This window comes from Chrysemys picta, chromosome 6 (assembly GCF_011386835.1).
Source record: "Chrysemys picta bellii isolate R12L10 chromosome 6, ASM1138683v2, whole genome shotgun sequence".
Classification (NCBI taxonomy): domain Eukaryota; kingdom Metazoa; phylum Chordata; order Testudines; family Emydidae; genus Chrysemys; species Chrysemys picta.
In genome coordinates this window covers 49,770,561-49,912,908 of record NC_088796.1, presented here as the reverse complement: position 1 = coordinate 49,912,908, position 142,348 = coordinate 49,770,561, and the positions used below count along the sequence as shown (strand labels likewise).

General features: G+C 42.5%; 6 protein-coding genes across 35 annotated transcripts in view; 4 read left to right on the top strand and 2 right to left on the bottom strand.

The window, feature by feature from the left end:
- The window catches only part of RAD17 (RAD17 checkpoint clamp loader component), a 35,291-nt gene extending 8,314 nt beyond the window's left edge, over positions 1-26,977 (top strand). For 4 of the 8 annotated variants that reach the window (XM_042855888.2, XM_005288201.3, XM_065599124.1 and 1 more), the window contains 11 exons: positions 2,489-2,541; positions 2,635-2,760; positions 2,851-2,920; positions 3,315-3,426; positions 6,968-7,162; positions 10,026-10,111; positions 10,308-10,454; positions 10,958-11,104; positions 12,036-12,156; positions 22,108-22,165; positions 25,947-26,977. In XM_042855888.2, coding sequence (XP_042711822.2) covers positions 2,489-2,541; positions 2,635-2,760; positions 2,851-2,920; positions 3,315-3,426; positions 6,968-7,162; positions 10,026-10,111; positions 10,308-10,454; positions 10,958-11,104; positions 12,036-12,156; positions 22,108-22,165; positions 25,947-26,214 — 1,383 coding nt within the window. In that variant the 3' untranslated portion in view covers positions 26,215-26,977. The remainder of the gene's footprint in view (positions 1-2,488; positions 2,542-2,634; positions 2,761-2,850; positions 2,921-3,314; positions 3,427-6,967; positions 7,163-10,025; positions 10,112-10,307; positions 10,455-10,957; positions 11,105-12,035; positions 12,157-22,107; positions 22,166-25,946) is intronic. The other 4 variants (XM_042855889.2, XM_065599121.1, XM_042855890.2 and 1 more) reach the window with 2 other exon arrangements.
- A 742-nt stretch (positions 26,978-27,719) lies between these two features.
- Positions 27,720-41,162, top strand: MARVELD2 (MARVEL domain containing 2). 7 transcript variants are annotated; one of them, XM_005288207.4, is made up of 7 exons: positions 27,720-28,092; positions 28,978-30,153; positions 34,505-34,537; positions 36,551-36,687; positions 37,316-37,487; positions 37,948-37,998; positions 39,543-41,162. In XM_005288207.4, the coding sequence occupies exons 2-7, from the start codon at positions 29,008-29,010 to the stop codon at positions 39,657-39,659; spliced, it is 1,656 nt and encodes a 551-aa protein (XP_005288264.2). In that variant the 5' UTR covers positions 27,720-28,092; positions 28,978-29,007; the 3' UTR covers positions 39,660-41,162. The 7 variants fall into 7 exon arrangements, with proteins under 7 accessions (XP_005288264.2, XP_065455198.1, XP_005288263.2 ...); XM_005288206.4 differs by having other exon boundaries at positions 27,764-28,194; XM_005288208.4 differs by lacking the exon at positions 27,720-28,092 and adding an exon at positions 28,237-28,394.
- A 13,019-nt stretch (positions 41,163-54,181) lies between these two features.
- Positions 54,182-56,492, bottom strand: LOC135984280 (uncharacterized). Its single transcript, XM_065599128.1, has 2 exons — positions 55,746-56,492; positions 54,182-54,751 (listed from the first exon to the last, which is right to left on the bottom strand). The coding sequence occupies exons 1-2, from the start codon at positions 56,320-56,322 to the stop codon at positions 54,276-54,278; spliced, it is 1,053 nt and encodes a 350-aa protein (XP_065455200.1). The 5' UTR covers positions 56,323-56,492; the 3' UTR covers positions 54,182-54,275.
- A 6,217-nt stretch (positions 56,493-62,709) lies between these two features.
- OCLN (occludin) lies at positions 62,710-94,276 on the top strand. Its single transcript, XM_005288210.5, has 9 exons — positions 62,710-63,414; positions 65,432-65,524; positions 66,965-67,661; positions 70,616-70,777; positions 78,349-78,473; positions 84,848-85,048; positions 89,180-89,351; positions 91,178-91,219; positions 92,802-94,276. Exons 2-9 carry the CDS (start codon positions 65,475-65,477, stop codon positions 92,901-92,903), a joined length of 1,551 nt encoding a protein of 516 aa, XP_005288267.1. The 5' UTR covers positions 62,710-63,414; positions 65,432-65,474; the 3' UTR covers positions 92,904-94,276.
- Positions 94,277-101,956: 7,680 nt separating this feature from the next.
- Positions 101,957-127,484, top strand: GTF2H2 (general transcription factor IIH subunit 2). 10 transcript variants are annotated; one of them, XR_010602201.1, is made up of 17 exons: positions 101,957-102,097; positions 102,721-102,812; positions 102,893-102,970; positions 103,915-103,951; positions 104,712-104,798; positions 107,087-107,137; positions 107,710-107,764; positions 108,757-108,862; positions 110,866-110,956; positions 111,104-111,191; positions 111,874-111,981; positions 113,245-113,308; positions 114,312-114,433; positions 118,673-118,776; positions 126,022-126,124; positions 126,383-126,422; positions 127,067-127,484. XR_010602201.1 is itself a non-coding variant. In XM_005288213.5 (16 exons), the coding sequence occupies exons 2-16, from the start codon at positions 102,757-102,759 to the stop codon at positions 127,184-127,186; spliced, it is 1,188 nt and encodes a 395-aa protein (XP_005288270.1). In that variant the 5' UTR covers positions 101,957-102,097; positions 102,721-102,756; the 3' UTR covers positions 127,187-127,484. The 10 variants fall into 10 exon arrangements, 8 of the variants coding, with proteins under 8 accessions (XP_005288270.1, XP_042711829.1, XP_023960302.1 ...); XR_010602202.1 differs by lacking the exon at positions 101,957-102,097 and adding an exon at positions 102,277-102,577; XM_005288213.5 differs by lacking the exon at positions 114,312-114,433.
- On the bottom strand, positions 121,697-142,030 carry LOC103306052 (survival of motor neuron protein-like). Of its 8 annotated transcripts, none has more exons than XR_010602204.1 (9): positions 141,869-142,030; positions 141,464-141,535; positions 139,341-139,466; positions 138,756-138,956; positions 134,513-134,653; positions 133,544-133,615; positions 131,835-132,178; positions 130,802-130,887; positions 121,697-122,817 (listed from the first exon to the last, which is right to left on the bottom strand). XR_010602204.1 is itself a non-coding variant. In XM_008167499.4 (9 exons), exons 1-8 carry the CDS (start codon positions 141,920-141,922, stop codon positions 130,831-130,833), a joined length of 834 nt encoding a protein of 277 aa, XP_008165721.1. In that variant the 5' UTR covers positions 141,923-142,030; the 3' UTR covers positions 121,697-122,817; positions 130,802-130,830. The 8 variants fall into 8 exon arrangements, 6 of the variants coding, with proteins under 6 accessions (XP_008165721.1, XP_065455192.1, XP_023960303.1 ...); XR_010602203.1 differs by having other exon boundaries at positions 141,788-142,007; XM_008167499.4 differs by having other exon boundaries at positions 131,835-131,945.
- Between the last annotated feature and the right edge of the window lie 318 nt (positions 142,031-142,348).

Here is a 142,348-nt window from a genome sequence, read left to right as displayed (position 1 = left end):
TAGCATCCTAACCATTGTCATGTTTTTGTAGACATCGCAGCAGAGAGGATGGAGGAGGATAATGAGGGAGGTTTATGGGAGCTTCTCCCAAGCATGAGGGGCAGCACAGGAGGAAGCACGAAGCTGCTTGTTTGAAAATTTTAACAGGGGGTGATGGAGGTTGACATCAGTGGCCAATTGAAGGCAGGAGTCAACATGTTGACAGTGAATGAGAGAGATGTAGGATAGGAATAGGCTATCAGAGCCTTGAAAATGAAGACAAGTAGCTTATGTTTGATACAGTAGAGAAGGAGCAGCCAGTGGAGGGATACAAAGAGAGAGGAGACATGCTCAAAGCAACAAAATATGAAAATGATCTTTGCCGCAGCATTCTGAATGGAAATGAGTGGGGCAAAATTGTATTTGTGAAGGTCAGTATAAAATATATTGCAATAATCGAATTAGGAGATGAGCGCCTGGATGACTGTTTTAGCTGTATGGGTGGATATGATAGATTATGATGAGATTATCGGCCTGAGTGACAGGCAGAATGGTGGTGGTTCCGCAGTAATTGAGAGAGAAGGTAGCAGGGAGGATGTCGGGGAGGGGAAGATTAAAGGGCTCTGTTTTAGCTATGTTGAACTTGAAGCTGATGGGTAGACATCTGTGAGGAGATGATAGAGAGACAGGCTGAGATATTAGTTAAGGCAGAGAGGTAAAACTGAGTGATCAGCATAGAGAAAGAGTTGAGTTGAATTTGTGTTTGCAATGAGATTATCAAGAGAAAAGGTGTAGAGGGAAGAGACAGGGACCAAGGACAGATGTGTATGGAACCCCCACAGAAAACTAGAGGGGGATGAGGAGACTCCTCTGAAGGAGCTATTAGAGAGGTAGGAGAAAAACCAGGAAAGGAAGCCAAGGGAGGGCAAGATTGCAAGAATAGCATAGCCGACTGTGTCAGAAGTGGTTGACAGGTCTAGAAGGATGAAGATTGCAGTGCAAAGGGTGGAAGCTGGATTGGCAAGAGTCTAAGATGGAATTGGAGGAGAGAAGCTTCAGACAGTGATTGTAGTTAATGCGTTCAATTAATTTAGAGAGGGAAGGAGAAAGGGGCAAGGGGAAGTAGCTGGAGAAGCAAGTGTGGCCAAAGGTGGAATTTTTAAGATGGGGGAGTCTGTAGCATACCTGTATTGTGAGGAAGAGAGTCAGAGGGGATGGAGAGAGGTTAAGGAGAAAAGTAAGGAGGGGATGAGAGTGGGTGTTTGTAAGGGAGATCAGCAAATGGGAGGGAGGAAATTGAGGGGTTAGAGGAGGAAAGCAGACAAGAAACTTCTGGTCATAGGAAGGGAAGGAAAGATAAGATGAAGGGACAGAGAAAGTTACTTCATATTTGTCAGTTTTCTTTTGGAAGAAATTGAGATCCCGTGCAGGGTGAAGTGGAGGCACGAGGAGGCGTGGGTTTGAGGAGTGAGTTTAAGGCGGCAAAAGGGTGCTATTGAAAACTGTGATTCATGATCATTTACTTGGTAAACATGATATTAAATGGATATTATGTTTCTACAGGGTTATGTACCGCAGAACAGAGTTCTGCAGTCTTATACAGGTTCAAGGAACTGGCTTTAGTTATACCCATGTGAGTTGATTGTAAGGCAGAAATTGCTTTAACCTCTGTCCATAGAAGTAAGTGAGGGTGCTACCAAAGGATAGCTCAAGACAATGTTGAAGAGCAGTGCTCACACTCAGTTCCCATATGTAACTTTAAAGGTAGCCTGAAAAGTGAAATTATTTGTGCTTGTACCCTCTTTTTTTTGCTGCTTTATGATGTATGAAGAGAGCCTGAAAGATTTGTTTTTTAAAATGCTTTAATTCTGCTTGTTTTTCTCCTTAGAAATATCAAGGATGTAAAGTCTAGTCTTCCTTGTTTTGTTGTGGGACGTTCTTGGAGGGCTAAGACATGTGAGTGTGGATCTTTCACTGCCCTCACTAGAAGGGGCCAGGAGACTAGACTAGTCTTCAAATTATTTGTTCAGGCATTTTTGTTTAACACCTATTTAAATCCATTTTAAACAGTGTGAATGAAAAATCACCTCTCTTGTCAATAATGTTTCTCTGACATGATCTTTCTGAGCTTATAAGTCTCCTAGTTCTCTAGTCCTCCGTAATCTCCAGGAAAAACAAAGTAGACAAGATTTGAATTCCTAATTAAAAAAAAAAAAACACAAGAAAACATTTTTGGAAAGCAGGGAAATTTTCAGGCCTCTTAATCCATAATAAAGGAGAAAAAGGGCATAGAACCACTATTTTCTTCTGCTGCTCTATTCCTATATTGTTTATTTGAAAAATTATTTAACTAGACATTCATGCAGCTTATCTAACTACATGTTGAATTTTGCTTGAAGCCACTGTGGATTGGAGAAAAACTGTCCGTTTTCATAGAGGGCTTTAACTTTCAGTCCACTAGCAGAGAACAGATACACTTGAATTACAGTACTTCATTTGTTTTCACTAGGATATGCCTAACCAGTTTTATCGTGACCGTGACAGTTTACACGAAATTCTGAGGTGAGTTGTAAGTAATCTGCTTATGGCTAAAATCCTTAACAACTGCCAGTAAACTAGAGTTTGTGACCCTTGTTATGCTTATTTGTGTTTTAGGAGGTTTGTGCGGACAAGTAGATGTCCCCTTGTATTTATAATCTCAGACAGTCTCAGTGGAGACAGCAACCAAAAGTTATTATTTCCAAAGGAAATTCAGGAAGAACTATGTATATCTAGTATTAGGTAAGAGATCATTCATTGCATAAAATTAACCAGAAGGTTAAGTATAGAACCAATAGTTTAATGAAAACTTTTTCTTATTGAATTTGATAGTTTTAACCCTGTGGCTCCAACAATGATGATGAAAGTTCTTAATCGAATAGCTACAGCAGAAGCAAGTATGGTAAGGCATCAAAAACTGCTTGATTTCCACATGGTGCTAGGTGCAAAACATTTCAGGCTGTTAAATCTAAAGTATTAGTTTTTGATCATGTTGTGGTTTCATCCCTGTGTTGTTGTAATCTGGGGATCAAACTTTCGAAAGTGGCTTGTTTGCCAAAAGTAGTGACTTTGGATTCATAGAGAAGGGTCTGGTCTAATTCCTGAGGTGACTTCTGAAAATTCTTCTGTATGCTACAAAAAGCACCTGCTAACACATATGAAGCAAATTATTTTCACAATGGTGATATCGCAGATGGACTCCACACTGGCAGTAATAGTAGACCTTGGGTATGCAGTAAAAATTTGAAACTTGTTTTTACTTCAGATATTGCAATTATTTTTGCTTTATCTTTTAGAATGGAGAAAAATTTGCTGTCCCTGATAAAAGCTCTTTAGAGTTGATTTGTAAAGGCTGTTCAGGTGATATTAGAAGTGCAATAAACAGTCTTCAGTTTTCTTCTTTGAAAGGTAAATATATAGAACTTTATCGGCTAAAAAATATAGGATAGTATCTAACCAATTCTGTGGCAGACACTTTTTTTTTTTTTTTTTTTTTTTTTTTTAACCCAATTATGCCAACCTTGCAGAAAACCCTCTCCAGATGCACATTGCCAGCAGGGATAGGAGGGAGGAATTATTTTAATACTGTGGTTGAGTGTCTTAGATGCCTTACCTTAAGAACTTTTCTTAATATTAGCCAACTAGATTTTGAGTTAATACATAGCTTTGGAGAAGAGAAGGTGGAGGTTAAGATTTTTAAATTATTATGCTTTCTTCTTCCTGACTCTTGATGTGCTTTCCTTTTGTTTATGATTTTACCAAGCAAAGCTTTCATGACACACTACTTAATCTGGAAACAGATGTTTTCCATCCCCAGAGCGCAGCTCCCGCTCACCCCCGTACCCCAACAGCCCTGCTCAACTGGCCAGGGGAGGGAGATGGAGAGAGTAGTGAGCCATGAGGGGGGGAAAGAGGAGCAGTGGGCAGGGCTTCAAAGGAAAGAGACGGAGCAGGGAGCATGGCCTCAACAAAAGAGGCAGAGCAGGGAGAGGTTCCAACACTCAGTGTCTGGTTTTCACACATTAGAAAGTTGGCCACCTTACCTGCTCCTCACTCAGAGGGTGATCAAATAATCCTTCCATGTCCAGTCTTTTGTTGGCTGAGGGAGGGCAATACTAGACCTGACTTAAGCGAAGGGTTGCCAAGTTTTATTTTAAATACGCCATTTACTTAAAGGAGAGAAATTCCAGGAAGTAATGTACTATTTTCTACTGAACACTTCATTTAAAATTAAATTTTGTACTTAAAGGAGACCCAAATATATATTTCCATATCTCAGTGGAAACTCTGAAACAGATTAGAATTTTTCAAGATCTCTCTCACACACAAAAAATATGACCTGGGCGTTGTAAAAGTGAAAATTTAGGAGTTGTGGTTCACTTTAAGAACCAATAGATGGTGCTAACATCCTTCAAATTAAAAATATAGGTGCTGGCTTGGTAGTCAAGAGGTGGTTTATCTGAATATAATAAACATAATGATAGGCCAGACCTGAAGAAGATATCTGTGTAAGTTTGAAAGCTTGTCTCTCACACCAACAGAAGTTGGTCCAATGAAAGATCTGACCTCATCCACTTTGTCTCTGGAGTAATAGACTTGTCACCGTCTGTTCAATTATTTTCTACCATCCCAAATTTAAAATGCATGTCGCTTCATGTGTGTTCAGCGACAGTGATGGGGCAGTCAGAGCTACAGCAAATGCCACAAGTTGCGATTTTCAAAAGCTCACTGTGTTGGAGGCCCATGTTGAATGCCCTAGCAATTCCCTCCCATAGCAAACAAAAAAAAAGAAATGTGATAGTTCAGGGTTTAGTGCACATTAATTTGTTTTTGTTAATTTTACTTTCTGAAGGATTTGCATAATATCTTAAACATTTGATTTTGTAATTTTGTTTCTAGATTGATAACTCAGAGTTTAAATTTTCTTATTTCCCCTTCTGGATATTATTGATTTTCATATTAAAAGTTAATGTTTTTGCCTCTAATATATTCAGTTTGTGTTCGTTTGTATAAAGTGTACACATTTTTACAGGGTAAAAAAAAAACCCACTGAATATATAAGGAAGGCGGGAAAGTAATTTTTCACTATAAAGTTACCCTTATTTTTACCAGCTAACAGTCTGAGATTAGTAGTGTACCAGTAAGTGGGTGATAAGTATTTGGAGAGTACCAGAAAAATGTCACTTAAGTTCTGAGATTCACTAATAGGCTGCAAGAGTTGGTGCTGAAATATGTACTGCAGGTTATTTAAATCTTCTTAAAATTACAAGCTAATGTGTAGTGTATATAAAACTTCAAATGCAATGAACTCTGCATACAAATGTACATTTTATGAAAAAATGAGAGGGTTACAAAGAGAACTTTGGAGAAATGGCAGAAAATCTGGCACAGGGAATGACCACTTCTATTTGTTGTTCAGTACAAGAAACGTACTTGAGTCCTTTATCAAAGGTATCTCACACTAGTGATTATATAGTTTCACTAATTCCTGTTGTAGAGACTATGAAGAGAAGAGCAATTGGTTGTATTTAGTGGGAATTTTTCAACCATTCAGGTATACTGGCTTAAAATTAGATTGAACAGATAACAGTCCTTCAGTAACTTTACAGGAACTACAACTCCACATTAGACTCTTCATGACATCCAGAATTCTGTAACAAATTATTGTAGCAGAAAACACATCATACCCATAATTGAAATAATACAATTTGTTAAGTAATAGTAATGGAGATATTGATACACCTGGGAAAAAAATAGACCAGAGAACCGCAGGTAAATAAATTTTTATTGTTTGTATATAGAATGTTCACCTGCCACCAAACTGAATAATCTATGCAACTCTTAAGTATTAGAGAATTTGAATAAGGCAGGGGTGGCCAACCTGTGGTTCCGGAGTTGCATGCGGTTCCTCAGAAGTTAATATGCGGCTCCTTGTATAGGCACTGACTCTGGGGCTGGAGCTACAGGCGCCAACTTTCCAATGTGCTGGGGAGGTGCTCACTGCTCAACCCCTGGCTCTGCCATAGGCCCTGCCCCCACTCCACCCCTTCCTGCCCCCTCCCCTGAGCCTGCCATGCCCTCGCTCTTTTCCCCTGCCCCCCGAGCCTCCTGCACGCCACGAAACAGCTGATTGGGAGGCACTGGGAGCAGTGGGATGGAGTTGATGGGGGGCTGCTGACGTATTACTGTGGCTCTTTGGCAATGTACATTGGTAAATTCTGGCTCCTTCTCAGGCTCAGGTTGGCTACCCCTGGAAAAAGGGGCATTTTTTTCTTTTTTTATGGTTCAGGTCACTGCAGAAGCAGTAGACTGTTGGAAGACACACCAAAAGGACAGTCAGTCAAAGAGTCAGTCTCTCTCTCTCTCTCTCCTTTCCCCCCCTTCTCCCAGTTGGACTAGGATGTTACACAGAAGGTTCATATATATGATACATTGATAACTGAACAGAATGTGACTGACCCATTGCAAATATGATTCCTCTGACATGTTAACAAGAAGATAATGTCAAATAGTGTGTCTGGGAGGGATTTTGTACTTGTTCATATATGTAAAAGGTTCTATTAAAATTATCAAAAAAGCAAGCTAGGTGACTTGGGCACACATTTCAAAACTTGAGTAAGTTTGAGTGTTTAGTTTTTGAGGGCGCATTCATCTTGACACTGAAACAAGCATTTTGTCACTTCAGTATTAGCCTAAAGTATAAATATGGAACAGGACACTGACTTAGGTGCTTGTTCCATCCAAGTAAATGAACTTGGTATGTGTGTCCATTACTTATTAATAAATAGAAAACACATTAAAATCTGTGAAATAGAAGATTTATTTGTTTCAAGATGAAAATCAGTCACTCGAGGGTTAATAAAGTTCTAAAAAGTGACTGTTCAGGAGCTCTCCCTTTTTAATATTAATACCTGCTTTATTCTGGTTGTCTTGTTGCTTTGATTGTTAGAGTACTCATCAGAGAACAACTTGTGGTCAAGGAAAAAAGGGAAGTCTACATTAAAAAGTAATACAGAAGTATCCAGAACCAAGAAGAAAAAGAGAGCTGATAAGACTTTAGAAAACCAGGAGATACTAGCTATTGGTGGCAAAGATGCTTCCATCTTTCTTTTCCATGCTTTGGGGAAAATACTTTACTGCAAAAGTAAGAGGACTTTATTTACCTATTATTCATTGTCTAAATGGGAAACAATTAATGATCTGTAGATGGGCACTGGATTTGCAAAACTATTTCTTAGAATTATCTGTAACTCACCTGTTGGTTTAATCATTAGTGATAGTGTAAAGAGGCTAGCCGTTGCCAACAGCAATTTGTTTCTCGTAGCTTAGACTGTCATTGGCTGTACACATCCCATGTGTAAATAATGCACACTTCAGAAAAGCTTTACTGTGTGAATATACTAAAATTACATGGTTATAATTCCATCCAGTGATTCAGATGTCATCATAAGCCATGAGGGATAATTGGGATGTGTAGCCTTCAGAACTCTGTGATGAGATAATTGCCTTGTAATATAACAGGGGTGGCCAACCTGTGGCTCCGGAGCCACATGCGGCTCTTCAGAAGTTAATATGCAGCTCCTTGTATAGGCACCGACTCCAGGGCTTGAGCTACAGACACAACTTTCCAATGTGCCGGGGAGGAGGGGGGTGCTCACTGCTCAACTCCTGGCTCTGCCACAGGCCCCACCTCCACTCCACCCCTTCCTGCCCTCTCCCCTGAGCCTGCCATGCCCTCGCTCCTCCTCTTCTCTCCCCCCCCCCCCCAGCCTCCTGCATGCCACAAAACAACTGATCGGGAAGCACTGGGAGCAGGGGGGGGTGGGACTGATGGGGGGGGGGAGGGGGGCTGCTGACGTATTACTGTGGCGCTTTGGCAATGTACATTGGTAAATTCTGGCTCCTTCTCAGGCTCAGGTTGGCCACCACTGTAATATAAAAACTACTTTTTCGTGCGATAGAAGATGTGGAGGTGTGCTCCTTGTAGTGTCTCCATGTCCTCTTAATGCTGCCTCAATTTTCCTACTCCTACTGAAGGATCCTGCTACCTTCAATCCACTACTATTTCCCTGACACTTATGCAATTGCTGCTACCTTTCCCTTCCCTCCTCCCCACCCCTTGGCTCTTGCCTGCTACCTTTCCCTTCCCTTTTTAAGGATTATGTTTGCTGCTTTTTCTCTGGGCTCTTACCCTTTTTCCTACCTCCTCGTTACTTTTTCTGCCTTACTACTATTGAGACTTTTGCTTTCTATACATGCAGGCTCACTCAAACTTTCTTTTCGATCTCTACACTTAAACACTCACTGGTCTTTCCTCCTTTGCTAGCCACTACAGTTCCTTGCTGCCAGAGTAGCTTTCCTTTACTCTTATGGTGGCTCCTCTTTAACCTTCATGGGAGCAGCTTTGCCTCTTGCTCATCTATTGGAGTAGTTTGTCTACTGACATGGCAGATTGGTTTGACATACCATTTTTAAAAAGCTATAATTTAGTTATTTATTTAACACTTTTATACTGGTACCTCCTAGAGATCTAATTGGTCAGAGCCCGGTTCTGCTAGGTGCTGTACAGATCTAGAAAACCAAGTCCCTGTCCAAAGGGATTATGAGAGAATGGTGAGAGGCAAGAAAATACTTTCTGCAAGTGGTTGATGACATCACAATTAACCCATAATGAGGGCTGTCAAGCGATTAAAAAAATTAATTGCATGATTAATGATGCTGTTAATAGAATGCCATTCATTTAAATATTTGTGGATATTTTCTAAGTATATTGATTTCCGTTAGAACACACAATACAAACTGTACAGTGCTCACTTTGTTTATTTTTATTACAAATATTTGGACTGTAAAAACAAGAGGTAGTGTATTTCAATTCACTTAATACAAGTTCTGTAGTACAATCTCTTTATCATTAAAGTTGAATTTACAAATGTAGAATTATGTACAAAAAAAACTGCACTCAAAAATAAAACAATGTCAAACTTTAGAGCCTGCAAGTCATCTAGTCCTACTTCTTGTCTTAGCAACTGGCTGAACAAGAAGTAGGACTGAGTGAACTTGTAGGCTCTAAAGTTTTACATTGTTTTTGAGTGCAGTTATGTAACAAAAATATTTACATTTATAAATTGCACTTTCACAATAAAGAGATTGCACTACAGTACTTGTGCAACATGAATTGAAAAATACTATATCATTTTTACAGTGCAAATATTTCTAATCATAAATAATATAAAGTGAGCATTGTACACTTTGTATTCTGTGTTGTAATTTAAAATCAATATATTTGAAAATGTAGAAAAAATTCATAAAATATTTAATAAATTTAAATTGGTATTCTATTGTTTAACTGTGTGGTTAAAATTGCCATTAATCGTGATTAATATTTTGAGTTAATCGTGTGAGTTAATTGATTAATCAACAGCCCTACCCATAATATAACTAATTAACCTATACTACACAGTCAGCAATATGGATCTAAACAATAATGCTTGGATCAAGCATTTCCTGGCAACTAAAGCCAATGATTCTTGGTGATTAGTTCCAGGAAATACCTGATGAAGAAGAGGCCATTGTTACTATAAATCATGAAAGTGTGAACCAAATATAATCTTGTTTAGGTTCTAAAGTTAACAGTTGTACTGCCTGTTTCCATGGATACATTAAATTTACAGAACTGGGGCCTAATTCACTAAAAACGTAAGGGGGTGCAACTCTGCTTTTGCCAGCAGTGACTTTGCCTCTAGACTTTTCCTAGCAATTAAGAACCAACGCAGTAACCAACAGGAAAATAAGACTTCATTCTCAGTATTCTAATAAACTGATAATTGCATCTTATTATCATTATACATTGCTAGCATTACCCCCACCCCTTCTTTCCCACCATAAGTTTAAATATGAAGTATGAGGTTTGATTTTATTCCTGATTTTTGATTAATGTTCAGTACAAACATTAAAAACAATGCTATGTTTAATATTAAAGACTGTGGCACTATTTAAATTGCTTATAGGAGAATCACTATCTGATTCAGAATTTCCTCGGCTACCTTCTCACCTATCTGAATATGAAAGAGACACCTTACTTGTCCAACCTGAGGTAAAGGCCTTTATTAATAATTTGATACCCATTAATAAGACTTACTGGTATTTATGCAATTTGGACACAGCAGTTTTGTCACTTACTGTGTATAATTATAAATAAAATAGACGTATTAATAACATTACATGACACTTCTCTTTGTGCAGAACATAGACTAATTTGTGGGTTTTTTGTTTTTGTTTTTTTTAATTAGGATATTGTAGAAAAGTCACACATGCCTGGGGACCTATTTAATTTATATCTTCACCAAAACTATGTAGATTTTTTCACTGATATAGATGATCTTGTGAGAGCCAGTGAATACTTGAGTACTGCTGACTTCCTCTGTAGTAACTGGAATGTAAGTTTGATTCATTTTCACTCTTAATTTTCATATCCTGCAGCCACATATCTGTACATTCTTACTGATTTATCGTAAAAGAAAACAATGTAGGTTTTTACCATTTATAAACATTTTAGTTTATCTACAGCTATGTAAGTTGAACTCTCCTGAAAGTGTAGGCATAATTGTTACTGCATCCTAAACTATGTGTACATTTTAACCAGCTGTACACATTTTTGGTATGCTTTGTAATAATATTTCCTACAACATACAATAGTGTGTACAAAATACTTGCCAGAAGTGCCGTCCTTTTAGGATTATGGTGAATTCATATTAAAAATTGATTCGAGAATATGCCTTTCACTTGAAATAACTAAGCCAGTTAATACTTTCATCCTTTAATGAGTGTTCCAAACATGGATGAGTAGCTGCAAATTTACAGCAATATTTGCTCACCTTTATAATCTTCCACACTGACTCCGCAAACTTCACAATTTGCATAATGTCATGTTTTGTTTTAGTCACGACCTACACTCAGGGAATACAGTGCATCTGTGGCCACAAGAGGTGTGATACATTCAAATACCGCTAGAGCCTTTGCCCATTGCCAAGGAGGAATGGGTTTTCGACCTTTTCATAAACCCCAGTGGTTCCTAATAAATAAAAAGGTAAATACTTCACATTTAAGGTACTTTTGTTTAAATCTGGAAATTTAACTGCTATGATTTATAGTGTTGTTTATGGGACTATTCATGTTAGAAACAGTATATTAAACGAATATAGACGTGTATGCAAATACCTTTTAAAATCCGTTTTCAGATATGGACTTAAAAACTTATTTTCTACTAATTAGAAAATAACTAGGGGTCCCAGAAAACAGACTGTTTTCCACCCAAAATTAAGAGATTGTACTACAGGATTTCCGAGATCCTTGAAATTCAAGTTAATACAGTACAAAATTAGTGCAAAAGAAATATAATGAAGTGTGTTGTAAATGAAATCAAACTCATGTCCCTTAAGCCGTCTTAGTCTGATTTGTAAGGTGGACAATTATTGATTCCCTTACTATTGCCTTGCCTTATGTGTTTGTGATCAACAGCTCAACTATAAGATTACAAGACTCTTGAAAAAAATTGTACTTCATTTAAAAGGTGCCTTATCCTGTCTGGAAAGCCTGAATGAGGCATTCTGTAATTCAATTATAAGAATCCTCTGGAAACTTGCAAGAGAAACACAAAACAGATTTGAAGGAAATAAACTTAATGTTGTTTTTGATTTTTTTATTTTTTTTTTAATTAAACCTGGTTGCTTATCTTTTGTCTGAACCCTCACCCCTTAATGGCTGTTTGAAGAACAATCCATTAGGCAAGGGCAAGGCTTATTATGCTGTTTTATATGATGTGGAATGTTTGGGTGAACATTCATTACAGCTTTTAACATATCATAGTAACCTACATAATTAAACTGACAAAATAACAAAGAGCCAAAACATGGATTCTTTGGTTTCTTTGGAGCTTAATTAAGCTTTCAGGTAGTATGTTTTCTCATTTGTGTTAATTTGTTTTTTGTTTCTCTTCCCCCACCCCCCAACTCTTATAGTATCAAGAAAACTGCCTTGCTGCAAAATCTCTATTTTCAAGTTTCTGTTTACCACCTTTATGCCTTCAAACCCAGCTGTTGCCTTTTCTTGCCATGCTGACAAATCCAATGAGAAACCAAGGTAGCGTAAACGTTTGTGTTTGTTTTTTGTTAATTTAAAAAAAAAAAAAAAGTTAAATTTCTTACCATAATATATATGGAAGGTCCTTGTGAGTCAAAATCAGAACACAACAGGCAGTGTTGCCTAGATAAGAAAACTGCACATTGTGGAATAAATACATATGTGTAGTATCAGAGGGGTAGTCGTGTTAGTCTGAATCTGTAAAAAGCAACAGAGGGTCCTGTGGCACCTTTAAGACTAACAGAAGTATTGGGAGCATAAGCTTTCATGGGTAAGAACCTCACTTCTTCAGATGTCTTGCATTTGAAGAAGTGAGGTTCTTACCCACGAAAGCTTATGCTCCCAATACTTCTGTTAGTCTTAAAGGTGCCACAAGACCCTCTGTTGCTTTTTACATATGTGTAAGATGTCCAGATCTATTTTTCGCAACATCATTTCAACCCACAATGCTTTATTGGCTTAAGGTTACTTAAAAGCTATTTTAAAAATATTATTTTACACTAAAAGGATTAAAACAAACATCAGTTTACATATGTGGGACAGTTTGTTTACAGTGCCCCATAAATACACATGGTCCTTTACATATACGTAAGACCATGACCCCGTGCTGAAAAGTCTATAATTGAAGGGCCTGATTCTTCTCCTTGTGTGTATTCCTTCTGATTTCAAGCATTAGGGAGTAACATTTTGCAGGATAGGATCCTATATGTCCTAGTCTGTTTCACAATTTAGGTCCCACTCAAATACATACTAACTACTTGGATTGTAAACTATTTGGGAGACGGACCATCTTTTTTGTACTGTTCGTGCAATGCCTGGCACAATGGGATCTTGGTCCATGACTGGGGGTCCTAGGTACTACATATATTTATATATAATATAAATAAGTGATAAATAGTAAACTATTTTGGTTCTTCATAGTACTTGTCAGTGCTCTACGTTTTCTGAGCTATGTCAATTAAACATGGACCGATTAACAGAAGATACTGAATTCTCTGTAAGAGAGGCCAATAAATAAATTTTAACTAGGTTAAATCCTGCTCTCCCTTTTACTTCAGGTATTTGTAGAAGACTAATATACCTCAGTCATTCACTTTAATTTAAAAAGTTGTACCACGGTATAAAATAGTAATGTAGAAACAGAACTGCCACATGGGAGGACCAGCAGCTGGTCCTGGAACCCACCAGAGGAATGGCAATTGATTTAGTCTTAAGTGGAGCCCAGGATCTCGTCTAAGAGGTGAATATAGCTGGACCGCTTGGTAATAGTGACCATATTGTAATTAAATTTAATATCCCTGTGGTAGGAAAAACACCACAGCGGCCCATCACTGTAGCATTTAATTTCAGAAAGTGGAACTACACAAAAATGAGGAGGTTAATTAAACAGAAATTAAAGGGTACAGTGCCAAAAGTGAAATCTCTGCAAGCTGTGTGGAAACTTTTTAAGACCCCCATACTAGAGGCTCAACTTAGATGTATACCCCAAATTAAAAAACATAGTAAGAGAACCAAAAAAGAGCCACCATGGCTAAACAACAAAGTAAAAGAAGCAGTGAGAGGCAAAAAGGCATCCTTTAAAAAGTGGAAGTTAAATCCTAGTGAGGAAACTAGAAAGGAGCATAAACACTGGCAAATGAAGTGTAAAAATACAATTAGGAAGGCCAAAAAAGAATTTGAGGAACAATTGGCTAAAGATTCAAAAAATAATAGCAATTTTTTTAAGTACATCAGGAAGCCTGCTAAAGAACCAGTGGGGGCACTGGATGATCGAGGTGCTAAAGGAGCACTCAAGGATGATAAGGCCATTGTGGAGAAACTAAATGAATTCTTTGCATCGGTCTTCACGGTTGAGGATGTGAGGGAGATTCCCAAACCTGAGCTATTCTATTTAGGTGACAGATCTCAGGAACTGTCCCAGATTGAGGTATCATTAGAGGAGGTTTTGGAACAAATTGATAAATTTAAACAGCAATAAGTCACCAGGACCAGACAGTATTCACCCAAGAGTTCTAAAGGAACTCAAATGTGAAATTGCAGAACTACTAACTATAGTCTGTAACTTATCATTTTAAATCAGCTTCTGTACCAGATGACTGGAAGATAGCTAATGTGATGCCAATTTTTTTAAAAGAGCTCCAGAGGTGATCCCAGCAATTACGGGCCTGTAAGCCTGACTTCAGTACCGGGCAAACTGGTTGAAACTATAATAAAGAACGATATTGTCGGACATATAGATGAACATAATTTGAGGAAGAGTCAACATGGTTTTAGTAAAGGGAAATCATGCCTCACCAATCTACTAGAATTCTTTGAGGGGGGGTCAACAAGCATGTGGACCAAGGGGATCCAGTGGATATAGTGTACTTAGATTTTCAGAAAGTTTTTGACAAGCCTCACCAAAGGCTCCTATGCAAAGTAAGCTGCCACGGGATAAGAGGGAAGGTGCTCTCATGGATTGGTAACTGGTTAAAAGATAGGAAACAAAGGGTAGGTATAAATGGTCAGTTTTCAGAATGGACAGAGGTAAATAGTGGTGTCCCCCAGGGGTCTGTTCTGGGACTAGTCCTATTCAACATATTCATAAATGATCTGGAAAAAGGGGTAAACAGCGAGGTGGCAAAATTTGCAGATGATACAAAATTACTAAAGATAGTTAATACCCAGGCAGACTGCCAAGAGCTACAAAAGGATCTCTCAAAACTGGGTGACTGGGCAACAAAATGGCAGATGATATTTAATGTTGATAAATGCAAAGTAATGCACATTGGAAAGCATAATCCCAACTATACACATAAAATGATGAGGTCCAAATTAGTTGTTACCACTCTAGAAAGAGATCTTGGAGTCATTGTGGATAGTTCTCTGAAAACCTCCACTCAATGTGCAGCCGCAGTCAAAAAAAGCGAACAGAATGCTGGGAATGATTAAGAAAGGGATCGAGAAGAGGACAGAAAATATCATGTTGCCTCTATATAAATCCATGGTATGTCCACATCTTGAATAGTGTGTTCAGATATGGTCACCCCATCTCAAAAAAGATGTATTGGAATTGGAAAAGGGCAACAAAAATGTATGGAACGGCTTCCGTATGAGGAGAGATTAATAAGACTTGGACTTTTCAGCTTGGAAAAGAGATGGCTAAGGGGAGATATGATTGAGGTCCATAAAATCATGACTGGTGTAGAGAAAGTAGATAAGGAAGTGTTGTTTACTACTTCTCATTACACAAGAACTAGGGGTCACCAAATGAAATTAATAGGCAGCAGGTTTAAAACAAATAAAAGGAAGTATTTCTTCACACAACGCACAGTCAACCTGTGGAACTCCTTGCCAGAGGATATTATGAAGGCCAAGACCATAACAGGGTTCAAAAAAGAACTAGATAAATTCATGGAGGATAGGTCCATCAATGGCTATTAACCAGGATGGACAGGAATGGTGTCCCTCGCCTCTGTTTACCAGAAGCTCAGAATGAGCAACAGGGGATGGACCACTTGATGATTACCTGTTCTGTTTGTTCCCTCTGGGGCACCTGGCATTGGTCACTGTTGGAAGACAGGATACTGGACTAGATGGACCTTTGGTCTGACCCAGTAGGGTTGCTATTATGTTCATATAGCAACAAAACTTTATATTAGAAGTTTGATTCCAATATACTTCCCCATGTGAGTAGGTGGCTATAGATATATCCCAAATGTTCTTAAATGACAGGACATTTGGGTCTCTTTCTTGTGCTGAGGTAATGCACATATCCATAAACAAGGTGATTCATTTGAACAGGAGTTCTTCGGGTGATTGCTCATGTGTATTCCACAATAGGTGTGCGTGCTCACCACATGCACCGATGACGGAAGTTTTTTCCCCTAGCAGTACCCGTAGGGGAGCGCCCCTAGTGACCCCTGGAGTGGTGCCTCCATGGCGCAGTATAAGGGGCGCTGCGTGTTTTCTCACCCCATACCCCCACCTTCAGTTTCTTTTTGTGAAGGTGCTTTGGAACTGCTCTGCCCCAGCTTTGCTGTAGCTCGTCCCCAGAACTCTTGTTCGTTCAGTGTATGGTACCTATAGTTAGTAGTTTGATTAGTTTTAGTTTAATTTAGCTAGTGCGCTTGGGCCAGGGCATGCACCGCGCCCTGGGTTTTAAGTTGTGCGACACTTGTAGGTGACCAATGCCAGTGAGTGATCCGCATGCGGACTGTTTACACTGTTTGGATGAAATCCATCTCAGCGATCGCTGCAAGATTTGCAAGTTGTTTAAGCCTCGGACCGAGAGAGAGAGATAGATATTAGGCTCTGGATGGAGTCTGATGCAGTCGACGTTGACCCCGACTCTGGCGCGCTGCTCCGAGTCGGCACTGGGCACCACGGTGTTGGTGCACGGCGACCCCCCTCCTGCGCCCCGGGACCATCTGCCAGTCGGCACTGCTCCCCGTGCACAGGGCACGCCAAGAAGGCTAAGAGGCCATCTCTGCCGTGGCACTGGAGCAAAATGGGCGGAGAGGCTAGTCCCATGTTGGCCGGTCCCCATCGGCCTCCAGGCCTCTGACTCAAGTCCAGCGGAGTAGCCCAGCCCATTTGGAGCAGGCTTCCCTGGATGTCCGGATCCCCTCCACACCAGAGGCCCTGGAAGCGGCCCAGGACACTATGTCCATGCCGATACCAGGAGCACAGCCAATGTTGGCCGCGCGGTCCAGAGGCAAGCCATCGCTGGGATCTCTGGAGTCGCTTCCGACTCAATACCGGCCTCGGTCGAGGGAATGTTCCTGACACCATTCGCTGCTCAGTGACCGTCCCGTGCGTAGTCCATGTAGGTCGCCGTCAACCCCCATCAGGTTGTCTGGCTGGGTTCCGTCTGACAGAGACTCAAGGCACCACTCCTCCTTGAGGAGCGGACACCGACGGGACCGAGGCGGACGATACCGAAGGTCCTTGTCTCAGAGGGGCTATCGTAGCCAGTTATGACACAAATGTCGACACCGTTCCCGTTCGCCATCTCGCTCCAGGACCCCGCCACAGCACCGTTTCCACAGCCCTGGGCATCGATCATCGGCACTTTGCCATTGCGGATCCACCTGCCGGAGCCGATCACAGAGCAGCTGCTACCGGTAGTACCGTTCCTTCACGTCGGGGTCGCAGTCCTGTGGTCGGCACCGCTCCTGGCACCACTGCCTCTCCTCCCAGTCCAGGGACAGCGGCAGGTCGTATGTCGGCCTGGCTGGCCTGACCCATCAATGGACGAACAGTCTGCTCCACCGGTGCCACAGCAGGTGCAGTGGCATCGGGCCTTGTGGCCGGCACAACGGTATCAGTGGGCATCGTGGCCCCAGATGCAGCCCCCGGTGGGGGCTCGCTCGGTGGCTGGAGCTTTGGAACGACCATCGGCCTCCCTCTCCTGGCCTCCAAGGAAGGAGTCGGTGGGGTGTGCATCTTTGGCGCCGTGCCTGGAGAGCGACCAGGTGGTGGATCCTCCGGTGCCAGGGGACACGCAAAGTACTGTGCCTGCCTCCTTGGCCTCCCCTGATGAGACAATTATGGCCCCTCCGTCCCTCAGGAGGACTCTAAAGCCCCCTAAGAGCTATTGAAAAGGGTGGCATCAAACCTCAACCTTCAGGCAGAGGAGGTGGAGGAGCCCTCAGACTCCCTTTTTTGCCACTCCATGAAGGGGTGGCGAAAATTTCAAATGCCCTGTGCCAAGCCCCAGCCTCATTGGCCCCCATCTCTAAGAGAGCAGAACGCAAGTATTTTGTGTCTGCCAAAGGACATGAATATCTATATACTCACCCTGCCCCTAACTCCCTGGTGGTTGAGTCAGTCAACCAGAGAGAGCGGCAGGGCCAACTGCCCCTACGCCGAAAAATAAAGATTCAAGGAGGCTGGATTCATTTGGGAGGAAAATTTGTTCTCGAGCTTCCAGTTACAGGTGACAAACAATCAGGCTCTCCTGAGCTAGTAGGAGTTCAATCTGTGGGGTTCTTAACGCAAGTTTGAGGGCTCCCTCAAGGAGCATGACAGGAAGGAGTTCAAAGCGCTGGTGGAGGAGAGTACAGCGGCTGCCAGGGCAACCTTGCAGGCAGCGTTGGATGCTGCGGATACGACAGTGTGGTCCATGGCCTCTGTGGTGTCCATGAGAAGGGAATCATGGCTTCTGCTCTCTGGGCTGTCCAGTGAGGCGAAGACCTCCTTGCAGGACCTCCTGTTTGACGGCAAGGCTCTGTTGGTGGAACAGACGGATATAAAACTACATAGCCTGAAAGACTCCCGCACTACACTACTCTTGGCCTCTATGTTCCGGCTCCAGCTAGACCTAAGTTTAAGCCACAGCAGGCTCCCGCCCAGGCCACACACTGGAAATACGAGCCCTCTTATAAAAAGTCGCGGGATTATAAGAAGTGCCCGCAGAGGCAGTCTCGGTTTGTCCCCCAGCCTGGGTCCTCCAAGGGCAAACAGGCTGAGAAACAGCAGTTTTGACGGGACGCCTGAGGGCGACCTACCAGTTTTCATCAGGGATCCACCCACAATAAAGCTTCCCTTCTCCAACCGGTTGTGTGCTTTCCTCCCAGAGTGGTCGTGGCTGACCTCCAACCGATGGGTCCTCAATACCATCTCCCGGGGTTACACCCTCCAGTTTACCTTCACCCTGCCCAACCACTCTCCACCCCTATCCCTCCTGGAGGACCTCTCTCACGAGGCTGTGCTCGATCAGGAGGTGGGGCGGCTCCTTGGCCTAGGAGCAGTGAAAGTGGTGCCAGCGGTGTTCAAATGCAAGGGGTACTACTCCCGCTATTTCCTTATCCCAAAGGCCAAAGTGGGGCTCAGGCCCATCCTGGACCTGCGAAGTCTGAACCAGTATGTGGTAAAACTCAGGTTTCGCATGGTCTCCCTGGCCTCCATCATTCCCTCCCTGGATCCCGGGGACTGGTACGCCGTCCTCGATCTGCAGGACGCATACTTCCACATTCATATATGCAAGGGGCACAGACACTTCCTCTGTTTCACGGTTGGGCAGGAACACTACCAATTTACAGACCTCCCGTTTGGCCTGTCCACTGCCCCCAAGTTATTTACAAAGTGTATGTTGGTGGTGGCAGCCTACCTCAGGCGCCATGGGGTCCAGATCTTCCCCTGTCTGGACGACTGGCTGGTCAAGGGCAGCTCCTGGTCGCAGGTGCAGGATCACGTGGCACTCCCGCTGTCCATGTGCGACAGTTTGGGCCTGTTGGCAAATGACACCAAGTCCACGTTAGTTCCGGTACAATGCATATTGTTTATCAGGGCAGTCCTGGACGCCACGTTGGCCAGAGCCTCCCTCCCACTGGACAGGTTCGAGACCCTGAAAGGGCTCATCAACACAGTCCCAAGGTTTCCAGTGACAACAGCCAGAGCGTGTCTCCAGCTCTTGGGTCACATGTCGGCGTGCACATATGTGGTCCATCATGCCAGACTCAGGATGAGGCCCCTCCAGCTCTGGTTGGCTTCAGCATTCTCCCAGGCCAGAGACAGGATGGATAGAGACCTCACTGTGCCCGAATCGGTGATCGCCTCCCTACGATGGCGGTCCTCCCCGGGGAATGTGCTCTGTGGGGTCCCGTTGAGAGGTAGGCCCCTGGTGATGGAACTGGTGTCCGATGCCTTGAACCTGGGGTGGGGAGCCCATGTGGGAGACCTTCAGATCCAAAGTCTGTGGTCTGCACAGGGTCTGTCCCTCCACATAAACATTGAGGGGCTCAGGGCGGTCTGGCTGGCGTGCATGGCCTTCCGCTCGCACCTGGAGGGCCGGGTGGTCAGGGTTCTCACAGACAACACAGCCTTGATGTTTTACAACAGGCAAGGTGGGGCCCGATCCTCTGCCTGGAAGCTCTCAAGCTGTGGGACTTCTGTATAACCCACGACATTTGCCTACAGGCCTTCCACCTGCCAGTGCAGGGGCACACGGGTATTCTCCCATGCTATGACTGGCCGATTCCTTAACGGATTGGATCATCTCTTCCCATAAGTTAGGCCCCCAGTCCTGCAGTGGAACCTGAACTTGGTGCTGGCCCGCCTGACGGGCCCCCCGTTTGAGCCACTAGCTACGTGCTCCTGGTCACACCTCTTGTGGTGATCATGTCAGCTATGCGAGTCTCGGAACTCAGGGCCCTGACCTCCAAGCCCCTGTACACTGTGTTCCAAAAGGATAAGGTCCAGCTCCGCCCACATCCTTTGTTCCTCCCGAAGGTGGTCTCCACCTACCCCATGGGTCAGGAAATTTTGCTGCCATTCCTCTGCCCCAAGCCCCATGCGTCTAGCGAGGAGTGCCGCCTCCACATGCAGGATGTGAGAAGGGCTCTTGCCTCTTACCTGGAGCAGACTAAGCTGTTCAGGATGTCCTCGCAGCTGTTCATCGCCTCGGCCAAATGCATGAGGAGTCAGCCGATCTCCACTCAGCAGCTCTCCAACTGGATCACCTTGTGCATCCATACCTGTTATGACCTAGCCGGAATCCCCCCGCCGTCAATTGTGAGAGCGCACTCGACTAGGGTTCAAGCCTCCTCAGCTGCCTTTTTAGCTCATGTCCCCATTCAGGACATTCGTAGGGCTGCCACATGGTCTTCGGTTCACACATTCACCTTGCATTATGTGATCGTCTCTCAAACCAGGGAGGACGCCGGGTTTGGCAGGGCTGTGCTCTATCCCGAGAGTTTGTGAACTCTTACCAACCTCCAACAGATATAGCTTGGAATCACCTATTGTGGAATACACATGAGCAATCACTCAAAGAAGAAAAGACAGTTACCTTTTCTGTAACTGGTGTTCTTCGAGATGTGTTGCTCATGTCTATTCCACATCCCGTCCTCCTTCCCCTCTGTCAGAGTTGTCTGGCAAGAAGGAACTGATAGTGGGGGAAGCACGCAGCGCCCCTTAGACCGCGCCATGGAGGCGCCACTCCAGAGGTCGCTGGGGCGCTCCCCTATGGGTACTGCTAGGGGAAAAACTTCAGACACCAGTGTGTGTGGCGAGCACGCACACCTATTGTGGAATAGACATGAGCAACACATCTCGAAGAACACCAGTTATGAAAATAACTGTCTTTTCCTTACTTTTGTATGGCATCTCCAGATTATGTATTGCTATTGAGGTTTTGTACTATAACCTAATCCTTAATCCAGTTCACTTCATATAGCAAATACTATTAGTTTTTCCCAATGAGAGATGTATTTTAATTGCTTTCATTGCCCCTCTGCATTCTTTGACAATACTTCCATTTACTAGTGGATAAACCAAAAGGCTGAAGGCAGAGTATTTTATCGAAGTGCAGAAATCTGATTATGACATAATAGGAAATCAGAGAGGGTCATGATATTGCTGTTATAGTAGAAGTTTAGCTGCCCACTTTATTTGAGGTTTAGACAAAATAAGTTGTATCTTCAACAATTCCATGTTTTTCATTTCTGGCAGGTTTAGGAAACTTTTTTTTCTTCCATTTGTATGGAGAGAGTATGGGAAATATGAGTCCACTCAGTTCAGGAAGTTGATGGCAATCTCAGTCATTTTATTTTAAATAAAATGACTTCTGACAGATCACAAAGTTCATTGTTTGGAAAACAGGGTCCACTTATTAGATATTGAACTAGATGCTTTTAAGCATACATAAAGCTGAGATAAGGCCTTTCCAGTTTCAAGATGAAGTCATCCTGAAGGCTATCTGAATTGGTTATTACAACATATTTACAGATGCATACATAAGATTAAAAAATCCCAGCCACTTTATTCACTGCTATTCCCTAATTTGATATAGAGTTGTATGGCATAATATATTGTGAAAATTCATAATAGGATAATTTTAACTACTATACCAAAAAATCTTGCAGACATTTACAAGATTAGTGAATTACATTTTATTTTTCTTGTGTGCTTTATTTTATGTGCATTATGACCAGTCCAAGGTGACAGTGATTCTATCTTTGTTCTCAGCTCAGATTGCCTTTATCCAGGATGTTGGAAGGCTTCCCTTGAAGAGACACTTTGGAGGGTAAATGTAAATCTTATTTGCGTTAGAAAAGCACCATTCATGTTTATATATTGAAAATCAAAGATACTCTACAGTGCATCATCTTTCCTGCATAACATCTCCTTTCTGTTCACGCTGCCAAAACTCTCATTCAAATTCTCATCATCTCATGCCTTGGCTACTGCAACCTCCTCCTCTCTGGCCTTGATGTCTGCAATCTGTCCCCACTCAAATGCATTCCAAATGCTGCTGTTAAGATCATCTTGCTGGCTTGTCACTCTGACTGTATCCTCTCTCCATTGGTTCCCTCTCTTCCACTGCATCAAATGCAACCTTGTGCTGTGCCTACTACCATGGGGACCTGACCTGGTTGAAGCCTGTTACTAAATGTTAAATGAGTACAAATTAATTTATGAAAGCCAAAAAGAAGAGTAAAAGTTATTCTGTCCTTTTACTCCTCACATACCATGAGATCACCCCAGACATTTTGACAGAGCACTATATTAGATGAGCAAGAAAGATGATATAAAGCAGAAACTATTCTTACCTTATTTGAAACAGTTATACATTTATAAAATTATGATCTATTGAGGAAGTGATTTTAAAGTATTCCTATTACTCTGAAGTTAAAAACATTTTTTTGTCTCATGGAATTTTATACTATTGCTCTGGGAATACTTGGGGACTATTTTTATTTAGCATAAAATAGGCATAAGTTAATTTATAGCAGGTTTATGATATGTACTGTGTATGCAGTTATGAATTTCCCCTGTCTGTTTTTTAAAAATCCTTACATAAGGGAGCCAAACTGACAGTCAGAGACCAAAATCCTACTTATCCGCAGAACATGTAGAGCTCAGACAGTGACACTGCAGCCTATCCCATACTTTGATATCATTGGGCCTCAACTAAAGGACCCATTTCTAGGGGTAGGATGACAGGTTATGGAAACTTAACTATCAGTCCTTGATCTTTGAGAGACCAGCAGGAGTTTTAAATGTGATGTGATGTGTTGGTGTGTGGTTTTTTTGTTTTGTTTTGTTTGGTGATATGAGAACTTGACCACAAGAAACTGGAAAGAGATTACCAAATCACTTCACCTATCAAACTGTTGGTCACTGAACAGATCAGATGGTTATGACTTTGACCCTCTATCTACTTTAACTGAATTTAAAATAGTGACTCTGAAGTGAAAGCTCCTATTCCCATGTTTCCCAAGAAATTTAATTTTAGAAATAAAAGCCATTTAAATTAAGTAGATGACAGGAAAGGCACCCTTGCATTCCCTCTGACCAAAATTGAGAAATGTACTATTCTCAAATTATTTTTAGACTTCTCTATGGAATGTCTCTGTCTGAAGCAGACTTTTAAAAGAGTGATAATCCATTAATACCTGCATTATTGGGGATTGCTGTAGTATTTTGAGAAGGGTTTCACCTGCAGGACCACTTCCTCTTGATTAAAAAAAAATGCAGATTATAGCTCATTAAATATTTTTGGAGATGGGACAAGGGGAAAACCATTGGCTTACCATTTTAATGTCATGAAATAAATATATAATAGTAATAATTTATGTATTAGTAGTGTTGTAGCTTTGGTCCCAGGATATGAGAGATACAAAGCAGGTGAGGTAATACCTTTTATTGGACCTTCTGTTGGTGGGAGACAAATTTTTGTCTCTTCCAGCAACAGAAGTTGGTCCAATAAAAGAGATTGCCTCACCCACCTTGTATGTCTCATTAAATATATTGACACTAGTAAAGCATTTGGTACTGTCATGAAATCCTAACATAAGAACAGCCATACTGCGTCAGACCAAAGGTCCAACAGTGGCCAATGCCAGATGCTTGAGGGAATGAACAGAACAGGTAATCATCAAGTGATCCATCCCTTTTGTCCATTCCCAGCTTCTGGCAAACAGAGGCTAGGGACATCATCCCTGCCCATCCTGGTTAATAGCCACTGATGGACCTATCCTCCATGAGTTTATCTAGTTCTTTTTTTTTAACTCTGTTGTAGTCCTGGCCTTCACAACATCCTCTGGCAGAGAGTTCCACAGGTTGATTGTGTGTTCTGTGAATAAATACTTCCTTTTATTTGTTTTAAACCTGCTGCCTAATAATTTTTCATGTGGTGACCCCTAATTCTTGTGTTATGAGAAGGATTAAATAACACTTCCTTATTTACTTTCTCCACACCAGTCATGATTGTATAGATCTCTATCGTATCCCTCCTTTGTCATCTCTTTTCCAAGCTGAGAAGTCCCAGTCTTAATCTCTTTTCATATGGAAGCTGATCCATGCCCCTGATAATTTTTGTTGCCCTTTTCTGAACCTTTTCCAATTCCAATATCATCTTTTGAGATGGGGCGACCACATCTGCACGCAGAATTCAAGATGTGGGCGTACCATGGATTTATATAGGGGCAATATGATATTTTCTGAACCTAAAAAGAAAACTAATACATGTTGCCTAGGATAGGAGCACTGTCATGGGTAAAGACTGTAACATAAAGAGTGACAATATATAGTAGTTTATCAGTTGGAAGTGTCTAGTGGGTTACTATGGGGATAAGCATTAGGACCAGTCCTGTCAACATTTTTTATGATCTGGAAGAGGTTAAAAACATCACGTTAATGGAAACTGGTGATGATATTAATTGGTGAAAGTTATGAACACCAATCATGACAAAGTAGGTTTCAGAGTAGCAGCTGTGTTAATCTGTATCTGCAAAAAGAACAGGAGTATTTGTGGCATCTTAGAGACTAACAAATTTATTAGAGCATAAGCTTTCATGGGCTACAGCCCACTTCTTCGGATGCATAGAATGGAACATATATTGAGGAGATATATACACATACAGAGACCATGAAAAGGTGGGAGTTGTCTTACCAACTCTGAGAGGCCAATTAAGTAAGAGAAAAAACATTTGAAGTGATAATCAAGGTAGCCCAGTATAGACAGTTTGATAAGAAGTGTGAGAATACTTACATGGGGAGATAGATTCAATGTTTGTAATGGCTCAGCCATTCCCAGTCTCTATTCAACCCTAAGTTGATTGTATCTAGTTTGCATATCAATTCAAGTTCAGCAGTTTCTTGTTGGAGTCTGTTTTTGAAGCTTTTCTGTTGCAAAATTGCCACCCTCTTTCCCTTCCCCCTTTCTGATTTTTTTATATATATACTGTAATTCCTTAAGGGGCAGGGAACAATACCATCTTTTATGTTTGGAAAGTGTTTAGCACACTATAGGCATTGCTAGAAATAAATAATTCAACTTGTAACAGTTTACATTTTTCTAAGGCAAAGTAATCCAACCACAAATGCGTCATGGCAGGGAAAAATCTAGAAGCAGTAATGCTAAAAGAAACTTAAGGGGTGATAATGAGCAGCAAATGTAGCAATGTGATATTCTTTAAAACCAGCCATTTGTAGTTTTGAGCTGCATATACAAATGCAGTACTTAAAAAGAGCAGGGAGCGAGTACTCCTATACAGCTCTGGTGTAAGTGCACTTGCAATGTTGTGTTTAGTTCTGGGTGCCAAATTTCTGTAACTGGAGGATGCACAAAGAAGAGCAATACAAATTATTAGAAGTACTGATTTAGGAAGGAGGAGGATGTATATTTTAGCTATGGTTATAACAATGCAAATATTTTGAAAGCTGTAAATACCAAAGAAGAAAAGGGATTATTAAGTGTGATACGTGGGTGACTTATTCCATTTCAACTTCCATGATCTTGTGAAAGAGAGTGCTTCATTTTATTTTTTTTCTTGTTACTGATAGTTGTTATGATTTTGCAGGTTAAAGCTTGAAACTCTTACAGATAAAGATCTTGGTATGCCAGGCTTTGAAAATATTGACGAAGGAGACCTTTCTGCCATGCGGCCTCTGGAGGTGTTTGTCCAATTGGAGAAAAACCAAATAAATGAGACTGAGCCAGATGAATTTCCACTTATTTCCAGCCAGGCTAGTGGAAGTGAACTACCAAGTAGTCAACCTCAGCCTATTACAGCACAAGCAATCATGGAGGAAGATGAATTAAAAATAGATGAATATGATAGTGACTGAGTGCAACAAAATGTCAGTACCATTGGTCTAACAATAACAGAATTTTTTTTATTTTGTGGTAAAAGATTCTTCCTTGACTAGATTGTAACAAAAGCATCAATGATGTATTAAAGAGTGGGCCAATTCTATAGTAATTCTACCTTAATATTCCTGTGACTAATCCCATGAGTATGCTATAGGCCTAAGCCCAGTGTGTACTGGGGTAGTATCCAGGTGCCAAGTTTCCTTAACTTCCCTTGATGTTGCAGTATGGAGCCCAAAGTGTGTGTACTTAATCAAAGGTGTTGCTCCCTGCCTGTCCTGAGCCATCAAAGTAACCTATCTTTAAACAACATTAAAATTCTAAATGATGAGCTGAAATATTTGAAAGAAAAGTAATGGTGAATAGTAAATCACATTTTTATTTTACTTTTTAATTTAATCTTGCAGTTTCTGGGTATACCTTGTATATTTTTTGTCAGCATTTGGAGGTTTTACTAAATCTCACATACTGTTGAAAACATTTACTATTGTTTGGAAACTTTTTGCGGGAAGAAAGAATAACATGTAAATTGTAAAAAAAGTTAGTTCAGTATTGATGTAAATAATCTCTTACTGTGGTTAAAATTTTGTACTTTTTTGGTCAGATAGATATTTTATGTATGTTTATAAACAGATGCATATGTTGTATAGTAGATTTTAGGAGGTTTTTTGAGATATTTGCATAATTTCTCAAGGAATACATCATTAAAATTAAAGTACTTTGTACTCTTTAGGAAATCAATAGTTTAGTGTGAAGACATTTTTTTCCTCTAAAAGAAATCTAAATTTAGATATACTTTGCAGAAGGTGTCTGTTTATCAGTACCACACGATTTTATTTATTTAAAGGATGAGATTATAGGAATGTAAGTATTCTCCATGAATAGACCATAAAATAGCATATCTAGATAAAAATGGTGTATATCCTTAGTATGGCAGTAAAGAATAGAGTTGTTCGATCTGTTCTTATAGTGAAATTTCATTTGGCTATCCCTATAATCTTAACAGTGGCCTAATCCTGCTGTCCATACTCAGTGGAAGTTGTGCCTGAGTCAAAGGACTACAGGATCAGGCTCACTTGAAGCGTAGCAACGTTTCAGCTACAGCAATAAACACAGAGCATATCGAAGAGCATGTATTCACTCATGGTGTTCAAAGGCTTACCATGGTCTGTCTTTGCCAAATCATGCAAAATGAAAGTTTTCAATCAGCAACTAGAAATCAGCTGTACTTTACCCTTTCTCTAAGTGTTATGGCTAGCTTTAAAGGGTGGAAAACACTGTCTATTTTTATCTTAAAAATAGGAAAACAGGACTGAGTCTATTGGTATGTGACAGTTGTCTCCTTTTCTATTTAAACAGAAACATAATCAGAAGATAAGCAACCTTGTCAGTATCGTAATGACTATGCATGCATAGTCTTACATCATTCGTACTACACTGTTTGTATGGGCAGGGACATGAGCTACTCGCACCTAGTGCTGACGTTTTGCTCCGTGGTAACTTAAAGGGGGGGGAGGTGTTGTTGCTGCTGCAACTTAAGGCAGTAGCGGCTATTGGCCACGCAAACTTGCCTCTCAGCTCTGCCCCGCTCGCAAGGCAGACCCCGTCCCACCCCTTTAAATGGCCGTAAACATCTTTATCTTTCATCTGGCCTCTAGGCAAAGGAGCCTGGGGTTAGCTGGCTGCCCGGGGTAAGGCAGGGCTCAGGCAGCCTCCCTGGCCTCGCCCACCCCTTAGCAGTTGGGATTTGCTGCCCTAGGCTGGCGTGACGACGGGTCCGTAGGTCTCTCGCTGCAGCGGCAGCCTGGCACGGGGAGCGGCCCCCCTGCCCCGGGAGCAGAGCGCTGCAGTTCAGTGTAAGTTAGCGTGTCCGCCCCGAGGGCAAATGGCGCAGGGACGGGCCAGGTCGCGCAGGGCGCAGGTGCCCGCGAGGCCCGGGCTGGAGGCGGGGCCGGCAGGTGAGTTCCCGGGGCGGGGCCGGAGGGGACGTGCGGCTGCCTGACTCTGGGGGCGGGAGCGACCCAGGCGAGCGCGGATCCAAGCGGAGTGCGGCCCCCTTCCGCGCGCGGAGCGGCCCCACCCACCCGCGCGGCTGGGCGTCGTGCGCCGGTACCTTGCGGGGAGCTGAGAAGTTGCTGGCGGGACGCGGAGGCTCGCGGTGAGCGGGGTGGCCCTTTGTCTGGCGGGGGGGTGTCGGGAGCCGGGGAGCGGGGATCCATAGGGCGGCGGGGGCCGCTCTCTGCAGATCCCGTTGCAGAAGCGGGGGCCCAAGAGCCCCCTGCTCCCTTTTCCTGGGAACAGTGGCCAGAGAAGTGCTCCGTACCTCTCTGCGCGTCACTTGATGGAGACGGGCTCGCTATAAAATCCCTTGAGTTTAGTTTATAAGTAATTTAAAAAATTCCCCACACTTAGCTCTTAGACCTTGTATTGTCAACGTGAAATGGCTGCTGCGGTCATTGTTAGTTTCTCTGCCTTACCTTCACTGTAACACCAGAGGATAAAACATGAAGCATGATTGTTTCCAGATGGAATGGGTTTATTTTTTTTTAAAGTGTTGACTTTTCTTTGAAGAATGCACCAGTTTTGGTGGGGTTGTAAGCTTCTCCAGGAGTAGTTTTTATTTTTGGCTTGTTCAGTGCTGAGCCTGTTGTTGGTATTTAACAATTTCTTCTCTGATGTTTGTAGGAAATGCAACTAAAGTGGGAAGGGGATAACTTATAAATATTCATACAATTATCTAGGTGTTCCTAGAACAGGAGATCGAATCACAAATGTCTTCCAGAAGTGCATTGTCGCAGCACAGATCAAGGCAGCATGGCAGATCTACACAATACGATGAAGTATATGTGGATTCCTCTTTTCTAGAAGATACAGCAAGTCTACCTCAAAGTTCTCAAAATGCTGAACTGCTACTGAGTTCGGATCGCTTGCCGCCACCACCGCCTCTCCCACTGCAACCACCTCTCGGCCCTGAATTTTACCCAAGTGATAGTGAAGAACCGTCTGATCTCAAACCAGTAAGACGGTTCATTCCAGACTCCTGGAAGAACTTCTTCAAAGGGAGAAGAGAAAATCCAGAATTGGATAAGCCAGTGTCAGATATAAAATACACTTCGGGTGGAGCTGAGTGTTCTCCACCAGCATCTCCAGTACAGCAAAATCACAAGTCAGCTGCTAGTTCCTATAAAGACCCATATGGAGGGTCAGGTGGAAGCTATAATTCACGCAAACAAGCTGAAGCCATGCTTACCCAAGATCCTTATGACTCCCTAGAACGACATACTCAAATGGCTCTAACTTACAGTGAGAAGGTGGAAGCTTATAATTTGAGATACTCCTACATGAAATCATGGGCAGGTTTACTCAGAATTCTGTGTGTTGTAGAGCTGCTTTTAGGTGCAGCTGTCTTTGCTTGTGTCACAGCTTATATACACAAAGATAATGAATGGTACAACATGTTTGGATACTCACAGCCATATGGTTTTACAGCAAACAGTATATATGGAGGCTATTATTATAGTGGCCCCAAAACCCCTTTTATACTTGTAGTAGCAGGCTTGGCTTGGGTAGTGACTATAGCGCTTCTAGTGCTTGGCATGTCAATGTACTATCGAACTATTCTTCTGGACTCGAATTGGTGGCCTTTAACTGAATTTGGAATTAATGTTGCATTATTCATTCTGTATATGGCTGCTGCGATAGTCTATGTGAATGATGCTAACCGAGGTGGACTCTGCTATTACCAATTATTTAAAACACCAATGAATGCATCATTTTGCCGCATAGAAGGGGGACAGACAGCAGCAATAATCTTTTTGTTTGTCACAGTGATTGTCTATCTTATTAGTACAGTAGTTAGCCTAAAGCTATGGAGACATGAAGGAGCAAGGAGGCATAGAGAATTAATGGAACAAGAGGTAAGTCAAAAACTATCAGATCAAACTGATTGCATCAATTGTCTTGTGTGCATTTAGAGTGCGCGTTGCAAAGTGGGATGAAGTAGTAAACATTGGGTTCCAGTTATCATTGTGCCTTGGGCTAACTGTCATGTTAGGCAAGTCGTCTTGGTACTAATTTTCCCAACTATACAACAGGAATATTTACCCACTTTTGTAATATTCTGAGCTCACTAAAGGAAAGTGTCACATTGCAAGGTGCATTCCAGACCAGTGAGGGGTTGTGTCACTGCCTGCTCTCAGTGCTTAATTTGTAATGAAAGAGGTGCTGGGTCCCAAGCAATTTCTTTTTACTTTCATAATGATGTAGCAAGCCCAGAGGTGCCAGGGCAATGAACTGCCAAACCTAGAGGTGCAGCGAGCCACCCTGGCACAAATGAAGCACTACCTGCTCAGTAATCTTGGGTGCCTCACAATGCTTTGCTGCTCTAGTTCCCAGCTACAGCAACTCACAAATAGCCAGACAGCATGCAGGTCACACCCTGAGTGTCCATCAGCTCAGACCCCAGCAGCTGGTCAGCAACATCCAGTCACACTCTGACTTCCACCAGCCTTAGTTATTACTTGCAGGTGACCCCAATACATTTCCAGTCCTGAATTTTCAGATATTAAAGGTCAATTGCCCTTGTAAAGGGTCAACATTCAACAGTTTGCTACTTTAACCGGAGTTACCAAACCGTTCAGTTTGAACACCACACTGGATTAGTTTAGATTAAAAATAAAACAAGTTTATTTTACTACAGAGAGAGAGATTTAAAATGAATATAAGGTATTAAAAGTAATAAAGGTAATAAAGTCAGAAATAGTTACAAGAGAAATAAAAATAAAATGCTTTCTAGTAGCTAAAATTTAACAAGCTAGACTTAGTTCAAAGTAAAATCTTTACCACATGTTTCCAGCAACATGGATGACCAAATTCTAGGTCAGAATCTCCGCCCCCCACACCCTCCAATTCAAAGGGCTGATTCCTTTGTCCTCTTAGGTGAGAGAGAGAGATTGGGGTGTTTTTTGCCTCTCACTTTTATAGTTCAGTAATCCTTTGGAATGCATTTTCCTGAGGTTTTCCCCTAGATAAAGTTCATTCCAGCTATGAGAAAGGAGATGTGAAGTGAAAAGTTCCCTACTGTGGTTTGCCAAAATGCAAGTATCTCTGTGCCTGACTCTGTTCTTTGCCAGATTGCCAATCAACTTTAATGACACTTGGCTAAAGGTGTCTCCTTGTCCTTTACCTTTGAGAAACCAGTTACCCTGCAGCAGTGGTTTTCAAGCCTTTTGTACTGGTGACCCCTCTCACACAGCAAGCCTCTGAGTGTGATCCCCGCTTATACATTAAAAGTGGGGGAGGGGGAGATAAATGTAATGGGGGCTGGGAGCTATCCGCCCCAAGGAGCTGATAACTTGCAACCCACATGTAACCACCTTGCGACCCCCTGAGGGGTCAAGACCCACAATTTGAGAACCCCTGCACTAGATTTGTCTTGTAAGCACATTGTTGGCATAATTTCAGTTTGTTTGTAACTCTTAATATGCGTTTCATACATACTTTACATAAGAAGATTGATGATTGTGTTATAAATTTTTAAATGATACCCACAAGGCATATTTTGCACAATTATTACAATAGTGTGTAGGGTGTGAATACAGGGGTGGTCACAGAAAGGCACGAGCTAAGCACCTGACCCAGCATCCATTGAAATCAGTGGTAATCTTTCCATTGATTTCAGCAGACCTTGGATCATGCAGTCACATGGAAAATATCGAAGTAATTTCCCTAAATCAGCTGGTCAACTGCTTCTTAGTACATACTCTCCTCTGAACAAAAGATAGGGAAGAATATAGTATAAACTGACTTATTTTAACACTTTATTAGGAGGCCTTAAAGCAAATAGCCTTTGGAGACACAACTTTCAATTTAGAAGTTAGAGCTACTCTAAAGATGTAAGCAAAAAGAACAGGAGTACTTGTGGTACCTTAGGCTAGGTCTACACTACACGGGGGGGGGTCGACCTAAGATACGCAACTTCAGCTACATGAATAGCGTAGCTGAAGTTGCGTATTTTAGGTCAACTTACCTGGCTGTGAGGACGGCGGCGAGTCAACTGCTGCCATGTCGACTCCGCTTCCGCCTCTTGCTGCGGTGGATTTCTGGAGTCGACGGCAGAGCAATCAGGGATCGATTTTATCGCGTCTTCACTAGACGCGATAAGTCGATCTCCAATAGATTGATTGCTACCCACTGATCCTGCGGGTAGTGAAGACATGCCCTAAGACACTAACATTTATTTGAGCATAAGCTTTCGTGGGCTAAAACCCACTTAATCGGATGCATCAGACTAACATGGCTGCTACTCTGAAATCTAAGGATATAAGAAACTGATTTTGTGAAGTGTGCAAAAATACCAGACCACCACTACTGAGTTATGTATGCATTTTCAGCTTTCCTGACACTACTAATTCAGCACTGTGTTCTTGGCTCTGAGAAGCCAACTCTAAGTATTTATTACTTATATAATGACATTTCTCTGATATTTAGAGTAAGAAAGGTTGCCAGTTTTTTAAATACAGAAAGCTAGATAATTGAGTGCTGCTTTTTACTGGTTTTCTACATTCTGGATATTGTGCATGAAACAAAAAAAAAACTTTAATGCATTAGTCCTTAAATTCCAAATCAGTTTTCAGGTCTCTTCCTGCAGGCCCTTTCTCATTGTATGCCTTATAGCTCTTGTATTTAAAAAAAAAAAAATCATTGATTTCTAGTTATTTTAGCAATATTGGGCATAGGTGGAGTTGCTTAAGGCTTAAAAGGGAAAAAAAATCCACTGAAATAAAATATATTTTCATTATGCATCATACAAATCTGCTATAAAGCATCATTCTATAACTAGTAGAGTTCAGTACAAATTATTTATGCATGCAGTATGAATATCATACAAATATTTTACTGTATGTTGTAAAGGCTCTAAATATAAGACTGCAAGATCCCTTGGGCTCTGTTTCAACTATTTTGCAATTGCATTTGCAATATATTAGGAACATCCTTTATTATTAATTGCTTAATCTCATATCTGGTGGATGATAATGGAAAATCTGTTTTATTTTTGCTTTACCTATCTGCTAATGCATTCTAAGTGGGTTGTGCAAAACATGATCAAATTGAAACTAACATTTTATTAAAACTTATAAAAATCACTAAAATATCACATTGCACAAAATTCAGGGGATATACTTGAGCCACACCTAAATAGGATTCAGTTTTTGATTTTTCCTTCTCTCACTAGGGAGGAAGAACAGTGGATTTCCTCCACTTTCTAATTTCAAACTTTAATTTTTCCTTTGTAACATTCCAATTTAATACCTGTTTCTCCTTCAAATACACAGTTTCACTCATGACTTGCCTAATTTTAAATTAAATGAGTATCTGTATGATTGTCTCACACTATTCTAGTTAAATGATTAATTTTATATTATAAAAATCCGAAAAAATAAGTTTTACTGAAGTTTGTTTATAAAATGGTCCGATTATTCCCACCCACCCTCCAACATTCTTCTACTCTATTTACTTGAAAATATTCCTAAATAGATTATTTTTATAGTGGTTAGTTTGACTGAGCGGAGTATGATGGAAAATTGTTGATGGCTGAGTTATTTCCCAAAACAGATTTAAAAAAAAAGAATGATTGCTGCCCCCAAAGTGTTCATGGGTTAATATCGGACAAAATATAAGAGAGTAACTAAAATGGTAGGGAGGAGATTGAAGTATCTTATCTAAAAGTAGTAACTGAAAGCCTGTGCTGTCCCATGGGTGTAATTCTTAAAGTTTTATGTGTTGTTTTTAAATAAAAGCCAAAAATGGCTCAGAACTAAACTGGATGGTAACAAACTGTGAATCCCAGCGATGATTCAACCTGGTGAGGAACAACAAAAAAAACCTGTCAACCATGCTTACAACTGTTTCTATCACTTCTCACTGACTCAGCGGACATCCTGGGCTGCAGAGTGACAATCCTGGAATCTTCTTATAAGATACTCCAAATAAACTGGTGTAAATTGTTATATTTTTTGAATTACTGGCTTCCCTCTTTAAAAATTTATTTAAAACTAATGAACCATACTGCCATACATAGCTTTCCTGAAAATAATACATTTACTCATATTTAAACATTAATTGATCACAAATACCCTTCTTGTATGTATGTATGTAAGTATGACTTCTATGGTGTTTAGGATATTAAAGGTTTGTGCTTTTGCAGAATACATAAACGCTTCAAACTTTGTTAAACAATAAATTCCGTGGTTTTTTTTTTTTTTTTAGATGAAAACACAATCTTTTCCACCAAAAAGGATGGTAAGAACCAAATTTATTCTCTCCTGTGTCTCTCTCCTAATTTTCTGACTGATATTATTATAGGATGGTCCTTGAGGGAAGTAGTGATCAGGTAGAACTCAAGTAAAGCCCCTTTGGAGTATATCAATGTTGCCTTCTGAATATTCTGGTTAACTTCCTTGACCATGGTAAAGAAAGGAACTCCCTGCAGGAACTAGCAGCACCCATTGTTCCAGCTCTCCTCTAGAGCCTAGTGATGCTGGTTCAGAGCTCTAAATTCTAATTCTTTGCCTCAAGTGTTTTGGTGCACCTGTGGTGCCTTTTTGTGTGTGTCTGTCAGTTTCTTGTTTTCAGCAGACTTAAGACCATTTGGTGTATCAGTGCTTGGTCTGTTACATTTTTGAATATGCTTGGGTTCATTACTTCTTGGCACATGTTTCTTGTGTTGTTCTGGTGCTTCCCTTGACAGGTCAGGACTTGGTCCTCCCCCTTGTTTTTTGGCAAGTATGACAGTGAGGAAGAAAGACAGTTCAGTGTCTTCACATCTTGCCCACATTGTAGGATGATACCCAATACCCAGGATTGATCACAATGTTTGTTTTGTACCTTTGAATCAACCATGATATGCAGGGTATAAGTGCACATGTCATCTGATGAGCAAAGAAGTGTGGGAAGTGCCTCCAAACCCTTACTGAGGCACCCCAGAGAGAAAAGGTTAACCTGGAGCACTTTGAAGAATAAATCCTTTACGCTGAACCCTGAGTTAACCAAGACTACTGTGCACTGAGATTCAGTGCCTTCACTGCTCAAACCCCTAGTTTACCAGTTTAAACTAAACCAGTTTAGTAAGACCAGGGCAGCTTTACCTCAAAGTGCCTTGTGTAGTCATCAGCAAAGCTTGCCAAGTGTTGGAATCTTGGGAAATTAAAGTCAAGGGTATTGAGCTGTGTCTCATCAGATGAGGCAGAGTCTCTGAGCAAGTGGTTGTATAAGGAGACAATGAGAGAAACTCTGCTACTCTCTAGTATGTCTGAATTGAAGCCTTATACTTCAGATAGCTCCACATTGAGACTTCAGGATTTTCCCCTCTTGTGTACCCAAAGCAGAGAAGCCAGTAATTTTGGGTAACTGTGCTCAGTAATCTAACCAAGGTTTCGTGGATCTCTCTGGGGCTTCCCCAGAGGCCACAGTATCAATTTTGAGACATACCTCTAACTGTGCATCAGCAAGGGCAGGATCTCTTGGTGCAGTCAGAACACTTTTTGCACTGAGGCGGATGCTCATGCCCAAAGAAGCTCTGCCTTAGACACCAGTGCCCACAGCACTTCTTGTGCAGGGGCTCCAATGGTACTGATGCTCCCAAGAATACTTAAGGCAATACTTCCCACACGACCTTAACTCTGCCCCCATAAAAACTGCTAACTTCACAGTGCCTTTCTCCTGCCTAACAGAAACTGCCAGTTTCTCTGTGGCCACCACAACACCAAATCAGGATTCTTATTCCTACACTCCAGCAGGACCCTCAGGGAATGGGAAAAATTGTTGCTGATTGACAGAGTTTAAATTAGACCCACTGAGCTGCCTTTCTTCCTAGTTTTCTTGTTGCACAATCACAATTAGTCTAGTAATACTTTAGGGGACTTCCTTAAACTTTCCAGTTCTTCATTCAAGTCACACAAGACTAATATTTCCAAGCCCCCAAAAGAATGATATATAAAGGAACTGGTATCCACTACTGGGGCAGATTTAAGGTGGTTGTGTTGTGTGTGTGAAATCTCACTTTGTATTTTTTTATGCAGTGGTTGTGTAGCCATGTTGGTCACACTATATTGGAGAGGCAAGGTGGGTTGGTCCAATAAAAGATATTCACCAACTTTACACTTACCGATTTTCTAACTCATGCTTTGTTTTTCTCTCTAATATTACAGTTGCATTCAGGAAGGCACAGGAAACTGTTTAATACCTGCAACTTTAACTCCACACTAACGATTATTTTGTGTTTTTTATATTTATCGTTTTTACTTTTAAAATTAGTATGAAAGTAAAGACAGACCAAGAGAAGAAGTCAATTACAGGCAATTTAAATCGGTGGAAATGAAACCTGAACTACTTAATGGCCACATACCATCAGGGCACATTCCTAAGCCTATAGTGATGCCAGACTACTTAGCGTGAGTGTTTTTGTAACTTTCCATTGTTTGTTTCATCAAAGAGGTGGTATTTTTTCTATTGGCTTATTTTAGTATCTAACAACTTTTTCATACTTCATGCTCTACTGGTCTCCAATTTCTTAAAGACATTAATTTTAAATAAGAGAATGATGGCCTGTGGACGTAGCATGTAAATATTTAATATAAATGCATAATTTAACAAATCAAAATTTTGTAATAGATTAAATAATTAAACTATCTAACAGAATAATTACCATGGGGATGAGGAAAGGACATACAGTGATACAAAAATAATTCAGAGAAGAATAAATGTACAAGCATTTCTTTGAACTTTTCTAGAACCTCGAATACTTATTCTTCTTAAACACTCTGACAAAATCAGAATCAAACCTTATCAAAGGAAATTTAGACATGAGTAAAATTCACAAAAAGTAATAGTCTTTGCAAGCTAATAGAGCTCGATAGTTCCATAAGGACATGTTTCAAATAATGCTAATTTGCGTAACACTTAACTCAGATTTCAAAGTCTGATGTATAACCTGCTGAAGTTTGCATGTGCTCAAAAAGCCACATTTACAGCTTTTTTGGAAAGTCATAACTCCAGCACTAATAATCATTTTTCTTATAGAAAATATCCAGCAATTCAGACAGACGATGAGCGAGATCGTTATAAAGCTGTGTTTAACGATCAGTTTGCTGAATATAAAGAGCTCTCTGCTGAAGTTCAGGTGGTCTTAAAAAAATTTGATGATTTGGATGCATTGATGAGCAAGCTGTCTCTTCATCCCGGAAACACACTGGTAAGTAGCTAACTAGATGCGTGTGTTTTTAAAAAAATAATAATTGCAAAACCTAACTAATTTATTTTCAAGACTTGAACACAATCTTAAACAGCTAGACTGCCTATGGGAAGAGAGAGACCTTATAATGCTAAAGATGAACAAACAAGATGGACTTGATCTCCTGAAAACCTATTACCTTCATATTACAGAAATAGTGGAAACACTTCAGCATAACTAGCTTTGACCCATATTGTCATCAGTTTTTATTTTAGTTGTTTTCAGTTAGTTTCCATCTTAATTGAAAGTTTTGACTAATTTTAGTTGTTAGTGTTGACAAATTCAAACTAATGTTTTCAATGAAAACAAAAACTAAGATGTATCTCAGGTCACACTTTTGACAAGTCTGGGTAGAACTTACGGGAGAACACTAACAACAAACATAAGGTTTTTAAAATGCTTCACCCTTTTGTTTTAATAGGAACATGACAGAATTTCAAAAGTTCTGCAAGAATATAAAAAGAAGAAGAATGTGAGTATTTTCAGCTTTACATCCTAATACTAGTTTGCAACAGGGGTGTAGGCCCGGCGCTCCTGCCGGGGGGGCGGGGCATGGGCAGAGCAGGGCAAGCCCCTGCGCCCCAATCCCACTTCCTGGCAGGAGCGCCAGGGTAGGGGTCAGAGTGGGTGGGGTCCCCCCGCCCCCAGTCATTGCCACCCACTCAACGTTGGGGCCTATCCAAGTGTCCCATCCTGGCTACGCCACTGTTATTATGCAATAATAATCCAATGGGTGGTTAAGAGGATGTAAGGCAGTGGTGGGGAACCTGCAGTCCGCGGGCCGCATGTTGCCCGTCAGGATAATCTCCTGGCAGGCCGCAAGACAGTGTTTACATTGACTGTCCACAAGCATGGCCGCTCGCAGCTCCCAGTTCATGGTCACTGGGAGCTGCGGGCGGCCGTGCCTGTGGATGGTCAATGTAAACACTGTCTCGTGGCCCGCCAGTGGATTACCGTGACTGGCCGCAGGTTGCCCACCACTGATGTAAGTAGACAAAAGCAGCTTTAACAGTAGGCACAATCTGTTAGTTAAGGGTATGCCAGGCCTTTGCATGTTGGGAAGCTGTTACAATGTTCTATGTACCTGTCACATAAAATGCTGGACGCTTGAGAAAGTAGGTAAAGTTTGTTGCCCAACCCATTACAATTTCATGTTGGTTTCATCTTGTGATAGCACTAAATATATAAACTAGATTTAAAAAGAAACAGTTGACTTTCTTAGGCTAAAATGTTTTTGTTTGACAGTAGGTTCCATCTATTAATGGCTTGCCTTGAGAACGCTTGCTAACATTGGTTCCAATAAAATAACTGAACAATCCATTTTCCATCCACACATGCAACAAAAAGCCAACATTCCTTGTCAGTGATAAAACAATGTGGTACATATGCTTAATCTCGAAAGGAAGTCTCTCATTTTCTTTTTAATCATCAAAATTTGTTTTTGGGGAGTGGAATATATATTAGTTGCAGAATAACTATTGCTCGAATCCAGAAGGGGTTTTACTTTATTGCTATTAAGGTAGGTTGGTGTGTGTATGTGTGTAATTATTTGCATTCCAGTAAAATCTTGGCAATATAATCTCTTGATTTGTACCTTTTTGGTTTTTTACTCAATGCAAATTGAGGGTTCATATTAGTCTGTTTTCACTGTTTTGTCTGTTTGTTTGTTTGTTTATTTTTGGTTAAAGATCACCAGATACAAACCATCAGAACACAAATATATAATTGAAACAGGGTAGCACAACATATTTATTTAAAATACAAATAAAATTGCATTACTTTACTAAATGGCTAAAATACATCAAAACCACAGCCCCTTTTCCACCCACCAAGAAAGCGGGAAAAGGGCAGATAGAAGAAATTGTGGTCAAGGAAGAACAGCATGTGTTTGGAGGGCATGAACGCATATGCATATGTGCTGTCCTCAGCCAACTGCATTATTGATTGTTCTTGGAGGAAACTGAAAGATATCTTGTATTAATATGAGTTGTTGATTTGCTTGTATATTTCCTGCAGGATCCTACATTTCTGGAGAAAAAGGAACGTTGTGAATACCTAAAGAACAAACTTTCTCACATAAAACAAAGAATTCAGGACTATGATAAAGTTATGAATTGGAACATACAGACATAGTATCACTCTAACTTTATGTGGAAGCTACATAGTATTTTTGAAATAGAAATTATTTTTAAATATTTATCTTCAAAATTTATTAGCTTCCTAATATGAAACCAATTGCTTCCTCAATCAATGCCTGTATGTAGTCTATTTAAATCTTGTGTGTTTCTGACAGGTTTTGTATGCAATCATATTTTAAATGCAATATAACAAATAAGTTAACAAGCTATTTTATGGCATCTACATTAATTTTATGCTTTATTAATAGATAAATGCCTAAGTCTGTCCCTTTTTATGTAATCATATTTTTACTCATCTGTTCTCCCTTTCTTCTGTCTCTCTCTTCAAATGTGTGCACCCTTTCCACCAGATCTGGTTCTTCTAGATCTAGTCAAGAATCTGTGCAGTAGTACTGTAACAACCTCAGATAATGACTTGGTGTATTTCCTGTATAGTTAGAACCCTGCCAATCTGCAGATATCCACTTCATATCCACAGACCATGTTTGCAGATTGGATGCAGATACAAATTTTGTATCTGTGCAGGGCTCTACATATGGTATTGGAAATAACTGGGCTGTTTTTTATGGCCCTGATTCAGCAGAGTATTTAAGCACTTCAGTTCAAATAAATGAAACTGTTCATTCATGTCCTTACATGCTCTGCAGAATCAGAGCCACTTGTTAGTCCTGGCCCACTTTTTTCCCCCATTCTGAGGATTGTTGCTTTCTATGGGGTGAACCCACAGATTTCTCAGAATCCACTGAGTGGTATCTGCTGGACAGGAAGGAGAGAAATGTGGTACAAGCCTCCTTACTGTTTGAGCCTGAATATGTATTTAATTCTTATATCTTTGTCTTTTCTCATGCAGAAGTTCTAAAGAAAGCAGTTGAAGTTTTGCCTGAATAAGGGCTGCAGAACAGGTCCTATATTAGCAACTATAGCATAGCTTAATTCTGACCTCTGCCTTGCAGAGGTGAGGTAATTTATTCACATTCCTAAACCATAATAATATGGGAATGAAGAGATTATTGAACTCATGTCCAGGCTCAGCTAGTGCTGCTATGGAACTAACACTCTCTACAAACCTCCCCTGGGTGACGTAGGTAGAACTGCATGCCTTAAATTAAGGAAAGAGAACACCCAGAGGAACATGACTTTCTTGTTTGAGAAAACTGGAGAGAGTAGCTGATGCAGGTAATTGTAAACACTAGGAGTCAAATGAATGTACACAGTAAATTTTAAACTTAATTCTCAGTATAAACCCTCCCAAAAAAGTTACGGTATATAAACCATAAGCATGTGATGTAAATCCAAGTGAAATGTTGTTCACTGATGAGACACAAGCCTCTAGAGATTTAGCGTACCTTTATACTAAACCTTACAATGTGGCTTGAACTTGTAAATCTATTTTGTATCACAGTTGTAAATACCTACAAACTTATGAAAATAATGTCATCTTATGAGTTTTATCTTTGTATGAACTTTTTTTACTAATTAAAATACACTAAAATTGTTAGTCATTTTCTCATTGGTAGCAGCCTCTTCACTGAACAGTTTTCTAGAACCGATGTGTCACTGGACATTTTGTTCTGAAATATGTTGTTTAAATGTCCAAAACAATACATAAACATAATACTTGTTGTCTTGCTATAAGTGCTTGGAGCCAATTGTTTTTGTTAAGATTACATCATGGCTTTTATTAGGGGTCTTTTTTACTGGAACTTTCCATGCTTGGTCTCATTTTAGAAGGGATTATATCTCCAAGCTATAATCCTTTATTAACTATGGTAGCTTTCCAAGTGTAGAGGAGAGGTATGTTCATAGCTCCTAGTGTAAGGCTGTGGTGTTTCCATGTGACCTTACACTGCTGTTCTACAGCACTGCAAGTATCTAACTCAAAGCCACTTCTAGCTTTTCCCCCTCTTTTTAAAAGGGGAATACTTAAAGTGAAAAGAATTATGTCACTAATATCAGTGATGGGTTTCAGTACTCAAGATATGGAATTGGGATTGTTGACTTCCCGGCATGCTGTTAACTTGGTCACATTGCTTATCCCATATATTTATGAGAGCTTTATTGTGCTACACACTTAAAAAGATAACCAGAAATAAAAATGTACATACCATATGACCAAATGAATGTTAGTTCAAGAATCTAAACTCAGGTTCTGACAGTTGGGAATTTAAACTGTAAATCTAAGTTTACAAAACATACGTGTATGTTTCTAGGTATATCGTAGGTAATCACTTGTTAGTTTTAACGGCTGGTCTTAAATGTGTGCCCATCCAAATAAGCAGTAAATCTATAAAATACTTATCAAAAGGTTCATATGACCTAGATTTAACATTCTTGGGGTACTATGAATTGAGCCCTGTGAAGTTTTTTTTATATATAATTTTTCATTTTATTTTTGGGGAATGTGGTGGTGGTTTTGTTTTATCCCTTGGGGAATAGGGTGCTAGGTCCTGCTCCCAGGGGGTCGGGGGCCCTGGAGGGGGGGGTTGCAGAGTGAACCCATCCTACACTTGCGTTGCAGTGGCACCTCCTGTCCCGCAGGTCTGGGCCTGGCTGCCTGCTGTAGGTGCTGTGACCTGGCATCATGATGCCAGAAGGATGGCTGGGCCAAATTTGAATGAGAGGCCTTGTGATCTGGTGTATAGGGTCACAGTGCCACTCTCAAATTTTGGCCCCAAACGACAGATGCCACTGGTTTGGGGTGAGATTTTTGTTGTTGTTTATTTCATTTTGTGGTGTTTTGTTAAATAGACACATGTATAGAAAGCATGCTCTTCCATAATACAGTGGACACTTATTAAATGTGTTTTACTCCTTTTAGCAGCTATTTATTTAGAAGCCTGTGCTACTTTACAAAATGGTCTGTTTGGTAGAAGGTGAAAATACTCAAGTCTATTCATTTAACAAATACTTAAGTGTGAACTCTCATGTGAAGTAGTTATGAAAATTTTATTTTTGTTTAATCTGAATGTGGCCCTTATGTCAGCTTTACAAGTTTGAAGTTCTTTACCCATGGATGAGTTGTAGCTTAGCAGTAGCAATTTGTGCTATCAGTGTGTTTTGGCAGGATTTACTGCTAGGATGTGAAGGTAGCAGAGTCTCTGTATTCACTCAGGGCTTGTCCACACTGAAAACAGTGCAGTGGTGCAGCTCCCCTACCCTGCGATGCAGTAGCTAGGTCGACAGGAGAATCATTGGGGGTGTGGATTTTTGTGCTTATACTGACCTAATCTCCTAGTGTAGACCAGGCCTCAGTTTCTGCTGGATTTACCAACTATTTACTCTTAGGGCACATCTACATTTGCCAAGTTACAGCGCTGGCAGTTACAGCGTGGCTCAGAGAGCGCCAAAGGAAAACTGCTGTTGTGTGTTCACACTGACACCTGCCTGCGCAATAGCGTGTTCACACTTGCGGCGCTATTCAGAGCAGTGCACCCTGCACCAGTTTCTCTTTTGCCGCTAAGACTTGTGGGAAGGCGGAAGGCGTCGCGGGGCATCCTAGGTCCTGTCCCAATGCCCCGTGATGCATTGCTTCGCATCCCAGCAATCCCTGTGCTTCTGTCCTTTGGCACCATCTTTCAACAGTTTGTGTACTGCGCGCCCTGCCCTGCCTCTTTCGGTCTGCAGGAATTGATCCTGAGCTGTTGACCAGTATGCTGCTTGCAATGACCAACACATCACGAGTGGCAGTGGAGTTATTCCTTAAACTACAAAGGCAAGAGGAGTGCGACATTGATCTTGCCACACATACTAGCTACGACACAAGATTGCTTGTGGCATTCACAGAGGTGCTGACCACAGTGGAACACAGCTTTTGGGCTCAGAAAACAAGCGCTGAGTGGTAGAATTACATCATGATGCACGTCTGGGATGACGAGCAGTAGCTGTAGAACTTTCGCATGAGGAAAGCCACATTCATGGTACTCTGTGATGAGCTCGCCCTAGCCTGTTCAAGAAGCTGCAAGCAAGGACTTTCTTCCCTGACCAGAAGATCACTGTAGGGGAAGTTGAAATGCCCATCGTGATGCTGGGAGACCCTACCTATCCCTTAATGCCATGGCTCATGAAGCCATACATGGGGCAACTTGACAGCAGCAAGGAGTGGTTCAACAACAGGCTGAGCAAGTGCAGAATGACTGTGAAGTGTGCATTTGTCCATTTAAAAGCCCACTGTATGGGAAGTTGGACATGGCCGATGACAATATTCCTATGCTTATAGCCTCATGCTGTACACTCCATAATATCTGTGAAGGGAAGGGTGAAAGCTTCACGCAGGGCTGGACTGCAGAGCTCAGCACCTGGAGGCTAAGTTTGAACAGCCAGAGACCAGGGCTATTAGAGGGGCACAGCGCAGGGCCATAAGGATCAGGGATGCTTTGAAGCAGCAATTTGAAGCTGAAAGCCACTAATAGCTGTTGCTATGCTTGGGATTGCAGTGCTTGTAATGCTAAGAGGTGATTGATGCATGTGATGCAAGAAGGGGCCTTAACATAATTGTATGTTGCTTTACAGTGCTGTTTTTGCTTTCACTTAATAAAGATTGCTTTCAAACAAACAATTCTTTTATTGAAAGACAACAAGCAGAGGAGAGAATCAAATGAAAAAAATCATCAGCAAGGAGGGGGGTGGGGGAAGGGAAGGTCTCAAGAGGAGGAGGGGTCCTGGGACGGCTACAGATTTGTGTACGTCAAAGGATCATACCCAACCTTCTCCTTTGGAATACGATGCAGCGGGTGCTGTACTTCAGCAAGGCCAAACTGCAGAGGGATGGGTTTTGAGTGCAGTGGGTAGTGGGAGTCCACACTGCTGGACTGTGAGGAGGGAGGAGTGGGGCTGCGGGTAGAGAGTGGAGCCAGGAGGTTGATATCAGTGTATTGGCGATGTGTGGGGAGCGCATGGGAAAGAGTTTTGCGACAGCAGCTTCAGGGGAGGGCGGGCGCAGAGCTGCTTAGTTTGAAGAGCTAGTATCGCCTGGAGCAAGTCCGCTTGGCGCTCCATAACTTCTTAAGAGCCACTCCGTGGCTTCTTTCTGGTGTTCCCCGTTCTCCTTTCGGTCCCTCTTCTCGCTGTCCCAACACTCCTTCAATTCTTTTTTCTCAGCAGCTGAGTGCATCATAACCTCGCGCATAAAGTTCTCCTTAGTTCATCTTGGCCGCTTTCTAATTCTGCGCAGCCATTCTGCCGCCAATAACAAAGAGGAAGGCTGTGCTCCCAAGGTCATCTCTGTGAAGTTTAAATGCAGCATTTTACAGAAGCGGTATTGTTTGCAACACAGACAACACTGTTTTAATACTTTAAAATACAGTCAGTACTTACACACCTGTCACTAACTGGCTGACCCCAGGCAAGCACACATGAGCCACAAGACCCCCAAAATGGTGAGTAGCCGCAGGGGCAGGGCAGTGATTTCCCTACCCCTCCTGAATTTTCCCAACACCTCCCCCCCAGTTTTGTGAACTAGTTACATGCCAATTTAGTGACTGTTTGGAAATTTGAATTGAAATTGAAACATTAATACACATTTTAAAAGCATATACAATGTATGATAAAATACATGTATCTGAAAAAGTATAAAAGATTTGAAAAGTATGAACATAGACTAGCTTCCTTATACAGCTGTAGTTTTTTATGACAATGTCAGTGCATTCATTTTGGTGATGTTGGTCAACCTATCAGAGGGGTAGCTGTGTTAGTCTGGATCTGTAAAAGCAGCAAAGAGTCCTGTGGTACCTTATAGACTAACAGACGTATTGGAGCATGAGCTTTCATGGGTTGCATGAGCTTGCATCCAACGAAGTGGGTATTCACCCACGAAAGTTCATGCTCCAATACGTCTGTTAGTCTATAAGGTGCCACAGGACACTCTGCTGCTTTGGCCAACCTAATAATTTCAAATGATGATTTGTAAGCAATCTCCCTGACAACTAGTGATGAGCTGGCGGAAAAGGCTTCAGGACCAGATTGTATTTACATTCACTCCTAATCTACCTAGGTATCTACAAAACAGAGCTGTGTTGTCCAAGTGATAGATTTTGGCTGGGGTTGGGTTACAAATCACTTGAATGTGGGGGGAGGATGAAATGTTGTTCTTATTGTATGAATAAAGGGCAGTAGAACTGTACTTAGCCTGTGCTGATTGAGGGCATCAAGAGAGAGGGTGGGGACCTGTCCCTCTCCACTGTTTAAAGACAAACTGATTAGGATCCATAGATAGTCTTTTGTTCTGTTAAGTGACCACTGCAGCTGAAATCACTGATAATCAGGTCTAAGTGCTTAGTCCTGCTGTGGGGACAGTGTTCCTGTGGGGACAATGTTTTTGTGTAACAGACAGCCCAGACTGCACTAGCAGCAAGGTTCCCCCACTGAGAGCTCAGCTGAAATCACTGAGAGCTGGGTGGAACCTCAAGAGACCAACTCGCAGAGGTCACAGTGGCAGGTGGCAGCAGAAGGTGACTGCGCAGGGCCATTGGCAACAGAGTGGTGGAGTGAACGGTGGCATAACGAACAGCAGTGGCCAGAGCGAACAGTGAGCAGCTGGAGGAATGAGCAAGGTGCCTTCTTGCCCCCGACCTGGGAGGTGTACTCACGTGAAAGCACCTCTGAATTCTGAGTCTCCACTGACCAAGGACAACACCAGTAAGTGGGGTGCAGTGGAGAGAAAAGTGAGGGGCACGTTAAACAAATATTTGTTTGTTGGACTATATTTTAGTGACTTTGCTCCAGAATGCTAGATTTGTGACTGGGAATGGAAACTTATATAAATATGTTTCCTAGTAGGCCAAAATTTTTAAAATGCATTATTTGTCAAGGTTGTTATCTCACATCGTTGCTATCTTGAGAGGTCATTATGTTGGGGAGTTTCTGTACTAAACATTTTTATTATTATAATTAATTTTTACATAAGAATGGTCATACTGGGTCAGACCAATGGTCCATATAGCCCAGTATCCTGTCTTCCGACAGTGGTCAAGGCCAGGTCCTTCAGAGGGAATGAACAGAACAGGTAATCATCAAGTGATCCATCCCCTGTTGTCCATTCCTAGCTTCTAGCAAACAGGCTAGGGACACTCAGAGCATGGATGTTGCATCCCTCCCCATCCTGGCTAATAGCCACTGATGATGGACCCATTCTCCAGGAATTTATCTAGTTCTTTTTTTAAATCCTATTATAGTTTTGGTCTTCACAGCATCCCCTGACAAAGAGTTCCGTGGGTTGACTTTATGTTGTGTGAAGAAGTACTTCCTTTGGTTTTTTTAAAACCTGCTGCCTATTAATTTCATTGGGTGACTGCTAGTTCTTGTGTTTATGTGAAGGATTAAATAACATTTCCTAATTCACTTTCTTCACACCAGTCAAGATTTTATAGACCTCTATCATATCCCCCCTTAGTCGTCTCTTTTCGAAGCTGAAAATTCCCAGTCATTTTAATTTCTCCTCCTGTTTCATACCCCTAATCATTTTAGTTGCCCATCTCTGTACCTTTTCCATTTCCAAGATATCTTTTTTTGGGATGGGGTGACCAGATCTGCACACAATATTCAAGTTGTACACGTACCATGGATTTATATAGAGGCAATATGATATTTTCTGTTTTATCTATCCCTTTCTTAATGATTCTCAACATTCTGTTTGCTTTTTTGGCTGCCGCTGCACATTGATTAGATGTTTTCAGAGAACTATCCACCGTGACTCCAAGATCTTTCTTGAGTGTTAACAGCTAATTCAGACTCCTTCATTTTGTATGTATAGTTGAGATTGTTTTCCAATGTGCATTACTTTGCATTTATCAACACTGAATTTCATCTGCCATTTTGTTGCCCAGTCACCCAGTTTTGTGAGATCCCTTTGTAACTCTTCGCGGTCTGCCTGGGACTTAACTATTTTGAATAGTTTTGTATCATCTGCAAATTTTGCCACCTCACTGTTTACCTATTTTTCCAGATCATTTATGAGTATATTGAACAGTAATGGTCCCAGTACCGACCGCTCAGGGATACCACTATTTATCTCTCTCCATTCTGAAAACTGATCATTTATTCCTACCCTTTGTTTCTCATCTTTTTACCAGTTACTGAGCCATGAGAGGACTTCCCTCTTATCCTATGATGGCTTACTTTTCAAAAGTCAATTTAAATTTAAATACATTTTTTTTAATTATATTTTTTTAGAAATCTAGACCGGTTATGTGTTTTGGTGTAACTTGCATTATCCTTATGTTAAATTTGCATTATCCTAACAAAACATTTACTTTATTCATATCTCTTTTATATATCTCATCGGCCCTGACACACACACCCTGTAAATTCAAACACCCCACCTAATTTCAATTCCTGGGGAAACCACTGCAACAAAGTATCCACAGGGGCCTTTGCAGTGGAGATGGGGTCGCCACCGAGTATCGCGTCCAGCTCTTTGTAGAACCGGCAGCTCGTCAGCGCAGCACCGGAGCAGCAGTTTGTCTCACACGCCTTGTGGTAGGCATTCCGCAGCTCCTTCGCTTTGATCCTGCACTGCAGTGTGTCCCAGTCATGGCCCCTTTCTATCATGCATCTAGAAATCTGTCCATAGGTATCATAATTCCAACAGCTAGAGCGCAGCTGTGACTGCACGGCCTTCTTTCCCCAAATGCTGATGAGGTCCAGCAGCTCAGCATTGCTCCAAGCAGGGGATCACCTGGTGCGAGGAGCAGGCATGGCCACCTGGAAAGATGCGCTGAGACCACTGCGCGCCTCACCGAGCAAACAGGAAGGGGACTTTCAAATTTGCAAAGGAATGTATGGAGCCAGGCTGATGGTTGGTCACCTCAGGTCAGGGCAGTAGGGTTCAAACTGATGACCAGAGAGGTGAGAACAGGCATTGTGGGACACCTCCTGGAGGCCAATCGCAGCGCTGTAATCACCACGGTGTCTACACTGGCACCGCAGCGCTGTAGCCCCGGCGCAGAAAGCTGTATGCCTCTCATCAGGGTGGTTTTTTGTTTGTTTGTTTTTTTAAAGAGCGCTGCATCTGCGCAGTTTCTGCAAACAAAGTGGCTTGGCAGTGTGTACACCTCAGGAGTTACAGCGCTCAAAGCTGTTTTATTGTGCACAAACTTGTCAGTGTAGACGGGGCCTTATTTATTATTTTGGTTGCAAGTATGACTGCTATTGCTGTAGGACAACATCTATAACTCAGTACAAAATCTGTTCTAATTGTGATGAGGCAGATACCTGAAACTATTTGATGATTGAGTGTAAAACAAGATAGTAACATCTTTTCATTATTGCTGTGGCCTGGATCTGAAACAATGATGAAGAAGATAAAAGCTCCATCTCATCATCATCAGTTCATTTAAACTACAAATGCCATTTAGATAGATCAGACTGTAATTACTGGAGTAGAAACTTGCTTAGGACAGTGTGACTAATACTCCCATTCTTGTTTTAAAAGATTAATTAAATAGTCTCTTGGGTTGTTCAGTAATAGGTGTGGCAGTGCATTGGTTTTGGCTTTCTTATGTGAAACACCTTTAACACCACAGTGCTCCCCTGACTGAGTTCTGACTGAGGAGTATGTCATTGACTACCAACAACACCATTTTCTCTAACACCATTAATTACATTGCTATTGATAGAATTGGGGATGTCTTTGATTGCTGATGGCCCAAGTTTGGCTGACGGAGGTGAAACTTTGAGTTATCTACAGGCACGTCTTCACTAGCAAGTTAAAGCGCTGCCATGGCAGCACTTTAACATGGCTGTGTAGTCTCAGCATCAGAGCTGGGAGAGAGCTCTCCCAGTGCTGTAAAAATACTACCCCCACGAGGGGAGTAGCTACCAGCGCTGTTGCACTGTCTACACTGGCACTTTATAGCGCTGAAACTTACAGCGCTCGGGGGGGGAGGGGCTGTCACTTCCCTGAGTGAGAAAGTTGCAGCGCTGTAAACTGCCAGTAAAGACAAGCCCTACTTCTCTAGTTCCCCTGCCAGAAAAGGGTAGACTATGGTAGAACATTTCTCTCTCTCTCCTATTCGCTGCCAGGGTGGGAAATTAGCCTACCTCTGATTTGCCAAGTCTGTACAGAACCCCGAAGAATTTGCTTACTCTTTAGCCCAGCCCTGTTTTATGGAGGTAACCTTTTCTAAAGCTAGGATGGATTGTTTGCCCACCTTGAGCTAGCTCTGATGAATGAGCCCCTTGAAATATTGTGTATAGTTTGCTTACTAGGTTCACTTTCCACTGTGCTCCTAAATGCACTATTAAGGTCCTGATCCAGAAAAGATTCAAACTATTCTTGCAGAAAGTTAAGCATGTACATGAGTCTTTGCAGAGTTATAGTCCAAGTTTACTATTCAGAGTAGACCTGAAAGAAGTGACAAAATATACCACCAAGCAATTAAAATTTGTAAAGCTGCCAGAGCTATCTGAACTACCTTAGCTGTATAACTGTGAACAATTACTAAATGTGAACATCTACATTCATTGAGTTTAAAGAATGATTATTTTATTTTTACAGTACTTAAATTGTAGGTCCATGGTCCAGCAGATTTTGTAATTTTAATTAGTGCCTAAGTACTGGTACAGGCTGATACTTGAGAAATTCCATAACAGAAGTGGGAGAGGCTGCTCTTATGCTGTGTGCAGTACTGTATTATCTGCTCTGCAAAGCTCTATTTTGAATCATATGAGTAAGTTCTGAATTTTAAACAGGAAATATCTGCTGGGAGTTTTAGACAAAAGAACCTTCATTCTGAGGAAACTAGATTAGAAGTTAGGAGCTCACAGTTCTAGTCACAGAAAAATATTAACCTATCTCTATATCAATGAAGAAATATTAGATTTGACTATTTAGTTTTTGACTCCAAGGCACTCGAGCCACACGAGAAGTGAGAAATCAAGTTACATCAGGGCAATAAAACAGAAGCTGCTCTTGCAACTCTCTCTATAAAAAAAATATACGTAAGCCTTGATCCTGCAAGTAAAAGCATGTGGCTGTATCCTTGTGCCCCCTCAAAGCCCCATTGCAGAAAATGGGGCTCTGTCCCTGCATTGTAATTTGTAGGATCAGCCCTGTGATTGTGTCCTAGGGCCAAGATTTTCAAAAACAGGAGCCTAAAATTAGGTTCCTAAATCCATATTTGGGCACCTAAATTAGTGAGTTGATTTTCAAAAGTGTGGCGTGCCCAGTAACTCCCATTTGAGGGTTTACCTGCTGTGAGATTAGAAGCCACTTTAAGTTCCTGGTTTTTGTTTTGGTTAATTCACTTTGGAAGGGGTCCTTGTTAAACAACACTTAGTTGTATAGATCCTAGAAATATGGTAGGGTGCTTAACAGAAATAAATGCTGTTCTCAGAGTGCTTTTTAGGGAAATTTTAGAGTATTAGGTACTGGGGTGATTTACTACTGAACCAATGCCCCATCCGTTGGGTTAGCTGTGTTAGGGACATTGTGCCATTTCAGGTACTGTTTTTCAGCCAAAGCATAAAATCATTTTGATCATTGATAAATTTGTGGTAACTTTCTATGAAGCCAACTGTCCTAGCTAAATTCCAGTTTGGATAATTACATTCTATCTGCTTAGGTTCTTAAGACAGCCATCGCTATGCTATCTAAATACCTGTTCTGCCTAGCTACATTCCCCTTGCAGTTTCAGTGGCACAGGGTATATTATATTGAAATCCTAGAGAATGAAAGGCACTGTCTACTTCTAGATAATGTTTATTTGTAACCCACTGCTAGTGTTAATGTGCACACTTATCCTATGATAATACTTTTTTTAAGGGACTAGAATGTCTTATCTACATACAAACAAAAGTTCCACTCAGATATGTCCGCCCTCTAATCAAGTGTACCATTTTTGTTCTCTGTTTTGTCTACTTTGAATATAAGGTCATTGGGGGCACTTATCTAATCTTCCTTCTCTGTAACGCTGATTACATTGTTGGCACTCAGTACATAATATTAATTACCAGAATATGCCTTGCTCAAGTTGCTATTGCTATATCAACATGCAAATATGTGTAATAAATAATAATAAAGATGCGTGATGTTTTTCCATCTTGGTATGTTAGAGCAAGGGAATCAACTTCTTCTGACTAATTCAAGCAATTAGATTGTCTAATCACCAAACATTCAATTCACTTCATAACAATAGGCCTCAAAGTTAATAGCATTACTTACGTGCATTGAGTGGACATAGAGCTAGAAAATAATCCGTTTCTAAGGCCTTGTCTACACTACGAGAGTAGTTCGATTTTACTTGCATCGAATTTTTGTAATCGATATTGCAAAGTCGAACGTGTGTGTCCACACTAAGGACAGTAATTCGACTTTGTGCGTCCACACTAACGGTGATAGCGTCGACATTCGAAGCGGTGCACTGTGGTCAGCTATCCCACAGTTCCCGCAGTCCCCTCTGCCCATTGGAATTCTGGGTGTAGCCGGCAATGCCTTCTGGGTAACAAAATGAGTCGAGGGTGCTTTTGGGAAACTGTCGTCATCCGTCCATCACTCCCGCCCTCCCTCCCTGAAAGCGCCGGCGGGAAAACAGTTCGCGCGCTTTTCCAGTCATTGACAGCGCGGACGCCACTGTACTCCGAGCATGGAGCCCGCTGCGACCATCGCTGCAGTTGTGGCCGCTCTCAACGTCTCGCAGCTTATCATAAAGGTTTCCCTGAGGCAGATGCAGAAAAGTCAGGCAAGGAGGCTACGGCACCGCGGTGATGTCCTGAAGTCTGAGAGTAGCACAGACCTGTCAGAAAGCAGGCGACCCAGCGCCGAGGACATCACAGTGGCAATGGGTCATGTTGATGCCGTGGAACGGCGATTCTGGGCACGGGAGACAAGCACTGAGTGGTGGGACCGCATAGTGCTGCAGGTCTGGGATGAATCCCAGTGGCTGCGAAACTTTCGCATGCGGAAGGGAACTTTCCTGGAACTTTGTGAGTTGCTGTCCCCTGCCCTGAAGCGCAGTGACACCCGGTTGCGAGCTGCACTGAGTGTACAGAAGCGAGTGGCCATAGCCCTGTGGAAGCTTGCAACGCCAGACAGCTACCGGTCAGTCGCGAACCAGTTTGGGGTGGGCAAATCTACCGTGGGGGTTGTTGTGATGCAAGTAGCGAAGGCAATCGTTGATGTACTGCTGCCAAAGGTAGTGACCCTGGGAAACGTGGAGGCGATCATAGATGGCTTCGCAGCGATGGGATTCCCAAACTGCGGTGGGGCCATAGATGGAACTCACATCCCTATCCTGGCACCGGACCACCAGGCCACCCAGTACATTAACCGAAAGGGATACTTTTCCATGGTGCTGCAAGCACTGGTGGACCACAGGGGACGTTTTACCAACATCTACGTGGGATGGCCGGGCAAGGTTCATGACGCTCGTGTTTTCAGGAACTCTGGTCTGTTTAGACGGCTGCAACAAGGTATTTACTTCCCGGACCACAAAATAACTGTTGGGGATGTGGAGATGCCTATAGTCATCCTCGGGGACCCAGCCTACCCGCTAATGCCCTGGCTCATGAAGCCCTATACTGGCGCCCTGGACACTGAAAAAGAACTCTTCAACTACCGGCTGAGCAAGTGCAGAATGGTGGTGGAGTGTGCTTTTGGCCGTCTCAAGGGGAGATGGAGAAGCTTACTGACTCGCTGTGATCTCAGCGAAACCAATATCCCCATTGTTATAGCAGCTTGCTGTGTGCTCCACAATCTCTGTGAGAGCAAGGGGGAGACCTTTATGGCGGGGTGGGAGGTTGAGGAAAATAGCCTGGCTGGTGATTACTCACAGCCAGACAGCCGGGCGATTAGAAGAGACCAGCGGGAAGCGCTGTGCATCCGGGAGGCTTTGAAAGCAAAGTTCCTGAGTGAGCAGGGTAACCTGTGATTTTATAGTTTGTGTACTGAGAAGCTAAACCTGCCCCCGTTTCTTTACCCAGGTAATGTTGACTATCCTATCCAGTTACATACCCCCTTCACCCCCCCTCCAACACACGTGTCGAAATAAAAATAGTTCTACTTTGTTAAAGCACACCGTTTTCTTTAATACTGTTTTAGCGGGAATTTTTTAAAACTGGGACGCAGACTGTGGTGCGGGGCGGGTCTAGTGTTGTGATGCGAATGCAGCTTCTAAACTCAAGGATTGACAGGCTCCGCTGCGGTGGGATGCTTGTTTCAACGGAGCCTGTCACCCCTCCTGATCGGGACTGTGTGTATGGGAGGTCTATTTGACTTTGTGGCAGGGGGAGGACGGTTACAGATCCCATGCTGTGTGGCTCTGTGATCCTGTCTAAGGACCGGCGCTTAAGATCTGTAACTGCCCTCCCCCGCCACAAAGTCACAGAGCAACCCACCCCCCCCAACATTACATCAAAACAACCTCCCAGACTAACCGGGGCAACTAGTCACTGCATCACTGCACTGTGTATGTGCCCTGCTGCTGTGCCTGCCCCCGACTATGTACCCTGCCAAAGGAGACTGTCCTGTCCAATTTCCAACCCCCTTTCCCCTCCTCCTCCAAAAGAACATGATTGAAACAGTAGTTAACAGAAACGAATTTTTTATTATCAACTACACATGGCATTGGGAGGTGAAACTTGGACGTGGGCTTGTGTCAGGCGGGAAGGAAAGAACTTTTCAAATTTTGGGAAATGAGAGCCTTCTGCTACTAGAGCTCTCTGCAGGGGTGGAGTGAGAGTTAGCAGGGACTCTGCCGCCTCTCCTTCTTTGCACTTTGGGTGAGGTGGGTATGGGACTTGGTGGCGGGGGAGGGCGGTTAGAGATGGACTGCAGCGGGGCTCTGTCCTCCTGCCTCCGTTCCTGCAGAACATCCACAAGGCGCCGGAGCGTGTCCGTTTGCTCCCTCAGTAGTCCAAGCAGCGTTTGAGTCGCCTGCTGGTCTTCCTGCCGCCACCTCTCCTCCCGATCCATGTTGGCTTGGTGCATTCGGGTCAAGTTCTCCCGCCACTGGGTCTGCTGTGCTGCCTGGGCTTGGGAAGAGGCCATAAGCTCAGAGAACATGTCCTCCCGTGTCCTCTTCTTCCTACGCCTAATCCGCGCTAGCCTCTGGGAGTGTGATTCCAGGCTAGGTTGTGAGACAGTCGCAGACGGGGCTGTGGAAATGGGAAAAAGGGAGTGAATTCCTCTGAAAGATAAATGTAGTTGTGAACAAAGAACATAGTCTTTCTCTGTGAACAAGACCATGCACAGCACCTTTCACATGCGCACTCAGCACAAGGTCGAATTCTCGGCCTTCGCATTCTGTGCCTGGGGTCTTGAACAGCACATTTGAGAAGCGAGGCAGCACAACGGAATTTCTGTTGCAGGCAGACATGGTAAGCCGTACACTTGTGGCAGTTTAAAACTTTTATATTACCACTGGCCTCATTTCACATTTAAATCAATGTCAGTCCCTGCTGCCAGCAATCCGGCAAGCGGGAACTCTGCCCCTGTCCCACCCCCTCGCGGCTGTCCCCGGGAATGATCCCTTTCGGCTGCCCCTCTCCCGCCTCCACCGCGTGGCTGCAAACCAGCGGTGACAGTTCTGTAAAGGAACGGGAAAGCAGTCCCAACACTAACATTCCCCTACCTAATTAAAAGCAGGTCACCATGGCCGACATCACCCTGATGAGGATCTCCGAGAGCGACAAAGAGAGAATGCTCCGGGAAAGCCTCCAAAGACCAGGGCCGTATGCCGCCCTGCTGTGCAGAGCAATGATCCCCGAGTACCTGATAATCTCGTGGCGCGGCAACGTGTCGTACTTCGGAGGACCCAATAAGGCCGCTCTCCCCAAGAACCTCATGCAACGGCTTTCAAGTTACCTCCAGGAGAGCTTCATCGAGATGTCCCAGGAGGATTACTGCTCTATCCCCGCACATATAGACCGCATTTTACTGTAGCTGCAGTAGCAGGGAATACACAGTAGAGCGGCTTGTGCAGGACAATCACTGAAAACCGGACATTGCTAGATTTCTTTTCAAAACTTGCACTGCCCCTTACTAAACCGTTAAGCGCCTAGGGCACACTAATCATGAACAACCCATTCTTTTAATTGTTAATATTCCTGTTTTGTTAAAAATAAATGTTTAGATGTTTACAACACTTACTGGCTGATCCTTCACCAGATTCTGTGTCCGGGGTAATGGCTGGGGACGCTTCGTAGGGGATCTCTGTAAGGGTGATGAAGAGATCCTGGCTGTCGGGGAAATCAGCGTTGTGAGAGCTGCCAACTGCCTCGCCCTCCTCATCTCCTTCCTCATCTTCCCCGTCCCCTAACATGTCTGAGGAACCGGCCGTGGACAGTATCCCATCCTCAGAGTCCACGGTCACTGGTGGGGTAGTGGTGGCGGCAGCACCGAGGATGGAATGCAGTGCCTCGTAGAAACGGGATGTCTGGGGATGGGATCCGGAGCGTCCGTTTGCCTCTTTGGTCTTCTGGTAGCCTTGTCTCAGCTCCTTGATTTTCACGCGGCACTGCGTTGCATCCCGGCTGTATCCTCTCTCTGCCATGTCTTTAGAGATCTTCTCGTAGATCTTTGCATTCCTTCTTTTGGATCGCAGCTCGGAAAGCACGGACTCATCGCCCCACACAGCGATGAGATCCAAGACTTCACGATCAGTCCATGCTGGGGCTCTCTTTCTATTCCCAGACTGCACGGCCATCACTGCTGGAGAGCTCTGCATCGTTGCCAGTGCTGCTGTGCTCGCCACGATGTCCAGACAGGAAATGAGATTCAAACTGGCCAGACAGGAAAAGGAATTCAAATTCAAATTTTCCCGGGGCTTTTCCTGTGTGGCTGGTCAGAGCATCCGAGCTCGCACTGCTGTCCAGAGCGTCAACAGAGTGGTGCACTGTGGGATAGCTCCCGGAGCTATTAGCGTCGATTTCCATCCACACCTAGCCTAATTCGACATGGCCATGTCGAATTTAGCGCTACTCCCCTCGTCGGGGAGGAGTACAGAAGTCGAATTAAAGAGACCTCTATGTCGAACTAAATAGCATCGCAGTGTGGACGGGTGCAGGGTTAATTCGATTTAACGGCGCTAACTTCGACATAAACGCCTAGTGTAGACCAGGCCTAAGAGGCAATTACACTAGGTATGTGTACACAAAAGAGGCACATTGCCAAGGTCCTGTGTGGAAGTCTATTCTTCTATTGGCTATGTTGTACCTGTTATGATAGAAAAAGGAGTTTTTAGTATTCATGGTTGTCAATCGGGTTCCTCTTACCTTTGCCGTGTTTAATTTTAGAAAAGATTAAAAGTTGTTAGTGAAAAGTTGTAAGAAAAGCACCACAAAGAAGTTAATATCTAGTAGGCTCATGCTCTAGGACAGTGGTTTTCAAACTGCAGGTCTTAGGTCACGGAATGGAAGGCACTGGGTTGCAGCGGCTCTGGTCAGCACCGCTGACTGGGTCATTAAAAGTCCTGTCTGCGGTGCTGCCTGGCTAAGGTAGGCTAGTCCCTACCTGTTCTGATACTGCGCTGCGCCCCGGAAGCAGCCAGCAGCAGGTCTGGCTCCTAGGCGCGGGGACCACTGGACTCTGTGCGCTGCTCCCACCCTGAGCACTGGCTCTGCACTCCTATTGGCTGGGAACTAGCCAATGGGAGTTGGGGGGTGGTGCCTGCAGGCGAGAGCTGTGTGGAGCTGCTTGTGTGCCTCCACCTAGGAGCCAGACCTGATACTGGCCACTTCTGGGGCGCAGCAGTGTCAGGACAGGCAGGAAGCCTGCTTTAGCACTCCTGCTGTGCCACTGACCGGGAGCCATCCAAGGTAAGCCCACGTCCCGACCCCGTGCCCCAATCCCATGCCTCAGCCCTGAGCTCCCCCAAACCAGGAGCCCCTTCCTGCACCCCCAGCCCAAAGCCCTGACCCCCTTCCCTAGCCCTGGGCCCCCAAACCAGAGCCCACTCCTGCATCCCAAGACCCTCATCCCCAGCCCCACCCCAGAGCCTGCACCCCCCCAGCCCAGAGCCATGGCCCCCTCTCACACCCCAATCTGTTGCTCAGAGCCCCCTCCCACCCTGAACCCCTCATTCCCAGCCTCACCCTGCAGCCCTCACCTCAATCCTCTGCCCCATCCCCAAGCCCTACCCACACCCCAAACTCCTCATCCCTAGCTCTGGGTTGCGGGCATCAACAATTTTCTTCAACTGGGTCACCAGAAAAAAGTTTGAAAACCACTGCTCTAGGACAAGAGTAAGTACCCTTGACTCAACTACACACCACACCACAGAAACACCAACCCAGGAACCTATCCCTGTAGCAAACCTCGTTGCCTACTCTGTCCCCATATCTACTCTGGCAACAGCATCAGAGGACCCAACCACATCAGCCACACCATCAGGGGCTCATTCACCTGCACATCCACTAATGTCATATATGCCATCATGTGCCAGCAATGCCCCTCTGCCATGTACATTGGACAAACCGGACAGTCCCTCCGCAAAAGAATAAATGGACACAAATCGGACATCAGGAATGGTAACATACACAAGCCAGTAAGTGAACACTTCAATCTCCCTGGTCATTCTATTACAGATTTAAAAGTCACTATCATTGAACAAAAAAACTTCAGAAACAGACTTCAAAGAGAAACAGCAGAACTAAAATTCATTTGCAAATTCAACACCATTAATCTGGGCTTGAATAGGGACTGGGAGTGGCTGGCTCACTACAGAAGCAGCTTTTCCTCTCCTGGAATTGACACCTCCTCATCTATTACTGGGAGTGGACTACATCCACCCTGATTGAATTGGCACTGTCAACACTGGTTCTCCACTTGTGAAGTAACTCCCTGCTCTCCATGTGTCAGTATATAATGCCTGCATCTGTAACTTTCACTCTATGCATCCGAAGAAGTGAGGTTTTTACTCACGAAAGCTTATGCCCAAATAAATCTGTTAGTCTTTAAGGTGCCACCAGACTCCTTGTTACCCTTGACTAGTATCTCTGGATGATCCATCACTAGTGATCTGGCTTTTTTGCCTGCTATTGTGACAAAAGGAGGAGAAGGGACAAGGTAAATCTGTACGCATATATAATAAATACTGTATCCCAGTCCTGATTAAGGTAAATAGCAGCTTTATAGATGCATCCAACTCACATCTGTACCCCACTGTTCACCCTACTACCATGTTAAAAGTACATTAAGGACCCAGTTCAAAGCCTACTGAAATCAATGGGAAACTCCCACTGACTTCAATGGGCTTAACATCCGGCTCCAAAATGCCTTTGCACTTTTCAGCAAAGGCCATCCAGCCAAACAAAAGAAGTTGGCTTGTTAATGTATGGAAGTATTATTGAAGGTAGTGGTGTCCTTGATAAATCCTATGATGTTTTGAGGACTGTGGCAATGGCCAATAAAGGATACTGCATAGACAACAAATGTAGTTTTAGTTAACTTTTTGTTCCCTGGATGTACTGTAGTTGTGAATTCCCACCCAGATGACATCAGAGTTCCTAGTTGCTGTCTCCAAAAGAGGCAAAAGCTGGGAATTCCAAATATGATTTTTAAAGAGGCTTTTTAAACACGACTTAAAACAATTGGGATTTACAGTAAAAGATCTAACAAATTCTGAAAAATTGTGGATGAGAACCACCCTTTAAAAGAGCCTAATACAGGGGTTCTCAAACTGGGGGTTGGGACCCCTCAGGGAGTCATGAGGTTATTACATGGGGGGTTGTGAGCTGTCAACCTCCACTCCAAACCCTGCTTTGCCTCCAGCATGTATAATGGTGTTAAATGTATAAAAAGTGTTTTTAATTTATAAGAGGGGCGGGGGGAGTCGCACTCAGAGACTTGCTATGTGAAAGTGGTCACCAGTAAAAAAAGTTTGACACACGCTGGCCTAATAGACACAGTAAAGATTCCATATTCAAGATTGTAAGTACAATTTAAATAGCTTTCTAACTTTGACCCCCGCCTCCTGGCAATTCCTCAGTATTGAAACAGTACCTGTTAGACTTTGGAATTAACTTGTTTTGTTTTGGTTAAGAGTGAAAAGGGGTGGAGGAGGAAGAATTCAGACTTTTAATGTGATTACTGTTTGAGGAAAAATTCCAATAACAAGCTTTTAACAAGGGAACAGTCTGTAAAAAGCTTATTGTAATAGACAAAACTGTTTTTTTTTTAATAAAACTTTTAAATGAAAAGTCTGAAAAAACAAAATACAGAATTACCCAAAACAGCCTATAATTTACCTGCATTTTTTATTTTACCAGAGTCCTTATTTAGAACCTTCTCTGGATGCATATGCAGTTGATCTGTCATTTTGTAATACAACAGAACATTAAACCTTATGACAGGTTTCAGAGTAGCAGCCGTGTTAGTCTGTATCCGCAAAAAGAAGAACAGGAGTACTTGTGGCACCTTAGAGACTAACAAATTTATTAGAGCATAAGCTTTCGTGGACTACAGCCCACTTCTTCGGATGCATATAGAATGGAACATATATTGAGGAGATATATATACACACATACAGAGAACATAAACAGGTGGGAGTTGTCTTACCAACTCTGAGAGGCCAATTAATTAAGAGAAAAAAAACTTTTGAAGTGATAATCAAGATAGCCCAGTACAGACAGTTTGATAAGAAGTGTGAGCATACTTACAAGGGGAGATAGAATCAATGTTTGTAATGGCTCAGCCATTCCCAGTCCTTATTCAAACCGGAGTTGATTGTGTCTAGTTTGCATATGTAAACCTTATGTAATTACTGAGGTCATGTCCACACTATGGGTGCTACTGCAGCTATGCTATTGTAGTACAGACTCTCTGCTCCCTTCATCCATAGAAGGGCTTTTCCATCAGTTAGTCTGTAATCCAAGACCTGGCCGTGTCTGTGCCTGGGGGGTTAGGTTGGCTTAACTACGAGCAACGTTGGTAGGTTGACCAGGATCTACACAGTATAACTTTATAGAAATAAAAGAAGACAAGGTCCCTGTCCTGATGAGCTTAATTTACATACAGATTTAAATTTTTATTAAAGTTAATGTTTAAAATTAAATATACACAGGTTAAGAGGAAAGGTACTGTACATCTGGGGGTCAGGCTTGAGTTGTGAGGGATTACAGGTATTGGTTGCAAGGATGGAGAGATACATACATAGCACATAACCAGCATAGACCCAGATTGGGGTGCAAGTTTTTAATGTGTCCGTGGCTAAGTGACAAAATATCCAGAGACTCCCCTTCATAGGGGGGAGGGATCGCTCAGTGGTTTGAGCATTGGCCTGCTAAACCAAGGGTTCTGAGTTCAGCCCTTGAGGGGGCCACCTAGGGATCTGGGGCAAAATCAGTACTTGGTCCTGCTAGTGAAGGCAGGGGGCTGGACTCAATGACCTTTCAGGGTCCCTTCCAGCTCTATGAGATAAGTATATCTCCATATATAGTATTACTCTGTCAAGACTATTGGAATTTGCAAATAATTTCCCCACTAGTACTAATAATGCAATCGCAAGTTTAACCCACTGCTTTATGGCATTAGTAAGAAGATATCCTTAGGCTATTAGTACTAGCTGGAGGTCAGCTGTATCATGTCCAGGGATTTAGATGAACTTGCTCCTTATTGTCATTATATTCTCTGATAAATGAAGCTAGTGCTCACTTTTTAAATTTAGATTAGACAAAGTAGAGGGAAAGGGTAAAGAGACTGGTGCCTCTCCATTGAAAATTATTAGTAAATCAGTCTTAATTACTACCAAACAGGTGGAACCACACTAGTTAATGTATCAAAATAATTCTAGGTCTAATACTAGTGCTTCCAATATAATTACATCAAGGATAAATAGTCCAATCTCCAATACCAGATGTTTCCATAGTTATTAGAACTAATCCCATTCACTCTTTACAAAAGCTTTTGTTACAGTAGCAAGGGGCCTTTCTTATTTAGCTGCCTCTGGGATCAGCTAGCTTTAGGAATATCAATGTGACAGTTAAATGTCCATCTCCACAGGTGATTGACACACAAATACAACTCTTGGGACTCAGATCATCTAATTTATCAGGGCTGCAGGAGGTAAGTACAGCATTCAAGGAAGCTGAAGTACTATCTCCATTCAATTTTATTTTGCTCCTGATTAAAATGCATTCTATTTTGAGCTTTGTTTACAGGGGAAAGTTTTACCAGTTGTCAAGTATCAGGGGGTAGCCGTGTTAGTCTGTATCTACAAAAACAACAAAGAGTCTGGTGGCACCTTAAAGACTAACAGATTTATTTATTTCGAAGAAGTGAGGTTTTTACTCACGAAAGCTTATGCCCAAATAAATCTGTTAGTCTTCAAGGTGCCACCAGACTCTTTGTTGTTTTTACCAGTTGGACACTCTTAAGTTATGTTTACACTATGGGTGCTAAGGTGCCATAGTGAAAGTGCCATAGCTATGCTGTTTAAGCACCATAGTGTAGACTCGTAAACCAACAACAGACTGGGTTTTTCTGTTGTTCTAGGAACTTCACTTTCCCAAACAATAGGAACTGGGTCAAGACCAGCATTCTTCCCTCAACCTAGCTGCCTCTACACTGGGGGTGAGGTGGGCATAGTTATGGTATAGTGCTCAGGAAAGTGGACCTTTTACACCTCTGACCACCATAGCTATGTCAACCTAAGTTTTAAGAGTAGGCCAGGCTGTATGCAGATATTTTGGGGATTTCATTTATGTTGATTAGGAAGGTGTTTAAGTTAAGCTGAAAAAGGTACTCCTATACTAGAGTGTCAGGCAGAGGGTTTTACTAGTCTAACTATTTCAGTTTAAATTCAAACCTTAGCTTATACCACCCAAAAAAACCCCAAAACATGTTAATATATTGTAAGGCCTCAGTTCTTTTTATTTCCTTCCACTGCGTGCACTTGAGGAAGGGGAAAGGTGCATAGAGACAGCACCACCCTGCTCCTAGTACTGCTGATTTAAAAGGGTGGCACTGGCAGAGGGAGAATGGTAGGTATTATCACCTTTGCCCTAATACCCTCCCCTCAATTTGTCTTTCTCTTTCCCTAGCGCTAGCCCCCATCGGCAGGGGAGCTGTGCCCATTCGTGTGTTATTTCTGCAGCACAACAGCCATTTTACAAACAATTCCAAGACGGGTGCCTGGGCTGAGGAGCTGCAATCTAAGGGCCTTATCACTGCGCCCCCAAATTCCCCACTGATCTCAGTGGGACAGTTCTGGGCAGTAGGGGAGTGGCGACACATTAATCCCAGTTGAAGGGTTCAAGTGTCTGTGAAGTGCCATCATGGAAGGGCTGAGAGTGAGAGACTCTCCCTCTGCCCCTCGTCCCGCCGCACTTCGGAATTTCTCGGACACGTCTCCAGCCCGCCCGCCCGCCCTTTGTTTACACTAGAAGCTTGGACATCCTCACTCGAAACTGGTTCCCGGCTCCCTCCACGCGCTCGCTAGCGGCGCTGCAGGAACAACCTGTTCGCTGCCTAGTCCCGGCGTTGAGTTTCAGGTGCCGGGGTCACGCGCCGCGAGCGCCCCGCCCGCTGTCGGAGGGGAAGAGACCAGCCAATCGGCGGCTCCCACCCCGCATTCCAGGCAGGGCAGCGGGAGCCGCTGGGCTGGTTTCCACCCGGGCGGGGAGGGAGGAATGGGGGATGATCGCTCCTATCCCCTAGCCCTAGGTGTGCAGGCAGGGCGCATGCACCGGGCCTGGGTGTGGCTGCTTGGCAGGGACGGGGGAGGAGGCGATGCGGGCAGGCAGCTCCTAGTTGCATAGCAGAGAGGTTAAAGAGCGGGGATCTGGCGAGTCCAGCTGGTGCGTGTGTTGCTGGTATTAAGGTAAATGATCTCCTGGAGCTGAGTGCCTGACTGGGTTACAAGCCTCCGAATGGGAATTCGAAGTGGGATGGGGGTGAGAGTAGTAGAGTGTGTCCAGTTAGTAGTGTTGTTCGCTTTGTGTAGGTGGTTGGGGGGAGGAGTTTTCCTCCTTCCCCCAAACTCATCAATCTGGAAATTTAGGGGACTTTAGCTTCTTATTAAAAGTTTTCGTATATATTTATGCTTATGGCTTGTAATTTGAAATATCGAAATAAGACAAAAAGTTGATACTCTCAGGCTCTGTGGTACTAATATGCATTGCTCATTATTCTAGCCAGATCATGCGCAGATCTCACTTATTAAATGCTCAGTTGCATATTTAAACTCAGCTCTGTGTTAGTTGGGAGGTCTCTCCGTGACACCATGATGACTCTTCAGTTATATCTTTTGCAAGTTAGCCTGCCTCATTGTTCTGGGGCTATACGCTATAATTAGGTTTTAGTCTCAATTATTGCTCTCTGATATGAGTGTTCTCTCAAAGAGTAATACTGGGAGGGAAGAATCAATCATATGATTTTAATATGTAGTTTCCACTGAAGTTGTAACCACCACATCCCTTGGGAGCAGTCAATAAGTATTTCCTGGGTGTCCCATTAAAAAATGGGTCTTTTCTAACAAGTTGCTTCCTTAAGATCCATTTTCTTCTACCTCAGGAGTGAAAGTTCCACCAGGGCATTCAGTCTGTTATGAATGTTGTCTGCTCTGTAAAGACATTTTCAGTATGCATGGGAACACATGCATTAAATTCTTCTTTGCCTCTCCAAGAAACTCTGCTTCTCAAAGAAGCACTAATGTCTTCTATTCTTTCCTTTATCTTCACTGTAGTATCACCTCAAGGCTACACTGAAGCAGATTACATTTTGGTTGAAATAGCTGTACTCTGTGTAACTAAGTTTGTGAAATGTTTTGGTGATGTTTATTGAACTGCTTTTCCTATCCCAGCAATTAATGAGGATACCCACTACAGGGACTGAAATCATTATTGTTTCAAACCATAATTTTAAAAGGATAATTCTAAAGAGAGCTCTTGGCATTCCACTCTACAGATGATGACTCTAAAACCAAGAAACTCCACCATCAAAAACATATTTGCTATATTCAGTACTTGCTGTCACTGCAGGCAAGGTAGGGTGGGGATAAAATTGTCACTCTTTTGAATGCGTCAATAACAAAAGTTTCCCAGACAGTATTGCCAAGTCCTATTGCTCTTTTCTTTTGCTGTAGTTCATGGGGGATCTGACTGACAAAGGTCTTTTCTCACTCTTGTTTAGAAAAACATACAATTTAATTCAACATTTGGGGATAGTCTAGTAGATGCACTCTACCAATGGTCATCTGAAATGTTGTACTGCTTTGTGTCAATATGTAAACAAACTGGGTAAAGGCAAAACTAATGCACCCCTCCAAAAAAGAAGAAAATGTAGATGATCATGAAGAATTCTCCATGGTGTCACTACTTGAGAGATCGATCAAGCTGTTAAATATTTCAAGAGCTTTTTGGGAGAAATTGTAGTGTTAAGATCAACCACTGTATAAAAAAGTGTAAGATCATCATAGAATATCAGGGCTGAAAGGGACCTAAGGAGGTCATCTAGTCCAATCCCCTGCTCAAAACAGGCCCAATCCTCAGACAGATTTTTGCCCCAGATCCCTAAATGGCACTCTCAAGGATTGAACTCACAACCCTAGGTTTAGCAAGCCAATGCTCAAACCTCTGAGCTATCCCTCCCCCTATCTAGGGGAGTCTCTGGATATTTTGGGAGAATAGAAGGAATTGTTTGTTTGTGGTTGGTGAATTTAAAGCTCTAATTGTTGAAAGTCTTGACAAAAAAAAATTGATTTGTCTACTTGTCTTTTTGTTATTATTCAATATTTTATAGCTATCTGTACTACTTAATAGTAAAGTGATCATACTAGCTATAATGTCATTAAGCTGTTTAGATTGCTTTGTTACTAAGCCTGTCACTTTTTTTTCTAGTTACCAAAAATAAGTCTGAATTTAGCGGCCAAGCACTTCAACTATGTCATCCAGACCTTTTGAAAGTCCTCCACCTTATCGACCAGATGAATTGTAAATATCCTCTTTTCTGCTTTGGTTACCAATTTAATTTACCCCAGATAAGCAGTGTACATAGTTGGAGTTCATATCTTTAACAGCTCATTTATACAACTGTTAACAGTAGCTGAGTCAACTATCATCAGGTTGCTGCTGTTAGACCAAGGGTGGGCAAACTTTTTGGCCTGATGGCCACATCAGGGAATAGAAATTGTATGGTGGGCCATGAATGCTCACAAAATTGGGGTTGGAGTGTAGGAGGGGGTAAGGGCTCTGGTTGAGGGTCTGGGCTCTGGGGTGGGGCTGGGGATGAGGAGTTCAGGGTGTAGGAGGGTGCTCTGGGCTGGGACTGAGGAGTTCGGAGGGGGATCAGGGCTGGGGTAGGAGTGCAGAAAGGAGTGCAGGTTCCCTGCTGGGGGTGCGGGCTCTGGGGTGGGGCTGGAGATGAGAGGTTTGGGGTGCAGGAGGCTGCTCCATTCTGGGATCGAGGGTTTGGTGAGCGGGAGGGGGATCAGGGCTGGTGCAGGGGGTTGGGGCGTGGGGAGAGGCTCGGGTGCAGGCTCTGAGCTGCGCTTACCTCAAGCGGCTCCCCTGGAAGCAGTGCCATGTCCTTTTTCCGGCTCCTACGCGTGGAATGGGGCTGACCTGTGTGGTGCGGCCCCCAATCCGGCGCCCTGGCTGGAGCTCGCGAGCCGGCTTAAAACAGCTTGTGGGCCAGATCCAGCTCGCAGGCCATAGTTTGCCCACCCCTGTGTTAGACTGTACCTTGCTGCTTATTTAATGAAAAAGCAAACATCTATCTAACACATGGGGCACATGTAGGGTGTTCTAATAGCTTGTTTTCCACTTTACAAGATGTTTTTTGTCTCTTAGATCTGCAAACTAATCAAATATAAAATTTAAACTGTCAATTAGGCATTGCTGTGCTCAGTGTTGCAACAAGTAACTGACTATCAATGGGGTTTAGGCTCCTAAGTGCCTAAATTCCTTTTGAAAATGAGATTTAGGCTTCTAAATCAGTTAGGCATTGTTGAGTGCCATTCCATCTAAATACCTTTACAAATGTGGGCCTTACTATTTTGTATAATAAATACTGCAAATTATCACTATTAAATATCCTTTCCAAGTTTTCCAGAGCACCTATTACTGTAATCTCTAAATGCCAATGGTCAGAGTGGATTAATTTCAACCTTCTTCTAATATTATTTGTAGCTAACCATCGTAAAAGCGTCTGAGAGAATAGAATTCTGTCTTTTTGGAGGAATATATGCATTCCATTTAAATTTAGGAGGTCTTCTTTAAAAACTGGCTAATTCTGACCATTTCCTGAATTAGTCTGTTCCTGGTAACTTCATAATTCCATTGCATGAGTGTCATGCACTACGATTTTTTTGTAAGATAGTTTTTCATAGCTGGCTAAAAACTTGAGTTGATAATGTTTTCATCTTATTGCAGCAAACCTTCTCACTATGCACCAAGCAACATTACATATGCTGAGGAGATGCGCTCTCAGCCCATGTACTCTCAACCAGCATATTCCTACTATCCAGAGGATGAAGTGCAACACTTCTACAAATGGACTTCCCCTCCAGGAATAATAAAGATCATGTCAGTTCTCATTATAGTGATGTGTGTAGGCATCTTTGCTTGTGTTGCTTCCACATTGCCTTGGGATCTAGAATTCTATGGAAGTTCCTCTTTGGGATCTGGTGTAGGATATCCTGGATATGGTGGTTTTGGAGGCAGTTACAGTGGCAGTTACGGTTATGGCTCCGGATATGGATATGGTGGAGCCTATGGCATTGGAGGAAATTACATTGAGCCCCGAGCTGCTAAAGGCTTCATACTTGCAATGTCAGCTTTTTGCTTCATTGCTGGAATGGCGATTTTTATAATAAGTGTTACCAACTCAAGCATGTCCAGAACAAGAAGATATTATCTAATTGTGATAATAGTGAGTGCTATCCTTGGCTTCTTGGTATTCATTGCATCCATAGTGTATGTACTGGCAGTAAACCCAACTGCACAAGCTTCAGGATCAGTGTTCTACAATCAACTTGTTGCTCTGTGCAGCCAATATTATGCCTCTACAAATACAGGAATCTTTGTGAATCAATACTTGTATCACTACTGTGTGGTAGAGCCTCAAGAGGTATGTATGCACTAATGTTTGTTTTGTTTTGTTTTCCCTTTAGCTAACTAAATCGTACATCTAACACTTCTGAGTACAAAAGTCATGTACAAAATCCATAGCTAATCTAGCTAAACTTTCTCTGCTCATTAAACCAACTCCTTCAAATTCTACCTTACCCACTGCACAGAGTGTTTCTAAAATAAACGAAGAGCCTGAAGAACTTTTATATGCTTCCAGGAATATAGTAAACTTCATGAGTAGGGCCCTACTAAATTCATGGTCCATTTTGGTCCATTTCACAGCCATAGGATTTAAAAAATCATAAATTTAATCATTTCAGCTATTTAAATCTGAAATTTCATGGTGGTGTAATTGTAGAGGTCCTGACCCAAAAAAGGAATTGTGGGGAGGTTGCAAGACTGGGGGCATTGCAGTACTGCTGGTGGCGGTGCTGCCTTCAGAGCTGAGCAGCTGGAGAGCGGCAGGAGCTGGCCGGGAGACCAGCTCTGAAGGCAAAGCTGCCAGCAGCAGCACAGAAGTAAGGATGGCATGGTATGGTATTGCCACCCTTACTTCTGCGCTGCTACTGGCGAGGTGTTGCCTTTAGAGCTCGGCGCCCGGCAAACAGCCACCACTCTCTGGATGCCCACAGAAGTAGGGGTGGCAATACCGCAATTCCCCCTAAAATAACCTTGCAAGGCCCACCCCTTGCAATTCCCTTTCGGGTCAGGACCCCCAATTTGAGAAATGCTGGTCTCCCCCTGTGAAATCTGTGTAGTATAAGTTAAAAGCACACAAAAGACCATTTTTCATGGGGGGAGGGGAAGGGAGGGGAGTGCGGACCACCAGATTTCATGGTCCATGATGTGTTTTTCATGGCTGTGAATTTCGTAGCACCCTATCCATGAGCATGGGTGTAATTACAATAATTTAAAATAAATACAAATAGCTTTTAGGAGGTTAAAATAAAGTCCTTGCCTTTTTAACGGTGGTGATTTGTTAGTGTGCCAACCCTTTTTTCTCATGTCCCATTGGCCCACCACATCCCTGCCCTGTCACAGTAAAAGGAGCTGACTACTTTGGCTATTTTTATATGTGAATGTGAGTCTTGTTTCTTTGTCAGTGTTTTTTAACCTAGTCTGCTGAATCAAATTTCTATGCACTAATTGCACCCATGCAAGAAAAAAGTCACACTGATAAGCCGTAACCACTTCTTGGTGTCCAATATGACCTGGTGATGTTACATGTAATACCTTTTAAGTAATTCTTTAGCTACTGCAGTCACTAATATGTTGGGCTAATGGAATTTTATAAATTACTAAATTTGAAAACCTATATTTGATTAAAAGAGCCTGAGATAAATACAACTTGTGCACTGTAGGCCTTTTCTTTAGAATACCACAGTTAACCATATTATTGACTAAACCCTGCATTTCTAAAAAGTAGATTTAATTTTAATTAAATTTATGTACAGAAAAGATCTGAGCTGGTGAAGTTTGATGGCAGAATACAGTAGACTTCTGGTCTCCTGTCCTAATTGGTGAACACAGTTTTCCCTGGTCTCTTGCCTTCTCATGTTGATTTTTTTTTCTAGATATAGGTAGATTAATGTTTTGAAACACGTGCGTGTGTGCTCTGTTTAAGCAAAATGTACTCAAAGGAAAACTGCATGTGGCGTCTGGGGGGGGGGGGGGGGATTACATGAGATGGTGCTTCCTTTAAAGGTGACCTTCATGGGAGGGAGGGGAAAGAAAACTGGTCTGCTGTCCTTTATGCTGTGCAAAGAAGGCCTGAAAGTGTTTGGGAGGTTTTCGGTTTTGTTTTAAACTTTCTCAGAAATTTGGATTCTGTCTGACTGAAAGTATCTGAGGTTTGGAATAGAACTCTATTGTAAAACCTTGTCTTCACTGAAGGAGAAGATATTTTTAACTTGAGGTAAAATTTTAGTGAAGAGGTGGTTTGTAGTTTTCGTACAGGTTATCAAGTCTAAGATTAGGCTCCTCGGTAGGCTTTGACTCAACCTGCTTCAGGGGAAATCTAATCTGACCTGATATCTTGTGTGAAAACTACAAACTGCCTTGCCTTCATTAGGATTTTACCTCAAATTAGTTAACTCAAGTTAAGAACACACTTTTTTTTTTTTTTCTCTCTTCCTTGTTCAGTGAAGACCAGGCCTCAGGGTGATGTCAGATGAGCCATGTGAGTGAAAATTGACCTCTCAAGTCACTTTTAGTTTTCATTCACTTTCTTCTTCATAAACCTAATTTAAGTTAAATTCACATTTGGGATCAAGGAGGCCTTTGCTAAAGATCTAACATCCTTGACTCCTCTTCAATAAAGGTATTAAAACTCTTAGTAAACATGCTTGAAACCTCCTAAAAGGTCCCTTTCTGGTTTTACTGGGAGAAAAAACTTGACTTTCCTAATGTTTCTGGCTTAAAACCTTTTTTTTAAGTTTAAAAATTAAAAAAGCAAAAAAGGAGAAGTTCAAATTTAAAAAAATCCTTTTCATGTCACCTTTGAAGAATGATTAAAAAAAAGTGTTGACTAGGTGGTGGTCCTGCAGAACAGTTCTCTTCACGTTTCATACAGGCACAGCTGAAATCAGTGCAGGTGCCCAAGATCCATCCGCCTTGATATAAAAGTGTGTGTGTGGGCGGGGGGGGGGGGGGCAGTTTTCCAGCAGGATTTACTCCTCTGCTAGTCTTAAATAGCTTCAATTTGGTCTCCTCAGTGTGCTCCAAAGCCCATTTATTGGTCTGGAAATTGGGGATGTTCATCTGATGGGAAGATGTTGGACTTTCAATTTGGATTAGGATGCTGACTTATATGGAGGTGGAGGAGACGGCAGCTGTTTGTGGGTGTTTTTCTGGAGGGGGGGCTCTGAACTGATTTTTGGCACCTTGAATGGATGGTTTTGTCTTTAAATCAAATAATAAATATCTGCTACATATTTTTTTTTTCTTTTTTAGGCTATTGCTATTGTGTTGGGATTCTTGGTTATTGTGGCTCTTGCCATAATCATATACTTTTCTGTAAAGACCCGAAATCAGATGAATTATTATGGTAAAATGAACATTCTCTGGGATAAAGCAAAGGTTTATGAAGAAGATCCCCCCAATGTAGAAGAATGGGTAAGTTTAATATTGGATGCTTATTCTAAACTGGTACAAACCCTCAAATTTCTTCTCAAGCTCAAGGTTTCTATGCCCAAATTTGACTCACCTCTATAAGAAGTGACATATAAAACTCCCATTTAAAAAATCTGGACAAAATTTACCAACAGTGTAATACTAAGAGCAACTCTACAATAACAAGTTCATTTGCACATGGAATAGAGCAAAAGCACTTCAGAAAGCCATTGTTAAAGTAGGTGTCTGTTTTCAGCTTTTACAGTGGGTTGTCTCCAACAGTAACATTATTGTAAAATAATTTACTATCATATTTTAATAAAAAATATTCAGGTCTTGTGTGAATTGCTATACTAAATACACCTCTACTTCAATATAACGCTGTCCTCTGGAGCCAAAAAAATCTTACCGCGTTATAGGTGAAACCGTGTTCTATTGAACTTGCTTTGATCCACTGGAGTGCGCACACTATCCCCCTCACCCCACCCCCGAGCACTGCTTTATCGCGTTATATCTGAATTGGTGTTATATCAGGTCGCATTATATCGGGGTAGAGGTGTACTCTGTAAACAGATGGTCTGAGGTAATCAGATCCATCTATACAGTGATGCTAAGAACATAGTCAGAAGAGAAAACCCATAAAACTGCAACAGTACTTTGATGTAGTCTCCCAATTAACCTCTCTGGAAACCTAGCAACTGGGCTGTGAGATCTGTTATCCAATTTTGGGAAACATCGTTATTAGCTTTTACTTGTAGTTGCTTTCCAAAAAAGCCCAGATTGATTTACTTTGGATTGTTTAATATCTAACACAAAATTTCAGGGGTACTTGATTTCTTAATGCTTGTAACTATGTTCATAGTATTAATTGTGTACCTCTGTAAGTGTGTTATGACTCATGTGATTCTACCTGTGATCATTGGGTAAAGGTCATGAGCCAGGACTGTACTGGGAACTGCTATAAAGAATCATTTGAAGTAAATGTTTCGGTGAGACAGTTTCTGGGTGTGTCTTTTCATTACTTGTTTACTCATGTTTCAAGATGGCAGAAAAGGGAATATATAGGAAACTACCAGTAAAACTTAAAACCCTGATGATTGGCTATCTGATGTCTTTTGTTTGTTTTTTATTTTTGTCAGTATGAAGAGGTGGTAGCCTCTCCATAGTTAAGGTTTCAGCTAGTTTCTGTTGCAAAGGTCTCTCTTTATCTCTTGGAATTTATGGCTTGGAAGATTATTTGGCCAGAAAACTGCCAGATATATTCTGAAAGTAAAGGATAATACATTTATAAACTTGTTTGAATTACAGTTGCAATTACATTTTAGAAACTTCTGCTTTAAGTATCTTTTGTCTCCTCATAGGTCTGTAATAGTTTGTTTTTTACCCCTTCACATTTTCTAGGTAGTTGAATCTCCTTCAGTTCATGTCCTGGCTTTATCTGAAAAAATGAGTTTAACTTAGAGTAGGATTGGATCCCAAAACAATAAGTGATCATGGTGGAAGTTCTTTGCCACTGCAGTGGAAGAATTGGATACTGTGCATGTGAACATGTTGTCCTCTAATGGCTGGCAGTGTCTTAAAAACAATTAGGGCCGTGGTGGTTTTTTTTCTGTATATGATGGTCTCCTTTTAGCTTAAAGCATAGATGTTTGGTTTTGGATACCAGGCCAAGGTTCCAGTACTGACTGTGTTGGGGAACATGGTGATAGCTTCTTCATAGCTGCCACAATATTCATGATTATTTTGAAAATGGTGGTTTTTTTTTTTTTTTAATCAATCTTGTAACTCCACACAAAAACAAATCCCCTGAAACTCTTCATCTTAAGAAACTTCTAGGATTAGGTCTTCTTGAGAACTAGAACATTCTCTGAACATTTTATATGGAACTAAGTGAGTACTTCTTGAGGTGAAAAGATATTTTGTTTTCTGTGTGAAGTTTTTGCGAAGTGTCTTATGTTTCAGAGACCCTCTCTGTCTGCCCAGAAAAATTTCATTATGACATGACATGAAATGTAGGGAGGTCTTGAAATTGCTTTGTTAAAACATTGTTCTATTCCTGATTTTGAAGAAATTGTCATTTTTTAAAAGTAATCATCCTCACCAAAATGATCTCTTCGTGTAGGATGTGCAAAGATTTGTTTGGCAGACTGAGGAGCTGAGGGTTTGGCTTACTAAAAGTTACACAGGAAACGTTTGTCACAACTGGGCACAGAACCCTCTTAAATTGTGACTTTTGGCTGCAAAGGAAGGCAAAGTCTGTAGTTCAAGTCCCTAAAGTGAATTTAAGCTTAAACGCTGCCCAGTCATTTCTCCAGTGTAACACCTGGGCTGGAAGGGAAGTGTTGTGATTTTCCCTTTGAAGTTTCTCTGCCTGTCATCTCATCTTGTATTAGGACTTCAAGGGGAAGCACACTTCCTTCACAACATACCGGAAGCATGCATTGGGGGCTTGCCTATTATATCATGTTGTTGTATTGAAATTAACCAAATCTCGTATCTGTTCTTAGGACAGCACAACTAACACAGCAGTTCTCAAACTTCATTCCATTGTCACCCCCTTCTGACAACAAAAATTACAACATGACCCCAAGAGGGGAGACTGAGCCCACCTGAGTCCCACCGGCAGGGGCCAAAGCTGAAGCCCAAAGGCTTCTGCCCTGGGGTGGGGGCCATGTAACCGTAGCCCTGGGCAGTGGGGTTTGGGTTTCAGCTTCAGACTTGCTGGGGCCCAACACCAGCCTTGGCAACTCCATTAAAATGGTGTCACGACCTAGGTTCCCTGTAAGCTGCACAGTTGCCATGCAGGTCACCAGGCCCAGGCCTGCCAGAGCTGCCGTGGCTGGGGAGAGAGAGAGCTGGGATGAGTCCTCTCTTCCCACCCTAGCCCCGGGGCAGCCTGCGCCCCAAGCCCTTCATCCCTGGCCCCACCCCAGAGCACACACCCAACCCTCTTCCCCAGCCCTGAGCCCTCTCCTGCATCCCAATCCCCTCATCTCAACCCCAGCCAGAACCCATCCCACACCCCAATCCTCTGCCCCAGCCCTGAGCTCCCTCACACACTCGGAACCTCTTGGCCCCACCCCACCACATGAAGTTTATGTGCACCAATATGGAGATGTTGTGTCACACATCACCTCCATATTGGTGCACATACAGACGCTCCCTGGGTTACACAAACCCGACTTATGGAAATCCGGACTTATGGAAAAAGTTCTGTCTGCTTTTTTTTTTATTTTTGCGTAACAGAACACTTGCGTAAGTCGGGGAGCTTCTGTAATAAAATGAATTCCACGCGTGTGAGGAAAAATTAGAGAGAACACTGGTCATGACCCACTTGGGAGTCCCGATCCTCAGTTTGAGAACCCCTGAACAAATATGATATTAAGTGACTGAGATATTAAGTGATATTAAGGAGAGAGATTTTGTTTTTAAAGTTCAGGGTTTTTTGGGGGTGGGGTTTGTGGTTTTTTTGTTTTCTTTTTGACTGCTTTATAAAGATGATGTGAGAAGTCTTCTTTTAAAAAAACAAAGTAGAGGTATCAGGCAAGTACAAGTAAAGTCTATTTTCCTGGTCCATTGGAAGACTTCTCATGGGAATGGGGGTCCACTGGTAGAACTAGTTCTGAACTTTCTGATGCAAGTGGTTTTTGTTGGAAAATGCCACTTCGTTGAAAACAAAATGTTTCATGGAAACATAGGAGTTTCGATGAACTTCTGACAAAAGTCAGACAATGGATGGCTTCCAGGGTCTGCAGCTCTGGGATAGCTTGGCCATGCTTCGCAGCATGGAGCCTATAATACCCTGAGAGCACTGGGTAAGACCTCTCCCCAGTTCTTTCCTGTTGCTCTACCAGCCAAGTTCTGCCAAAATATCTCCATTCTGATTTGCCATTTCTAGATCTCTGCTTCTCCATCCTAAGTAGATAATTTACATTGTTCCAATTATGTGCTGTTTTTCCATGTGTCAAAGTCAATGCGTTTTTTCTGAGGTCTTAGTTCCAACCTCCAAACTCTCATTTGTGACCTGATCAGGATTTGAATTCTTCCTAGCCGTAAACGACTCCTGCATTAGTGAAAACACTGTCAAAACAGACTTTTTAACTGGGAATAACTAAACACTAATGTGGATATAAAATGCATGACTTCTGCATGAGTTTTCCTAAATTGGACAATTAAATGTTTCCTCTGCTGATAAATCTTGTTGAATGTCTGTCATAACTTTTTGCTCTAATTTGCAATTGTTCATTTGTGTTTTGAAGAGGAAAACACATTGATGCTTTATCTAAATGCAAGCTGTATTTGTGTCCTGTCCTTTAAAGCTCATGTTGTCCAGAATAAGTTGCATTGCTTTCTTAGGCTGTGTCTACATTACAGACCTTACAGCAGCATCGCTGTACCGCAGCAGCTGTACCGCTGTAAGGTCTCCCGTGTAGCCACTGTATGCCGACATAGTGCTGTCCACAACGCCGCGTCCGTTGGTGAAACTTATGTCAGTCAGGGGGGGGGTGTTTTTTCACATCCCTGACCGACAAAAGTTTTACAAAAGTGCTAGTGTAGACGTAACCTTACTGAAGGACAGTTGCTAAAGGGTGGATATCCAAATGTGTTGCTTAAATCAGTGTTTCCTTGTCATATCTTCCTCCTGCCCTAAAGACTGGTCTAAGTACAGAGTTGCACTGGCATAATGTAAGGGGTGTGACTTTTAAACCAATTTAGTTACATTGGTGTGACTTTGTGGATGCTCTCACATTGATTTAAACTTGGCTTATGTTGGTTTGAATGTAAATTTACAGGGGCAAGCTACATTGCCAGGCTTAAACAGATGGGAATGTACCCACATAGGTTTTCAGTAGTTCAGCTAAATGTAATTAAATTGGCACAAGTTTGTGAAGCCATACCTTATTCTTCAAAGATTTTTATGTTGAAAAAGAATTGAGCACTTACGAACAGCCTTATTTGGACTTTTATTTAAGGAAATACATCCATTTACTAGCTTGGGGTTTTGTTTTATTAATTGTGCCTCTCTCTCCTCAGGTTTTGTTTCTCCCCCCCCCCCCTTTTTCCCGTAAGCAGTGTAGTGTAATCTACAGGTGTCTTCTTTCACAAGGCAAAAAGTGCAGGGTTTTGTGTGCATTTGAACATTCTATCAGCTAACAGAGCTGACTCCCACAGCTGGGAAGGGAGAAGGAGATAAAAATATTTTTCAAGCTCCTGTCATTGAGCCAATGCACAAACTTTGTATGTGGTTCATCAGTAACACTCATTTTTTACTGCAATATAGGTTTTTAGAAGTTGATGCTGCTTTTTCCCTTGTCTGTAGTGTGTGGGGGCGAGTAAGAGAGTTGAGATCCTACCAGCGCAGCATTCTGAGAGGTTTTGTTTGTCTCTTGCCCACTGCCATCCTAAATTAAGTAGCTTCTTTCTCATTTCTATCTACCTTTCTGGAGCCTTGTCCATGCCAGCAAACTTTGTAGCAGCAATTGACTACTGATGAGAGTAAGGGTGAAAGCTGCAGTGATGCCAGGGCTTGGGCATCTTTACCATAGTATCACAACAGTTGACGTGGTGGCTACAGCCTGAACCTTCACTATGCTACAACTTCCATCAGTGGTGGTGAATTATATGTATAAATTTTACTAGTGGAGATGCACTTAGGTCTCTTATTTGTTCCTATTCTTTTGTGTGTGTTTCTCTTCCCCCTCACCTTTACTATTGAGTGTCTGTACGGTATGTCTCCTTGCCCCAGGCCATGCTGGTGCGGCCTCTGCTTCACCAGCAGGAGAAGCACAATTAGACTGAATCTGTTCTGGTATGATAAGCACTTTTCTCCTGGCTTAGCAGTTACAGAATAGCACTGACTAGGCCATCATGTCTGCTTTTAGGGTGGCTACATCTGCTACGATTAGTGGGAACAAGAACGTTGGCATAATAGTCCCACGGTAGAATTTGAAAAACTGGTATTGAAGGGGAGACGCAGGATATTGACATCTTGTGCCAACCCTAAACCCTTCTCTATTCATGGAGATCTCTAGCTATTAAAAAAGCAGGGAAAAATCAATTAAATGATATTTTGGAGTTAAAAAAATACTTCTGATGCCATATCAAATAAAATATGGAAGAACATTGACTGTTTTGAGACTCTTCCTTGGAAAACACTTGTATATGTAAAGCACCTGTAGAACTGGAAAAACTAGTTGAGCCACCCTTTTGTTCAAAGAAACCCTAAAGGGATTTCATGCCTGCATATTTTCACATTAAAATCTCTAGATATATAGATTAGACACAGCTTTGAGAATAAAGCCCTCTTCTGTCTGAATTGTGAAGGGTAGGCAGACTGGCAAACAATCAAGTGTCGTGTACACAATACCCAAATATAAATTTAAGACTCTATAATGCTTCATGCTGGAGGACACTACAGAGAGGTACATTATGAACATACCTGTCATATTTAGATCCATTGAGTGCAATCTAGTTCATTAAGGGCCCAGTTCGGAAAGGTTCTTAAGCTCGTGCCAAACTTTAAGCACGTGAATAGTTCCCTTGACTTTAGTGGATCTACTCATGTTTAAATAACTTGTTGAATTGGGGCTACAAATAAAGCTGATCGCCCAGTTGCTCTAAAAGTCCTATTGTTTCTCAGCCAACAACATTAATCTACTCCTTCTACTTTCATCTTCACACTTTGAAAGCCTGCCTCTTTCAATTCTTAGGTCACTCTTAATGGCATCTTTTAAAGAACTATAAATAAAGGTTACGCTTCAAATAAAACAATCTTCTCCTTCTCTTCCCACCCCCGCCCACTCCTTCTGTACTATTTCTACTTCCAATTCCAAAACTGCTCCACTTCCTTCAAACTGACCCCCAAAAGAGTAGTAATGGGCATGGGGAAGATTAATGTAGTCAACCCTCCATCCATCACTCTGGCACTGATATGAAGCAGCTGCTGAGGCGTACCTGAATGTGATAAAACTATTCCAGGGTATTGTAAGTGTAAGACTCTTTTTTTTTTTTCATATACTTGTAAGCCATCTTGTTTCAGAAATACCCATGGCACAAATACTTCATCTAACAATGGGCAGTGGAATCAAATTTCTTTAAAAATAACACAGGACTCTCATGCTTTGGGCCTAGAGCCTCCTGTGCCAAAAAGGGTGAAACTGCTGTAGCACTAAAGGATTTATTTATTTTTGGTCCTCCATGATGTCTAGCATGTGAGGGGTCTTCAGACTACAATCCCCCATGCACACATGAGCTCAGCCTTCAGAAGCATTCAGTCACCTTATTTCAATCTGAGTCTCCACTTCTCTTTGGTCAGTGCTACCCTAGTATTAAAATAGAGCTGATGACTTCATCGTAGTGGTGCTAGTGTCTCAATCATCTGCTGTACATATAGGAACATTTTTGAATAATTTGTGTAATCCTAGTTCTGAAAATGCTTTCTTTAATTTATTTTAAAAATCAAACAAAACTGAGAGTGAATTGCTAAAGGTGTTTATTTAAAAATAAAGAAAAAGAAAAAAGCTTTCAGCCACAAAACTGAGATGTTGTGTATCTTAATGTCTCTCTTTTACTAGGTAAAAAATGTAAATGCAGAACCAGTAGTGGACTACCCAGATCGAGTTGCCAGTTCCATGGTTTACTCTGTTTCTGAGAAAGTTAACGAAAATCGAGTTTATACAGACACCCACAGAGCTATGCCGTAAGTAAACTGTTCCTGCCTTGTTAATGGATACAGAACACTAGAAGGGTAATAGAAATGCATTTGGATTCTTGCTCTAAAGAGAGGATCAAATCTTTTTTCTTACTCAGGATTCACCATGGAAGAAATTGGTGGGATTCTTGCCCGAACAGTTATTGCAGATGTTATCCTGTCTGTAGGGTGTTGATTAACTTGTATATGTTGACGTGTGTGTGTGTGTGTGTGTGTGTGTGTGTGTGTGAATTTAATATTATAGTTTTATAAGGTTATGGAAGATTAATGTGAAACTTGTACCTTAGTTTGTAAAAATCAAGCAAACTTACTCACAAGCCTCAGCTCTAAGTGTAATTGAAAAGAGTGGTCTCCAGGTTATGCTGTTCTTACTTATTCATAACATGTTTTTGATATAAAATAGTTGCTGGTCAATTTGTTTTCAGATAAACTAGGAATTGACTTTATTTTGTAGTATTTATCCATATTAGTCCCTTTCTGGTGTAAAGATTTTTAGTTGCTGTCTGTCACCTTACATTACGTCTTTTATCCTTGTATTGACTTGCAGTCTCTGGTCCGTAGAGATTACTTAAATTCAAACTAGTATTATGTAGAGTACTAAGAGCCTAGGATAGATTCTTCTAAGGCATTTATCATCTTGGTGTTCAAGCACCATAGTGTGTGAATATTTAAAGGAGAAAAGAGAAATAAATACTCCTTACCATAAACAGTAGTGGAGGTAGGGGGAATTAAACGGGGTATGCTGATGAAGAAAGATTGCATCTGTGTTTGAAGAAAAATAGAGGGGAACTGTCAAACATAAGGGGTGTATGTGTGTGTGTGGGAGGGTGTAAATTAAATGCATGACATTCAAAGATGGGGGGGCTGAAGAGAAACACATTGCTTGTTTGGAAGTGAATTTATTTATCTACCCAGTCAATCAATAATGGTAATCTAACCAGATTCCTTCTAAAAAGAAAAGTACTAAAATCCATTCATTCTAACCCATCCCTATATGTCTTTATCCTTGGAAAAATTATCAGTCTCTCATGTGAGTGAGAAATATGAAGTCTCCTTAAGCTCGTATTGATCTCTGAACTCCTCTTTCCCACCCTGGGGGAGTTAGGGCATGCTACAGAGTCTGTTTGCTTTGTGTCTGGACTAGAAGGTGTGTTCTTCAACTTTTAATTACCCATCTGTATCTCTCTTGGGCTCATCTGTGGTGCATGATGGCCGCTCTCCAGACTGGAAATCATGTAGCAAATTCACAACACTGGACTGCTGCTAAAACATGCATATGTTTTTCCTTTTTCTATGTTATGGAGCAGGCAGAAGACTTGGACTGTGCAGAAATTCCGCTTCTAAGCAGGACTCAGTTCTCTGCTTGCTCATGACAATGGAAGAGACCCCCCCCCCTGCCAAAAGTGAGGGGTGGGTGTGTGTGTGTGTGTGTGTGTGTGTGTGTACACCTGAAAAACAAACCCATGGCTGGGTCTAATTTGAGGTCTACAACCTGTCTGTTTAAATATAATTGTTGTTGTTCTTTGCTGAATGCTTTAAATCAGAACAGGTCTCTAAAGACTTTGGATATTCTTCATTGATTGTTACTCTCTCATCATGTGAAAAGAAAATTAGTTGCAATTTGAAGCTCTCCAGCAACTGCTTATAACTTAGTTACTGACACAAATTCAAATACTACAGACGTTTCCTTCTCTCTTTCTTGCAGATCACTTGTCATACAGGCATTGATCTTTCAAGAAACTGTTAAATAGTGAACACACTGAAGTGTGAATCAGGCCCTGTATTTATGAAACACATAAAAGTTTTTAAACTAATTCAGAGCAACTGAACCCTGATTCTGGAATTAAATGCCGAATTTGCAGTATCTTAACTTTGCCACTCATAACAATTAGGAGGGGAGTGGGGGGAATTATACCTCTCCTCTCAGTAGACCCCTCTTCTTCTGTTCCAGTTCTGCCTGTTTCAGGAAGTGCCAGAGATGATTCTCTAGATGAGTGGTCCCCAAACTTTTCAGGGTTGCGCACAAACCCCCTGTTACTCCTGTCCATGCCGCCTCCTGGAGGGCCAGGGCTCCTGGGGTGGGAGGGACATGGATGGGGTAAGGGGGCTGGGGCCACAGTTGGGGGCAGGGCCAGAGCTGAGGCTGGGAGTGGGGCTGCAGTTGGGGGTGGGGTCAGAGCAGAGCTGGGGACGGAGTAGGGCTGGATGGCATTTCCCTTCCTGTCCCCTGTGGGGGATGGCCCAGAGCTGTCACACCGCCCTAGAGGGGTGTGCCCCACAGTTTGGGAACCCCTGCTCTAGATAGTCTTTAGCTGCATAGGGAAAGAAAAACACTTCAAATTCAGTAGAAAATTTAAAATTAAATTTCTAATAGGATGAAGTCTTATGGCAAGTCTGAATGGAGTCCACTATATCGGTGTTTCTTAATGACAGGTGTGTGGGCCAGCACCAGTCCCTGAGATCTCCCTGACACAATTTAGGAAGTCAGCAGACTTGTCCCTGATATCAAAAAGGTTGAGAAATACTGCACTATATCACTCTGAGATACCCCTTTACCCTCTTTACTTCCCTTCTCTGACCGCTTTGGACTGGGGTGATCTTTCCTTTGTCTGACATAGGTATGCTGGATACAGTTTCCTTCAGAGGAATGCCTTGAAGTCAAGGCACAGAGAATATATTGCTAGTTCTAGGTGATAATACTGTTTCATCCCACCCAGCACTAGACCCTGATTCTGGTACTGACCCTGGTACCGAGGTCCCAGAAGTGGCCCCAATGGAAGTTGTGCAGGTGGAGGAAGAAGAGGCATCCCATCCTCTGGGGCTGGCCTCTTCCTCGTCATCCCCGGATGAGGCAGTTGCAGGCCCCAGTAACCCGCTGCCTCTGGATGACTTCAGAGCCCATCAAGAGCTTCTGAAATGGGTCACCGCAGACTTGGGGCTGGAAGCTGAGGCGCTGAAGGAGACTGTGCACAACTTCATTGATATCCTGGCTGCAGCGGCTCCATCCAGAGTGGCCCTGCCAGTTAATGAGGTAGTGTTGGGGCCTGTCAGGGTGCTCTGGCAGACCCCTTCGTGTCTGCCCCATCTCAAAAAGGGCAGAGAAGTAGTACTATGTACCAGCCAGTGGGTGTGAGTACCTGTACTCGCATCTCCCCACTTTTCCCCCTGGTCCCTGGTGGCATTGGCCGCAAACGAGTGGGACAGACAGGGGCAGTCGAGTGCTACTCCCGAAAATAAGGAGGCTAAGAGACTGGACCTGTTTGGATACACCACTTATTCGACAGGCAGCCTAAAGTTACGTGTCTCTAACCAGCAGGCTCTGTTGGGTCAGTACGATTTGAACCTGTGCAACTCAGTGGTCAAATTTAAGGACTCTCTGTTGCAGGAGTTCATGGCCAGCCTGGAGTAAGGCAAGATGTGGAGCCAGGACCTCCCTCCTGGCAGCTCTGGATGTGGCTTACTCAGCAGCCAGAACGATGGCGTCAGCAGTCACCACGAGGCACTGTTCATGGCTCCAGTCATCAGGCGCCTCTCACTAAGTGCTGCAGTCCATTCAGGACCTCCCCGTCAAGGGTACCTTCCTGTTCTTGGAACAAACCAACTTCAAGCTTCATGGCCTCTAAGACTCGAGGGCCATGCTTTGCTCCCTGGGCCTTTACATGCCCCCAGCCTCCAGGAAGCATTTTAGGCCCCAGCAGCCTCCCAGATTTCTGGTGCCTCCGAGACAGGAGCTCTACAAAAGAAAGGGAAAGGGCAATAAATGTTGTCAGCCCCTACCTTCTGCCTCCGCTTTCTAGTCGAACTTGCATAGATAGCCCAGTGAGGTCAGGCAGGCCTTTTGAAGGTATGTCCGAGGATGGCATACCCATCTCAACTGCAGATCCATCCCCCTATTTGTTTTTTTAGACCGCCTGTCGCCCTTCCACCTGGCATGGTCTTCATAACATTGGACCATTGGGTGCTCAGCACTATAACAGTTGGTTACACCCTTCAGTAACCCTTTATTCCCCCCCATCCCTGCTACCTCCCTCCCCCATCCCTCTTCAGGGACCCTTCTCACAAGCAGATCCTCATCTAGGAGGTGCAAACCCTCCTATGTGTGGGGGGCTGTAGAGGAGGTTCCTCGAGACATGAGAGGGAAGGGGTTTTACTCCCAATTATTTCCTAATCCCGAAGGCCAAAGGGGCTCTAATGGCCCATCCTGGACCTGTGTCACCTCAACAAATATCACAAGAAACTGAGGTTCCACATGGTCTCCCTGGCCTCCATCACTCCCTCCCTGGATCCAGAAGACTGGTATGCCAACCTCCATTTGAAGGATTCTTATTTCCACATTTCCATCTTCTGTCGACACAGAAGATTGCACAGGTTCGTGGTGGGTCAGTGCCACTACTAATTCACCGTGCTTCTGTTCAGCCTGTCAGCAGCCCCGCGGGTTTTCGCTAAGTGTATGGTAGTGGTTGCGGCCTTCCTCAGACATCGAGGTGTACAAGTCTGCCCATACCTTGGTGACTGACCAAAGGCCACTCACAGGCTCAAGTCCAGCAAAGCACTGGCATAAAATGGGCCACCTTTCAGGCGCTGGGCCTTGTAATAAATGAGCAAAAGTCAACTTTGGTCCCAGTTCGGAGAATACAGTTCATCAGGGTGGTACATGACTCCAGCTCAGGCCTATTTACTGGAGACCATATTCCGAACTCTGTCGGACTGGATCTCCCAGCTTGCAACCTACCCTCTTACAACCGCCTGGGTTTGCCTCAAATTGTTGGGTCACATAGTGACATGTACCTATTTGGTGCAGTACACGCAGCTACGCCTCAGATCTCCACAGATGTGGCTGGTGTCAGTCTACTCCCTGGGCAGGGACCACTTGGACTTGGTACTCATGATTTTGCTGCCCATCCTAGCTTCACTGGCTTGGTGGAGAGACCTGGGTTCCATACCTTTTGCTGCCATGTATCTGTTGGTAACCTTGGTTTTGGATGCATCAGACCTGGGGTGGGGAACCCACCTCAACAGTCTCAAGACTCAGGGCCTCTGGTCCCAGGAAGAACTCTCCCTGCAAATAAATGTTAGGGAACTCAGGGCGGTATGTTTGACTTGCCAGATGGTCCTTCCCCAGATCTAAGGCAAGGTGGTGCAGGTCTTAACAGACAACACCGCTTCGATGTTTTACATCAACAAGCAGGGAGGAGCTCAATTTTCAGCCCTGTGCTCTAGAAAATCGAGGGAGAGAGCCTATATGTAAACAACGATCGATCATGTAAATAGGAAATTTATTCCTGATGCTTTATACAAAACATGATTATTTGCAGGTACTATCACCATACTGTGAAATTAATTGTTGGTGCATATGCCAGATTTTCCTCACTTTTGCTCACCATAACACTCTATTTCTGTTGCCCACTTCTTCATCTTTTATTCTACGGTGTCCATCCTAAAATGTGATACTGAGGATTGTGTCCAGGACCAGAGCCAGCTCCAGGCACCAGCCTGACAAGCAGGTGCTTGGGGCGGCCGCTCCGGCGAGGGGTGGCACGTCCAGGTATTCGGCGGCAATTTGGCAGATGGTCCCTCACTCCTGCTGGGAGCAAAGGACCTCCGGCCGAATTGCTGCCGCAGATCGCGGCTTTTTTTTTTTTTTTTTTTTTTTTTTTTTGGCTGCTTGGGGCGGCCAAAACCCTGGAGCCGGTCCTGTCCAGGACAGTTGGTGTGGGGTCTCAGTTCTTGCTATAAGCAAAATGTAGTTGAGTTTCTAAAATCTTAGGGGCATTTGTACAGCAAAAATGCTAATCATCTAAGAAATTTCATACTCCACGGTTAGGTAACAAATGGATTCCATCCATTTGAAGGACAGCCTTTGACAGACATACCTTTGACAGACCTCTGGGCTACTGCCGTTATATCAACTATTATTTCTATTTTAAACTGAGTGCCATTCTGTAACAGATACACTTTTAAAAATTCACAAGCAGCTTTCTTTGTATAGGGATCTCTTATTATTCTTTAAAAGGTTAGTTGATTACACTTTCAGCCCAGTGTATGTTTCTCAACTCACCAGTTTTAGGTGAAAATGGGAACATGAAATCACAGAGGTGGAGTGCTTACAAATCTGAAAAACTTGCTCCATTTGAGTTTGGAACAAATACATTCATATTTTATATTATAAGCAATTTGTTAGACAAAGTTAGTGAATTAAAATGAGTGACTTTTGTTTTCCAAATACATGTTGAATTTTTTATAGAATAAAAATCCAGATTATTTTGTCTTTAATTAATCCTGTTAATACTTGCCCTGTGTGTATAATGTTGATGATTCAGCCTGAAAATGGCAACTAATGAGATCTTTACTGCTTTTGGTAGGGAGTCTGAAGTTGTTGTTCCGTTAATGAAGGACCTCACACAGTCAAATTATACTGGTAACAGTAGTTATGATGGATCGACTAAGGAACCACCACAAAAGAGAAGAGCAGGAAGACGGAAGAGAACCAACTCTGATAACTATGATGCAGATTACACCACTGGAGGGGAGTCTTGTGATGAGCTGGAGGAGGACTGGGACAGGTACTGACAATAACTTCATCAAGCATTGAAATAATACTAACTCCACTGTTTGTGATGGGCTAACCCTAGTTAATAAGTGTGCTGCCTCTGCTGAATGTGGTAGTGGTTAGTAGCTTGTTAATAATAATATAGCTGCAGTGCCACTTCTGTACTGTGGATAGTGGCAGCATAAGGACTATGGAATAGGAAGGAGGGCCTAGAAAGGTAGTGGGAAAAGAGTTGCCTTTTATACTTGGAAACTTTGCCTTTGAAAGGAATATTTACAGCAGTAGCATTATCTGCTGTTACTTGTCTGAAGTAGCCTCTTCCACTGATGCTACTACCTAGAATGATTTCATATATGGTCATTGAACAAGACTTTGGGTGTCTTGGGACATCTGTATTTAGCAGAATGCACCAAGTATATTTGAAGTGTCCTATTTCAATTTTAATATTGAGACTGAAGCAGTTAACCAATATAACATGCTTCAAAATTTGTTTTATTGAGTTCCTAACGCTGCTCATCAGAGCAAGTCGAGTTGAATGCATACATACTGCAAGCTCTCCCACAAAGCGGGTAATAAAACTCTTCCCCTCCTCCGCAACACTCCTGTCACTTCAATATTGAAATGCACTGACTTCCTCCCGAGCACAAGCAGCAAATCTATGCTAAACCAGCGTCCATAGTCTTTAATGTTCTCTCACAGTAAAATCTCCTCCCCCCCTCCTGCCCCCCCCCCAAAAAAAAGTTTATTCTGCCCTGCATATAGACAAAAGCTGACATGCTTTGGGTGATGAAGAAACTGAAATATTTGTTATGGACAGCTAGGACTTCATGCTGCTATGAAGTGGATAGTGCTTTTGAGTGAAATTAGCCGTATTTAATAATAATAATTAATAAATACAAGTGGTCTTTAGACAATGATCAAGTTAATCTGTGGAACACGTGCTTAAAAACTGATGGCTATTCCAAAATGAGCTGTTGAGAAGGTGGTAGTGGGATAATATAGTCGAATCCTAACCTGCAGAGGTGCAAGATTTATAAACCTACAAGAAAGAAGGATTAAACCATTCAAACCACTATACACTGTGGTAAAGTTAGCAATTTGCATTTAGGAAAAGCACTTGGGTATTTTGCATTGTAAATAATGTGAATTGGGGAAGTTGGTTCCCAGGAAAATCCAGAAGATGGGAAGAGTACGAATGTTGTGCCAGTATTCAAAAAGGGAAAGTAGGATGACTTGGGTAACTATAGGCCAATTAGCCTGACGTCAATCCTGGGCAAAATAATGGAAAAGCTGATATGGGATTCAATTAATACTGAATTAAAGGATAGGAATATAATTAGGCTTGGAAAGGTTAGATTTTTATCGATTAAATATCAATTTCACTGTTCACATGCAAAGCAACAAAAAATATTTCCATCAGTAATCATCAAAATTTACAGATGGGTGAAGAAATAAAAATACTGCTTGAGAAATTTAGTTGATTTAAGGATACTTACTTTGAGTATTTGGACATTTGATGCTGACAATTTGTGTTTTAACAGTTGTAAAACTCTAACTTTATTTAATGACAGATGTTGAGATTCAAAATCACCTAACCCCTGCATGACTTCCCGCAATTGTGAAAATGTAATCAATAAAAAAAAATGCTTAACAATAAACCATTGATATTATCTTGAAATTATTTTTGAAAATTGAAGCCTAAATATAATGCCAGTTAAATGTGATTTTTTATGGAATACAAGTCTTGCAAAGACCTGTATTCCTCCAAAATATATAGTCAGATTTGTTTGACAAGTTTGATAATAAAAGTAACTATGTAGATGTAATATACTTTGATTTTTAATACTGCACGCCATTCTGATTTAAAAAATTGGCTCTATAAAATATGAAGAGAGCACACATGAAATGGTTTAAGAACTGGTTAACTGACAGATCTCAGCAAGTAGATATCAGTGGGGAATCATAGTTGCATGAGGAACAGAGGGTCCTGTGGCACCTTTGAGACTAACAGAAGTATTGGGAGCATAAGCTTTCGTGGGTAAGAACCTCACTTCTTCAGATGCAAGTAATGGAAATCTCTAGAGGCAGGTATATATCAGTGTGGAGATAACGAGGTTAGTTCAATCAGGGAGGGTGAGGTGCTCTGCTAGCAGTTGAGGTGTGAACACCAAGGGAGGAGAAACTGTTTCTGTAGTTGGATAGCCATTCACAGTCTTTGTTTAATCCTGATCTGATGGTGTCAAATTTGCAAATGAACTGGAGCTCAGCAGTTTCTCTTTGGAGTCTGGTCCTGAAGTTTTTTTGCTGTAAGATGGCAACCTTTACATCTGCTATTGTGTGGCCAGGGAGGTTGAAGTGTTCTCCTACAGGTTTTTGTATATTGCCATTCCTGATATCTGACTTGTGTCCATTTATCCTCTTGCGTAGTGACTGTCCAGTTTGGCCAATGTACATATGCCATCATATGCCAGCAATGCCCCTCTGCTATGTACATTGGCCAAACTGGACAGTCACTACGCAAGAGGATAAATGGACACAAGTCAGATATCAGGAATGGCAATATACAAAAACCTGTAGGAGAACACTTCAACCTCCCTGGCCACACAATAGCAGATGTAAAGGTTGCCATCTTACAGCAAAAAAACTTCAGGACCAGACTCCAAAGAGAAACTGCTGAGCTCCAGTTCATTTGCAAATTTGACACCATCAGATCAGGATTAAACAAAGACTGTGAATGGCTATCCAACTACAGAAACAGTTTCTCCTCCCTTGGTGTTCACACCTCAACTGCTAGCAGAGCACCTCACCCTCCCTGATTGAACTAACCTCGTTATCTCCACACTGATATATACCTGCCTCTAGAGATTTCCATTACTTGCATCTGAAGAAGTGAGGTTCTTACCCACGAAAGCTTATGCTCCCAATACTTCTGTTAGTCTCAAAGGTGCCACAGGACCCTCTGTTGCTTTTTACAGATTCAGACTAACACGGCTACCCCTCTGATACTCGAGTTGCATGAGGGTGTTTCTAGTGGTGGTCTGAAGGGAGCGGTACTAGATCCAATGCTATTCCACATTTTTATCTATGATCTGGAAGCAAATCTGTGGACAAAATTTGCAGATAACACACAGATTGTTGGAATGGTAAGTAATGATGACGGAATCATGTAGAACGATCTGGTTTGCTTGATAATCTGGGCCCATTCAAACAGAATGTGTGTTAATAAGGTCAAAAGCAAAGTTACACATCTAGGAACAAGGAATGCAGGCAATATTTACAAAATGGGGGAAATGTATCCAGGAAAGCAGTGACTCTGAAAAGGATTTAGGAAACACAGTGAACAAGTAACTCGACATGAGCTCCCAGTGTGGTGCTCTGGCAAAAAGGCTAAAACAATGCACAGGGAATATTTAATAGGAGTAGGGAGGTTATTTTACTTCTATACACCTATACCCCGATATAACACGACCCGATATAATATGAATTCGGCTACAACACGGTAAAGCAGCACTCCAGGGGGGTGGGGCTGCGTGCTCCGGCGGATCAAAGCAAGTTCGATATAATGCGGTTTCACCTATAACGCAGTAAGATTTTTTTGGCTCCCGAGGACAGCGTTATATCGGGGTAGAGGTGTATATGGCATTGATGAGATTGACACTTGATTATTCCATACAGTTCTGGGGTCCACATTTTAAGAAGGATATTGAAACACTGGAGAAGGTACAGAAGAGAGCCACAAAAATACTTTGAGGGCTGGAGAAAAGGTCTTATAGTAAACTAAATTGAAGTGATCACTTCAAATTTCTTATCAAAAAGGAGATTGAGAGGTGATGTGATTACAGAATACCTTAACAGGGAGAAAATAGCAAGTACTAAAGGGCTCTTTTAACTTAAAGGAGAAAGACTTAACAAGGACTAAGTAGCTTGCTATGTGGCCCTACCAGTGCCACTAGTTTCTCTGTCAGGAGCAGTAACTTTCATCCAAAACTTAACATGCACTCTCACCCTCCATCAAATGGATAAACAAACGCTTTCTGTTATACAGCTGAAGATTGCCCATACCATATGTAACAAGTGATTTTTTTTTTCCCCACCACCCTCTCCTTCTCCCCCTTCCCTCCCCCCTCGCCAAATCTCCCCCTAGGGAATACCCACCAGTAACAACAGATCAACAAAGGCAAGCATATAAGCGAGACTTTGACTCTGGATTACAAGAATATAAGAGTTTGCAAGCTGAACTTGATGAAGTCAGTAAAACACTCTCTCGACTGGATAAAGAGTTGGATGACTACAGTGAAGACAGTGAGGAATATAAGGTATTTCCATGGATAACTTGAATGTTTATGCAGGATATCTTGGGAGAGGGGGCGAAGGGTAGGGTGCTTAATTAATGTATGCAAAAATATGTGCCATGTACCAGTAGGGTGACCAGATCACCAAAGACAAATATCGGGACGCGGGGGAGTGACGTGGCGGGGGGCGTGGCGGGGGGCGGGGCCACAAAAAAAAAAAAAAAAAAAAAAAAAAAACCTTCCTCCGCAAGCGCTGGAGGGAGGCCCGGGAGACTCAGGGGAAGCGCGGGGCCGGGGTAGTGAGAGTCCGGCCTGGCCCCGAGCAGGCAGGACTCAGTTGGGTGGTAGGGAGAGGAGGGGGGCGACCCGCGGGGCCAGGCGGTGGCTGTTCTCACCCCCGGCCAGCGGGACTCGGGAGCAGCCGCTGCTGCAGCTCCCACTGCCGCGGGGGAGGAAGCGGCCATGGCGCTCGGCGGCTGCGGCTCTGGCGCCCCCGAACCCCCCGAGCCGGGGCCTGCTGCGGGGACCCAGCAGCGCGCACGCTGCGCCCAGCCCCTGGCCAGGCGCGTCTGGGCTGCCCAGCTGGTGCTATCCCGCGGCGGCCCCGGAGTGGGGGCAGCAGGCCCCAGCCCCCCCGTCCCGCAGGGGAACGAACGGGGCTGGGCTGCCGATGCCTCCGCCCCGGGGCCGCCGCGGGATAGCACCAGCTGGGCAGCCCAGACGCGCCTAGCCAGGGGCTGGGCCCAGCGTACGCGCTGCTGCAGGCCCCGGCTCGGGGGGTTCGGGGGCGCCAGAGCCGCCGAGCGCCATGGCCGCTTCCTCCCCCGTTGCCTGGCCCCGCGGGCCGCCCCCCTCCTCTCCCAACCACCCAACTGAGTCCTGCCTGCACTGGGCCAGGCCGGACTGTTACTCACCCCGGCCCCGCGCTTCCCCTGCGTCTCCCGGGCCTCCCTCCAGTGCTTGTGGAGGGAGGGGGAATGGTGAGCCCGGGGAAGAGGCGGGGATTCGGGGAGGGAGCCAATCGGGGGAGGAGGGGGCGGAGTCGGGGCGGGGGGGGGGGGCGCGAGCACTTCCGGGCTCGAGGCTCGGGGCATTTCCTTGTTTGTCCGGTTGTCCCGACCGCATGTCGGTCGGGACGCGGGACAAACAAGGAAATATCGGGACGGTCCCGATAAAATCGGGACGTCTGGTCACCCTATGTACCAGTGAATGCTAGCTTTGTCATACAAATTACTATGTAGCAAGTAAACTTAGTTAGTGAACTGATCTTGCAACACTTAATGGATTTGAATTTGAAAAAGGAGCTTTTCAGAATTTAGAGGTTTTATTAAAATTTTGATGGGATACTGAAGATCTTTGTAAATGGAAAACTCTTACAAATACGGTGAGAGAAATTCCTGATATTTTGATAGTATGATTATCATATATCTTAGACTCTGCTCCAGAATTTTAGATCTTGGCCTGGGATTAAAAACTATTCATGTACTGGAAGAAATACTGATGATCTCTTCGGTCAATATTAGCATTTTTGTCCAGCCTTGAATATCATTCCCAACCTCCTTTAGATTTTTATTAAATGGGCCTTTCTCCTCTAAGAGAGGATAGGATATATGGTACATGCCAACACAAACAGATTTCTAGCTCTAAATCCCTCAGACTGTCTAGCAGGCTGACATCCAAAGACTATTTTTACATCCTCTGTAGTTCAACTGCCTTTCTTTGTAACTTTAGATTTTTTTTCCAAATGTATGGTTAACAACTCAAAACCGTGTAATAGGATGTTAAACCTGTATTGTTCATAGCACTGACATGAACTGTCCTACTTAATTTAATTTTCTCCCTAATTATAGGTTGCTGCTGATCAGTACAATAGGATGAAGGATATAAAAGCAGTAAGTATCATAAGGTTCTCTTATTCTTGTTTGTTATTTCTAAGGACTTAACTTTTTTTGTGGTTTTTTTTTTTAATTCTTCCTCCTTTTCTCCCTGTCCAACTCACATGCAGAGTGACAACCACTGGAAGCAGGTGCAAAGTACTTTTTCTTTTAGCAGATCTCTAACTTGGGCTTGAGCAGTAAATTCAAGAAGTCTAACTCTGTCTTGCACATCTCCAGTGTAGTCAGTCTAGTTGTGACTGCTTATACCAGGACTGAAATTGGCCTAAACCACCTCAAAACCTGTTGAGATGCTTCTCAGTATGACCATACTATAATGGGTGTTTGTGGTGAGATGACTCCAGCTATCACAGTACTGAATTAATGGCAACTGAGTAAAGACTTCAATATGCTTAAAGCATTTTCTAGGCAGACAGAATGCCCATTAAATAGCAGGACTAATAAAGCACTGGCAAAGGTAAAGTGTGGGGCAAGATTCCCTTGTCCCTCAATCCTAATATGCAACATTCCTGATTTTCAAGTATTGGGCTTCTCCTGATTTAGTCTGTCAAATTCTATGCGTTTGTAGGCAAACTTTGGTAAGGGACTAAGATTGCATTGGCAGGGAGATACTGAATGGATAAACAGGTCTTTCCTATCTTTGCTGGTTTTATCTTTGTAGAAGTTAAATAACAGTTCAACTCTTACCTAATCAAAATCTGAAACTTCTGCGTACATGAGTGAACAGTATCTTCTGATTGTCACTTTTGAAACAATAGATGAAATGTTGCCAACTCTCACAACTCTATAGCAGGTCTCATGATATTTAGTGTCAGTCTTAATGCCCCAGTTGATAAAACTAGTTTATTACATGAGATTGTCAGCTTTTTAGTAAAATAGTTTCTAACCCTCATGACTGCAGAACAAAGCTTTAAAAACGAACACTGAATGCTCAAAGAAAGAACACAAGGCAAATAGTTTCAACTCCAGTACTGCCAACCTCAAGATTTAAAAAATTGTTAGCGCCACCCCCCCAATCCCAAAAAAAGACTATGTACTTCCTAGGTATTTGCAATATTTTTGCTACTGGTACTTGGGAAGCTGCTTTGGACTTGCATAGGACGGCTGGTTGCAACTCCTCTCTCTTGATCACACTGTGTCTGGGCTTATTTACATATGATTCCCTACTTGGTGGTCATCAATACACATATTTGTGTGTGTGGTTTCTTCCCCAAAACCTTGGAAGTTCCTATAAGAATGGATTCTTCTTACAGCAGGCTAGTTAAGCTGGTAAAACAACTGGAGTACTCTTTTACAGTACAAAAGTAACTTAAGAGTCCAAGTGTTTGTCATTATACAAACTGCCAGAATTGTGTGTAAACAGATGAGCTGCTTAGATTCCTGGGTACCTTTTTCAGATAGGACTCAAACTGATATTTACTGACTTTTATAACTCTGAGATTTATAATTTTATTTAAAATGGATTTTTATATTAATGTGCAGCCCTAGAGCACTTTTCATATGAAAAAATTACTTTTAGACACTTGTAGAGAATTCTGGTTGGTCTAATGCCACATTTGGTTTGTGTTTTTGTTTTTAGTCAGCAGACTATAAGAACAAAAAGGCACAGTGCAAGAAACTGAAGAGTAAACTGTCGCACGTAAAAAGGATGGTCAGTGATTATGACAATCGGAGATCATAGAGGAGAAAAGAAGGAAACAATTAGAATCATTAAATAGGTTATGTCCAGTTTTGTAACAACGGGATATAAAACGGCTTTGGTTGCAGCTGAGAAGCAAAACCCCTTTTGTCTTATTGGTTAAAAAACAAACAAAAACCCACCCCACCAACAGCCTCAGTTTTAGTTACCTCAATGTAACAAATTTTGATACCTTGTTTACTATCGAGTACAGCCTCTAACAAACCAGACAAGGAATCTCTTCTATTTGAAGCCTGGCATTTTTGCCTGGGAACAATTCAGGTCCAAGGTTTGTTATCTAAAAGTTTGACTTATTTAGTATTAAGTTGCAGACTTCTCTCTCTTCCTCAACAGTGGTTGAGGACTTTAAATATTATTGCCCTTGTCTGCATATTGACTCATTCCCCAGCTTTGTTCTCTACTCCATATGGTATGCCCTAATTTTGAAAAGCAGTTTCCAGATAATGCTGCATCTCTTCTGGCTCCTAATTGCAACACATTTGGATCTGTGTTGCTTACATAAACAGTAAGCTCTGGGGCCTTAAAAATTTCACTTCTGCAGTGTGCATTATATCCCACTGTAACCACTCCATTCGTAGGGTCATGATTAACCATTTGTTTAGGAATGAGTTCAGTTGCACAAGTAAGTGTATTAGAGACCAATGTAGTGTGTAACTAATGAAAACGTGAAATTAAATGTGAATATATTTGCTTTTTTAAAAGCAATCTACATTTGTATTTTAGATTTTTTTTTTATTGTACAGGCATGTATTTAGAATAACCAGTTAATCTTTTTATGGCTTACATATGATTTGTAACTGTGTGACTATGTGCAGAATCTGGATGTTCCTGTGAGCAGTTGTCTTCTGCTAAATATGGTTTATTTAGCAGAACTAAGTCAATCCGTTGTCTGATGCAATTAACTTTGACCATTTTTTTTTTTAAACAGCCAAAATGTTTTGACCATTGTAATTAAAATAGTTCGGTAGGGGCCTAAATAAACTAAAACCAAAGTGAAGTTTGGTGGTTTTAATAAAGTTCTGAATCTTCCTTTTTTAGGCTTAATTCCCATGCTAGCTGCTAATTTTTTGTTTTGTTTTTAAATATTCTCTTAAAAGGAAGAGGAAGTGACTCTTCATGGAAATTCCAGAACACTTTATACCTAATAAAACAATCTTTTCTGTAAGTTGCACCCTTACATTTTTGATGAGATACTTAAATTGTCTGTGGTACATAGGTTTTTTTTTTTTTTTTTTTTTTTAAGTAAATCATTTTTCACATTAACTGCTCTTAAAGGGTAAGCAAGTTTGTGCTTCTAAAAACATATATTTAGCCTATGTTACTGAATACCTTCAATAAAACCATTTTACAACAAATCTGATTTTACTTTTTTTTCCTTCCGCATTTCACACTGTTTGGATGATGTAAATAGATTAGTCCTTCTAGTCAATTTGACTCTCATTCTCATGTGCTGGACCAATGCTAAAATATTTGGGTTGCAAATAGTACAAGGAAATAATGTGGGTTTCTTTTAATCTGTTTCCATTGGAATTTTAAAATAAAATAGTGAAAACATTTCTATTGGTGTGTGGTTTTATAAAACCTATACCTGGGGCCAAATTTTATCTGACATAATTAGTAGCATGCAGCAAGTAAAGTAGCTGCATTTCAATTGGATATCTAGTCAACATGATTAAGACAAATACTATGTACATACAAAGACTACTACTGACTTACATCTAATGTCACTTGTTTTTGAAGCTGTATAATTAAACCAAGTTGCATATCAGTTTCTTGGAGTTCATTAAGTGAAGCTGAAATGAGAGCTAAAGAGAAGTACTCATTCTATTAACCTTTATATGTTCCTACTAAACAAGTGTTTTGAAAATCATCTTTTCTTGATATGTAAATTCTAGCTGCCTCTTGCAGTCAATGACCATATTAATTAGTGCTTGTTTTTTAAGAAGGTGAGATTTCTGAAAATGTGAGTGCACATGGTTGGGTGTTTATCTAGTAATATGTTCTTTTGGAAGGCTTCACTTCCAGAAACAGAAACATTACCCAAGAACTGTAGTAAAATGGAGTGATTTTTCTTTTTAACTCACAACTGAAAAAAATACTCTACATTCAGCCGTTCACTTTAGTAGATTGAGCGTAACATGTAGCATTTCACTACAGTTTCTTTCACATCAATAAAGCTGTCAAAGTTGAATACATATTTTTCCATTATCTGGATACCCATTAAAACATAAAAGTTATGTGTTAGCTGATGCACCTACTCTTCAGTGGGGTTGCTAACTCTGACTGATCTATACCTCATGTTTTCAGAAGCATCACAAGACATTTTAAATTGGTTTCTCAGAGGGAATATACTTCATTCACTGGGCTTTGTGCCTGTGTGTGTATATATATAAAACTCTCAATTCTCTGCACCCACTGCTCTGGCAGGCAATGACCTAGTACAACTTAAACTCTTACTCAAGTTAAATGGGACTGTACTTGATATTTTCACCCACCTATTTATTGTAGTCCTTACAAGGAACTAGACTCTGTGTGTTCAGTCAAAGGCTTGTATCTTAGTCTTGAAGTCTTGTTTGTATTCCTTACTGCCTGAAAACTTCCTCATAAGCTCTACAGTATCTGTGCTGAAGCCCATCCTCTCTTGGAAAGGCATAAGATAGGCCACCCAGATGCAAGACTGAGTACACAGCTTCCATCAGTTCTTTGTCAGTGAAATCTTTTCAAATGGATCACAGAAACATTACTAGAACTGACAACAGGCACAGTGGTGAACAAGGCATTTGATCTGGAGGAAATGTCCTTGTGATGGGTTTCCCCCGGGTGCCATGTGGAACTGGGGCTCCACTGAGTCCCCCTGACCCACCAGCCTGGGCTCCCTTTACACTGTACTGCTGTGACAAGCTACCCAGCCCACGTATAGGTCGGGATACACCCAGCTGCAGTTACATGCAGACACTGTGACCAGCCCTGCATGGGAAGGCTCTAGCTAAGGAACTTCCTAACTACTCAGGCATGCACCCCCCTCTGGATTTTAAACCCAAAATTATACCAACTTGCGCTGCCCAGAGAACTGTACAGCATAAGCTCTTTAAATTTGCCCCCTCCCTCAACGTGGAGAGGAATATATAACAGCTTTTTACCCTGAGTTATGACTCCCACACACTGGTCTTAGGCAAAGCAAAAACAAGTTTATTAACTACAAGAGAGATTTTAAGTGTTTGTAAGGGATAGCAAACAGATCAAAGCAGATTACCTAGCAAATAAACAAAACATGCAAATTAAGCTTAATATCCTACATAGATCAGATATGAATAGCAAATCTTCACCCTAAGTAATGATACAAGCAGGCTGCAGATTCGTAAGGGGTAAGCTGCACTTGCTTACAGTTTGGAGTCACCAGGTGACGCTTTAGCTTGGGTCCAGCACTTCCCCCAGTTGAGTCTTTGTTCCTCAGGTGTTTCCAGGAGTCTTTGGGTGGGGAGTCAGAGAAGAACCACGATGATGTCACTCCCCTGCCTTCAATAGCTTTTGCATGTGGCAGGAACCCTTTGGGCTTGTCTACACCACGCAGGTTTTAGCAAAAAGGCTGCGTTGATACAGCCTTGTTGCTAAAAGTCAGCGTACGTAAAGGCTCTTTGTCGGTACTTTTGCTGACAAAATACTTCTAGCTCTGTGAGTGGCATTAGCTTTGTCCGCAGGAGAGTGCTCCTACCCACAAAGCCATGTTCACACTGCCACTTGCATTGGCAGACCTTTTGTCTTTCATGGGGGTAGGGGGGCTATTTTTTTTTTTAAAGTACCCATGAAAGACAAAAGTTTTGTTGATAAATTTGCAGTGTAGATATACCCTTTGTTTCAAAGCTTGGTTCCCAAGCCAGCCACTGGAAAAATACTGATCTCCCATGCTGGAGTTCTGGTCACATGTCCCTCTAGTGTCACAGCAGCCATAACTTAGAGGCTTTCTGTAGCATCCTCAGGAAGGCTCACCTTCTAAGGCCTATTGTTTTCTCCTAATGGCTCATTAACCTGAATGGGTCCTTCCTAGCCAGCCATCTAGACTGAGAGCCTTTTGTCTAGTGGGTGTTCCCCATGTGTAAACACATTTGTAATATAGATGCATAGTCAATATTCCTAACTTCAGATACAAAAATGATACATGCATACAAATAGGATAATCATATTCAGTAAATCATAACCTTTTCAATGATATCTCACATAACCTATCTTGCATACAATACATCATAATTATGCCATAATCACATATCACTATGAAGAATATGGGGTGCAGTGTCACAGTCGCGTTCCAGGAAATCCTTGTGATGACTGTTTTGTGCAAGACTATATTGCTATTCTGGATTTACATTAACACTGGACTGCACAAACACTGGGTGAAAGCACTCCCAAGATTTTAAATGCTGGAAGATTCCAGGTGTAGGACTCTTTATTGATAGTTCTCCTACTGTGTTAAAAGATGAATAAAATTATATTCAAATAGGTTGAGAATTCTTCTCTTTGAACAATGGAACACTTCTGTTAAGTTAAAATTTACTAAGATTCAGCCATTTTATGAAGAGTAATCTCAATTCTTACTCACCACCTTGTATTTTAGGAGTACTATACAAACAGCATTCAGTCCACATCTCTCACCCTGTGAAGTGGGGAAAATATCCCCATTTTATAGATAGGGAAACCAAGACAAGCAGAAGTGATATGACCATCTTGAAGTCTGTCAGTCAGCCTTGGATTACAATGGCTTAAAACCATGTGTAGTCCACTTGAGCATGCTGTCTTGAAATATTGGTTAGTTTATTAGAAAATGCCCCTGTGACCTGAACACAAGATCTGGAAAGGGTTTAAAGTTTATTTGATACCAAGAACTGTCAGATATATAGGAGCCAGTAATTTTCAGAAGTTTGAATCCTTAAATTATTTTTAAGGGTTTCCATATACAGTATGCAATGAGTTTGCATGAGAGACTATTTTAGACACTTAAAAAAATAGAAACTACTAAATCCTTAGAAAAATGCAGTTTCTCTTCCTCATAGCAATTACCACACCCACTCATAATAATGTTGTTCCATGTAATAAATGTTGGGAGATTTCATGTAGGAGTCAAATAACTGTCCCTAGGTTTTGTAATGCTGTTTTATTACAAAAAAATCCTAAAAAAGTAAATTATCCCAGTGAAACAGGTTCCTGGCCCCAGGGAAAGCATTCTGAGGTCAAAGTCTGAGATTCTATTTGATTTGTAAAAATGATTAACTTTTTGTTTGTTCAAAATTTTTCTATTAATTAGTTGATTAGTCATAGAGCCATATCAAATATATTACTCTACTGTGTAGAAGTAAAAATTACAGCACTGGTTCTCAAACTTTGTACTGCTGACCCCTTTCACATAGCAAGCCTCTGAGTGCGACCCCCCCTTTATAAATTAAAAACACTTTTTTATATATTTAACACCATTATAAATGCTGGAGGCAAAGCGGGGTTTGGGGTGGAGGCTGACAGCTCGCAACCCCCCATGTAATAATCTCACAAACCCTGAGGGGTCCCAACCCACCAGTTTGAGAACCCCTGAATTACAGACTCTCTGTCTTACAAGAGTATTACTACTCTATTTGGGGCCATTGCTCTAGACTATAATAGTATCATTAGGGAACATTCAACAAACGGAAAAAATAGATGTACAATAACTTACACGCAGGAGCGCCACCAGCTTTTTTGTTGCTCTAGGTGGAGGAAGGTCCCGCCCCTGAAATACCACCCCCGACAGAAGCGGCGGAAGGTCCCCCCACCCCCCGAAATACCACAGCCGACTGGGGCAGCTGAAGATCCGGCCGCCGCTCCCCAAATGTTATCACCCTAGGCGACCGCCTAGGTCGCCTAATGGGTTGCGCCGGTCCTGCTTATACATAATACTGCATTTTAATGTATAAATCCTACCTCTCAGATACTTCAGTTAATGACTAAAGTAAAGATGATTTACACAGGTGTTTTTAGAAGTAGTGCTTTAATCTGGTGGAAAATCATACTTCCTTGACAATACATTCTCCATGAAACAAATTTATTTATGAACAATTGGCATGATACCTCCCCAATCTGGCACTATGTGAATAATAGCAAATGACCAAGTATTATATGGGAAACAAGATTAATTTATATCTATGTGGATGGGAATTTTGCCCCAATCCTACAGATTTATGAACCTACAGAACTCTAAACCCTGTGAGTAGTCCCACTGATTTTGGGGGTATTCACACTATATAAACAGTCTTTGGAGGACTGGATCTTTGTCAAGTAATTAGAGTAGGGGACTAACAGTTGTGTGATTTATTATTTGACCTAGGGTAAGGCTACTTCTGGATCTGAACTAGATCAGTCTGTCTTCGGTAGAGATGCTGTGCTAACCACCACAGTCAATATTGGAACAACAAGGAATCTGGTGGCACCTTAAAGACTAACAGATTTATTTGGGCATAAGCTTTCATGGGTAAAAACCTCACTTCTTCGGATGCATAGAGTGAAAGTTACAGATGCAGGCATTATATACTGACACATGGAGAGCAGGGAGTTACTTTGCAAGTGGAGAACCAGTGTTGACAGGGCCAATTCAATCAGGATGGATGTAGTCCACTCCCAATAACAGATGAGGAGGTGTCAATTCCAGGAGAGGAAAAGCTGCTTCTGTAATGAGCCAGCCACTCCCAGTCCCTATTCAAGCCCAGATTAATGGTGTTAAATTTGCAAATGAATTCACCACTGACCATCACATACAGCCCCCAGCTAAAACCTCTCCAGTGCATTATCCACGATCTACAACCTATCCTGGAAAATTATCCCTCACTCTCACAGACCTTGGGAGGCAGGCCAGTCCTCGCTTACAGACAACCCCCCAACCTGAAGCAAATACTCACCAGCAACTACACACCACACCACAGAAACACCAACCCAGGAACCAATCCCTGTAGCAAACCTCGTTGCCTACTCTGTCCCCATATCTACTCTGGCGACACCATCAGAGGACCCAACCACATCAGCCACACCATCAAGGGCTCATTCACCTGCACATCCACTAATGTTATATATGCCATCATGTGCCAGCAATGCCCCTCTGCCATGTACATTGGCCAAACCAGACAGTCCCTCCGCAAAAGAATAAATGGACACAAATCGGACATCAGGAATGGTAACATACATAAGCCAGTAAGTGAACAGTTAAATCTCCCTGGTCATTCTATTACAGATTAAAAAGTCACTATCATTGAACAAAAAAACTTCAGAAACAGACTTCAAAGAGAAACAGCAGAACTAAAATTCATTTGCAAATTCAACACCATTAATCTGGGCTTGAATAGGGACTGGGAGTGGCTGGCTCATTACAGAAGCAGATTTTCCTCTCCTGGAATTGACACCTCCTCATCTATTATTGGGAGTGGACTACATCCACCCTGATTGAATTGGCCCTGTCAACACTGGTTCTCCACTTGCAAAGTAACTCCCTGCTCTCCATGTGTCAGTATATAATGCCTGCATCTGTAACTTTCACTCTATGCATCCGAAGAAGTGAGGTTTTTACCCATGAAAGCTTATGCCCAAATAAATCTGTTAGTCTTTAAGGTGCCACCAGACTCCTTGTTGTTTTTGTAGATACAGACTAACACGGCTACCCCCTGATACTTGACAGTCAATATTGGGGTGCCTTACAAACTCTAATCAAGAGAATATTATAGATATAAATACCTCCTTGCCCAGCACATGGATTTTTTTTATTAAATATTTCTTAGTATTGTAAGTTATGGCAGAGAGATGTCTTGTATTTTATTCTGACAGTGGCAAGGTTTGTCCCAATTTTAGCTCTTTTAAGGGAGTATCACAGCTAACTATCAGCTGCTGTATCAGCTCCCACTAGTCTCACTTTTGTTCTTGCAGAGCACAGCTTGATGGCAGTATTGAAGACCACTTGTCCAATCCTTTTGACAGCTTTGAAGGTCAAGACCAGGACATTAAACTTAATCTGGTATTTCACTGGAAGCTAATGAAGTTACCAAAGCACCAAGGTGATTGTGCTTATGATGATGTATGGTGCCTAATAGGAGAGTTTCACATGTTGCAGAGCTTTTCAGTGTCTCTTAATTCCTAGCTATATTGTGTGTTGTACTCATCAAATCTGCCATGGTGGTGGTGACAAATAATTTGAAATAGTTCCCTCTTCTTCGCAGCAGCTCTGACTTGTCTGGGTTTAGTTTCACGCAGTTTACCAACCAGGTGCTGAATTATTTCAGGGGTTTGGGATATGGCGCGATTTGTGTTTCATGTAAAGCTGGAACTTGTCTTTATGCAACTGCCACTTAACTCCTCTTACCTCCTCGCAGACAGATTTGAACTTAATGGGTGAAATAGAACAAAGGTTCAGAGGCCACGAGAGAGGACAGCTCTGTCTGGGGACAGTTTCCCCTGGCAGGAACCAAGGAAGTGCGAGGCTAGACCCGCCTTAACGTCCATCCAGGGGTGGCTCTATGTTTTTTTGCCGCCCCAAGCACGGCAGTCAGGAGGCCTTCGGTGTCATGCCTGCGGGCGGGGGCGCTCACGCAGCGTTTCTGGGGTGATCTGCCGGTCCCGCGGCTTCGGCCCTGGGTCCGTCTAAGCCGAAGTCCTGTCTCTGGCTGACGGCGGCCAGCAGTGGAGGCTGCAGAGCCTAGCACAATACCCCTGCCATAGCCAGTTGCAAGCGTCCAGCCCAGTGGGGTCTGGGGCCAGGTTCAGAGTCGTCTCCTCCCGGGCCGAGCAGGGCCCGGGGAGATAGGAGCGCGGACACCACATGCCCCCGCGCTGGGCCGCAGCTCAGTCCGGACAGTGCTAGGGTCCCGTGTAGCTCGGGCAGCGCCTGTGGGCTGCCGGCTGGGGCCGATACACGACAACCGCCTCGTACAGTAACGGGCTGGACGCAGGGTCAGCCCGGCCGGGGCGCGGCTGGAGGGAGAGGTGTTCCCTGTGTTACCCCCGTGTAGCTCCCCCCGGGGGCCGGGCACCACTCCCTGCCCCGTTCCAGGCCGGCCCTTCCTGAAGCCGGAACGTTCCTCTCGCGGCCCAGCGCGCCGGTCGGACGAATTGCAACGCACCTAGCGGGGGTTGGTTCCGAGAGTTTGCCACGGGGAGCTCGAGCTCGGTCCTGGCAGGTCAGCGGCGTGCGGTCGGATCCGCGCGTCGCCCCGACGCCGCAGTGGCTGCGTTGACGCCCTTGGCCGGCCTGGGAGAGCGGGGCGCGCGGGTGGCAGGAGCAGGTCGGGGCGGAGGGAAAGTAGAGTTGCGCACAGGCCCCCGGGCCAGCAGCCTCGGCCCCGCCCCGCCTCTCCCTGGGGCCCCGGGTAACGGCGCCAGGCAGACTGGCCCCGCCTCTAGTTCTCGGGACCCCCTTTGGCTCTCTAGGAAAGTTAATTTGCTTTAAATCACAGCCCTGCCCTCCCCTTTGTGGGGCGTGGGAGTGAGCGTCATTGACTTAAAAACTAGCCGGTCACAATAAACGCACGGAACGTGTTCCGCGGGCGCGGCGTTGTTCAGCTGTTGTACACTCACCGCTTCGCTCAGGAGCTCACCCATGCACAGGGCAGAGGGCTACCTGCACGTTAGTATTGACTGGGGACCTGGTTTTGACAAAAGTAATTCAGCATCTTAAGTCACATTTTTATTGTCAACACAGAGACTGATGCATTGTATTAGTTCCAATGTTCTGTGGCACGTAATCAGACAGAATTTATCAAAATACCTTTGTTTATAAGGATGTAATCATTGTCCCTAACAGTATTGTAAGTAAGCAGTTTTGGACAGACAGACAGACATGGATGACGAGCCTGAAAGAACCAAACGCTGGGAAGGAGGTTATGAAAGAACATGGTAAGCTTTGTTTTATTAATTATTTTATTTTAAGAGAGAGAATGTAATCTAACTTTTATGTAATAAATTGTTCATTGTAGGGAGGTTCTCAAAGAAGATGAATCTGGGTCACTGAAAGCAACTATAGAGGACATTCTTTTTAAGGCTAAGAGAAAAAGGTAAGCAGTCAGTTCTGAAGTTCTAAAGCCCAGGGAACACATTAGGAAAAGCTCATCTCTGGAGTGACTACGTTGAAGTCAAAGGAATTACACTGAGAAAAAATTGTCCTCATAGGATAGATTAAACATACTGCAATATTTATAAGTAAACATACTTTCTCTTTTCCCCTTTTTTCCCACATTCTGTGTCTTAGATTCAGCCTCCCCTTCCATAGTTCTATCTGTACTTAATTGTGCCAGAAAGAGTACTTTGAGATTTCTCTTCAACCTGTTTAAGGGTATTGATACTGGGTAGTTCATATCTCTGCTCCCAAAGAAATTGGGTCCTAAACTTATATTCTATATGTGTCAAGTATCAGGGGGTAGCCGTGTTAGTCTGTATTTACAAAAACAACAAGGAGCCTGGTGGCACCTTAAAGACTAACAGATTTATTTGGGCATAAGCTTTCGTACGTTAAAACCTCACTTCTTCGGTAGTGCAGTGTGCTGCAACTAGACAACTGAATGTAAATAGCAGAATCCATCTTTGTATGCCATCTAACAAAATATTGATATACAGATTATTTTAATCTGTTCATTATTGGACTGGCTGGATATTTGCCTAGTGCTTTTCATTCACAGATGTTAAGGCAAAAAACCCCCAAACTTTCAAATATATTATGTTTGTGTAAATACTTCAGAGTGGCAAAGAAGTTCAAAACAAATAACTCCATTAAAATTTGATAAGACTCTACTGTTTTTTTTTACTGAGCCTCTGTGCTCCACGGTTTTTCACAGCCCTAGTTGTATGCATATTTAGAACCTAATCTTTCATCCCTTTTAAATGCATTGATGTTAATGGTAATTTAGCATGTCATGTAACTGTAGGATTGGCCTTAATTATTGATGCTGTTTTAGAATCCCATGTTATAGTCTTAGCTCAAATTCTTTTGTATTTTTAACAGAATCTTTGAACACCATGGGCAAGTTAGACTTGGAATGGTATGTTTATATATTCTCCTTGACTGTTAGATCTAGTTTTGTTGTGCCTGAGATTATTTGTAATGAAGTGGTTTTCCCTCTTCAGAAAACAGTGGCATCAAATCTAAGAAATATTTTTACTGACTTGATGTGCATGAGCTTGAGGTTTCTTTCTGTCCCAACAGACAATTGTTTTGACTTTCATGAGTTGGTGTGTGGTATGCTAAATATTGAAAGTGTCTGATATTCAAGAGACCTGGGTTCTATTTCTTTTGGTAGGGCCTGCTTTGTGATACAGTTGAATCACACAACCTCTTGGAGTCTGTTTCCCAATATGTAAAATGGGCATAATGGTACTAGCTTAATTCAAACCAGCTGTGAGAACTGATTGATTTGTAAAACACTGACTTTCTCAGTTGAAGTGATGATATAAATACAAAATATTATTATTCCATAATCCATCTTTTGAGAGAGGATGAGAACAGTGATCATTTATCAGGAGAAGATCTCTGCTCACATTGTAAAGGGATGATGGAGAAGAACTTAACCTCTTTAATCAGCAGCCAACAAAGAATCCGTAAAGGCCATTATGCTGTTCCGTACTCTAAATATTGCCAATGTGACAGAGAAGGCTATACATATTGTCTATTTAATTTACTTGAAATAAACAGCAGTTATTTTAAATTACTGTCTTATAAACATGTTTGATGTGAGTTCTAAAAGTTTGTTTGTTTCAGACCAAGAATTTGTGGAATTAATATCCTTTATGATTATGATTCAGATGCGTCACCTTTATGTGGTGGTAGATGGATCAAGAACTATGGAGGACCAAGATTTAAAACCTAACAGGCTTACGTGTACCTTAAAGGTATTTATTTTATCAAAAGTATATTCATCTTCCTTTGTTGTGATGTCTGCAGATCATATCCATCTGGGCTTGAAGAGGATTGCAACTACCTTTGACTAATACTTATGTTAATGCTCCCATCTGCCTCTTCCCTCTTTGTCTGTTGTTTGTCTTGCATATTTTCCAAACTATAGATCAGTGATTCCCAGACTTCGTACTAAGGCACCAACAGCATTTGATCTTTTTTTTCCTTCCCCTTTTGTAACCCACCATTACATATATGCACTCTCTGCTCTGGCACTGCAACCCTAATCCTGGCCTAGTGCGAGGACTAGGAGAGGAAGGGCACGTTTGGAGAGTGAGTCCACCATGCACTGATCCCGCAGTGGCAACTCCTATCTAGGGTGTGTCCCCCTCCAGATGTTGTGCCCTGGTGCACTGGGGCACAGCACTTCTCTCTCAAATTTGGCCTTGCTTCCCCTCCATGGTGACCAAATTTGCGTGGGTGAGACTGCAATCCCAGGTACCAAGTTGCAACACCTGGAGTAGGGAGCTGGGCTCAGCCCCATGGGAGAGGAGCTGCTGCTGTGGGATGAATATGGGGTGGGCTTGCTCTCCAACCCCCCACTTTCACCAAGCTGGGAGAAGTGTATGAAAGTGTATGTGCAGTGATGGGTTAGTCTGGCCCTGGTTGCGGTGATCCGTCTAGAACATTCCTGTAATCCACTGGTGGGTTGGGACCACTGATTTGGGAAACACTGTTTCAAACTCTGTGCGGTAAAGGCTGTCTTTGTGTTTATTTTGTACAGTAGCTAGTACAATGGGGCTGTTTGGCATCATTAGGCACTACAGTAGTAGTAATAATTATGTTAGGAGGGCTGTGGAGAAGTTTAAATAACAGGAAGTGCCATACAAAGAACTTGAGAGTTGGCAGACTGTGAGGTATCACCCACAGCATGCAGTGGAAAGAGAACAAATATACTTTGCACTTCTTAAAAATAAATTTTTAATTTTTTGTGCTGAAAATATGCTTCATAGGTCCTGATTGAGTCTGTGATAGTGACTTACTCCAGTTTAGATAGGTATGACTAACTACAGAGGACTGAACTTGATGGAGATAAGATGTTGCCCTGACAACACTAAGCATTAAAATTATGTTTTAAAATGTGTATGTTTCTGATTGCCTATACAAATAAAACATTTTATTATGTGCTGTATTTATTGCAACAATTTTAGCTAACGTAGGAAAAACTTTCACATTTTGCTGAATCAAATACTCCATTTTTCTCTTTTTCCTCTAATACAGTGGTGGACCACCTGTGGCCCATCAGGGTAATCTGATTGCAGGCCACAAGACATTTTGCTGATGTTTACTGCAGGCACGGCCCCCTGCAGCTCTCAGTGGCCGTGGTTCCCAGTGGAAGCTGCGGTAAGCAGCAGCCAGCATGTTCCTGCGGCCCGCTGCTTCCCGCATCTCCCATTGGCTGGGAACGGCGAACTGTGGCCACGGGGGGCTGTGCCTGCGGATAGTCAATGTCAGCAAAATGTCTTGCGCCCCGCAATCAGATTACCTGATGGGCCGCATGCTGGCTGCAGGTTGCCCACCACTGCTGTAATATCTTCCATGTGTTCAGAAGTATAGATAATGTAAGGTCCTTGGTGTGAATTAGGGGAACACACTTTGTTTAAACTTCATATCTTTTTAAAAATTAAGTAATTATCAATATTTCTTTTGTGTGAATGGGGAAGACCCTCTGTTCAAAATAACTCTAATCTTCCATGTGTTAACCAAAATACTGCTTAGTTTTGGTTAGTGAATTTGAGTCATATGGAAGGTAGAATAAGTTTGGCTGAATATGACTTAGTCCCTGATCTCTTCCTGCAAACATTGACTTCATTGGTGTACACACATGCTTAAAGTTAAATGTGTGTACACAGCCATTTTCAGGATTGGGACCTTAATTTCTGTTAACAAGATTATTGGTTGCAGAAAATAAGTCAGTAATCATTGCCACTGATCTGTATTACAGACTAAAATTTCAGCTGTTGTCTTAATTCTAACTAATGCTGTTAGATCTATTTTAAATTTGCTGCAGAAATAGCACTAGTATAGTTACCATGTACTTAATGTAAGCTGAGATTTTTCTAAAGTTTCTGAAAGGTACTGTGCACCCAAGGAGTGTCTCGGGTGGAGGGTGCGAGGATGGGGCATGTTTAAAGGTTCTAAATGGTTTTATAAGTACTGTCATTTTAACAGATATGAAATGACTGATGTGTTTAATTATCTTAATACTCAACCTTTTTTATAGTTATTGGAATATTTTGTTGAAGAATACTTTGACCAAAATCCTATTAGTCAGGTAGGTATTGTTGGAAACCAGATTCATTGTTACTGATTAAGCAGTTGTCTGAAAACAAAGTTGGAAGAACTATTTTGAAGTTTTCATTTAATTTTAATTAAACATTTTTCAACAGATTATTTTAAATTAATATTAGTAGTCTTTTCCTCTTTCTCCCCTGATCTTGTGTAATGTTTTTTTCCCTCTTAAATGGTGAGGATGAGAATTCAATTGAATATTGATTTACAGTTTTCTGAAGTACAAATGCTAACACAATTAGGATTTGGAATTGCATTCTTAATGCCAGAAAAAGGATATAAAGAGACATTTTAGTCCTTAGGGGTTAGGGGTACCAATAGAGTGAAGAATTAAGAATATATTTTCATCTTAATACAAAGGGAGTTGTGCTAGTAATTTCCTGTATCTCAAGGTGAGAGCTGGTTTTAAATTACTGTGCTTGCAAAGAAAGGCTGCAGAGAAATATGTGGGTATTGTAAGCACTGATCCAAAAAGATCTATATAACAACACACAGGGTATACTAAAAATGTAGCTCAAATTGATGATAACTCACTAATAAAACTATTTCTTGCAGATTGGTATAATTGTAACTAAGAGTAAAAGAGCTGAAAAGCTGACAGAACTTTCAGGTAGGAAAGAAGTATCCTTTTGTATTAGAGAATCATTGTCATCACTATAACTGTTGCACTCTACAGCCCTGATCTTGCAACTTGTTCCATACAGGCAGACCCTAATGAAGTTAGTAGAGCGCCAGAAAGGTGTAGGAGTCCATGTTAGTGGATCTAATTGCAGGATTGTAGTCTGTTTTGAGATAAGCTTCTGATTGGTCAGGGAGTCTACTTATGCTTAGGAATATAAATATACATATGTTTTAAGAGCAGAAATCAAATTTCAGTATTGATTTTCTCTTGATAACTTTGTGCATGTAATTTGTATTGAGTGCCAACACATGAATTTCTCTATTGTCTGCGCTTTCTGCTCTCTCTTTTTTTCCTCTCTCACCAACTTCCTCTTTTATATACATTTTCATGATTCAGTGCGAGAGCCGTCTTCTAGGAGCTCTTCCCGTTTGGAACAGCCTTCTCATATTTCTCCCTCATCAATATTTCAAATATCATCATATGAAAAACACCTTTTTTCCGATACTGGTTATTTTCTTTCTCTCCTTGTTATCTGTTTTAACTTTGTAATTGTAGTTAATGGAGGCCTTATGATCTAGTGGATTAGAGATGAGGCTGAAAAACAGGAACTCTTGATTTCTAATGTATGTTCTACCACTAACAAACTGTGTGGCTTCAGGCAAATCATTTAACCTCTCCTTGTCTACTAAGCCATCTGTAAAATTGGGATAACTACTACCTTGTTTAGGTGCTTTGGGAGTGATTTAATGTTTGTACAGTGTGTTGAGGATGTAAAGGACAATGTAAGTACTAAATAGTATTGTTACTAAAAATTTGTGATACAGTTCACACTAGGATATTTTGTTTATGTATTTCATACTGTATCAGTATAAATTAATGGAAAAATTTACAATTGTAAGGGTTTTTTTTTTTGGGGGGGGGGGGGGGGGAGGTTGTTTTTTAATCTTACCATTTCAGGTGAGTTTTGTTTTTACTTATAGGAAACCCAAGAAAGCATACAACTGCTCTGAAGAAAGCTGTAGATCTGACCTGCCATGGAGAACCATCTCTGTATAACTCTTTAAATTTGGCCATGCAGACTTTAAAGTTAGTATATGTAGGTTATTATAGGTTTCATTCTTTTTGGAACAACAGAAACTGATAAAACGCTGATTGTAAGCTCTTTGTGGCAGGGAGTGTATTTGTGTTTGGGAGTAATGCCTTGCACAGTGCTGCACTGATCCTTCTGAGATACCTTGAGGTGTTATTGCAATACAGATAACTAACTTCTGCTTTGTACAATGCACAGACAACATAATTGTCATTTAAAAATAACAAAGCATTTAATATTCCCAGACAAAAACCTGTTTATGCTGCTGTTCAGATGGGAGTATGTAATTGTTGTTAGGAAAAATTGGAAGCATTATTTAATATTAGTAAGAAGTGGGGAACTTTGTTTTTCTGTCTCTATAAGAGCACAAAGTATTTATCAAAACATATAAACAAAACATAACTGTTAGATATCTATAATATAAATATCAAATGTCCCCTTGTCTTTTGGTTAACTCTGTTTCAGCATCTTAGAGAAACAGTTACTGCCAAAATTAACACTTTGAGTATTTGTGTATAGGATTTCATTCTGTTCTTTGAAGAGGTAGTCAAGACCACAGCTATTACATGCAAAGAGCTGAAAAGTGCAGATTTTGAACTTTTAACTGCATATCCATTAAAGCAAAGAACATATTAAAATTTGTTTTCTGCATAGTATGTGGCTCAGCTCCTCAGATATGAACAGACTTTTCATGGAGCAATCCAAAACTGTAAAGTCAAATGGAAAAGTGGTGTAAGTAATGGTCTGTAGGAATGGTTTTAATGAACTCGACTATGAGGCTAGGACAAATGGAACTTGGGTTACTGTAGCAAAAGGAGCAGTTGATGAATTATTTTTTAATTATAATAGTGTGTAAAGGCCCCACTCAGGATCCAAGCCCCATTGTGCTGGGTATTGTACAAACACAGCTGAAGACAATAGTCCCTGTCCTAGAAAGGTTAAAATCTAATAACAGATGAAGGTTTGGAAATTGGAATATAGAAGACAGGTAAATGAACAGGATGATGAAATACCATCAGTTTTGTTAGTTTCCTATTTTTTATTTTTAACTATTTATTTTTAATTTGACTGTAGAGGTAGGGTCGGGGGGAATGGCAGGAGTGGGGGTTAGTTAAAGGTATGAGAAAAGGAAGGAGGGGGAAGAGGAACAGTCACAGCTTACCACCTGTGCCAAGGTCATCTGGCTGAGTTTTGTATGTTTCACGTGAAAAGTGAGTTTTAAAATAGTAGCGTTTTAGATTTTTGCTGGGAGGGAGCTTGCATGGTAAATAAGTGGCATGAGAGAAAGAATGGATGTTTGAGGGAGAGTCTGACAGGTGAGCAAGAAAGGCCAAGAACAATGACAGAGTAAAGGTGGTGGTGGACATTTCAGTAAGCTACTAGGACGGCTAGTTAGAGTGGTTCTAAATTGTTAAAAGCCTCAAAAAGAAAGACAAGAAGGTTGTTGTCTGAGTTGATAGTAATTTTTTTCTATAGGGAATTGAAAAGAAAAAATATTATCTTAAAGCATTTGCTGTATTTTGATATGTGGAAGTGAGAGAGATAGAAAGACACTGGAAACTTTGAGGACCCGCTCTCTGTGAAAGATGTCATAGATTTGCATCTCTGAATTGGCCACAGAATAATGTTTTAAAAAAAAGAAAAATGCTCGATTTGTTATGGTGGTGTCAGACTGAATCTAATTTTTCCCTGGAGGACTGTGGTGGGATAACTTCAAGAACTATAACAAGCCATCAACTGAAAGGGTTATTTCAGTAGGTTAGATTTTGGAAAAGTATGACCTTATTGTGGGAGCAGCTCTCTGAGGATTTACAGCATTCTTTGGTGTTTGTGGGCATTAGCCATGTGTTTTTCTGAATTTTGTACAACTGAGTACTAGGAAATGTTACTCTTGGGGATTCTTAAAAAGCCACAGCATCAAACTTCAACATACGTGTATGTAATTGTTATATTCTTAATTTATAGCTAATTTAAATATACATCTTTTTACCTTCTATAGGCACATGCCAGGACATACAAGCAGAGAGGTTTTGATTATCTTCAGTAGCCTGACAACGTGTGATCCATCTAATATCTATGATCTAATTAAGGTATAGAAGTGAAGAATTAGTATTTTTTTAAAAAAATGTTGTTGATGCATCATTTTTGTGATTACTTTTAAATTGAAAATGTATATACCTTTTACAGTTTTCAGTTCTGCTGATGCATTTGGGTGGTTTTTGTTTTTCTATGTGAAGTGTTTAAAGGCAGTTAAGATCAGAGTATCTGTCATCGGCCTATCTGCTGAAGTTCGAGTTTGTACTGTACTTGCCCGAGAAACGGGTGGTAAGTATATAGACTGATTCTGAACATATGTCAGTAGTAGTCATTTAAGTCTAAAAGTAAGTCTGAAAGATTTGACAATTTTTTAAAAATAAATTCTGATGTTTAAAGAGGATGTATTTTATTTTTACCATACTGTTGTGTTAAGAGAATATTTCATAATTGCTCCCTCTGTTTAAAGAAGTCATACAAATTCAGTAAATTTGATATGTAACTATAGTTGCTGATTTGGAAGAGAGATGATTAAAGAAATAAGGATATCTGAAAAAGTCTGTAGGCAAACTGTATCATATTAAAGTTGTTAAACATATATTACCATTAGTGACTACAATGGTGAGTTGGAAAAAAATTGCATTGTATCAGTTAGTGTGGAGAGGGAAAGGTAGGCTCTCACTATCTAACTTTTTAGAGGTACACAGTCATACTTGTATATTTAAAAAAAAATATGTAGTAACTATAGGTAACATCCCATATATTTTGCACTATTAGCATTATACATTTTTGCTTAAACTGTTTTCAAGTTTTGCCTAAACTTGATTTTCCAGTTGTTTTTTTTTCTTGTTCATGGTTCTGATCTCAGTAAAACTATCCATACTTTATTTGAACAGGTATTATGATTGTGATGTTTACCTATTCTTAATAAATGAGTCAGCAGAGTGTCATGCATTTTCTTTCTCCATGGTAGGAACATACCATGTAATTTTAGATGAAAGCCACTATAAGGAGCTGCTGATGCATCATATTAGCCCTCCACCTGCCAGTTCAAGTTCTGAATGCTCCCTTATTCGAATGGGTAGGATCTTGATTTATTAAATTTTAAGTGCAAGATTTAAGAATCTTTGGTGTAACATCCTCTTTTGTGTCTTCTGTATTAAAGTGATATGAACAAGGAAGCTGTTTGAAATCTGAAAAACATATTGATGCATAATTGTTTTCACTTTAATTTTTCACTTTTAGCAAACTGGATTTTAACATATTTAACAATATACCTACAAACCATTTAGCTATTTAAATTGAAACAAAAAAGAGACCAAACTCCATTTTAAGTGGGTAGTAACAAATCTTACACAATATTTCTTTGTGCGGTAGTGGAAAAATGTGATATGTAAAATATTAAGATAAATCTAAAAAGTGTGCCTCTCCATTTGTATTTCTATTTGCCATTTTATCATGATGACTGCCTTCTGTACCTAGGCCAAAATCCATAAGCCTTTTAAATTCATGCCCGTATTGCTGTGATTAACTGATTGGGCATATATTAGGAGAAATCTTGTCAGCTTGTTCCTTTCTAACAACTGGAATGAGCTCCTTTGCTTCCTTGTGATAGAAAAAGAATTCGGAAGGAGTGTGAGCCTGAAGCTAAGTAGCAGCACAGTGTTCTGCTGCTGTGCCTCTGTACAGACTTGTTTCCCATTTTAAAACAACTTTATTTTCATTCGTCAAAGTGACTAAATACACACAGAGTAGACATTTGTGTGTAATCATCCTTATAATTAAACGATTTAAGCTTTTGTTTTTTCAGTCTAATCAGTGGAACAGTAATAAGAAAAACTATCTCCTTGGTTGAGATGAGCTATAAAAATAATTACCACAGGTGGACTGGAAGCTACCTAGGACCTCCAGAAAATATTGTATTAACCATCACACTGCACTCAAACGGATCACGTCTCTGAAGTCTGAACATTAAATTAGTTCCCTTTAATTTCTGACTTGAACCATAGTTCCCTTTAATACATTGCTCTTTCTCCTTCTCTACTATCTCACCTAATTTTTTCTGTAATTGTTTGCCAAAAAAATTGGGGTTTGTCAGTTTCACTCTAAGTGGGGAAAAAAAATGTTTTTGTAAGGTGATGCAATACAGGATTTGGAGGCAGAAGTAGGAAGAGAACACTCATGATGGATTTAGTATCTAGGAAACGGTGCATTGACTTCTGTAATAACACGAAATATTTTAAACAGTAACCTCTAACTTTTTAACTTCTCCACTCAAATAGGAAATTGTTTGTTGTATGTTACCAATTCATATAGTGATGTAATATTTTTCTTGGCTCCTAAGGTTTTCCTCAGCATACCATTGCATCTCTCTCTGATCAGGATGCTAAACCATCATTTAGCATGGCGTAAGTAAAATCTGGTTAGTTTTAGGCATTATTAGAATTCTGTGGTATCTAGATAAACTTAGAAAATGCTGTATATGCACTGAAAGGTACAAAACATCATGAAAATGGATAGGCAGCAGGTGTGCTGTGACCACTGCTTATGACATTGTTCATAATGAGAGACAAGGTGGGTGAGGTAATATCTTTTATTGGACCAACTTCTTTTGGTGAGAGAGAGAGAAGCTTTTGCGCTTATACAGAGGTCCTCTTCCGGTCATCTCTGCGTACAACTGTTCATAATAGTCTCATTTTATCTTGTGCTGCTAACATCTGTATCCAGCTGTTGTCTCTTAACTTATACTTACTTGGATTTTAAGATCTTTAGGGTAGCGATCATCTTTTGGTTGTTTGTATAGTGCCTAGCACAATGGGACCCTGATCCCTGACTGGTGCCTTTAGGAGCCACTGCAATACATAAACACTTTTTACTATGCTATAGCAAATAATATAAATCCGATCCGTAAACATGGTGGTGATAAGGAAAGAATACCTGGAACTGAGTGTTCCATTAATTTCATTGCTAATGTATAGTGAAATTGAAAGCTTGATTAGCAAGAGAGTGCCCTTCTTTGTGAGAAGAGACCATAGAAAATTTTTTTAAGTTTCAGAAGGAAAAAAATGATTACTCACCTTCTCATAACTCTTGTTCTTCAAGATGTGTTGCTCATATCCATTCCAATTAGGGTGTATGCGTGCCGCGTGCACAGTCATCGGAAAGTTTTTTCCCCTAGCAGCACCTGTCGGGTCGGCTGCGGAGCCGCCTGGAGTGGCGCCTCCATGGTACTCAATATATGACCATGCCGACCCGGCACCTCATCAGTTCTTTTTTGCCAGTTACTTCGACAGAAGGGAAGGTGGCTGGGTTTGGAATGGATGTGAGCAACACCTCTCAAAGAACAACAGTTACGAGAAGGTGAGTAACTATTTTTCTTCTTCGAGTGATTGTTCATATTGATTCCAATAGGTGACTCGCAAGCCTTACCTAGGCGGTGGGGTCAGAGTTATGGAATCACAGACTGGAGCGCTGCCCTGCCGAAGGCTGCATCGTCTCTAGTGTGCTGGGTCATGGCATAGTGAGCGGCAAAGGTATGCACTGAAGACCACATTGCCACCCTGCAGATCTCTTGGATTGGCACCTGGGCCAGAAATGCTATCGATGATGCCTTGTGGAGTGAGCCATGAGAGCCGGGGCTGGAACATTGGCTAATTCATAGCAGGTGTGGTTGCGGGAGGTAATCCACAATGAGATCCTCTGCAGCGGGACTGGGAGGCCTTTCATTTGGTCTGCCACAAATAGCTGGTTCGACTTTCGGAATGGTTTCATGTGTTCGATGTAAAAGGCGCGCACCCGGCGAATGTCTAGAGAGTGGAGTGTATTCTCCTGACTGCTTGCATGCGGTTTGGGGTAAAACACAGGCAGGAAAATTTTCTTGTTAAAGTGAAATTGTGACACAGCCTTTGGAAGGAAAGCTGGGTGAGGCCTAAGCTGCACCTTGTCCTTGAAAAAGACCGTGTATGGAGGGTCAGAGGTGAGGGCCTTGAGCTCCAAAACCCATCCTGCCAAAGTAATGGCAACTAGGAAGGCAACCTTCTGTGATAGATAAAGGGGCGAGCAGGTTGCCAACGGTTCGAAGGAGGGCCCCATCAGTTTGGAGAGAACCAGGTTGAGGCCCATGCAGGTATTGGCTGCCGAACCTGTGGGTACAGACACTCCAGGCCCTTGAGGAAGCGGCCAGCCCTGGGGTTGGTAAAGAGGGAGCACCCAGCTGCTCCTGGGTGGAATGCAGAGATACCTGCTAGGTGTACCTTGATGGAAGTGGCAGCGAAGCCTTGCTGCTTAAGGTGTAACAGATAGTCCAGGATGAGAGGAATGGGGGCCTGGGAGCACCAGATTGTAAACCTCTTCCACTTTGCCAGATAGGTGGCCCTAGTGGAGGGCTTCCTGCTACTGAGTAGCACTTCCCTGACGGAGCACGGGAGCTCCATGCGGTTTAACCATGAAGCTTCCAGGCCGTGAGGTGGAGAGACTGGAGGTCTTGGTGACGAAGATGACCATGGTCCTGGGTGATCAGGTCTGGGAACAGCAGCAGCGTGACTGGGACGTGTATTTGATACAGGTGGCTGGATTAGTAGGATATAATAGCTAGCAAAATGATCCTATGGGCTACAGGGAGGAACAGTCTGTGCGCAGGACGTATGGATATATGGAAGTAAGCGTCCTTGAGGTCGAGGGTGGCATACCAGTCTCTCGGATCCAGAGACGGAATGATGGAGTTCAGGGAGACCATGCAGAACTTCAACTTTACCATGAATTTGTTGAGGCCTTGCAAGTCTAGAATGGGTCTGAGGCCCTCCTTGGCTTTGGGAATTAGGAAGTATTGGGAATAGAATCCCTTGCCCCTGAGCTACTGAGGAGCTCCTCCGGCGAGGAGTGCCCACACCTCCTGGATAAGGAGTTGCTCGTGAGAAGGGTCCCTGAAGAGGGACGGGGAAGGGGGGGAGGAGCAGAATTGTAGAGAATATCCCACTTTTACTGTGCTAAGGACCCAGCGGTCTGATGTTATTTGGGACCAAGCAGAAGTGGGACAGATAATTCAGGAAACAAGGGAAAGGATCCGGGGTCATGGCTGATGTGCCATCCTCAGGCACACCTTCAAAAGGCCTGTTTTGAACCTGATGAGGGTTTGGTCAGGCCTTGGCCCTGCCCAGATGAGGGGTGGAAAGGCTTGCGCCTGCTGTTCCTGCCTCTTCTCCTATAGAAATCCTGCCTCAGCCAAGGAGGATAGGAGCGTTGCTGCTGTTGCTGCAGCTTAAAATGTTTGTGTTGGGTTGCTGGGGTATGCATGCCCAATAATTTGATAGTTGCCCAGGCGTCTTTTAGGCTGGGCAGCCTGGAGTCCATCTGCTCCTCAAACAGGCCGTCCCATCAAAAGGCAGGTCCTGCATGGTCTGTTGGACCTCGGGCGGAAGCCCCAACGCCTGCAACTGTGAGCTATGCTGCATGGCAATTCTGGAGGACAAGGTGCATGTCGCCGACTCAGCAGTGTCCAGTGAGGCCTGTAAAGAGGTTTGTGCCTCTGCCTTGCCCGTCTCAACAATAGCTCTGAATTCCTTCCTGGATTTTGCTCCTTAAATTTCAGCATAGAGCTCTGGGAATTGAAACTATCTATTCAGGATTGCCTGCTGGTTGGCAATCCTGAGTTGCAAACCCCCAGTGGAGTACATCTTGCGCCTGAACAGATCCAGGTGCTTGGAGTCCTTCAACTTAGGTGCTGGGGCTTGCTCTCCCTGCCTCTTCCTCTCGTTCACCGTAGCCACCACCAAAGAGCAAGGTTGCGGGTATGTGAAAAGGTATTTCCCCTTAGAGGGGACAAAGTATTTCCTCTCCACACTCTTTGTGGTGGGAAGGATAGAGGCTGGGGTCTGCCAAATGATCTTTGCGTTGGCCTGGATAGTTTTGATAAGGGGTAGAGCCGCCCTTGATGGGCCTTCCGGGGCCAAGATGTCAACCAGAGGGGCCTCTGACTCTACCACCTCCTTGGCCTGTAGACCCATGCTCTGTGCCACCCTGCATAGGAGGTCCTGGTGGGCACAGTTGTCTATGGGGGCGGCCCCGAGGCGGAGTTTCCCGCAAACGCCTCATCCAGGGAGGACACGGGTTCCTCCTGCCCCTTCCGGTCCCTGGGGCCTCCTGCTCTGCCTCTACATCTTGGTCAACCACCCTGGGATCTGGCCCAGGAACGGGGGTTGGTTCCAGGGGAGGTAGTGTGGTCGGTACAACCTTAGCACCCTTGGGGTGGGGCGACTGGCCGATGCCTCCAGCACCCTTGGTTTGGACACCACTGAATGGGAACCTTTAGATTGGGTGCCCTGGGCTTGGTGGTACATCCATGGGGGTTCAAAATAGCTACTGCACTGATCCCTGCCACTCCAAAGGCCATGGCCCTGCACCCACATCAGGCCTTCTATGAGCTCACCAGTGTCGGCCCTGCGGCGAGTGTCTGGACCCCGCCTCCGAAGACAGGGACTGGGACCATGATGGCCAGGGTGGTGCGGAGCTGGGCTGGGGAGCAGTGCTACGAGACTGGACCTGGAGTGGTACTGTGAGTGGGGTCTGCACAGAGATGCTGACCGGTGCCAAGGCAACCGGAGCCAGGAGTGGGACTTGCTGTGCAACGGGGATTGGTGCTGCGATCCGGAGCGCTGGCGTGACTTGGACCTGTGCCGCGAATCTGACCGGTGCCATGAGTCCGAGTGGTGCTGGGACTCAGAGCGGTATCTTGCCTCTGCTGGCGATACTGAAGGACAAAGCATTGCCGGTTTGCCTCAAGATGGAGCCATACGTTGTGGCACTGGAGGCTTGGCACGGAGGACTGGGGACCTTGGCGCTGTCGTGGCAAACAAGTATCTTGTGGCCTCAAAGGTGTCCGGGGTGGACTGCAGTTCCACCTCCTCAGTCACCTGGCTTGGGGAGTTCAACGGTACCGGACTCGACGGTCTGCCTTGGAGGTGCCACTCTAGGGGGCCCCACAGCCAAACCAATGGGTGCTGCTAGGGGCAAAACTTTCCGATGACTGTGCACATGGCGCACACACACCCTAATTGGAATCGATATGAGTAATCACTCGAAGAAGAACCGTGTATACTCCATGAGAGAATTAAAATGCATATCTTTAGTTTTTAAGTCCAAACCAGAGTTTCTCTGTGTGAGGAAAAATTATGACTATAATATAGTGGATGCCTTTTATAAAGTCACTTTCTAGAGGTAAAGGAAATTTCAGTTATGTGGGGGGAAAATTAATCTTTTCTTCTGTTGTTGAGGGAAAGCGTGATACTGGCTTCTGAGTCAAAAGCAGGTGGCTAAATCAAGCATACATTTCCTCTCTTGGAAAAAGATTTCCTTAAACCATTAGATCCTGGATCACATTTCAAAAAGCTTATTGAACTCCTCATGATATTTCCCTATTCTTGGGTATTATTGAGACACAGGGTTAGAAACTCCATTACCAGTGGAAATTGAGCTACTAGGTAACACTTAATAAATTTCTGAATATTTTGCTACTTAATAAATGGGAAGGTTAATCCCAGGATTTAATTAAAGACCCTGGTAAAGTGTTGGTGTTTTGTTGTAACACTTCATTAAATGGCTATGTCATTTAAGGAAAAGTGTATTTAATAGTGAATTTTCTGGTTGATTTGCAACTTTGCATCACACCAAACTCTGTGACAAACTCTATGCTCGTTCTCCAGTTCTGTCCAACAGTTTCACATTTGTCCAAGAGATTTCAACAGTATTAATTTCTTCTCTTCCTGCCCCACCCCCAGGCACTTGGAAAACAACAGTGATCCAGGTCTCACGTTGGGTGGATATTTCTGTCCCCAGTGTAGGGCCAAATACTGTGAACTCCCTGTGGAATGCAAAATCTGTGGTGAGTATAAAAAAACAACAACACAAAGTATATAGACTTGGTGAAGACAAAGGGGGGGGGAACAGAGAGCTGTCATGGGAGGGGGTCTACTATAGACCAGCAAATCAGGAGAAGGCGAATGAAGCATTTCTAGAACAAATTATAGAAATAACCAAAACATCAGATTTGGTAGGACTGGGGGACTTTAACTACCCAGGAAAAGCAATATGGCAAAACACAAGTTCTTGTATTGGGGACAACATTTTGTTTAAGAAGATGGTGGAAGTAACCAGGGGAACACCATTTTAGACTTGCTTCTAACTATCAGGGAGGGATTGATTGCAGATCTGAAGGTTGATGGCAATGTGGGTGAAAGTGATCATGAAACGATAGATTTTATGATTCTAAGGAAAGGGAGGAGTGAGAGCAGCAGAATAAGGACTTAGACAAACTCAGAGAACTGGAAGGTAAGGTCCCCTGGGAGGAAAATCTAAGGGATGAATGAGTTCCGGAGAGCTACCAGCTTCTCCCAAGACAATATTAAAGGCATAACATTAAACGATCCTGATGTGATGGAAAGATAGGAAGGATACGAAAAGGCTGCTTCGGCTGTACTTGAAAATCAAAAGGGAATCCTACAAAAAATGAAAATGGACAAATTGCTAAGGATGAGTACAAAAGAATAGCACATGTACAAAATCAGAAAGTCTATTGACAAAATGAGTTGCACCTAGCAAGAGACAATAAAAGTCAACAAGAAGAGGTTTTATAAAGACATTAGGAGCAAGAGAAAGACAAAGGAAAAGTGTAAATCCTGTACTTAGCAGGGAAGGAGAGCTGATAATGGACCACATTCAGATGGCTGAGTTGTTTAATGCTTATTTCTTCAGTCTTCACAGAAAAGGTAAATTGTGACCAGATACTTAACACAATTAATATTAACAAGGAGGAAGGCGTGCAGACCAAAATAGGGAAAGAACTGGTTAAAGAATTATTTAAATGTATTCATATTGGTATTGCCTGATGAAATGCACGCTAGGGTACCTTAAGGAATTATCTGAAACAACTCGTAATTATCTTTGAGAACTCATGGAGTATGGGGGAGGACTAGAGAAGGGCGAAGATAGTACCTATTTTTTAAAAAGGGGATCCAGGGAATTATAGACCAGTCAGAGGTGAAAGTAAGCCAGTACAGCGTACTGGTAAGAAGTTGGCTGCCAGTACTGGCCGGTACACAGTCGAAGTTCGAGCGCTGCCGCAGCAGTGCTTTAAGGACCGTACTGGCAGGGCTGCCGACGGGGGCAAAAGGGGCAGCTGCCCTGGGGCCCAGCTATTTAAAAGGACCCAGGGCTACCGCAGCAGTGGCTGGAACCCCAGGCCCTTTAAATCACCACTGGAGCCCCGGACAGAGCTTGCCCGGCAGCGCTGAAGGACTGGCTGGGGGAGGCTGGCCCCCCAGTCCTGCCCATAGGTGTGGGAAGTGGGGGTGCTGCTGCTCCCCCAGGCTTTGTGCCCAGAGTAGCCCCGTGCCAGGGTCCTGACGGCCAGCCCCCTGCCCAGGGGCTCCACTACAGGTCCCAGCCATCAGGCCTTCTGCTGCCGCCTGGGATCCCGGCCGTGGGGCTCTGCTCCTGGCCCCGGCCTGGAGCTCCTCAACTGCCCCCAGCTGTGGTCCCAGCCTGGGGCGTTGAGGGATGTGGACGGGGTGGGGGTAGCGGGGGCTGCAGCTCAGCACCCCCACCCTAAAAATTGTTCCAGTGCCACTGGCCATGCCCCTTCTGTCCAAGGCCCTGCCCCTTCCAGAGCCACGGTGCCGCGCTCCCCAGCTTGCTCAGGAGCCCGGCAGCCCTGCATACAGTAAGAGATTTAAGTTACTTTCACCCCTGAGACCAGACAGTCTAACTTTGATACCTGGAAAAATATTGGAACAAATTTTTAAAAATTAGTTTTAAAGCACCTAGAGTATAATAGATTTATCAGTAAGAGCCAGCGTGGATTTGCTAAGAACAAACCATGCCAAACCAATGTAATTTCCTTCTTTGACAAGGGTACTGGTCTAGTGGATTAGAGAGGGAGGGCGGTGAAGAAGTAGGCGTGATTCATCTTGATTTCGCAGTCGCACATGACATTCATATAAGCAAACTATAGTAATTTCATCTAGGCCACATTTCCCTAAAGTGGAAGCATAACTGGTTGAAAGACCTTACTCAAAGAATAGTTATCAATGGTTTACTGTCAAACTGGGAGGACATATCTAGTGGGGTCCTCCAGGGTTGTGTCCTGGGATCAGTTCTGTTCAGTATTTTGGATAATGGAGTGAAGGGTATGCTTATAAAATGTGTGGATGACACCAAGTACGGAGGGGTTGCTTGCACTTTGAAAGACAGGATTAGCATTCAAAATGACCTTGACAAATTAAAGAATTGGCCTGAAATCAACATGATGAAATTCAGTAAAGACAAGTGCAAAGTACTACACTTAGGAATAAAAAAATCAAATGCCCAACTGAAATGGGAAATAACTGGCTAGGCGATAATATTGCTGAAAAGGATCAGGGGTTACTGTGGCTCACAAATTGAATATGAGTCAAAAATGTGATGCAGTTGCAAAAAAGGCTAATATAGTTCTGGGGTGAATGAACAGAAGTGTTATAGCTAAGTCATGGGAGGTAATTGTCCTGTCTGTTTGGCGCTGATGAGGCCTCAACTGGAGTCCAGTTCTGAGGGCCACACTTTAAGAAAGATATTAACAAATTGCAGAGGGTCTGGTGGAGAGTAACAAAAATGATAAATGGTTAAAAAGCCTGACCTATGAGTATTCTGCATTTTCAGTTTTTATTTGTTTAAAAAAAAAAAAAAAGTCCAGGAATTTTTCAGTGTTTATTTTCCAAACCTTAAAAACAGGATGAAAAGAGGTTAAAAAAATTGCGAAAAATCAGGAGGAGGAGAGGAAAAAAGTTTGTAATATATATATTTTACTACAGTATAATTGAAACTTTTTTTTGTATACAAAGGTATATTTTGTGTTTCTCAGAGCTTATAGTTTTTCCAGAAATCCTGGTTCGCGTATGCTTGCATAATTTTCTTCAAAGTATCCTCATTCATGTTGAGCCTCTTGTTGTCATGGAATTAGTCCAACTTTGAAAATATGCACTCTGCATCAATAGATTCAGGGGATACACTCATAGCTTGCTGTGCCACTTTGCTGAAGTTGGGAAGTATGTCTTGATGTTGTTCTAAGAAGCCAGAACATCCAGTTTCGTATCGTCAGGGTTAGGGAAGTTCATGGAATTAGTAAATGCCCCTTTCAGATTTGAAATTTTATCTTTAGTAGCAAATGGTTGAAATACTCTGGTATAACAGTCATAGTCTGCTGCAAAATTCATCTTGAGGAAAGGGTGCAATATCTGGATGACATTCCAAAAAGAATCTTTGGCACCAAACACTTTGGGTTTCAGATTATAGGCCACGGTCGTCTCCTATTTCTGGCTGTGTTGTGTTGAAGGTTTTGAGTGCTTGTTTGATTTTCTTGTGTTCCAGGGTGGGAGGGATTTCCAGAAACAGCTGGGTTTTCTTGCCATATGTTTCTCCTGCAGCTTTTGTGCTCAGTTCAGCTGAGATTTTGGTTCTCAGGATCCAGTAGATATCTGTACTAGCAAATGTGTTGGCAGTAGTTGGAGAAAATTTGAGTGTTTTCTGTGTCACAAGTGACTCCCAAGTTTTCAACAATGAGTATTACCTTGGTGCACAGAATCTAGCACTTATTTTGGTTATTTGCCAGTCCATGTGTCATTTACATAACAAACAGCGAAATGCAAGCTCATCCACCAATGTGGCCCAACCCAGGGGTAGTTAATCGGCAATTGGCTCTGCACTCAACTCGCACTGTGTTAAACAAAGCCTTCAGTTTGTTTGCATGCTTGAAAATGGCCCCGAATCCAGTGATGCAAAATTTCACATCTTTCATTTCTTCTGTAGCAGTAGCTGCTGACAGCGCGGCATTAATCAGATGAGCTGGACAGATAATACGTAGGAGCTCTGGTTTCTGATTGAGTTGAATCTCCTGTGCAAACATAGTCATGTAGGAAGCAGAATCGCTATTAGTTGCGGTCACGTTTTCCCAAGTTAGTTGGTACATCTCAAACATGTCAGTTACTGTTGTGTCGACAAAACAGCTGTCAGCAGAGGGGATGTATGTCCCATCAGCACAAAACAATGTGGGTTTACTTGCTTTGAAATAAAAAAAACTAAAACAAAAGGCCAAGAATCGGAGGGTCAAAAGTATCAGGAGATTCATCACAAATCAGACTAGGCACCACATTTCCATTAATCTGTTCCATCAGTGTAGATACTAAAGCATTGTCATTTTCTTTCAGATGCTTACGAGTGAGGTTGTGTATATTAGGAAGGGTTTTGCAGCTGGACAGTATTGTTGCACAAAATCATCAATAGGCCCCTCTGCTATTAACAGCAGTTGTCCGGCAAAATGAAGAGCATGCACAAATTCTTTGACACAATCATGCTGTGCCTTCTTTTTCATTAAAGCCCCGGTAAAAGCGCCTGTTATTGACTGTTTATCCCGAAGCTCACTTTCTTCTTTTGTTTTTTGTCGCTTCCTTTCAACATGTCCCTTTATTCTGTCAGCAGGAGCATGACCTCAATTATAGGCGCCGACTTCAAATGGTGCCACTGGGTGCTCGACCCCCCCCTCTGCACCCACCCCTGCCCTGACTCCACCCCTGCCCTGCCCCTCCCAACCCCTTCCCCAAAGTCCCTGCCCCAACTCCACCCCCTCCCTGCCCCTATTCAACTGCTTCCCCAAATCCCTGCCCTGCCTCTTCCCCAAGTGTACCATGTTCACACTCCTCCCACCTCCCTCCTGGAGCTTGCTACAGCTGTTTGCTATTGGCAAGCGCTGGGATGGAGGTGGAGGAGGTGGTGGGGTGGGGAGTTTGGCTGCTGGTGGGTGCAGAGGACCCACTAATTTTTCCCCATGGGTGCTCCAGCCCTGGAGCACCCACAGAGTCGGTGCCTATGACCTCAATGCTGCAGTACTTGCAGCACAATGCATCCTCCCCACTCCCATCCTTACTTTCCTTGAAAATTTCCAAGCACTGATTTGCTTATTGGTATTCAACATAGATTTGTGTTTTCATCCCATGTTTATCTGTTTACCTTATCTATCTATAACCCCAAGGAGCTTACCAAAGTTTCTGGAGCTGTGTGTGCTGGTAGTTCAGGGAGAGGCATACTCTCCCTCTAGGAAGGGAGAGCCAAGGGCAGACTCAGTCTGCTAGGTAACCAAGAGGGGGAGAGACTGTGTAGAACAGGGGTGGACAAATTACGGCCTGGGGGCCGCATCCAGCCCACCAGACATTTTAATCTGGCCCTCGAGCTCCTGCTGGAGAGCAGGGTTCGGAGCTTGCCCTGCTCCGGTGCTCGAGCAGGGGCTTTCCCCGCTCCACGTGGCTCCCGGAAGCAGTGGCATGTCCTCCCTCTGGCTCCTACGCGTAGGGGCAGCCAAGGGGCTCCACATGCTGCCCCCACAGCTCCCATTGGCCAGGAACCACAGCCAATTGGAGCTGCAGGGGTGGCACCTGCGGACAGGGCAGTGTGCAGAGCTGCCTGGCCGTGTTCCCATGTAGGAGCCGGAGGGGGGACATGCCACTGCTTCTGGGAGCTGCCTGAGGTAAGCGTTACCCGGAGCCTGCACCCTCACCCCCTTCTGCACTGCAACCCTCTGCCCCAGCCCTGATCCCCCTCCCGCCCTCCAAACCCCTCGGTCCCAGCCCAGAGCACCCTCCTGCACCCCCAACTCCTCATCCCCAGCCCCACCTCAGAGCCCGTACCCCCAGCCAGAGCCCTCACCAACCTCTACTTGTGTATACTGTGTTTTACACTGTGGAACTGCTTCAGTTTCAGCGCTCTAGGACACAACAATTGCATAAAGTTTTAGTGTTTAACAAAAATCAGTACCTGAAAAAATATTGAGTGGATTGATAAAGAGGTGTAAATCAGTAAAAACTGGACTCCTTTAATAAACCTGGTAACTTATCAGTGAAAATTGGTAAACTCAAAATGTGGAACTCTGAGGAAAGGTTAAAAAAACTGGGCATGTCTAATCCTGAGAAAAGAAGACAGGGGGGAGGGAACCTGATAGTCTTCAGATATGTTAAGGGTTGTTATAAAGAGGATGATGATCAATTGTTCTCCATGTCATTGACAGTAGGACAAGAAGTAATGGGCTTAAACTGCAGCAAGGGAGATTTAAGTTAGGTATTAGGAAGAACTAGCTATCCTTATAGTTAGTTTCTGGGGCTCTGTGTGCTGGAATAGGCTTCCAAGGAAGTTTGTGAAATCCCTGTTGAAGGTTTTTAAGAACAGGTCAGACAAAATAAATGTTAGGTATATTTGGTCATGCTTCAATGTAGGGTGTTGGACTAGATGACCTCTCAAGGTCCTTCCAGCCCTACATTGCTACGATTCTTTACGTATAATGGTAAGCAACAACAAACAAACCCCTAAGCTATTGGGATGTGGAAAGACTCAATTATGCCTGTTGCAGAACTTGTCCTTAATTCTAGTCTTGGGTATCAAATAGGTTTGAGGCTCTGAGGGCTACAGTGTGTAGAAAGCAATACCATAACACAGACTGTTGTGTCTTAGACTGAATGCTGAATTGCTTGTTTGCTTGAAACTTTCATTGAGGTCAGTGGGAATTTGGGGTGAATCAGAATTTGATCAGACTCCATTTCTTTTGTATTCCAGTATCTTTTATATTCACTTGATTGGAATACATATATATCCAAAAAGGGATTCCTTTAGCAACCAATTTAGTTATATAGTATAGTGGAAATATCACTTGTGCTGGAGGAAAGTTGTAACTTGCCTTGATTGAAGGGCTTGGACATAGTTATATTTTCATTACAGAATTAAAATAATTCACCAACCCTCAAAGGAAGTCATTAGTATACTTTTGTAAAACCTCTGCAATCACTAACCTAGATGGAACAGAATGGAGTTGCATACCTTCCAATTCTTAAGAGTTTTATAATTTTATGTGGACTAAGGCAGAAATTCAGATTATTAAAATTGATTCACTCACATAAAATACCTTTTGCTGTTCAATAGGAAGGTCACGGGGCCAAAAGGTTCGTAAACACATGCTTACTTTTGTTGCTTTCTCCTGTATTCATGAAATCAAAAATTTTGGTTTATCTTGACAAATGATTTTCCCCCCCCCCATCTTTTTATTTTGATATTCAAGGTCTTACATTAGTCTCTGCACCCCATCTAGCTCGGTCTTACCATCACCTGTTTCCTTTGGATGCCTTTCAAGAAGTTACACTGGAAGAATATAAAGGAGAACGGTATGTAAATCATGCCTGCTATAAAGAATTGACTTGAGCCCTTATAGATTTCATCTTTCGTTTTGAAAATAAGATAAGTTGGCAATGGCTTCTTTAGTACTGGTTGAACTAGTGCATGTTCAGTTAAATGGCTGTGACTTGTCATTTAAATTATAGAAATGGATATCAAATTATAATTGTGTAAGAAATAACTGTAAAATGATGTTGAACAATTTTTTTTTACTGCTTTCAATAAAAATTTTGAACTCTGTTTCATAGCTATTGTCAAGGCTGCCAAGGGGAGATTAAAGATCAACATGTAAGTTATTAAAATGTAATGTAATTTGCACACTGCATCTTAATGTAATTAATCTTTGTGAAGGTCATCTTGATGACAAAACAAAAATTCCCGTATGGAGACCATCATGTTGGCTAGATTGAATTCTCAGTCCTGGGTTCTCTCTTTTTAGACTGCAAAAGCAGCACACTTGAGGTAAGGAGTGTCCAGAGACTGTCAGGTGTGCTGCTGCCCTCGCTCAAAAAGTTGACAGGGCTAAGAATGAGTCCCACCTCTGGGTATAAGGATGGTGGAAGTCTAACGTGTAGTTAGATTAGAGAAAAATGAGCTTTGTCAGACAAGATGCTTATTTGTAGAACTCTTTAATGTAACCTTTACTTATGTTTTAAAAAAGTATCAGCTGCAGTACCCATAGGATTCCCAAGTTATTACAACTATGGGGTTTTTAAGGATGAGAATTTGGGCAATTAGTTTAATAAGAAACAAAATTTATAGTTTATTCTGATTGAATCTAAAAGTTATATTTAGCCTGAAAAATTTTCAGATTGGAAACTTTAATTTGGTAGGAATCTTATGATGTAAATATGCAAAATAAAGTTTTACAGTAATCTATTGCATTACTGTAATTGAAAATTTAACTTAATTTTTTTAACCTTTTCACTCAGGTTTACATTTGTAAAGTCTGCCAGAATGTATTTTGTGTGGAATGTGACTTATTTGTTCATGATTCTCTGCACTGCTGTCCTGGCTGCATTCACAAGCATCCTGCTCCTCCATGCATATGATACCAGGTGTTCATAGAGATTGTCCTACCGGTTTCATTCTTGCACAAAGAGTCAAATTAGAAGAAATACCTAGGTGAATGCAGTAACAATGAAGATTTGCTAGGGGAACAAACACAACTTTTAGTTAATGTATAGAATTGGAATATTTAAATTCTAATGGTTAATGTTTATAAAAATATCTACATCTGATGTATTTTCCTCACTTGTTTTGTAAATCTTTGACTTATTCAAGAGTCATTCTAAATAAAAGTGTAAATCTGTGTGTGGAAAAGTGATAAAAATGGATTTGTATGCTAAACCAGTGATTCATGTTTGTTTCATAACTTGTTAAAAAAACCCGAACATCTTAAATATTTTTATACTTAAAATATTTTTAAATTACTGTAGAAAAAAAATCTATCCCCAGGATAGAAAAACATGCTTATTAGAAGAACTTATCCAAGTACTTTGTGACAGACCAGCAGGATAAACTTTCTAAATCAAACAGAAAAATGTGGGGCTGGAAGGGACATCAAATAGTCATCTAGTCCATCTTCTCATCTTGAGGCAGAGTTAAGTATACCTGACACTTTTGTCTAACCTGTTCTCAAAAACCTCCAAGAAGGGGTATTCCACAACCTTCCTAAGTAACCTGTGCCAGAGCTTAACTATTCTTATAGTTAGAATAATATCCAACCTAAATCTCCTTTGCTGCAAACTAAGCGGATTACTACTTCTCCTACCCTTGGTGGATATGAGGGAATAATTGATCTTATATACAAAACAACCTTTTATGTATTTGAAGAGTTATCAAGTCTATTTAGTTTAGACTAAATGTGCTTGCAACCATTCCCAGTTTAGCATCAGCCACAAATTTTATAAGCATACTCTCCACTCCAACCAATTCATTAGAAAATAGTAAGATGGACCAGACTGTTCAAGGATCTCACTTAACATGTCCTCCCAGGTTGAAATCAAACCATGAAAAATGAGTAGTTTTGAATTGGTCCAATGACAAGTCATTTTGATGTTTCAATAGATGTATTAGTCAATATGGACTGTAAAAGTTTTGCTTAACATTTAAAAACTTGTTTATAAAACTAATAGAAGGGGGGGAAAATGTAAGTGACTGATGTGGAAAAAAATAGGCAGTACATTTTAATTAAGTGACCTCCCTTATTCTCAGAAATGTGAGCTGCAGCCTTTTTGTCAGTGTAAGATGTTACATCTAAACTAAAGGAAATAAATGAGGGTTAAAAAGAGAAGGCACCTTTTAAGCCTGTGATTCATTGTAAGTCTTACTGTATATGATTACGCAGAAAGCACTCTTAGCAATTCTGTTTTTTAGTGCTTTTCATTTTTTAGCATTGCAATGTTACAATACTTTGAAAGAGGATCTGAATTATCTTCCTTCTTATATCAGCAACAGAATGATGTAATTATAACCTTGGCAAATCAAAGGAAGGCAATACATTTGCCCAAGAAGTGGGAGCAGAGTTGGTTACTGACAGTTAAGTGACATTTTAAACATTTCACTACTCCAAACATGTAAGAAAGGAGTGTGTTACAAGTAGCTACACCATCTACTCTGAATGACTACATTTTGTTAGGCCTCTAACACGTTGCAAACGAAGGGGAGTACATGCTACTCATGTGAGAATTCTGCACCCCTGTGCAGAGGCAGAATACATGTTCCCCCCCCAGCAAAATTTTGTTTCCTTTGCAGAACATAGATTCTGCTGCAGTTATACCTTTCACCCACCAGGGGTGGCTGTGGCACCAGAAGAGAGGGCACTCCTCAGTCGGGCCAGGTGAGAAGGCAGTGGCCAGACAGAGCAGGGCACAGGGGACTGTTATGATCTAGATCAGGGGTCAGCAACCTTTCAGAAGTGGTGTGCTGAGTCATCATTTATTCTCTGATTTAAGGTTTTGCGTGCCAGTAACACATTAACATTTTTAGAAGGTCTTTCTATAAGTCTATAATATAACTAAACTATTGTTGTATGTAAAGTAAATAAGATTTTTCAAATGTTTAAGAAGTTTCATTTAAAATTAAAATGCAAAGCCTCCCAGACCAGTGCCACTGAAAATCAGCTCATGTGCTGCCTTTGGCACATGTGCTATAGGTTACCTACCCCTGATCTAGATGGTATGTCTTTCCTTTATACATATGCCATCTAAAACATAAAAAACCCAAAACATTTAAGAAGCAAAATTTGTTTAAGTTTAAAAAAGCAAATTCAAAGTTTGAATAAGTTTTATTTACAAACATGCAAAATAGTATAACAACAACTCATAAGTGAGCCTTCCCCAGCTCATCTGCTTTATGTTCAAGGTTCTGATCCTACTCATAGGATATTTAACGTTTAACATTTTCTATGTCACTAACTCCCACCAACAGTCACAATTACGTACATCACTGCCTATTTGTATCTAGGTTAAATATTTTGTACTTCTCAGTTCTGATCAAAATTACTTGGGATTATAATTCAAATTACAAATTTAAAAATGTAAGATGCTACAACAATGCAGAGAGATCAACATGTATATAACAACCACTTGTTTTGAAAGGGATCTGTACAGTATTTTTAAAATCCATAATATTAGCTTTTAATGGGGCAGGTGTCATTTTATTACTGCAATGCTTTAAAGGCTGGTTGCCTTTAAAGTAGCAAAATAGACATTCATACATTCTTAAGTCTGTTGTTGCACTAATTAATTCAGTTCACTATGAAAATGCAAGGGTTAAGTTAAGCCCAGTTAGTCTTCGTGATTTAAAAAAAATCAGATCTTCATATCACCCAATGTACAAGTGACATCTCTCCCAGGGATATTTGTACCTGGCTTAAAAGAGAAACAACTATTATTGTATAGGTGCATGCACATACTAATTTTTTTAAACAAGTATCACCTGCAAGTCACTATAAATCCTACTTGCCCTTTACAGACAAGTCTGTCAGAGAAACAAGTAAAAAGGAACAGATGGCAGAGTACATGTTTTGCACGGCAATAAAGTGATTAATACTTAGGATCTCCCTTAAGCAAAAAGTTATTTCAAACCAAAGTGCAGATACTCAGCAATAAGGGGGGAGGGAATAAAATAAAATAAAAAACCACACACAACAGGACAGAAAAACTCGAACTGAGCTAGATGTTAGTCCTGTCTTGAAAACCAAACTCAAGCACAATCTCTCCTACTCTACATGTTTAAGCAAGCAATTGTTTCTAAAAATGTGTGTAGTGTCACAAAAGTCAGATTTGATCACAAACTCAACAGGTCTTCTGTTTCCAGGACTGATTAAGTTAGCAGCCCTTCAAATCATAGTGGAAGTCATCAACAACATGGACTTAAATTAATTTTTAGTAAAAGCAGCCACATTGATTTCTCAATCACAAATCCCACCTTGGAAAGTACTGTAAGAGCCTATTCCAGCTCTCACCCACTATGTCTGGTGGCAAGTCACTTGCTACATTTTGACAGTGCCAGAGATTTTCTTCACTGATGGCCAAGATGACTAGAGGTCTTGGAACCCAAAGTTGCCCTTTTCTTTAAAGGGACACTCTCCACAGCTAGGATGCAAGCTGCAATTCCCACTGATTGCAACATTAAACTTTAAGCACAAATACAATACTTACAATTGCTCAAGATAGTAAGTGATATTCAATTATTTAGGGTGAGGACATCTCTCCAAGGCAGCTTCCATTCGGCTCTGTTTTAAACCCTATGGGACACAGGATAGCAAGAGTTTGTTATTCAAATGTGAAGACAAAATAAAAATGAAGCTTTGCTCATCATGGTAAAATATTTTGGGCCAAATCCTTCTAATCTCTCTTATGGAAAGCAGATTTGGTTCTTTATAGATTACAGACTGAAGACAAACAACCAACATATATTATATTGAGATCAGGAACTAAAACTTAACTATTTGCTATTGTCTTGATCTGTGTCCCTGCCGAACAGCTTGAGAAATTTTTGCTGTTAAACCAAAAGTAAATAATGGAAACCGAAAGTGCCAATTCCCAAATTCTGTTTGTTTAGACTTCAGTCCACATTTGAATATTAACAAGAATTAATTATCAAAGCTTGAAAAGTCAAATCCTTTCTACATTTTTTTTCTTCCTTTGCAATTATGCAAAAAGCAGCCCTCCACAACCATGGATTTTTCATCAGTGTGGCGTTCCAGCATGAGCTATCCATGTACCACAAACCCACACTTCCCACAGGTCAGTAATGAAGTATGTTGATTGGGAGGGGGAAGAGGAGGGTTAGAGAATAAATTATCTAGTAGTAGTTAGAAAATAAAAGTCTTCACAGAACTAAATAGTGAACAAGTCCAGATTTACTCCAACCACTCAATCTCTTCTTCCATTATGACAAACTGTGCATGCTAGGAGACTCCACTGGACTGGAAAGCTGCAACTGTTGATCTCAAATTATAATATATTTAAATGTGCAAATGTAAAACATAGCAAGTTCTCATTAGTTAAGTGGACTGATCTGCTTTTGCTCACAGAGAGACGGGAACACTTAAACAGAATGCCTTACAAGCTAGGTTCTCATAAATTAGAGTAAAAGCTCCATAGAGAAAAAGAAACACCTACTTTTCTTAAACAACAGTAGAACCCAAAGCTAGACTACACATGCAACATTTCAACAGGAGTCACTTACCAGATAGTAGCCGGTGTGATAACCACTCATATACCAGGCTATTAACATACTTCCCAAAGCTTCCTCATCTTCAGGAGAATCTGGACCCATGGGTGGTGGAGGAGGAATCAACTAGGAGATTGCAACAAAACACTGTGAACTGGCTTTATTTAATTGGTGTTTATCTTACAGGCAGGGGAAGTGAATGACAACAACCAACTCTGAAATTGACAAATAAATGAAAGAATAGAAATGCATTCTTGCACACGCTTCGAAATTAGATAGTTTGTATTTGCTTAAACACCTTATTTACAAAGGCACATGTACCACTCCTCTGTATTTAGCTCCTATGATCAGCGTATCCACTGAGAGAGAAAGGGGAAAAAAAAAAAAAAAAAAAAACTTATTTTCCAAAATTCATAACACACTCAGGGCTTTTCTACATACAAAAGCTTTGACTATACCCATACAGTTAAAACACTATAAATACACTAATGCAGATGCAGTTGTATTAGTATCATTATTCCCATAAGGGAAGGGAAATAAGATGCGTCAGTATAAGGGAACTTAGTATCTGTTGGAATTATTAATAAAGTGTTGAATTAATATGGGAATTCAACAAACACCAATTTAACCATGAACTCCTTTATTAAATCCACAGGCCAAATGCCACTATATGTAGTTGCTCTAAACATGCCTAAAAAGCCTAACTAATAAGCAATTTATTACATCCAAAACAGTAACAAAACATTATAAGCATTTGAGCAAGATACTTACAAATGGGCTAAACCCAGGGTACTCAGACCCATATTGGTCAGCTCCAAAATAGGCAGATATTAAAGAGTTCATTGTTAAGAGTTTACTTTTTTATACACTTTAACTGAAGTTGGTAATTGGCAATGACATCACTTGTTTGTTAAAGACCAATCTGAGACAATTCACCCTTATTTTGTCTTAATCAAGTAAGATTTACAAACTCCTTTCTTCCCAAGAGTTTTCCACCTCTCCTCCTTGCTGTCCAGTAGTTTTCCCATTGCACCTGGGTTCACATGGGCTTTAACACTGGTGTGTGGGTTGGGGAAGGGCTATGTTGGCTCATTTTAAGACACTTTTTTTTTTTTTTAATTTAAAACCATCTGTAGTCACCCCTCTCAGTCAGACACCTTCTTTTTAGAAAGTTTCCCTAATATTATTAGCTATTCATTGAACCAGACATCCTCAATACTTTATTCCTTCTGGCCTTACCACTTATTATTTTCAAGGCCTTCCTTCTACTTGCTATTCAGGGCCTTTCTTTGCAACATAAACATTTCCTTTACCAAACTTAAGATAAGTATAAAATTAAAGAATTAAAGTTACTTATTCTACAATATCAGTATAACTATTTCAGTAAAAAAAGTCGACGTCTAACTGAAATAGTTACACCAGTACAAAAATTCTGTATAAGATCTTATAACAGATCTTAATCCTTCTATCCTTGTAAACTCCAGAATAGAAATTTACTCCCTGTGATCCTGAATACAAACCCCAGAAGCTGGGAGGAAATTTATAATTGGAACATTAAGATGGGCTTAACTGGAACACTGCTACTGGGCACATACGCAGTACTGAATAGGTATTCATTTCAATTTAAAAGCGGGTATGTGCATACAGGTGACCAAGAAAGTCAGTTAGAAAAGTGGAGATCACAAATATTTGCCTTTAATCACTATTTTCCATATACCACTTACCGGTGGTCCTGTTGGGAATGGTGGGAGGCAGCTTGATAAGAAGGGTGGTGGTCCACTAAATTTTGGTCCAGGCTACAGTGAAATAATTGAATATGAAACAAAATTTGGAATTAAAAAGGGGAAAGAAACCTTCTGCCTTAAAATATTATTATGCAACAGATCACAAAATTGCTCAAGCAAAGGTAGCAAGTCCCAATGACTTAATGAATCAACAGTATAGGAAAATGGGCCAGCTATAAATGATTCTTGCCAGTATTCTCTGATGTGAGCATCAGCAAGCCTAGCAAAAAGAGACAGTGACTTTCTTTATAGATATCACAAAAAGACAGGCTTGACGTTTTAATAGTAGTAATTTTTAAAACGCCTTTTAAAGGGAATCTGAAGTTGGGTGCTGACATTAAAAAACTGTTCATTACATCTAATATTCCTCTATCCAAGATATAACTGATCATATCTGGTCTAGGATACAAGCTAAGTTCACTCTGTTTTTGAATACTAAATTTACCATACCACACATTTTTATTACAATCACACTGTGTCTATGCTCGTATTTAAAGATGAAATGATAGGCTCTTATCTTAATTTATGCTAGTTCTTCACATATGAAATTTTCTGGTCATCTTCCACTTATATTGCAATGTTCCTAAAATAAAGCCAATTGTTTTTATTTCAATTGCATTTCATATAGAATCTATTCTAGATTGTAAATACATAGGGTGACAATTTGACCCCAAAGAAGTCAATGGGAAAACTCCGACTACCAGGGTGTCTGGATTTCACTCCTACGGTTTACCACAGGGATATACATTAAAGTTCAAGAGTTGTTGTAAGAGCTTAACACCATGCCAATGTTGGAATTTAACATCTAGAAGAGTGGTAAATACATTATTTTCTCAAAGCTGTGAAATAAATCATGTCTGAAGATCCTGCTCTGCTTCAGTCCACTATCACAGCTAGGGCTATGCTTACCCTTTCCAGGCCTGGTGGTGGAGGAGGTGGAAAATGGGAGTTCCAGTGAGAGGATTTTAATTTGGTAGAGTTGTATTTGTTTCCAGGTGATTGGGAGCACTTTTCACTTTCATCTGTTGAATACTGAGTTTCATTTTCATTCTAGAAGGAAAATTGTATTTTTAATTAAAACTCTGGTAGACATGTTCCCAGGTTACACCTCCCATGTGTCTAGAGCAAATGTTAAACCAAATTCAGTATGAAACTTTTCACTAGGAAAGTCTTGTCCACATCCTCATCCTCCATCTTGATTTTTGCACCTTCCTATACTCTGCCCCTGCTGATTCAAAAATGCACCTGCTAAGATCATCTTCCTGTTCTTTCATTTTGACCATATAATCCCTTCTCTTTTTGAATCTCTCCACTGTCTCCTCCCTTTCTACCACATCAAGTTCAATCTTCTTGTCTTCACATCCAAGGCCCTTTACAGTTCTGCTCCTCCCCTAATTATTTGCTCATTCCTTAAGAACGGCCATACTGGGTCAGACCAAAGGAGAGTGACCAGACAGCAAGTGTGAAAAATCGGGACAAGGGTGGGGGTAAATAGGCACCTATACAAGATAAAGTCCCAAATATCGGGACTGTCCCTATAAAATCTGGACATCTGGTCACCCCTAGACCAAAGATCCATCTAACTCTGTATCCTGTCTTCCAACAGTGGCCAATGCCAAGTGTCCCAGAGGGAATGAACAGAACAGCTAATCATCAAGAGATTCATCCCGTCGTCCATTCCTAGCTTCTGGCAAACAGAGGCTAGGGAAACCATCCCTATCCATCTTGGCTAACAACCATTGATGAACCTATCCTCCATGAATTTATCTAGTTATTGAATTTATCTAGTTATTTTGTTAGTCCTGGCCTTCACAACATCCTCTGGCAAGGAGTTCCACAGGTTGACTGTGCGTTGTGTGAAAAAATACTTCCTTTTGTTTGCTTTAAACCTGATGCCTATTAATTTCATTTTGTGACCCCTAGTTCGTGTGTTATGAGGAGGGGTAAATAACACTCCCTTCTGTACTTTCTCCACACCAATCATGATTTAATAGACCTCTATCATATCACCCCTTAGTCATCTCTTTTTCTAGCTGAAAAGTCCCAGTCTTATTAATCTCTCCTTGGCAGCTGTTCCATACCCCTAATAATTTTTGTTGCCTTTTCTGAATCTTTTCCAATATATCTTTTTTGAGATGGGGCGATCACATCTGCACATAGTATTCAAGCTGTGGGTGTACTATGGATTTATATAGCGGCAATATGATATTTTCTGTCTTATTATCTATCCCTTTCTTAATGATTTCCATCATTCTGTTTGCTTTTTCGATTGGCGCTGCACGAGTGGATATTTTCACAGAACTATTCACAATAACTCCAAGATCTCTTTCTTGAGTGGTAACAGCTAATTTAGACCCCATCATTTTATATGGATAGCTGAGATTATGTTTTCCAATGTGCATTACTTTGCATTTATCAACATTGAATTTCATCTGCCATTTTGTTGCCCAGTCACCCAGTTTTGAGAGATCCTTTTGTAGCTCTTCACAGTCTGCCTGGGACTTAACTATCTTGAGTAGTTTTGCATCTGCAAATTTTGCCACCTCACTGTTTACCCCTTTTTCCAGATCATATATGAATATATTGAAAAGGACTGGGCCCAGTCCAGACCCCTGGGGGGCACTATTTACCTCTCTCCATTCTGAAAACTGATCTTTTAACCAGTTACGAATCCATGAGAGGACCTTCATTCTTATCTTATGACTGCTTACTTTGCTTAAGAGCCTTTGGTGAGGGACCTTGTCAAAGGCTTTCTGAAAATCTAAGTACACTATACCCACTGGATCCCCTTTGTCCACATGCTTGTTGACCCCCTCAAAGAATCCTAGTAGGTTGGTGAGGTAGGATTTCCCTTTACAGAAGCCATGTTGACTTTTCCCCAACAAATTATGCTCATCTACATGTCCGACCATTTTATTCTTTAGTTTATACTATAATTTCAACCAGTTTGCCTGGTACTGAAGTCAGGCTTACCAGCCTGTAATTGCTGGGATCACCTCTGGAGCCCTTTTTAAAAATTGGCATTACATTAGCTATCCTCCAGTCATTTGGTACAGAAGCGGATTTAAATGACAGGTTACAGACTACAGTTAGTAGTTCTGTAATTTCACATCCGAGTTCCTTCAGAACTCTTGGGTGAATACCATCTGGTCCTGTTACTTGCTTGTTGCATTGCTCCCTCATCCCCAGCACTGCCACCAGTTGTCAGCCTTAACAACCCAACTGTCCAGTTCTCCCACTCTTACCACCTTTTTCTAGTTTCATATACATCTTGGGAAGATGAATTTTGGTCATCTAAAATTCAGAAAGTGACTTTAAGACATTTTAATGCCGGGGCTATTTCTTAGCACATACACACACAAAAAGATCACTCTCTAATCTCATATGAAATCCTCCACATTTAACACTGAGTCCAGCATCAGCAAAAATAGTAGATTGTTTATGTTTTCTTGTAGAAAGGGCCAAAAGTCTGCAGTGTACAGAGAAAAAAAGACAACTGTTTCAGTCCTGACATGTCTAGTACCCCCCTAGCAAAACTTCTTGATGTCCAACACTGCTGATTAGTAACTGAAACAGTATATTGATGTGTGTCTGGAAAGACAACATCTCCCTTCATTAAATGATTATTAAGTGAATCATTAAGGAAAAGCAGGGTTTTGCAGCAATCCTGCAGGTGAGAATTATAGTTTTATGCAAGAATCATAGGGCCATATACAGTCATGGTATGGTAATAGTAATGCTACTACTACTCAGCACTTCTAAAACACTTTTCATCCAAAGCTCTCAGAATACAGTAACTCCTCACTTAAAGTTGTCCCAGTTAACGTTGTTACGTTGCTGATCAATTAGAGAACATGCTCATTTAAAGTTGTGCAATGCTCCCTTATAAAACGTTGTTTGGCAGCTGCCTGCTTTGTCCACTCCTTGCAGAAAGAGCAGCCCATTGGAGCTAGCTGGTGGGGGCTTGGAACCAGGTTGGACCTGCAGCCCCCCCTATCAGTTCCCTGCTCCCTTAAGTTCCCTGTGCAACAGCCTCCCAGCAGGCTATCAATTGCCAGCCAGTTCAGCTGTCCCTCCCCCCACTGCCATGTGCTGCTCCTGCCCTCTGCCTTGGAGCTGCTCCCGGGAGCCTCCTGCTTCCTGTGCAAGGTGGGCGGCGGAGAGGAGTGGTGCTAATGTCAGCGTGTTCCCTTCCTCCCGCTCCTGCCCCCCATCTCCATAGAGCATGGGGGGACACGACAGGGCTCAGGATGGAGGGAGCTTGCTGGCAGCAGCTGCTGTCTCAACTTGCTGATCTACTTAAAAAGGCAATGTACTTAGAGTGGGGTCAGTGTACTTAAAGGGGCAATGTGCGTCTCTCTCTCTCACACACACACACACACACGGTGTGTGTCTTCGTCTCTCTCTGCCATGCCATCTCCCCTCCCTCCATTCGTGCTGCCTTGTTAATGTAGCCTTACACGCTACAATAGCAATGTATTCACCCTTGAGGGCTCAGCAGAGTGCTAGTTCAACATTTAGCAGTAAGGCATTCCCTGGGACTCTCTGACTTCACCACCTCAACCAAGCTTCACAGCAATGATCATTGCTATGTACAGTATTCAACTGTTTGTTTAAAACTTATACTGTGTATGTGTGTGTACACACACACAGTCTTTTGTCTGGCAAAAAATTTTTCCCTGGAACCTAACCCCCCGCATTTACATTAATTCTTATGTGGAAATTGGATTCGCTTAACATCATTTTGCTTAAAGTAGCATTTTTCAGGAACATAACTACTACGTTAAGCAAGGAGTTACTGTACTCTACAAAAAAGGTTAGTATCACTATCCCCATTTTACAGACGAAAAAATTAAGTCCAGGAAAGAAAGCCACTAGCCCAAGGTCACCCAGCAAAGGAGTGGCAGAGCTGGGAATTGAAGTCAGGTCTCCAGAGTCTCAGTCCAATGCCCAGTCCATGAGGCCACACTACCAAACAGGCACCATATACCCTTACTTTCAATAGATTCATGACCATTTATACGAAGGATCACTTTTGGTTCACATACTCTTCTCCTCCTGCAGTTCTACAAGGGCAACAGTAATAGAACAAAAGTTAAAAGATTTTGCTTATTTTTAGTAGAATAGTAATTGTTTATATTTGCCGTCTCACCTCCCCGGCATTCTGCTCCTCATTTTCTTTTTCAACCGTGTTGGGAAGAAGTAGATCAGATAGATTGTGCTCTTCCCTATTTCCGTACCCAGTGTAAACAGCAACACAGGTTCCTCTCTTCTGATTGATCGAGGCAATAGTTGCCAGGTACACATTACCATCCTCAGACCAAACTGCATTACAGGCATCACCAACTCTCCACTGCAACAAAAGCAAGAAAGTCAAATCAACAGCTATATTTGTGATCCTTGAAAAATGTTTTCTCCAAATGTAACTTTTCTCATCCTCAAGTGTTTCAAACATCTAAATGTTAACATATCCATCTACTATGCATACAAACTTTTGAACTAAATACTGCCTGATGTGCCTCTCCTCACTAGATTATTCTTTGTATCCAATTAATCTGTTTCTAAAGTGGCCCCAGCAGAGCAAGAATTTATAAATCTTATTTACAATCTCATTGAGGTCAATAACTAAAATCTTGCCTTGATAACCAAATAAACCTTATGTTTTAAAACTGACTAGGAATACGTGCAATACAAAAATTAACAACATTTAGTTTTGGTATTCAGTTTTTAAGATGACCTGCTTCAATGGTGCTGCGTTGCTTTTCTTCCTACTTCTGTTCTTTTTATTATTTTTTCTCTTTGTCCCTGAGCATTGTTCTTGTTTGTCTGAAGGCTCTGAACACTCACCATTCTTTAGAGCATTCTATAAAAGAAAAAAAAAGATTCTATGAATTATATCCCAACATCTCAACTATGACGTGTACTCCCATCCCCCATCACAATAGCATCCAGAGCTAAATAGAGGATGCAGATAGCAAATTTCTCCAGTTCTGATAAATGGCATAATGGTAAGGGTGCATGTATTTATTTTGTCTATATTTCATGTTGTTGTAAAAAGGTCCACTAAACTTAGATGTGTGTCTATAAGACAGATTTTAGCCCAATGTGATATTTGCACTCCTATGAGCAGTTTTCTACAATTCTACTTTTGAAAGAATATTCTTAACGAGATAGACTTCTCTACACTATGGGTGCTTCAGCAGCACAGCTATGGCGGTATAGCTGTGCCGCTGTAGTGGTGTCGTGTAGACGCTTCCTACAGCAACTGGGAAAGGGTTTTTCCATCACTGTGGATAATCAACCTCCTCAAGTGGTGGTTACTCCGTGAACAGAAGCATTCTTCTAGCAACCCAGCCATGTCTATGCCAGGAATTAGGCTGGTGCAGCTATAGTGCCGAAATGTGAATTTTTCATACACCTAAGCCAGAGGTGGGCAAACTACGGCCCGCGGGACCCTCCTGCCTGGCCCCTGAGCTCCTGCCCCAGGAGGCTAGCCCCCGGCCCCTCCCCTGCAGCCTCAGCTTGTCCTGCCGCCAGCGCAATGCTCTGGATGGCAGGGCTGCAAGCTCCTGGGGGAGCGCAGCTGCAGAGCCAGGGCCTGACCTAGTGCTCTGTGCTGCACTGTGGCTTGGCTGGCTCCAGCCGGGCACCCTGGCTGTAGCACCACCAGTGCTCCAGGCAGCGCAGTAAGGAAGTGAGGGGTGGTGGTGGTGGTGTTGGGTTGGATAGAGGGCACAGGAGTTCAGGGCAGTGGTCGGGGGTGTGGATAGGGGTTGGGGTGGTCAGAGGGCAGGGAATGGGGGGGGGTGAATGGGGGCAGGGGTCCCCAGGAGAGGAGGGGTTCGATGGGGTGGCGGGGGGCAGTCAGGGGCGGGGGTTCCAGGGGCTGTCAGGGGACAGGGATCTGGGGTGTTGGATGGGGCAGGACTCCCAGGGGGGCCATCAGGGGGCAAGAAGCAGGTGGGGTCGGATAGGGGGCAGGCCACGCCTGGCTGTTTGGGGAGGCACAGCCTCCCCTAACCGGCCCTCCATACAATTTTGGGAACTGTAGAGGACCCTTTGGCCCCGATCCTGCATGGAGGCCCCCCCCCCCCCGACACATAGGGTTGCCAGGCATCCGGTTTTCAAGTGTAATGCCCAGTCAAAAAGGGACCCTGGCGGCACCACCAACCGGGCTGTTAAAAGTTCGGGCATCAGAGGCCAGGGCTAAGGTAGGCTCCCTGCCTGCTCTGGCTTCGTGCCAGTCCCAGAAGCGGCCACTAGGTCCTGTGGCCCCTAGGCACATGGGTGACCAGGGAGGCTCCGCATGCTGCCCCCACCCCCAGCGCTGGCTCCGCAGCTCCCATTGGCCAGGAACCGCAACCAACGGAAGCTGTGCCTGTGGGTGCGAGGGCAGCACACGGAACCGCCCATGCACCTAGGGGCCACAGGGCCTGGGAACCACAGTAAGCACCGCCAGGACCCTGCACCCTGACCCCTCTCACACACCCAAGTCCCCTCCCACACCCAAACACCCTTCTGGAGCCCACACCCCAACCCCTGCCCCCTCAACCCCACATCCGCAACCCCATTGCAGAGCCCGCACCCCCAGCCGGGTGAATGAGTGAGGGTGGAGAAGACCGAGTAAAAGAGGGAGCGGGCATGGAGCGAGGGGGCCGTGGTAAAGGTGTTTGGTTTTGTTTGTGCCATTAGAAAGTTGGCAACCAACCCTAGACGGGGGGAGTGGGAGCTGCCCCCGCGAGATTCCCCGCAGGCTCTGGGCCATACAGCGCAAAGGTAAGAAGTTTTTGGAGCAGGGGAAACGCATCATGGGGGTTCTGGTGGAACGGCTGCTAGCACAGCGCGGGAGAGCCGCATTACCTTAAATGACGCCACCGCTCTATCGTACGCCTTTATCAGGGCGGTGTCATCCCAGATGTCCGAATCGTCGCTCTGCGGGGGGGGGGGGGGGGGGGGGGGGGAGAGGGGGAGAAGCGGGGACAGGAAGTGTTACCACCACGTGCAGCACGCGCACGCCGCCGCCCCCGGCCGGGTCAGGCCGCGGCGGCGGTCACGGGGTCTAGGTTGCGGGGAGAGCGGACAGGGCACGGGGTAAAAACGCGCCCACCCCGCACGGCCGCTAACGGTCCACGGGGAGCAACCCCCGCCGCCAGGCCTGGCCCAGCCACGCGGCCCCGGCCTCACCTTGGGGATAACACGCCCAGTACCTGCCCCAAGCACCGCGACCCCTGCCCAGGTCCAGACCCGCTCGCCTCCCTCCAGTACCTGTCCGGCGCCGCGTTTAAAGAGCACCGTCTCGGCCCCGCCATGGCCTGCCATAGCAAAAGTTTGACGGGCCGGTGGCCTCCACCACTCAGCCAGCGCGCGTGCGCACCCCTTCACACTCCCGCCCCGTAGAGGGGTGGAGCTTGATTGGTTGCGGCAGCTGCCTACCATCGGCACGTCCCTTTACCAGTGATCCACCCCCTTGCTAGGGAGGAAGCGGACTGCCTGCTGCCCCCTCCCAGCCGCTCCCTTCTCCGCACGAAGAGCTACAGCCGCTCCCCCCAACCCAATCCCCTTGTCCCACAGCAGGGGACCTCCAAGGGGATGGAGTTTAAGAAGGGGGCCTCCAAGGCTCTTATCACCCCTTCCCTCATCCCCCACTTTGTGCCAAATCCTCTGCGCTAAATGGGTAGGGGTAATCTGTTCAGTTCCTATTTAAATGAATGTGCTTTCCCAAAAGGAGGCAGGAGTACAGACAAA

What these genes read in the sequence shown, in the direction of transcription:
- MARVELD2 (XM_005288207.4), top strand. Translation starts at nt 29,008, where the DNA reads ATGTCTTCCAGAAGTGCATTGTCGCAGCACAGATCAAGGCAGCATGGC. An exon ending in GAGAATTAATGGAACAAGAG is followed by an intron (nt 30,154 to 34,504) that starts GTAAGTCAAAAA and finishes TTTTTTTTTTAG; the next exon opens with ATGAAAACACAATCTTTTCC. An exon ending in GTGATGCCAGACTACTTAGC is followed by an intron (nt 36,688 to 37,315) that starts GTGAGTGTTTTT and finishes TTTTTCTTATAG; the next exon opens with AAAATATCCAGCAATTCAGA.
- LOC103306052 (XM_065599120.1), bottom strand. Translation starts at nt 141,922, where the DNA reads ATGGCAGGCCATGGCGGGGCCGAGACGGTGCTCTTTAAACGCGGCGCC. An exon ending in GAGCGGTGGCGTCATTTAAG is followed by an intron (nt 139,467 to 141,463) that starts GTAATGCGGCTC and finishes TTTCTTTTATAG; the next exon opens with AATGCTCTAAAGAATGGTGA. An exon ending in ATCACACCGGCTACTATCTG is followed by an intron (nt 130,888 to 131,834) that starts GTAAGTGACTCC and finishes TGTGTCCCATAG; the next exon opens with GGTTTAAAACAGAGCCGAAT.
- LOC135984280 (XM_065599128.1), bottom strand. Translation starts at nt 56,322, where the DNA reads ATGCAGAGCTCTCCAGCAGTGATGGCCGTGCAGTCTGGGAATAGAAAG. An exon ending in ATCTGGTGAAGGATCAGCCA is followed by an intron (nt 54,752 to 55,745) that starts GTAAGTGTTGTA and finishes CCATTTCCACAG; the next exon opens with CCCCGTCTGCGACTGTCTCA.
- GTF2H2 (XM_005288213.5), top strand. Translation starts at nt 102,757, where the DNA reads ATGGATGACGAGCCTGAAAGAACCAAACGCTGGGAAGGAGGTTATGAA. An exon ending in ACCAAAATCCTATTAGTCAG is followed by an intron (nt 107,138 to 107,709) that starts GTAGGTATTGTT and finishes TATTTCTTGCAG; the next exon opens with ATTGGTATAATTGTAACTAA. An exon ending in ATATCTATGATCTAATTAAG is followed by an intron (nt 110,957 to 111,103) that starts GTATAGAAGTGA and finishes TTCTATGTGAAG; the next exon opens with TGTTTAAAGGCAGTTAAGAT.
- OCLN (XM_005288210.5), top strand. Translation starts at nt 65,475, where the DNA reads ATGTCATCCAGACCTTTTGAAAGTCCTCCACCTTATCGACCAGATGAA. An exon ending in CCTTATCGACCAGATGAATT is followed by an intron (nt 65,525 to 66,964) that starts GTAAATATCCTC and finishes ATCTTATTGCAG; the next exon opens with CAAACCTTCTCACTATGCAC. An exon ending in GACACCCACAGAGCTATGCC is followed by an intron (nt 78,474 to 84,847) that starts GTAAGTAAACTG and finishes TGCTTTTGGTAG; the next exon opens with GGAGTCTGAAGTTGTTGTTC.